A 138,624-nucleotide genomic window follows, 5' to 3' on the forward strand; every position below is an offset into this window, starting at 1 on the left:
GGGCTTATATCCCAAAGAGATTATAAAGAAGGGAAAGGGACCTGTATGTGCATGAATGTTTATGGCAGCCCTTTTTGTAGTGGCTAGAAACTGGAAACTGAATGGATGCCCATCAATTGGAGAATGGCTGAATAAATTGTGGTATATGAATATTATGGAATATTATTGTTCTGTAAGAAATGACCAACAGGATGATTTCAGAAAGGCCTGGAGAGACTTACACGAACTGATGCTGAGTGAAATGAGCAGGACCAGGAGATCATTATATACTTCAACAACAATACTAGATGATGACCAGTTCTGATGGATCAGGCCATCCTCAGCAACGAGATCAACCAAATCATTTCTAATGGAGCAGTAATGAACTGAACTAGCTATGCCCAGAAAAAGAACTCTGGGAGATGACTAAAAACCATTACATTGAATTCCCAATCCCTGTATTTATGCCCACCTGCATTTTTGATTTCCTTCACAAGCTAATTGTACAATATTTCCTAGTCCGATTCTTTTTGTACAGCAAAATAATGTTTTGGTCATGTATACTTATTGTGTATCTAATTTTATATTTTAATATATTTAACATCTACTGGTCATCTTGCCATCTGGGGGAGGGGGTGGGGGGTAAGAGGTGAAAAATTGGAACAAGAGGTTTGGCAATTGTTAATGCTGAAAAGTTACCCATGCATATAACCTGTAAATAAAAGGCTATTAAATTAAAAAAAAAACATATATACAGTATTCATATATACACTTATTGTGTTTGAGACCTTTTAACAAAATATAATTCAAAATGTTTATCTTTTTTCCATAGATCCATTTTTGCCCTTTGCTTTGTCTGAGATTATGATTACTATTTCTACCTCTTTGCACTTCAACTGAAGCATAATATATTTTGTTCTGTGGACAGCTTTGTTTTGAATGTATTTCTTATAAACAAGATACTAGTATGTGTGTGTGAGTCTGTGTATTATGTATACATAATACATAAAATGTATACAAAATAATACATAATGTATAGATATATATCTATACATGTATACATAAATATATCTTTTCCTAATTGTAGGTTGTTTGGGAATGGGGATGGGGGATGAAAGGGGAAAAAAGAATAAAGTAAAGAAGGTGCGCAGCAGAGAATCAAAGAACAATTTACAAGGAAGTAAAGAAAGAGTGAACATTCATGAATATAATGTCTTTTACTAATATATACATGTTATATATATATATATATATATATATACTTTCTTGATCTGGCAATATATTTTGAATCCTCCCTAATGTTCTGCTGGACACATGACAATGTTCTCTTTTGTTTTGCTTTATTTTGTTTTGTATTTCTTTTTTTAATTGTTTTTTCGATAAAATAAATTAACAAAAACAAGGTATAACAGTTGTGTTCTGTTTCTGCTTCTAATCCCTATTGCTATCTTTTTTTTTTTTTTTTTTTTGGTGTTAAATGAGTTCATCCACTTCACATTCACAATTATGATTGTTGTTTGTATATTTAAAATTAATCTTTCCTTTAATCTACCCTTCCTCTTATTCTCTTCTTTCTACTTTATCCTTTCTCTACTGTTCTCTGTTGAGTGAAATGCATTTCTTTATCCTATTGTATATGTATTCTTCCCTCCTTTGATCAGTTCAGATTAAAGTGAGGGTCAAATGTGCCTTTGTTCATTTTTCTTTTTGTTTGTATAAACTTCTGGTACAATTCACTGACCTGGAAGAATTTTTCCCATCTTTCTTATCCTGTTCTCTTCCTAGTGTACTGTATTTGCCTTCCCCTTTGCCCCATTCTTTTTTAAATATTGTATTAATTAGTGATGAGTTTATTTCTGGTCCAATGAAATCAATGAGCAAGCATTTTAGAATGCTGTTTTGTTTCACCTAACATTTTAATTTCCAGAAATTTCTTCCTTGGTAAGAATTACTAATGTCCTTTTCTCTCACTTATACCTGTTAAAACTGTTTCCTTTTGTGAGGTCCAACCTTATCCAGACTACAATAAAAAAGGCTTAGGCAGAGATCCAAGCCAATAGCATTTTATAAAAGGGTCCATGGCTACTTCTAATAAGGTAGATCTTTCTCATGGTCTGAGATGTTTTCTTCCTCTAGGACCTTAGTTTTGTAGTGCTCGATACTCAGACAATGCAGATGAAGTAAACTAAAAATGAAGAGTCTCTTTGGTTGTTAGATCTTGACCTTGCCTCTCTAGGAAGGTCTACATAAAATAACAAATCCCAATGGCTGACAAAAAAACCTATGAGTAGACCTTGGCAGATCTAGTTTTAAATAATTTTTTTTATTTTTCCAAATACATGCAGTTATTTTTCAACATTCACTTTTACAAAACCTTGTGTTCCAAATTTTTCTCTTTCCCTTCTCCCCACTCCCCTCCTCTAGACAGCAATCAATCCAATATAGGTTAAATAATGTGTAATTCTTCTAAACATATTTTCATACTCATCATGCTGTCCAAGAAAAGTCAGGTCAAAGGGAGAAAAAGAAAACACAAGAAAGAAAAGAAAAAACAAGCAAACAAACAACAAAAGATGAAAATACTATGCTTTGATCCACATTCAGTCTCCATAGTTATCTCTCCAAATGTGGATGGCTCTTTCCAAAACAGTCTATTGGAATTGCCTTCAATCACCTCATTCTTGAAAAGAGCCAATTCAATCACAGTTAATCGTCACATAATCTTCTGTGTACAATGTTTCTTTTGGTTGTACTCCATTTATTAAGCATCAGTTCGTGTAATTCTTTCCAGGCTTTTCTGATATCAGCTTGCTGGTTATTTCTTTTCTTTTCTTTTCTTTTTTTATTAAAGCTTTTTATTTACAAAACCTATGCTTGGATAATTTTTTAACATTTACTCCTGCAAAACCTTGTGTTCCAAATTTTCCCCTCCTTCCCCCCACCGGCTCCCTTAGATGGCAGGTTATCTAATGCATGTTAAATATTTAAAATATAGGTTAAATCCCATTAGTTTTGTTGGTATAAAAACTTTTCAACTTAATATAATCAAAAAATTATCTATTTGATGTTCAGTGATGAGTTTCAGTTCTTCTTTGGTCACAAATTCCTTCCTTCTCCACAGATAAACTATCCTACATTCTTCTAATTTGCTTATAATATCTTTATGTCTAAATCATGAACCCATTTCGACCTTATCTTGGTATAGGTTGTTATTTATGGGTCAATGCCTATTTTCTGCCATACTAGTTTCCAATTTTCCCAGCACTTTTTATCAAATAGTGAGTTCTTATTCCCAAAGCTGGGGTCTTTGGGTTTGTCACACTAGATTACTATAGACATTAACTATTGTATCTTGTTAATGTAACTTATTCCACTGATGGACTACACTATTTCTTAGCCAGTACCTGATAGTTTTGATGATCACTGCTTTATAATATAGTTTTAGATTTGGCACAGCTAGGCAACCTTTATTGGCATTTTTTTTTCATGAATTCCCTTGAAATTCTTGACCTTTTGTTCTTCCATATAAATTTTGTTAATATTTTTTCTAGTTCTATAATATAATTTCTTGGGAGCTTGAGTGGTATGGCACTGAAGTAGATTAATTTAGGTACTATTGTCATTTTTATTATATTTGCTCAGCCTACCTACCCATGCTGCTCGTTACTTCTTACAGAACACTAACATTCCATTCCATTCATATTCCATGACTTGTTCAGCTCCAACTGATGGGCATCCACTCAGTTTCCATTTTCTTGCCATTACAAAAAAAGCTGTTACAAACATTTTTGCACACATGGGTCCTCTCCTTTTTTATATATATAATCACTTTGGGAAACAGACCCAGCAAAGGCACTGCTGGATCAAAGTTTTATAGTCTTTTGAGCATAGTTCTGAATTGCTTTCTCAGTTCACAATTTCACCAATAATGCATTAGTGTCCCAGTTTTTCCACATTCCCCCCAACATTTATCATTATCTTCCTGTCATCTTAGCCAATCTTAGAGATATGAAGACTTAATTTGCATTTCTCTAATCAACAGTGATTTAGAGCATTTTTTCACATGACTGGAAATGGCTTTAATTTCTTGGTCTAAAAATTGTCTGTTCATGTCCTTTGACCATTTATCAACTGGGGAATGCCTTGTATTCTTATAAGTTTGAGTCAATTCTCTATATATTTTAGAAATTAAGCCTTTTTGATAGACCTGTTTTGACCTTTCAGGAGGTCCCATCTCAATGAGCAGACCCAATAAATGGGTCAATGGGGTTGGCCAATAAATGAATGTCAAAACATTTACATGTGACTTGGGGATGGTAGAAAGGCAAGCCACAAGCCAGCAGAGTCACTTATTGGCCAAATACTCATAGCCATCTTTCCATGTTGGGTTATAGCAGGATGCAGAGGGATGGAGGAGCAACAAAAATAACTGCGAACTTTCCATATCATTGAGTCACCTCTACCATGCTGGATTTGTTCACCATAACAGGGGGAAAGAATGAAGAGTTTCTAGATAGCTTTGTATGATTAATCAAATGAACTTAAAATTTGTAGTCCATAGCTCTAGGATATAATATACAGAATTTATAATCACTACCTCTTTGGAATCATATCAAACTGATTAATGCTGATTGGAACAAAATAAGGGGCTAATTATTCATCTGTCACACCTTTGGGGACATATCAAATGAGTGACTCCTGTGTTAATATTTCAAAGTTTGTTCTCAGCTCTGTCATTTCATTGGGAATGACTGAAAATCCTTTATTTCATTAAAGACTCATTTCTTCCTCCCTTCTCTCCCCCTCCCCAGAACTATACTTAGTTTTGCTGGGCAAGTTATTCTTAGTTGTAAGCCTAGATCTTTTGCCTTCTGGATATGATATTCTTAGCTCTCAGCTTCTTTGTTGTGGTGGCTGCTAAATTTTGTGCAGTCCTGACTGTAGCTCCTTGTGATATTTTTTCTTTGACTTAGAAGCTCTGGATTTTGACTTTAATACTTCTAGCAGGTTTCATTTTGGAGTTTGTTTTTTCCAGATGACTGCTTCATATTCCCACTTTGCCTTGTGGTTCCAAGAGGTCTTTTATGATTTCTTTAAATATAATGTCTAGGGTCTTTTTTAGCCATTGATTTCAGGTAGTCTGAAAATTTGTAAAATATCTCATCTCAATTTGTTTTCCAGTTCATTAATTTTTTTGCTGATTTACCTTACATTTCCTTCTGTGTATTTTCTTTGACACCGTTTTCTCATTTCTTGGTGTTCATATCCCATGGTCTACTCTTCCATCTCATTATAGCTAAACACAGTGAAGATCATACCTATGATCTTACCATCACCCACAAATGTTCCACTTCCATGTTCTTAAACTCTGAAATTTCTTTATCTCATTATAATCTGTTATCATTCCACCTCTTTCTCTGCTTGCAACCCTTAACTCTGTTCTTTATCTTCACCCCAACTTCCAGTCCCTTGACCTCCCAAATTATTCTCAGTCACCCATCACCCCTGTCCTAATTACCCCTCTTCCCTTCCTCATGTTGATCCCTTGAGGAGCCACTTCCACTCTATCCTGTCCTCTCTCAAACCTCTTGACTCCTTATCAAACCTAAACCTTGGGTTACTCCGTCATTTGTTGCTTTTACTCCAATTTATCGACTACTCAGAACTGATCCGGAAAAAAATCACAAAACCCAATGACAGGATCCACTAAAAATATGTTATATAATTTCAAGTGGGCCCTCACTGTAGCAAGATAATACATTTAGACTTCCCTAACCAATTCTCTCTCCCTCACCGGGTCATTTCTGAATCTTTTCCTCCCTAGGAAGCAACTAAAGCACCAAGCCTGGAGTCAAGAAGACCTGAGTTAAAAAACAACCCCAGACACTTACTGGATAACCATGACAAATAATTTAAACTCTCTTTGCCTTATTCCATTAGATGCCAGGATCAAATAAGATAATTCTTTTAGAGCGTTTAGCAAGTGCCCACAGCTGGCGCTATAGAAATTTTCGCTATTATTACTATATGATCCTTCAGACCTCCCCTGCCTCCACAATCTCAGCTGAGGATCTTCTTTAATTCTATTCCTATTGACATCACAGAATTATACCTGGTAACTACAAGTCTTCACAAGTGATAAACGTAAGCACATGGGACCAATATATGGGTAAGGAAATAATTAGACAGTGATAGTAATGTGACTTAAATACGTCAGTGTGCGGAGACTGGTAAAAAAAAAAAAACCAGAGCCGGCCAAGAAGTCTGAATTGTTGTAGGGTGCGATGTTTGAGTTAATCATCAGGAGAAACAAGGCTAGATCTCCAGCAGCTTACTAAACTCTGGGTATGGGTTAGCCATACTGCAGTATCCCCACTGGCCACCAGAGGGTACTAAAGCCTACAGTTGGCCGAGCAATTCTAACCAAGCCGAACTCCATCCTCAGCTCCAGATTAGCCTTTTCAACACCTTCTTCTTTCAATTTAGTCCCACAAGATGAAATATTCATCAGATAATAGAAAGTGACATTTATGATATTTACACGGCTTCGTGTCCCCCTGAGATAGTTCCCTCTCCAGTTCTTTTCAGACATCCAATATCTAGACAGATAGTTTTAATGACAGAATTAAAATGCACAAGGAAATAGAAATCCTCCATTTCCCAGCCTCCCTCATTCCTCAGCCATGTTTGTCCCTGATGGTCCCAGACCAGAAACCCCCCAAAAGTTGTCACACCTGGGGCTCTTGGTCTCAGGCTCAGGAGAGACAAGAAGATGATGCTTTTTGTCCAGCTCATCAGTCTGCTGGAGAACAGAATCCCTGGCAGTGGCGGGTCCCCCAGAGACTTGGGGGGACACTTGATAGATTCTGTGCAATGCTAGAAAAGCAATCAGAAGCTAATGGGGCATTGCACTGCTGTTTTGTTAGCTGTGATTGGAGCCTGGTTTTCTCTCCAACTGCCCGGAGATGGAATCTCCAAATTCTTCTTGACTTCTGGCACTGGCTACCTCAAAACCAAGAAATTGTATGGGAAAAAGATCATAAAATATAGTGAGTGCAGCTCCCCCCTCATTAGAAATAGTAGCATCTTCATAGTCCTGCTTTGTTCTGAAGTCTGGGGCTCTTCTGAGAAAAAGGCGTCTCCTTCTTTTTCTTATTTTTAGTTCTGAAGCAATATCCCTAGTTCCTTGTCTCTTATCAACCCAGGAAAGACTCCTTCTTTGAATAATTAGGGCAATGACTAGACAGGACAAAGGCAAGAATGAGATATCTTGGTACACCTAAAAGTAGCAGCCTCACCCCCACTACCACCACCCCATGAGACAATGACTAAGATAACCCATTAAAGAGAAATGTCACCTCCATTACTTTTTATCATCTGGGGAGGGGAAGCTAGGGAAAGACCGTCTTTGAGGGGACTGGAGTAGCCCTTTGAATGACATTTAGGAAAATGATTTTTCAAGATTAAATGATAATTGTTCTTGGTTAATGAAGAAAAAAATTAATTTTTACTTTATCCCAAGCAGCATAATTATATCATATAAAGTTTTCTTGTTCAGGAAACCTATGAATGTTCCTTTAAAATGTCTTGGTTTAGAGAGCTGTCTGAGAGCATCGACATCTCTATCAATCTGGACATTTTTCTCTCCTGGCTGAAGTTCGCTTGGATTTGGAATAACAATAAATTTGGGGGAATTGTTTCTGGCACGCTCGTGCCAATCACACGGGCTACAATATGGATTTTTTTTTCATCCTGTTTTGTAGATCTGTACTCCCGTCCCAAATGAATTATTGAAACCAGAGGGAAAGCCAGGGCAATCCATCCCTTTCTTGCGCCGACATTTCAGAATCTACTCCAAATCATTCCTTTGGACTCAAACGATCTCCACAGAAACATAAAAAAGAAGGTTGAATGACTGAGCAACACATAGAATTTCAGACTGGGAAAGGGCCATTTTGTTCAGTTACTCCCCTAACGGATGCCCACAATAGAGAGACTTCTCAAACTTTTTCCATTCTCAACTGAGAAAATTAAACTCAACCCTATGGTATATAAGTATATAAAATAGGTACCACAAATGAAAGATTTATGATTAACAAATCATAAAGAAATCTATTCTAAAACAATTCTTTGGTATGCATGTAATTTTATCATTTATTAAAGACCAAAGCAAATTTGCATACTAATGAGATGGATGTGCTTGTTTATTTCTACATAAAGAATTAAATCTTGGCAGAATATTTGATACCTTTGATTGTTGCCAAATTTTTTGAAACAGTTATGTGATCCCATATAGGATCATGACTCAGAGTTTAAGAATCTTTGTACTGGAGCCAGCTAGGTGGTGCAGTGGATAGAGCATCAGCCCTGAAGTCAGGATCTCACCTCAGATACTTAACACTTCCTAGCTGTGTGACCCTGGGCAAATCACTTATCCTCAATTGTCTCAGGAGGAAAAAAATATTTTTGCACTAAAGCATAACTCACAAATGATCATCCAAGGAATCCAATCAATTAATCAATAAACATTAAGCATCTGCTATGTACCAGGCAGGCAGCTAGATGGTGCAATGGATAGAGTACCAGATATAGAGATAGAGTTTAAATCAGCTTCAGACATTTATAGCTGCGTGAGCCTGAACAAGTCACTGAACCCAGTTTGCCTCAGTTTCCTCATCTGTAAACTGAGCTGGAGAAGGAAATAGCAACCACTCGGGTATCTGCCAAGAAAACCTCAAATGGGGTCATGAAGAATTGAATCGGACAGAAGTTGCGAGGACTGAACAAAAAAAATGTGTGGGGCAAGTGTGGGAACATAAAAAAAAGGCAAATCCCTGATCTCAAGGAGTTTACAATCTCATTTAAACAACAAGTGAACAAGACGGGAAATGACAGTAGGACAGCGCTAGAATTAAGAGTCATTAGGGAAGGTTTCCAGTAAAAGATGGGATTTTAGCTGGGATTTAAAGCAAGTGAGAGATCAGTAATTGGAGTGGAAGAGGCAGTGCTTATCAAGAACAGTCAGAGAGATCGCCCAGAACTGAGAGACGCAATGTCTTGTCTGAGGAACAGGCAGGAAGCCCTGACCACTGGACTGGAGAGGATGCGTAGGGGGGAAAGAACAGGGTATGAAGGGCTTTGAACATTTCGTATTTGATCCTGGAGGCAATAGGGAGTCACTGGGATGGCTTGTTCATTGAATATAGGGTGACACAGTCAGATCTCTGCTTTAGGAAAATCACTTTGGTGGATGAATAGAATGGGATAAGCTTGAGGAAGGCAGACCTTTCCCCCAGCAGCTATTGCACTATCAGGTATAAGAGGGAGAGGGCTTGGACTGGGGTGGGAACAGTGTCAGAGGAGAGAAGGGGTAAATTAGACATTGTGGAGATAAAATCGACAGACCTTGGATGTGTGGGGTGGGAGAAAGGGGGGATGATCCTAGCTTGTGAGCCTGAGGGACTGGGAGAAGGGTACTGCCCTCTATATAGTAAGAGAGAAAAGGGGGGTGGGATGGAGGAGGGTTTAGGGCTGAAAACCTAGAGAGCTGAGAATGAACAACAGTGTCAAAGACTGCAGAGAGCAAGAAGAATGAGGACCGAGTAAAAGCCATTGGATTTGGTAACTAAGAGATCATTGGTCATTTTGAAGAGGACAGTTATGGTGGAATGAATTGTGAGGGGAAAATGAAAGCATCTACTGCAGTTACAAGGGGCAGAAGAGATATGGGATGATAATTAGCACAAATGGATCAAGTGAGGGACATTAGCGAGCATGTTTGTAGACAGTAAGAAATGAGCCAGGAAAGAGAGACACAGAGAGAGACAGAGAGAGAGAGAGAGAGAGAGAGAGAGAGAGAGAGAGAGAGAGAGAAAGAGAGAGAGAGAGAGACGGAGAGAGAAAGAGACACGGAGAGAGAGAAAAACACGGAGAGAGAGAGACACAGAGAGAGAGACAGAGAGACAGAGACAGACAGACAGACAGAGATGAGAGACAGAGAGACAGAGACAGACAGACAGAGACAGACACAGACAGGCAGAAATGAGAGAGAGAGAGACAGAGAGAGACAGATACAGACAGACAGACAGGCAGAGATGAGAGAGACAGACAGACAGACAGACAGAGACAGACAGAGAGAGACAGGAGATAAATAAGAATGGAGAAGGCAGAGAGGGCAATCTGCTGGAAGAGAAAGGATGGAAAGGGATCACTCGAACAGGTAGAGGGAGTGAGCCTTAGTAAGGAGCAAGACCAGCTCATCCTGTGAAACAGAGATAATGGAGGAACAAATAGCCGGAGGTACCTGAGTAATAGGAGATAAAGAAAATGGCAAAAGACAGAGCTCACTGCAAATCACCTTAATTTTTATTCGATAAAATAAAGGATGAGGAGGGGTGGACAGAAGGAACCACAGGAGGATTGAGGAGCAATGAAAGGTTTGGAAAAGTGGGAGAGTACAGTGATAATGGAGGCACAACAGGATTACCTAGAATCAGTGAGGCTCCAGTTGAGACTGTTTGAAATAAATCCCATTCTTTAGCTATTGAACAGTTCATGACAGGCTAAGGATCTATATTTTACCCCTGGAGTAGTGGGTAGCTGTAGAAGATTTTAAGCAGAGATATAACATAGTCATATATAACTAAACTTTTTTTTAACAATATCTTTTTTATTTTTCAAAATTCATACAAAGATAGTTTTCAGCATTCACCCTTTGCAAAATCTTGTGTTCCATATTTTTCTCCTTCCCTCCTTCTTTCCCCCTCCCCTAGACAGCAAGTAACCCAATATGGGTTAAACATATACAATTCTTCTAAACTTATTTCCATATTTATCATGCTGCACAAGAAAAATTAGATCAAAAAAAGGCAAAAAAATGAGAGGAAAATACAAACAAGCAAACAGCAGCAAGAAAAAAAGGTGAAAATACTATGTTGTGATCTATATTCAGTCCCCATAATCCTCTCTCTGGGTGCAGATGGCTCTTTCCATCACAAGACAACTGGAATTGGCCTGAATCACCTCATTGTTGAAAAGAGCCACATCCATCATAGTATAACTAAGCTTTGAAGGCTATTTTAAGAAAGAAATGGAGAATGGGTTGGAAAAGGGGGAGCTCAGAGGTAAAAAGAGCAAGGAAGAAGCTCTTTAACACAAAAAAATTCAGACAAGATCAGAAAAAAAGATAAGAGATTATGGAACCCAACAGGACATTTTGTAGCTATTTTATCACAGTAGCGCTCTCAGGGGAAGAAGCAATATAAGGATACTGTGAAGGTCTCTTTGAAGAACTTTGGAAATTGTGTGACATAGGAGGCACTGGCACAGGACTGCCCAACATCAAAGAAGGTGCTGGACTCTGTGATTAAAGCAGAATTGCAGAAAAGCCGCATAAAAGAAATGTGAGATATAAAAAAATAATAAAAAAGAAAAAAAATTTAAAAAGAAATGTGAGATATACAAATTTAGAGAAATCTCCCCTCCACATTTTCACATGGATTAGCCGTCTGAGCTTGGATTGGTGTCATCAGCCACAACTGGACACGCTGTACCTTGACCCCGACATAATAATGTTGTTATTGTCCCCTTCAAGAAAGAAGGGAAACAACCACATATCATTTGAATAAGTTGCCAAGTTTTAAGCTTTCTGTAGGAGTGTTTTAAAACCTTGTTTTCAGATGTAAGACTTGTTTTTGTTGGTAGTTACTAATATTTGGAATGAACCATTTACAACAACACAAATTTTTCCAGGAGCAGTCGGACATATCCAGGATGGCAACCACAGAAATGACTTAAGGAAGTTGCCATCATAGCAGCTAAGCAGACTAGACTCTGCCCTTGTCTCCTTGTCCATCAGAAGAGGTCTTCCAAAGCCTGGTCATGGGACCTCTCCTTTATCTAGAATCACCAAGGGATACAGAGATCTGTCATCAGCTATCAGCTATCAATCAGTCAACAATCATGGTGAAAAATCAGGTCCCAAAGTAGTTTCAGAGAACAGTGATCCAATTATAAGAGGGATGCTCTCTCAGGTCACAACAATGACCCCTCCACTTTCCTTCAAATGCTTTTATCCTCCAAATGCTGGGCTGTTCTGGCTTTGTGTCTCTGCCCTTCCTTATTTCGTAATCTAATTTTTCCAGACCTTTCCCCTCTTCAGCCTTGTTTTCCTAGTCCAACCTAGTTAGATTCTTACTATACCTACTGCCTTTGGGTGCCTCCTCATTCTACATTCTACACAGTAGTCAGGGCTCCTTATTAGGTCAATGCCCTCTTTGAGGGTGCATCCAGCAAAGCAAAGGCAGAAAGGTCCATACAATTCACCCATTCATCCACTCAGCAACCCTTTTCTGATCCCCTTCACTGGTGACTCCTCCCCCTCCCCATTAGAGGCCCTGGCACCAATCTGGGAAAAACAGAGAAGCATAAAAAAAATAATAATAATAAGGTTGAAAGGGGTCAGAGAAAATAAGCAGGACAATTTTATTACTAAATCACAAAATAAAATGCTCATCTTTGTTGTTAAATAAACTACATGTGAAAAGTAAATTTTATGGCTTTAAGCATGAATTTTTTTTAAACTTTGAATTCTGTTTTATGTCTCTGAATATGTTTGTTGTTTACTAGGCTCATAATACACACACACACAACTTTGAGAATCCAATTGTCCTTGTAAACAAAACTGTAACCTCCTTGTGAACAAAACTGTAACTGTTTTGGGGAACTTTGTTCCTTTAATTTTGGCCTCCTGCCATAACCCTGAATTCCCAAGAGCCTGACTCTTTCCCTGATTCTATGGGCCTAATACCCTAAACTTCTTTCCCTTTATTCAACCAAGACAAGACTAAGGGTTTCCACACCAAAAAGTGCTTCCTTGGATACAGTGCAGTTTAATCAAAGGATTATTGCATCTGCAGTTGGAAATTGTTCAGTCCTTTCAATCCTATCCATCTCTCCGTGACCCCATTTGGGGTTTTTGGCAAAGATACTGCACTGGTTTGCCATTTCCTTCTCCAGTTCATTTTACAGATGAGAAAACTGAGGCAGGCAGAGTAAAGGAACTTGCCCAGGCTCACACAGCTACTTAGTGTTTAAGGTTGAATTTGAATCCATGAAGATAAATTTCTCATTTGTAAAATGAAGGAATTGTACTCCATGACTTGTGAGTTTCCCTTTTTTCTAGAACTTCAACCCTTATCTTTTCTATAATTACCATAAGATTGTCAATATTCTTCTACTTCTGGGGGATGGGGGAAGAATTCCAGGGGTGAGTCTTCCCTCCCTCTGGGGCAGAAGGCAAAGACCTTGATGAAACCACTATTGGAAGTGTTGGACCAGGTGGTCTCCTCCCTTCCATCAGACCTTGCTTTAAACAAGGAGGATAGTATCTGGTTGTTGCTGCCAGGGAGAAGAAAAGAAAGCAAGAGATAATACCTCTTTGGTATTGAAAATGAAAACAGCTGTGGAGGTGGGAGGGTGGAGATGACTGCCGATGGCTGCCAGTGATCAACATAGTGCTGGAGGCAAGCAGAGGGCATTGCTGTGGGCAATGCCAGACCCAAGTACTGATCGGAACTGATCAGTGTTGGCCAGGAAACTGATCAATGTCAGCAGAGATTGAAACTGATCAATGTTGGCCACAACTGAAATTGATTAATGTTGGCCAGGATTGAAACTGATCAAAGTTGGCCAGGACTGAAATTGATTAATGTTGGCCAGGATTGAAACTGATCAAAGTTGGCCAGGATTGAAACTGATCAACTTTGGTCAGGATTGAAATTGATCAGCTTTGGCCAGGATTGAAACTGATCATCTTTGGCCAGGATAGAAATTGACCGATGTTGGCCAGTCATGGTATGTAAGGAATCCTAGTGAGTCAGGAATCTTAAGTGAGTCTCAGCCATGTCTTTTGTGTAACATTTTTTTCTGCTGAGAACATGAGAACGTGTCTGCAGTTTTCTGATGTTAGGAAAGCACAAAAGAGTTTGCAGGCCGCTCTTCTGATGCATTAGTGAGTATCCTTTATTGCATGTCTGCATTTACCCCAGAAACCTGGCCAGTTCCTCGAGTAAACATCCTTCTAAAGGAATGAACAAATATTTTCCTTGGTGGGCCTCTTGTGATGGAGCATCCTATTACCTGGGAGGCTGCTCTGTCTCAAGAGTCACATAACAAATGAGAATACTTAGCACAGTGACTTCTTTGTTCTCAGCCTATTAAAACCCTTTAGTGGAAAGGGACCTTGAAAATTCAGCTAGGAAGTACTGTACAGCTACTCTAGCAATTCCTCCCACTCGAAACTCTATGACCAAGGATTTTCCCAGCCAAGAAATTCAGATATTGGTGCTTCTGTGAAGTGGTGATGACGTATGTTGTATGTTGTTTGTTTGTTACAGTGTCTTTATTGTTATGGTGGCCACTGTGTTTGTTAATTGCGTATTATTTTTATGCTATGAGTTTCCTCTTCCCTTATGTCTTATTTAAATCAAGGTTCTGAGCAGTAATAACAAGGGAGCATCCACTCCCTTTAAGACTATGCCTTAAATGCGAATCTGAACCTAGATTAATTTTACATGATGGCTCTCTGGCTGGTGAGACGATAAGAAAAGCAGGTAGATCACAAACACAGACACAGAATTTCCCCTTCCCTCTCTATACACACACTTCCTTGTTCCTTTTCTGTTACTGGGGAGTGTAGGAGGAAGTTGATGCCCTCTATTACAGGGAGTGGCTGGCAGATTTTTTGCAGTTTTATTATGTTTAATTAACCATGTGGTCCCAGAAATGTTGACTACCTATGAATCATCAATTTGAAGGTTGTTGACAAAGAATAGGAAATTTCCCAAGGCAAGTAGAGAAGGAGTAAGCCATAGAGGTTTTCAGAGTTTTAAATCCTGAGGTATGTTTCTTACCACACCCTGGATTCATTCAGAGCCCAGTCAGTGAAGACTTTGTATTTCTTAGCACCCAGCACACAAAAGGTTTGGTATTATTAATAAAAGGCAAACCCTTAGTATAATTTTCCTTGATTGATTGAAGTTGCATGATATGGTAGGGTTGGGATGCTTGAGAACAAAGAAAGAGGAGCCTTCACTCAAACATTAAAGAGTGCTTAGAGCTTGGTCAGAAAATGAACACACTATGGTCATCCACTGTATACTGGTCCATTGCCAGTCATCCTGACTTTTGTCTTATCATGGGACCTCAATGTAGAAGAAAAAATGAGGCTAATGACTTCATGAAACTCTACTTCATTTAAATCCACTTTGGTCCTCTTTCAAAATGAAGGACAAACAATAATATCTATGTGTCTATATATTTGTACATGTGTATGAATTTATATACATACACACATATATGTATACATACATACATATATGTAAAATGGGGGTGGTTGTTGTGAGGATCAAATTGGATAAATTTAAAGTGCTTTGCAAACCTCAAAATGCTATAAATGCTAGCTATTGCTATTACTATGGTTGGAAAGATAGGAAGCAACCTGTTACTAATGTGGGAGCCATCCCCAAATCAACATTTTGTATAAAGTCAGAATACAAACATTTTAGAGGAACATATCAAATTAATACACAGCTCAGTGAAAGAATAAAAAAGAGAGGGAAAAATACAAATGTGGCATGCAATTAAAACAACTCCAATTTGACCTCCTTAAGCAAATTAATGCTAAAAATAGGATATGAACCAAATAAATTGCATCGATACCAATATAATAAATAATTTCCCATGGAAATTTAGCCACAAATTTAGCCACTTGCCACAAAGAGGAAACCAAGAGAATTAAAGAGGGTCAGAATTGGCAGACGGTTGGCTTCCTTATCAAGGCAAGAAATATGGCCTCCAAGGACTACATTAGAAAAGGATGTTGGCAGACTATAAGCGGTATATCATAAAGCAAAAAACTTGTTGAAAGAAAGGTTGGCAAGAGACAATTAAAGAAAGCTATCCTAGGGACATTTAAGGATAAACATGTAAGGAAAAGGCAGGATAACACAGTAATAACCCTCAGAACCTCAAAGACTTCAGAAAAGGGGATGTACACCAAATCTAGAATAATTCAATTTGAATCACAAGATAAGAAACAGAAGTACTATGACAACATGAAGCAGCATGAGATAACCAAGACGAATGCAAATGCTGAAAGCCCCCACTCATGATGTCAGGTACAGGGCATACATTCAAGCCAACCTAAAGACAAATGATTCTCTCGTCCATTATTGACATAGCAAGCTTCAGCCTGAAGCCCTCTGCTACTACATGAAGTGATAGACTGATTATTTCTGGAATAATCCCCCTGAAAAGAGGGAAGATGATTGCATGAGAAAAAGGGGAAGATATAGGCAATACAGAACATAGCATGGAGCCTGATAAAATGGAAAAGGACATGGGGTAGGGAGGGAAGGTCTAAGGGAAGGAGATTGGACATTCAGTAGGGGCTAGTCTGCTCCCTGGATTTTACTATGGGCAGAGATCTGGGGCCAGTAATTCCCACTCTTCCATGAAAAGAGGCTGAAATAAGAGGGGGAACAAGCATTGATGGAGCACCTATTATGTCCTAGGCATCGTGCACAGTGTTTTACAGAAATCTCATTTGATTCTCACAGCAACCCTGGGATTTTTATCCCCATTTGCAGTTGAAGAAACTAAAGCAGAAAAAAGTGAAGTGGCTTGCCCAGCCAAGAAATATGTGAGCCTGAACTTGAACATGGGTCTTTTTGATTCTGGCCCAGCTTTATCTACTGCGCAAACTAGCTGCCTCTAGTACCAATATGCTCATAGAAAATATTTTTAAAATAATATTATGAGTGTGTCCTCATCTTAAATCCTTGGTCTCACTTAGGATGAAGAATTACATCTTCTATCAGAATACATCTTCATACAGTATCGTTGTTGAAGTATGTAATGATCGCCTGGTTCTGCTCATTTCACTTAGCATCAGTTCATGTAAGTTTCTCCAATCCTCTCTGTATTCATCCTGCTGGTCATTTCTTACAGAACAATAATATTCCATAACATTCATATACCACAATTTACCCAACCATTGTCCAATTGATGGGCATCCATTCATTTTCCAGTTTCTAGACACCACAAATAGGTCTACCACAAACATTTTGGCACATACAAGTCCCTTTCCCTTCTTTAGTATCTCCTTGGGGTATAAGCCCAGTAGTAGCACTGCTGGATCAAAGGGTATGCACAGTTTGATAACTTTTTGGGCATAGTTCCAAACTGCTCTCCAGAATGGTTGGATTCGTTCACAACTCCACCAACAATGCATCAATGTCCCAGTTTTCCCGCATCCCCTCCAACATTCGTCATTATTTTTTCCTTTCATCTTAGCCAATCTGACAGGTGTGTAGTGGTATCGCAGAGTTGTCTTAATTTGCATTTCTTTGATCAGTAGTGATTTGGAACACTCTTTCATATGAGTGGTAATAGTTTCAATTTCATCATCTGAAAATTGTCTGTTCATGTCCTTTGACCATTTATCAACTGGAGAATGGCTTGCTTTGTTATAAATTAGAATCAATTCTCTATATATTTTGGAAATGAGGCCTTTATCAGGACCTTTAACTGTGAAGATGTTTTCCCGGTTTGTTGCTTCCCTTCTAACCTTGTTTGCATTAGTTTTGTTTACAAAAGCTTTTTAATTTGATGGAATCAAAATTTTCTATTATGTGATCAATGTGATCTCTAGTTCATCTTTGGTCACAAATTTCTTCCTCCTCCACAGGTCTGAGAGATAAACTATCCTATGTTCCTCTAATTTATTTATAATCTCCTTCTTTATGCCTAGATCATGGACCCATTTTGATCTTATCTTGGTATATGGTGTTAAGTGTGGGTCCATGCCTAATTTCTGCGATACTAATCAACAACGATACTGTATGAAGATGTAATCTGATGGAAGTGGATTTCTTTGACAAAGAGACCTAATTCAATTTCAATTGATCAATGCTGGACAGAAGCAGCTACACCCAAAGAAAGAACACTGGGAAATGAATGTAAACTGTTGGCATTTTTGTTTTTCTTCCCAGGTTATTTTTACCTTCTGAATCCAATTCTCCCTGTGCAACAAGAGAACTGTTTGGTTCTGCACACATACATTGTATCTAGGATATACTGTGACATATTTAACATGTACAGGACTGCTTGTCATGTAGGGGAGGGGGTGGAGGGAGGGAGGGGAAAAATCGGAACAGAAGTGAGTGCAAGGGATAATGTTGTAAAAAATTACCCTGGCATGGGTTCTGGCAATAAAAAGTTATTATAATAAAAAAAATTCAAAAAAAAAAAAGAATTACATCTTCCTTGTGTAATAGAAGAAGTATTTAATTGGAACCCAGCTCTTACAACAAGCTCAGAGTTACCCTCCCTAGTGGGCTAAACAGAATATATAACTGATATAACTGGTTCCAATCTAAGACGGAGAAGCTTGGGGATCCTTCTTGTGGCCTCCTATCACTGAAGGGCTTGGTTCCATGAGCTGTTAAAGAGTCTTCTGGTTGACTGAGGATCTGAAAGGATTAATGACTCATGCCTCTCTGCCCTCTATTTGTCCTTTTGTTCAAAATTTGTCCTTCCTGCAACCAGGGTGTCCAATTTTGTTGAATTTGTGGGATGGGGTGGGGGGGAGAGGAGTGGCTGTCCTATTTCCCACCTAGTTACCCTGTCTCCATATGCACATGTCAACTCATTTCTTGGCTGTTTATTCTTTCCTGATGTTAAGTTAATGAGTATTCTAAGAAGAGAGTATCCAGGTGACCAGGAGGTCCATCAGCACTGTCAGAGATGTCACCGGTAATCACAGTTATTAGTAAACTCCCCTGGAGGCTGTGGTAGTGGCTGATGTCAGACAATGGAGGTGGAAAGACAATCACTTCAGGAATTGTGACAGAGATTGTGGCAGAGAGATGTTCTGGTAATGGACTCTTGAAAGGCATTGACCTTCAGAGCTCAGCAGAGAGCTCCAACTAATAGAAATTTTATGAGGACTGTAAAAGGAGAACAGGACCCTTAGGGCCAGCAGGCAGCTTCATGTGTTCTCTACAAGTATTTCTCACTCCCACTGGCCTTTAAGTTTGAGCTCATTCTTCCCAGGAACTTTGTGCGGAGAGCATGTACCCCGGTTGGGGAATAACAGGTGTAGCAACTGTTTTTGCTGTACTTTGTAAGTACCCTTTTCTAAAAACTAAGAGTATTACTGCTGACTGATAATAGGAAGCACACAGGATGGGGTCTTAGGAGTACTAGTGTTAGTAACTCCAATATGCTCAAGGTTACCTCTAGAATCCAATGGAAAACAATTATCAGTCTATTTCCAGTGATATAACTTGCCAGATCCAAGGAGGAGTTTAGAGAATTGATTCCAGGACACTGATTCTAATAGATTGAGCCTTATTTATGGTAGAAAGAAAAGAGTAGAGATGCCTCTGGGTAATTCAATTAACTCTTTACTTACCCTTGATTGCATTTGAAAAGGGAGGAAAGTTTCAAAAAGATATTTTCTGTAAGACTACCTGGCATTATTTTGACTATTGTTCTATTTGGTCAATAAAAAAATCCAATCTTAGATTAAATATCTCTATTTTAAGTTGCTGTGGAATTTCATCTTATATTTTAGGATTCTTAGAAAATATAAGTGGAGGGGGCAGGTAGGTGGTGCAATGGATAGAGTACCAGCCCTGAAGTTAGGAGGACCTGAGTTCAAATCTGGTCTTAGACACTTAACATGTCCTAGCTGTGTGATCCTGGGCAAGTCACTTAACCCCAAATGCCAGAAAGAAAGAAAGAAAGAAAGAAAGAAAGAAAGAAAGAAGAAAGAAAGAAAGAAAGAAAGAAAGAAAGAAAGAAAGAAAGAAAGAAAGAAAGAAAGAAAGAAAGAAAGAAAGAAAGAAAAGTGAAAATTTCTTGAGTCAGAAAGAATTTCAATTAGCAGGTACACCTCTGCCCCTTTTGAGGAAGAGGAGTGGGGTACTGGTCTTTGTTGTTACTCTGTCACCATTGATGGTAATAATAGCATCAATAGCAGCCCTTTTAGTAGTGGCAAGGAACTGGAAGCTGAGTGGATTATCACAAGTGGGGATCCCCCATCAGTTGGGGGATGGCTGAATAAGTTATGGTATATGGATGTTCTGGAAGATTATTGCTCTATAAGAAATGATCAGCAGGATGACTTCAGAAAATCCTGAAAGGACTTGCATGAACTGATGCTGAATGAAGTAAGCAGAACCAGAACATTATACACAGTAACAATGAAATTATGGGATGATCAGCTGTCCAAGGACTTGGCTCTTCTCAGCAATGTAGTGTTGATTCCAATGGACTTGGAGTGGAAAATGCCTTCTGCCTCCAGCAACAAGTATGGAGACTGTGGATCAAAGCACAGTATTTTCACCTTTTTGTTTGCTTGCTTTTTTCTTTCTCGTGATTTTTCCCCTTTCCATCTGATTTTTTTGCATAGCATGACAAACATGGAAATATGTTTAAAAGAACTGCACATGTTTAATTATATCAGATTGCTTGCTGCCTTGGAGAGGGGGGAGAAAAGGAGAAAAATTTGGAACACAAAGTCTTACAGAAATAATGCTGAAAATTATCTTTTCATGTGTTTGGAAAAATGGAATACTACTTTAAAAAAGATAATAATAGCATCTACCTCACAGGGTTATTTTGAGATATAGATGTTATAGAGACATATCTACAAGTTGCTTTGCAAACCTGAAAACAATCTAAATGTTAACTAGGATTATTATATAAATGGATTGTTTCTTTTTGTTGTTATATTTTCAGTCATTTCAGTCCCATTCTATTCTTTTTGACCCCATTTGGGATTTTCTTGGCAAAAATACTGGAGTAGTTTGCCATTTTCTTCTCTAATGAATGGATTACACAATCCAATAAATTGAAAGAAAAATGAAAGAATAGATAAGAAAATAAAACCATTAATCTGTATACAGGAAACATTTAGAATAAATACAAATATGGAAAGAAAATTGAAGGCTGGAGCCAAACAAGCAGGAATCATGATCGTTCTATGAGATTAAGCAAAACTAAAGATTCATGGTGATCAATGTGAAACTATTGTTTAGTTATGTCCAACTTTTCTTGTCCCCTTTGGAAGTTTTCTTGGCAGAGATATTGGAGTGGTTTGCCATTTCCTTCTCCAGCTCATTTTACAGATGAGGAAACTGAGGCAAACAGAGTTAAATGACTTGCTCAGGATCACACCACAAGTAAGCCTTAAATGATCAGGCAGGTGAAACTAGGTAAAGAAATTAGTTCCCCTACTTGGCCTTGTCCTATGAGTCCAAGTATTACAGAGATCAGATTTTCTTCCTTTCTTATTCCTTTTTCCATGGCTGATGGGGAGGGATAACTTGGAAAAGCTCTCTAACCCAAAGCTAGTTATGTCTAATAAACCACGTAGCCACAGAAATGTCGATTCCCTATGAATCATCAATACCCATGATTGTTGACTGACTGAGAGCAGGAAACTTCCCAACACAAGCTTAATGGGATGAGCTGTGGAGATTTCCATATTTTGGCTAATCCTGGACCTGTTCCACTCCTAAGTATGTGGCTTTGGGGTTTGGCCATGGTCTTCTTGGTCTCTGGAGGAGAGAACCAATATTTGCTTTTGGAAAAAATCAGAGCTGACACCTCAGGACCAGAAGAAGTCTTCATTGTGGGACCTTCCATTCTTGGGCAAAATTCCAGTTCTTGGTCCCAAACTTTTGACCTCTTCTCTTGCCATCTTGACTCTTCTTCCTGAAAATTGGCGTGTGCTTCTCAGTAAGATGCCATTGCTAGTATCTGGAAGAAAAGAGGAAAAAACTCCTTTTTTCTTCCCTTGATGCTCTCAACAAACCTCACAAAGGTGAAGGTAACTGGGGAGCCGAGGGGTTGGGAGGAGTCCTCTGAGGATGGCTCTTTTCTTTGCAGACCCAGACCTTTTCTAAAGTCTTTTGTGAAAAACTATGCTCTCTGCTCAATTAGAGCATGTTGGGTAGGTCCGAAGCCTGGACAAAGGCTCCATTAATCCATGTGTGTATGTAAGATCCAGAATGTCTCTAGGTATTCTGAGGATAAAAATTGACTTTGCCCAAAAAGCTTAGCTTTTATAAAGAATGAAATTATTAATAAATTAGAGGAACACAGGATAGTTTACCTCTCAGACCTGTGGAAGGGGAAGGTCTTTATGACCAAAGCAGAACTAGAGATCATTACTGATCACAAAATAGAAAATTTCGATTATACCAAACTGAAAAGTTTTTGTACAAACAAAACTAATGCAGACAGGATTAGAAGGGAAGCAATAAACTGGGAAAATATTTTTACAGTCAAAGGTTCTGATAAAGGCCTCATTTCCAAAATATATAGAGAATTAACTCTAATTTATAAAAAATCAAGCCATTCTCCAATTGAAAAATGGTCAAAGGATATGAACAGACAATTCTCAGATGAAGAAATTGAAACTATTTCTAGTCATATGAAAAGATGCTCCAAGTCATTATTAATCAGAGAAATGCAAATTAAGACAACTCTAAGATACCACTATACACCTGTCAGATTGGCTAAGATGACAGGAAAAAATAATGATGATTGTTGGAGGGGATGCGGGAAAACTGGGACATTGATGCATTGTGGGTGGAGTTGTGAACGAATCCAACCATTTTGGAGAGTAGTTTGGAACTATGCTCAAAAAGTTATCAAACTGTGCATACCCTTTGATCCAGCAGTGTTACTACTGGGATTATATCCCAAAGAGATTATAAAGAAGGGAAAGGGACCTGTATGTGCACGAATGTTTGTGGCAGCCCTTTTTGTAGTGGCTAGAAACTGGAAACTGAATGGATGTCCATCAGTTGGAGAATGGCTGAATAAATTGTGGTATATGAAAATTATGGAATATTACTGTTCTGTAAGAAATGACCAACAGGATGATTTCAGAAAGGCCTGGAGAGACTTACACGAACTGATGCTGAGTGAAATGAGCAGGACCAGGAGATCATTATATACTTCAACAACAATACTATATGATGACCAGTTCTGATGGATCAGGCCATCCTCAGCAACGAGATCAACCAAATCATTTCTAATGGAGCAGTAATGAACTGAACTAGCTATGCCCAGAAAAAGAACTCTGGGAGATGACTAAAAACCATTACATTGAATTCCCAATCCCTATATTTATGCCCACCTGCATTTTTGATTTCCTTCACAAGCTAATTGTACAATATTTCAGAGTCTGATTCTTTTTGTACAGCAAAATAACGTTTTGGTCATGTATACTTATTGTGTATCTAATTTATATTTTAATATATTTAACATCTACTGGTCATCCTGCCATCTAGGGGAGGGGGGGGGGGGTAAGAGGTGAAAAATTGGAACAAGAGGTTTGGCAGTTGTTAATGCTGTAAAATTACCCATGTATATATCATGTAAATAAAAGGCTATTAAATAAAAAAAATAAAAAATAAATAAATTATACCCTGTATACAATTACAAAAAAAAAAAAAAAAAGCTTAGCTTTTGGGCCAAATTAGGTTCATTTGTATAGCAGGTCCCAAGCAAAGTGGTCCCTAAAAAAGCTACAAGGGGCCAGACCCAGCTCCGTAGGGTTTTTGTGGCAGACAGAACCCCACTAACATCAGCCAGAAAGGAGAAATCAAGTCACAGATTTTCAGCCCCTAAACTAGGGCAGGGGTTCCCTGGTAGAGAGCCTCAGAATGAAGCATGAAGGAGCTTATTATTGGCTGGTGAGGGAAGGCACCCACATTTGGGGAGACACCCTGCTGTGAGAGGAAGTCTTTGAGGCTGTAGTCCAAGAAGGGCCTTGGTTCTCTGCCTCGGTGGTTTTCCCCTGCAGCTGAGCAGAGCAGAGCATCCCTGAGTGCTCCAGACAGAGTGACTGGAGAAACTGGAGTAGTTGATATTCTGCAGTTGGTTCTGGTTAGCTGGCTCCCAGGTGAAAGGGAAGCTCTTTGATTGACTCAGAAGGCTTTAAGGAAGGACCTGAGGCCTTGGGTCACTCTCTTTTGTTCTCATTCAGTCCTGAGTCGGAGGAATCTGGTTCTAAGGTTCCACTAGTTGTCACGACGCATCTGGACATGAATTTGGTGGGGTCAGGGTTATATAGGAACTGAGGTCCATTTGGGGCTTCCTCTCCCAGATGCTTCTTGCTTTGTCTTTGAATCAATATCCTTTTATAAAAGCTTATTATTTTAAATTTTTTTTATCTTCATAGCATATTATTTTTTCCATTACAGGTAAAGATGATTTTCAACATTCATTTTTGTAAGATTTTGAGCTCCAATTTTTTTTTCTCCCTCCCTCTCTTATCTTCCCCCTCCCCAAGCCAGCAAGCAATTTGCTCTAGGTTATAGTTGCACAATCATTTTTAGATGTTGACAGCTTAAATGGAAAGGGAGAACCCCTGGAAAAGGGCCAGTAGGGGCTCAAGGCTTAGTATTAGAGAAGAATCATCCAAACAAACACCTTAGGGCAGCCAAGACCCCCAAAAGGGGATAATGTAGACTCCACAGCCAAATGTCCAGAGGAGCTGTCAAGCAGCAACCTTGGGACCAGCTGAGCCGTAATTATAAGTGACCATGAGAGCTATAGCCATAAACATGCTATAGGTTACATCAAGGGACAAACCTAGAGGGAGCAGCTTAGGAACAGTGATCTTATAAGCCTCAGTCATGAGTTTCCCCTCCACATATATGGTCCCCTGATCATATATTTTCCCATGTGCACACCTTGGCCACATGTTTCCTATATAGAAATGTGTCTTCCATATGTTCCCTCTTCCCACTAATCATGAACGTATTTATGGGCATTTATACTCCAAGTTTAAGGGGAAATTTTAAAATATAATTTTTAATAAAAAACTTTTCTTAGGCTCATTCAGCAATTTCCTACACTTTAAATTGTCTCCTCTAGCTAATCAGGAAAGGTAACATGTGATAAAAATCTAAGTCAAGTCCAAGCCCTCTTCATCCTTCACATCTTAGTTCCAAGTCAGGAGGTCCACATTACATTTTGCCACATAAAGAGCCACGGTTACAGTTTTGCTTAACTGGGTAGGGCCTTGATTAGGCAGGAACAGATGGGACTAAGGAAAGGGAGAAGAAGAGAAATACAAATGAAGAACAGAAGCAAGGATATACCTTGCAGCAGTAACGCCCAAGGGCCATTTCATTGGTACCTGTTCTGGCGCCCCAGAAACATACTGTATTCAGTCCTGGCCAGATATTGAACTCACTTCCAGCTTGATATCCTCCTTCAAGTCCTGGTCTCCTCACTAGGATCAGTCCTCCAGTCTCCAAATCTCTAGGGTCCATTGGGAGAAGCAGTGTCAAGAAAGTCAAGAAAACAACATTGGACTTGGAATCAAAAGTCCTATTTTCAAGTCCCAAATCTAAATCTCATCCCCTGTATCACCTTAAATAAGACATTTGACCTTCTGTATTTTTTTTTAAGAAGAGATCCCTATCTGTAACAGTGTAAACTACATGGTTTGAATGCTAGCTACCTTAAGACTGCAGAAGATGGTATGTTACCATATTAATTATCCAGCGAGGGAGTGCAGTACCCAAGTTGTCTCCCAGGTAGCTAAGGGGCCCTATAGAGCACTGATTCTACTTCCCAGCACTAGGAAGACCAAGTTCAGATTTGAACTCAGTGACTAACTACTCAGTGACTGAGGACAAGTCATTTGACCTTTGTCTGATGGCACCCTTACCTGTATTATGAAGCTATTAATAGTATCTATCTCACAGGATTGTTGTGTGGATCAAATGAGATAATATCTATTAAATGCTTAGCACAGTGCCTGGTATACAGTAGAAACTTAATAAATGCTTGATCCCTCCCTCGGTGGGCAGGGAGTACTCTATTTGAACTTCTAGTTTTGGAGCCCTATCAATTTCTTCTTCATAGATCGGATAGTCTCGGGAAAAAGTTGTACTATTTCCACTGGCCAATGAAAGGTGCTCGACTTTAAGGCACTTGAATTGCTTTCCACACCAAGCAGTTTGGTTCAGCCCTCACTGATTGGTCCAGAGTTAATATAATAAATGAAATGTTATGTTACTCAAAATATTAAACTATAAACTCTGCAGTCTATTCATAGGTTATAAGCCCTGCTCCCATCTAAGTTTCCTATCTCATATTATGATTCTACATGATCACAAATTCAAAGAATCTCCATTCTGTGACCTCCTAATTTATTGCTCATTGAATACAATGAAGGGAAGATCTCCTACCTAAGGCCTCCCAGTACCATCCTTTTAAGCCCTTCCTGATTGCCTTCCAAGGTCATGGAATTCCAGACGACACATACATACTGTTGGTGGAAAGGATCATGGGAATGGGAATCTCTATATTCTTTTTTAGGTTCCAGGCCAGTGCCTAGCGTATTAGTAGGTCCTTAATAAGTGCTTGTTGGCTGATTGCTTGCTCATAGAATATAGAAAAGGGAACTAAGGGACAAGAGGGTGGAAATCTATCCTTCTTACCCACTCAATGAGCTCAGTGGGAACAATAATAGTCGTCAAAGCAATTCAGGATTTTTCATTGTATCATACCCTTCTCTGTTCCAGGATCTGGATCTCTCCCATGATGCTAGTCTTTGGTTATCTTGCTCAAAGGAAGCTTGTGTCTCTGGCTGCAGGAGCAGAGGTCCCCACAGCCACAGGCCTGGCCGTTCTTGTGAACTTCATGGAAGTCTGGCATTCCGTGGAGCCCCACAGAGATGTCATGGACTTGCAAAAGCATAGGATAAAGAGGGTCAGACTAAATGATTTCTAAAGCATGCTTCAGCTCCAACTATCTATGAATCTATTATGCAACAAGCATAAGTCTCCAACAAGGGAGACTTGGTCACAGTGGAATTCGTCAAACTTGGCTCAGTTATTGGGGGCACTGAGAAGAAATAGCACCTGGATTCAAGACAATTCCAATGGACTTGGGATGGAAAGAGAAAGAACTATGGAGAGTGAGTGTGATTTGCAGCATAGTATTTTCACCAGTTTTTTGCTTGTTTGCTTTTTCTTTCTCATGGCTTTTCCCTTTTGGTCTGATTTTTCTTGCACAACATGACAAATATGCAAATATGTTTAAAAGGACTGCACATGTTTATCCTATATCAGATTACTTGCTGTCTTGGGGAGGAGGGAAGGAAGGAGAAAAATTTGGAATGCAAAGTCTTACAAAAATGAATGTTAAAAACTATCTTTTTTTTGTTTTTTGGAAAAATAAAATACTATTTTTGAGAGACATTGAGGAAAAACTTTTTTATTAAAACTTTTTATCTACAAAACATATGCATGAGTAATTTTTCAACATTGACTCTTGCAAAGCCTTCTCTTCCAAATTATCCCCTCCTTCCCCCCACCCCCACCCCTAGACAGCAGGTAGGTCAATACATGTTAAATATGTTAAAATATATGTTAAATCTGATATGTGTATACATACTTATACAATTATTTTGCTGCACAAGAAAAATCAGATCTATAAGAAAAAAAAAAAGTGGGAAAAAAAACAAAATTTTCCCAGCAGTTTTTGTCAAATAGTGAATTCTTATCCCAAAAGTTGGGGTCTTTGGGTTTGTCAAACACTAGATTGCTATAGTCATTGACTAAAAAATAAAATAGTATTGAGAAAAATATATAAATTTAACTCATGATCATTAAAAAATAAATAGATAAGCAGATGAATGAATAAATAAATTCTACTTCACACTCATTGGCTAGGTCAGTAAAAGCTGGAGAGATGATTTAGGATATTTATATTTTTGTAACCAGGTAACCGTGGCAATAGATGGAGCAAAATTTATTATTCATCTTAGTGGAACCATAATAGTAGGCACCCTTATGTAGCATGGAATTCACCATATGTGACATAAGACTCTAGAAGCCTACATAAGCTAGTTTATCATTAAAAACAAAAAACCACAGTAAAACCTTCCTCAAGACTTAATTGGTTCAAGAGATCATAGGATCATAAATTTAGAGAGGTCCTTAGAAACTGAAGCCCTGAGAAATTTAGTGATTTGGCCAGGGTCTAGTAAGTATCTGAGGTCAATTTTGAACTCAGATCTTCCTGATGCTGTTTCTCAAACTGTTGTCATCACTTTCTGGTTACCCAAAGGGATGGAAATCTTGGTTACCGGTTACCCAAGGTACAAAAGTCCAGCACATTACGGCTCCTTAAGCTTGATGGAAATCCAATTACTGTGAATCAATTTCTCCTTTGGATGGAAAGTGCTAAAGTGACATAAGTAGAATCAAGGGAGCTGGGTCCAATTGGACCATTATAGCGTTTTCCATTTTATCATTGTTAATGTTTCCGTTTTATTTGTAAAGGTGTCTCTCATTTCATTCTAATCCTGAACCTGTCCTAGTAGACTGGCCTGAGTGGGACCTGGCCCAGAAGAATCCTTGAGTCTGGAACTGATTCTGCTCCTAAAAACTCATTCCTAATTCAGATGCTTGGGAAAGAGTTGGGGCAAAGGGAGGAAAGACACATTTTCAGACACAGATAATAGGTGAATGTGAATTGCTTTACTGTGCTAATTTGTTGGAATGGGTAATTGGTGCAGTGGGTAGAGCTCTGGGCCAGGATTTAGGAAGATTCCTCTTGCTAAATTCAAATCTTGTCCCAGACACTTACCAGTAAATGATCCTGGACAAGCTACTTTACTCTGCCTCAGTTTCCTCATCTGTTAAATAAGCTGGAGAAGAAAATGGCAGGAGCAGCTAGATGGTATAGTGGTTAGAGCACAGGTCCTGAAATTAGGAGAACCTGAGTTCAAATCTGATCTCAGACACTTAACACTTCCTGGCTGTGTGACTCTGGGCAAGTCACTTAATGCCAATTACGGGAAGGAAGGAAGGAAGGAAGGAAGGAAGGAAGGAAGGAAGAAAGGATGGATTGAAGGAAGGAAGGAAATGGCAAACTACTCCAGTAGCTTTGTGATGGGATCATGAACAACAACAACAACAAAAAAAAACAAAACAAAACTGGGAGAGAGCTGACCAGAAAACTCCCCAGTTTCAGGTCCCTATGTCTTTCTCTTAAAAACATTAAAGATTTTTTTTTTATTTCAGGGGCAACTAGATGGCTTAGTGGATAGAAAACCAGCCCTGAAGCCAGGAGGACCCGAGTTCAAATGTGATCTCAGACACACTTCCTAGTTGTGTGACCCTAGGCAAGTCACTTAACCCCAATTGCCTCAGCAAAAAAAAAAAATCATTAACATAAAAATCCTGTAAAGTAGATGCTATTCACCCACCATGTATTTATGAAGTAACTTTTTAATTCCAAGTATAAGAATTTACATAAATTTCTATTAAATGTAATCTTTCTAAATTTGACTCAATATGGAAAGATTATTTTAGAAATGAGCAGAATCTTCTTTTATGTTATTTGTCTTTCCCAACTTCGAGGAGCTTTTTGAATTTTTCTGCTGCATCTTCAACACATTTTTAAATACAATTTTTTAATTTATAGTTTTCCTTTTAATAGTATTTCATTTTTTTCCAAGTTACAAATCAAGAAATATTTTAGCATTCCATTTTCTGCAAGATTTTGAGTTCCAAAGATTTCCTCCCTTCCTTCCCTCTCTTCTTCTAAAGATGGTTTTGTATAGGCAGTTTTGTATAATTTATATCATGTAAACCATGCTTTCATGTAAAACATTTCCATACTAGTCACAGTTGTAAAAAAAAAGAAACAGATTAAAAAAAAAAAAAAAAACCCAAACCTGAGAAAGAATAAAGTGACAAACAAATTTATTTCATTAAATATTTCCCAAGTAAAAAATGAAATCAATTTAGACAATTTTTGAGTTCCAAATTGTCTCCCTCCTGCTCACTCCTCCCCACCTTTGAGAAGGTAGTTTGATATCAGTTATACATGTGAAATCACGAAAGTATATTTCCTTATTAGCTATTTTTGCAAAAGAAAACACAAACAATATAAAACGATAAAAATAAAGTGAATAAAAATAGATTTTAATCTGCACTCAAAGTTCATCATTTTTTTTTCTGGAGGTAGATAACATTTTTTATCATGGGTCCTTGGGAACTGCCTTGGATCATTGTCCTGCTGAGAAGAGCCGTCACTCAGCTGATCCTTGCACAGTGCTGCTGTTACTGGGTACAACATTCTCCTGGTTTTGCTCACTTCGCTTTGCATCAGTTCACGTAGATCTTTCCAGGTTTTTCTGAAACCTGCTTGTCATTTCTTATAGCACAATCATAGTCCATCACAATCTTAGGCCACAGCCCAATTGATGACTTTTCGATTCTTTGCCACCACAAAAAGAGCTGCTATAAATAATTCTGTACAAATAGGCCCTTTTCCTTCTTCTTTATCTCTTTGGGGCGCAGGCCTAAGTAGCAATCTGTGTCTCTTAGTGAAAAGTACTCCCTTTCTTGGGCACCGTTGCCCAGCGTGCCTGAGGTGGGAGATGGACTTTTCCCTCCCTGAAATGAAATACTATTAAAAGGAAAACTATACATTAAGAAATTGTATTTAAAAATGTGTTGAAGACGCAGCAGAAAAATTCAAAAAGCTCCGCCAAGTTGGGAAAGGCAACTAACAGAAAAGAAGCTTCTGCTCATCATCAGGGGAAGAAGAGCTCAGGAGGTGTCTCAGCCCCAAGTGGGCTCAGCGGCATCTAGACAGACCGAGGACTCGCTCTCCCCTCAGGAAAGAAGCAGCAGCCCCAGAAACAGGAGGAGGGGGAGCAGAAATTTCCCCATCCGGCCTGAAGAAAGCTCCTGGGGTTTGCCCAGGTGCAGCCACTCCCCAATTTGCTGCAAATCCAGCTTTTCTCCCTTATCATCCAAAGGATTGGAAGTTGTGGATGTAACTAATTCCGGCAAAAACGCGACGCCGTAGGACGGGCCGGGGAAAGACTGTTTGGGGGATTTGGGCGGGTTCTGTTTGCGCAGGTTTTCTCTCGGACAAAGCCCCTCTAACAGCCCCCTCGGACCCAGGGGAAACCCGGGCCGGAGCCTGGTCACTGTTCGCAGGTTCCCCGCGTCTCGGAGGCCGAGGGACCGGCCGGGGAGACGGGCGCTGGGAGCCCGGCGGGGCCTAAAGCCGGCCCCGCTCCTGAATCTCGGCCTGAGAGAGCCCGGCCGGGCCCCGGATGCGGCCTGACCGCGGGCCCGCGCACGAACCCCGCCCCCCCCCCGGCCTTTCCCGGACGGATCTGCCCTTTTAGCTAAGGTGACGTCGCCTCGTCTCGCGAAGGTCGCGGCTGCGGCCCCCGGAGACCCCGAGGGGAAACGAGGCGGGGGGGCGGGGGGGGGCGCGGGCCAGCCCGGGGCAAGGGGCGATGGCGCGGGAGGGGGTTAGGGGGACGGGCCCGGCGGCTTCCCTGAGGGGAGGTGCACCACTCTCTCCGGGAGCCGGAGCCGCGCGGCCCGGCGGCAGGCTCCCCGAGCGCGGCCGCAGGCTCCCCGAGCGCGGCCGACGGGCCCCAGGCGCTGCCTGACAGCTTCGCCAAGCCCGGCTCTTGCGGGCCGCGCCCCCTCTGACCAATAGGAACGTAAAGCGCCGCAGATTGATAGGTAAGGCAGCCAATCCTTGCCTTCTTCACGTGGTACCTGGGCCGGGCCTCCGGGCCCTGGACAGGGAGAGTGGCGGAGTTTCTCGCGCGCTCATTGGACTATTCCTGAGCCTTCCTCCAATTCCTCGGGTCTCCGCCCCTCCCGTTGGGCCCCGCCCCCTCAGCTGTTGCTCCTGGAGCCTGGCCAAGGCTTCAGCGGGGGCGGGGGAGCCCCTGGTGTCCTTGGGCTCTCAGCGCCGGACGGGACACGCACAGGACGCACCATGAGGGGCTTGTTGGTGAGCGCCCAGTGCCAGCCCAGGACCCCAGCCCGGGGGCCCCCCAACTCCGGGGCTGAGACCCCCCAGCCTGGGAGGGAGCCCCTCTGCCCTCCTGAGCTGGGACCCGAAGGAGCCCGGCCTGGAGCCCCCTGACCTCAGAAGGGATCCAAAAAACCCCGGGAGGGAGTGCCCTCTGACCTCCTGAGCTGGGACCCACTGGGACCCCCAGGCTGGAGCCCCCCGACCTCCTGAGCTGGGACCCACTGGGACCCCCAGGCTGGAGCCCCCCGACCTCCTGAGCTGGGACCCACTGGGACCCCCAGGCTGGAGCCCCCTGACCTCCTGAGCTGGGACCCCCAGGCTGGAGCCCCCTGACCTCCTGAGCTGGGACCCACTGGGACCCCCAGGCTGGAGCCCCCCAACCTCCTGAACTAGGGTTGCAGGCCCGTTAGGTCCCATCTCCAGAGTCAGCTTTGCCTTGTAAACTGCCCACCCACTGCCCGGCCCACTTGCCCAGCCTCATCTGCCCGTTCTGACCCTGGGCTCTCACCTGGTCCCTGGGGGTTCCTTAGCCAGAGCGTTCGCATTTCCTTCCCCAAATGGGGATGAGTGGGGGGCTGCCCAGATTTACTGGGGACTGGGGGGACAGACTGTGAACTTGGCTCCGGGGGCCTTACCCCTGAGCCAGGCCCCGCTGGGACCTCCTGGGCTCTGGCCTGGGACTTTTTACCCTTTGGAACATTCTCCCTCTGACCTCCTGAGCCGGGCCCCAATCCCAGGGCCTCTCTGTGACCCCCTGAGCCAGGACCAAAAAGAATCTCCTCTGGAGCTGGGATCCTCCAACCCCAGAAACTGTCCGGCTCCTGGGGCTGGAACCATGGGATATCCCTCTCCCAGGAACCCCCTTCTATCACTCAGCCCGGGACGCCCTTCTCTGTACCCTGGGTCTCCAGCCAGAGCTCTCCATTAACCCTCAGGTGGGATGCCCCATCCCCCGCCATCCCTCTCCCCCCAATCTCTGCTGTTGGGAGGATTCTTGGCCCCTGATCTCGGAGGTTCCTTCCAGCTCTTGCCCTTGACCTTGACAGCCGTACCCCAGGACCCTCCCCTTCTCATTTTCCTTCCCTGCCCCAGATATCCTGCTCCCGGACCCTGATCCGTCCCTTCAGCTCCAGTACCAGAAACTTGGCGAATAGAGTGGCAGAAAAACAAAAGCTCTTCCAGGTGAGGGGAACCCAGGCCCCGAGTCCCCTGCCCCAAGGACCTGAGTAGCACCAAGCTTGGTGCTTTTCCCAGGACCCCCCGACGCGGCCTTATCCAGAGTGGCCCCTCGCTTTGGGGTAGCCGCCACATTCTCTTGGGAACCCCCATTTCCTGAGACTCCCACTTCTGGAACCTGCCCCGAGCTCCCAGCAGTGGGGGCTCCCCGCCCCCCACTCTTTGGGGGGCAATGACAGGGCCTGTCCTCCCTCAAGCCTAAAGCTTTGCCCCCGTCCCAGGAGAACAACGACCTCCCGGTTCATCTGAAGGGGGGCAGCCAGGACAACCTTCTCTACAGATTGACCATGGCCATTTGCTTGGGAGGTGAGTGGGGGGCGGATGAAGCCTCAGGCTGAGTAGGGGAGGGGCACCTGGGGAGGGGGAGACCAGGGCGGGCCCCTCACTCCCTCCCTCCCCTCAGGTACCAGTTACAGCCTCTTCTGCCTCGGCTGGGCCTCCTTCCCCCACAAGAAGTGAGACTGGACATCAGAACTTCGGAGGGGGGACGGCCTGGCAGGGCCCTGGGCCGAAATAAAGTCCCTGGCTGGGAGACACTAATCCAGAGGGAGTCTGTCTGTCCGTGATTGTGATCGGCCCAGCCCAGAGGGGATTCCCTGTCTCCCCCTTTCCCAAAGGGAGCTGGGACCCCGGACCGCCCCCCACACCCACACTATAGCAGAAGCCTGGGCTCTGGGAGTCTGGGGGGGAAGCCCGAGGACCCAGAAAAGAGAATCCCACCCAGAGCAGGGCTGCAGCTGCCCTGGCCCGACCTGGGCTGCTCAGGGGGCTCCCACCCCCTCCAGGGTGTGCCCTGCCCCTCCCCCTACTCTTCCAGATGGCCTGGGTCACCCAGGAGTCAGGGGTGGGGGTCACAGGAAACCAGATGGGGGGCAGGCCTTTGTAAAGGGACCCTGTCGGCCTGGCTGGGCTCCTTCTGGGCCTTCAGCCCTCCCCGGGCTCCCGCAGGCAGATGGGGGACTCCCGACAGATGCCAGGGCCTGGCTTCCTGGGGTCGGCCCCTGCTGCTGCTCACCGAACAGGGCCATCTCGGCTTCCATGTCCGGGCCACACGTCCTTCCCATCCCCCGCCCTCTCCAGGCCTGAATGTGGGGAGCTGACGACCCCGGGGACAAACACCCCTGACCCCAGCCCCCTCGCCCGATGTGTGGCCAGTGGTGGCCACGAGGAGCTGGGCACACAGCACAGGAGGCCAGCAGTCTTGTGACCACTGTTTATTTTGGGCCTTGGGGCCGCCCTGAAGCCCTGCCCCGGCTCCCAGGCCCACCCTGGTGGGGGGGAGACCCCAAAGCCCATGGGGGAAGGCACTAGACACCAGCCAGGTGGCGCGGGGTAGGGGGCGTGATGAAGCTCGGAACACACGTGGGCAGGGTCCTGGGGCAGCGGCGGGCACGCTGTGAGAACACGCGGGGTGTTTGCAGGGGGGGGGGAGACCGGGGAGGGGGAGCAGGACGTGTTTACAGGGATGCTGGGGGCCAGCACAGAGACACTGGGAGCAGGGGTAGGTGTGTTAGAGAAGTGTTTACAGGGGTGCTGGGGGGCTCGGGGGGGAGGGGGGCTGGTAGCAGGGGGAGGGGGAGCAGGGGCTCCTGGTGGAGGCCGTGTTTGCTCAGGCGGGGGTACGAGGGCACGCCCAGGGACGGCACAGCACCAGCGGCTGCGGGTGCCTGTGCCAGAGGCTCCCACGTCGGACTGAGATGGACAGCTGCAGTCAGGAGGGAAGCCCGGCCTCAGGAGTACATGGTCAGCTGCAGCCACTGCAGGGGGAGGGGGAGAGTGAGCTGAGGCGCGATGTCCCAGGGCCAGCCCCTCCCTGGGCTGAGAGCAGCTCCCGGACCAGACCCCCCAGACCAGACCAGCGCAGGCCCTCACCTCTTGGATGTTCACCCGGATCTGCCCGCTGCCATCTTTGTCCAGGGACTTGAAGGCACCTGGGTTGGGGGGGGGACAGAATGGTTGGCAGGAGAGTGGTGCATCATGGGAAAGCCTGGGAACCCGAGGCAGGGTCCAAGGGCCCAGAATGGAGGGGGGGGGGGCTGCCCCACGGGCCCAGCTCACTCACGGAACATGGCGTCGAGGCGCACGAGGCAGCTGATGAAGTTGTCGAAGTCCATGCTGCCGTCCTCATCCGAGTAGCGCCGAATGATCATCTGGTACAGCTCCGGGCTGAGCTGGAAGCCTGGCGGGGTCACCAGGGGTCAGGGGATCCCCTCTGCTCCCCCCCACGTGCCCAGGGGCAGGGCCCGGCAAGCCCCCACACACTGGTTCTCCCAGGGTCGGGGTCCGGGGCCGGCTAGCGCAGCCCCTCAGTGTCCTGCCTGCGGAAGGGGGCCCTCAGGTCCTGTGGCTCCAGTGAGACACCGAACATCCCAGGCCCCTCGGGATCCGCCTGGTGGTTACCGTTAACTCTGGGCCTTTCAGCACCGCTGGGAGGTGGCGGCAATTGCCCTCAGTCTTACCGATGGAAAAAGGGGCTCAGACTGTGGGCTCCCAAGCGGGCAGCAGCAAAACTCAGCCCGCAGGAGGTGCTTCAACTAAGACTTTTAGGGGGGCAGCTTCATGGCCCAGGGGATAGAGCCCCAGCCCTGGAGTCAGGACCTGAGTTCAAATCCAGCCTCGGACACTTAACCCTTCCTGGCTGTGGGACCCTGGCGAGTCACTTAACCCCAACTGCCTCAGGGGAAAAACCAAACCTGCTTTTTGACTGAGGCTGGCTCTCCCCACAAGCCCCGAGGGCATAATCCCTGTGGGGGAGGGATCTTCTTTGGATTAAGTGGGTCCCCAGTGCTTGCACACAGTAGGTGCTTAATAAACACTTCCTGGAGTGGACACGGAGTCCCGGCTGTCCCAGAGAAGAGAGATTTCACTGACCCCACCTGGCCTCTGGCCCCGCCCCCCCCACCCCCACTGCTGGACCAATGCACCCCTCCAGCCCCAGAACCCCCTGAACCTGCAGCCGAAAAGGCTCCCGGGAGCTCGTTGCAGCCGATGGTCCCCGAGCGGTCTACGTCGTACTGTTTGTAGATGGCCTGGAGAGGGGAAGGGGCCGGGAAGAGGTCAGAGGATGCGGGAAGGTCCCCGGTGGGAGGCAGCGGGGAGGGAAGGTGGGTGCCGGGGGAAGCCCACCTGCCACTTCTTTATGTTGTTCCAAAGGTACTTAAACTCCTCAAAGCCGAGCTTGCCCGTGGTGTCACTCTGGGGGAGGCAGAGTTAAGGCTCAAACTGGGAGGGAGGCCATTATGTGCAGGGGGGCCAGGGCACAGCTCCCACCCTGCGGGAGGTCAGAGGGGGGACCCCGGCTCAGCCCTCAAGCCTCCCTGGAAGCCCAAGGATACATCCATGACGGCCACCATGCTCCGGCAGGTGTCGATGGCAAAACCATCCGTCTTCAGGTCAGGATCTGTAGATAGCAAGGTGCAAGGTCAGAGTTTGCAACCTCAGCCCCTTCCCCCGGGCCAGCCCTCCTGCCCCGGTCACTGGGCACTCACGTCGAGTCACCACCTTATTCAGAATGTTCATGAGCTCCGAGGCACTGACCTCCATGTCCTGCAGGGAGAGGTCGGGGAGACGTTGGGGAAGGAGGAGGGCGACGGGGGCAAAGGAAGGGGCTGGACCCCAGAGCTGGGTGCCCATTCTCCCCGGGGCACGGTCCCTGGGGGGCCCAAGGAGGGGACACTCACATCGCCCGCCAGCTGAGCAAACAGCCTCCTGAACTGCCGGACTTCCTCACTCTCATTGGCTTCGATGTTGGAGTAGTGGGACCGAGGGGGCTGGGGGGAAGAGCAGGGTCAGTGCAGACAAGGCCGATTCTCCATCCGAGCGCGCTCCTCCCCCCCAAGGCCCCAGCTTGCCCCCTCTGGGACCTCCCCCCGGGGGGAGCAGGGCCTCCATGGTTCCGGGGGGCTTCACTTACCGGGGGCTCTGGGTTATAATTGGCTGCAGCTTCACTAGAGAAAAGAACAAGAGGGGGGTCAATGAAGGGGCAGAAGCCGGCCTACCCTCTCCCCAAACCGGTCTGGCAGCCTGCAGAAAGGCTGCCCAGGCCGAGAGCTTCCTCACCCACCCTGGGAGCCGCAGCCGATCCCTGCCAGGAACCAGAAACCTCCACCCCCTGCCCCCTCCCAGAATGCTCCACTCACGGACCCCCCCACCCCCTGCCCCCTTCCCAGAATGCTCCACTCACGGACCCCCCCCCCAAGTTTGAGTCCCCACACCTCCCCTTCCCCCTCCAGATGCTTCTTGGTTTCATTCAAAATCTCAATCACTTCCTGACAAAGTACCCACAGAACCCTCCCAGGTAACTATGAGCTCTAAGGAAACCAGACCCGGCTCCTGGCAAAGGGAGGCTCCCAGCAGCATTCCGCCGGAGCGGTCGCCCTCGCCCTCCTCCCCATGGGCAAGCCCTTCCCCGCTTCTGGCAGGGCCTCGGTCCTCTCTTTGAGGGGTCGCATCCCCGCTGCAGGAGGGGCCTCCATCACCTCCTCCCGTCCTCATCTCCAAGGGGGGAGGGCGTGGAGGGGACGGATTGGCCAGCTTCTTCCCCCTTTCCATGCTGGGATCCCCTTTCCATGCTGGGATCTGAGAATCTCCCCACCGAGGGCCCAGGACAGCCACAGCACCTTTCCTGAGCTAACCCTTCGGATTTCCTGTCTCCAGTTTTCCGTTTCAACAAAAGTTTATCAAGAATTGCCTCTAAATTCATAAAATACTATGTGTTCAAAATAAACTTAAAAACTTCATCTCCCCAGGCCTTGGTCTCCACGTTTGTTAAACGAGGGGGAGACCTGTGGAGCCTCCCCTCTAGGCCCCAGGGGGCAAAACCTCTGCACCCCTTCCTAGAAGCAGGTTTTTAAGTCAATAAAACACGTAGGATGACAAAGGAAGCCACCTACTTTTAAATACAATTACACAAGCATTAATAAGAAGTTTTAAAAGACCTGGTCTGGACCCTAGCAGCCCCCTCACGATGCTCCCAGGGTCTTGCCCCTCTCCCCCCAGGTGCCTCAAGCAGCCTCCCCCCATGCCAGGGGAATCCCCATCCCGAGCTGGTTCTCTCGTGTACCCGGGGGACTGCCGACTGCCACCCGGGAGGAGACACCCGGGTATCCTTCCAATATCCCTGCTGGGCTTGCCCATTACTGTAAGGCTTGTGTCGGCAGCTTCCTGCCAGCTCTGAGTCATCCCTCCATCCCATGAGTCTGGTCCTCCAGGCACTGGCTGCGGCCCTCAGCCCCTGCTTCCCCTCTAGCAGGAGGCACGGGCCGGTTACCCCAGAAGTCAGAGAACGAAAGCACCCCAGGCACAAAAGTACTCATGGCAGCTCTTTTTGGGCGGGCAAGGAATCGGGAGACTGAGGGAAAGCGCATCAAAGGGGCACGGTCATCAAGGCGTGATCTAGGAACGTTCCAGGACAGTGGACAACACTATAAGGACCTAGATCTGGGTCAAGGTATACAGCAGACAACACTGTAAACCTAGGAGGAAGTAGATCCCAGACAAGATATACAGCAGACAATGTTATAAACCTAGGATCCAGGACAAGGTATACAGTAGAGAACATTGTAAACCTAGGAAGACCTAGATCTGAGACAAAGTATATAGTAGACAACACTATGAATCCAGGAGGACCTAGATCAGGGACAAGGTATACAGTGGCCAATGCTGTAAAGACCAACAAACGCCCAGGCGAGAACAAACGCCCTGACTCCGGAGGAGCTGCTCTGCCTAGTAGCTGAGGGCTTCCTTTTTCTTTCTCAGTGAGACCCAGCGGCAGAGGGAGAGAGCGAGGCTGCAAAATCAGAGAGGGTCGAGGAGCAGTTTTAAAAAAGGCGGGTCAGAAAGGAGCCCGGAGAAGCAGGACAGCTGTGAAAGTCCCGGGTTTTCTGCTTTTGCTGGGAAAGAAAACCACATTCTGTTGTTTCACAACCACCTTCTTTAAGTATCAGGTGCCGGTGAGTTAGGACAAATTTGTGAAGTTCTAAACAAAGAGAAAAAAATTGCTTTGGGTCTGTCTATACCCCTGGCACTAGCTTGGTCAATTTGAGTCTTGAGTCTCCTGTTTACAAAACAGGACTCTAGCCTTCCTTCCAGCTCCCAGTCTGTTGGGCACTGATCCCACAGTCCTCAGTAACTTGTCTATCCCCACCCCTGCCCCGTTCTCTGCTTTCTCCCTCAGAGAAACTTCTCTTCCTTTTATCACTGACAGATTCTTCAGGATTTTCACCATCTCCCATATCCTGAATACAGGTTGTCTGTCTGTCTCCCTGTCTTTCTGTCTCTCCCTTTGTCTCCATCTGTCTCTGTCTGTCTCTCCCTCTCTCTGTTTTGTCTGTCTCTTTCTCTCCCTGTTTCTCTGTCTCTGACTCTCCCTTTGTCTCTTCTCTTTCCCTCTGTCTCTGTCACTCCCTTTCTCTCTGTTTTGTCTGTCTCTGTCTCTCTCCCTCTGTCTCTGACTCTCCCTTTGTCTCTCCCTCTCTTTCTGTCTCTGACTCTCCCTTTGTCTCTTTTCTTTCCCTCTGTCTCTGACTCTCCCTTTATCTCTCCCTCTGTCTGTCTCTGACTCTCCCTTTGTCTCTTCTCTTTCCCTCTGTCTCTGTCACTCCCTTTCTCTCTGTTTTGTCTGTCTGTCTCTCTCCTGTCTCTGCTCTCCCTTTGTCTCTCCCTCTCTTTCTGTCTCTGACTCTCCCTTTGTCTCTTTTCTTTCCCTCTGTCTCTGACTCTCCCTTTATCTCTTCCTCTGTCTGTCTCTGACTCTCCCTTTGTCTCTTTTCTTTCCCTCTGTCTCTGTCACTCCCTTTCTCTCTGTTTTGTCTGTCTCTGTCTCTCTCCCTGTCTCTGACTCTCCCTTTATCTCTCCCTCTGTCTGTCTCTGACTCTCCCTTTGTCTCTTTTCTTTCCCTCTGTCTCTGACTCTCCCTTTGTCTCTCCCTCCCTTTCTGTCTCTGACTCTCCCTTTGTCTCTTTTCTTTCCCTCTGTCTCTGTCACTCCCTTTCTCTCTCTGTTTTGTCTGTCTCTGTCTCTCTCCCTCTGTCTCTGTCCCCTCAGGCCCCATCCTCCATCTCCCACAGCCCCAGGCTGGCCAGTCCCACCTCAGACACATTCCAAACAGAACTCGCGGCCATTCCTCACCTCCTTGCTTCATGGGATCTCACTGCTTCTAAGCAAACATTTCCCAAGGACTGTGCTGGGCCAGGGGAGGGCGGAGGTGGGAAGAGTTAGTGCCAACCCAGCCTCGTCCCTGTAGAATCAGACTTGGGGGTCAGGGGCCCAAGACTCCCGATCTGGTTTTGACTTTCATTTTCAGTTCCAAATTTTCTCCCTTCCTCTGTCCATCTCCCGCCCACAGGGAAGGCAAAAAATACAAACCCCTTCCACACAGAAACTCGGACCCTCTCTCGCTCTGTGGCCATAGCCAAGCTACGTAAACTCTCTGGGCCTCCTGGGTCAATGGGGATAAAAACTCGCAGTGTCTACTGGGCAGAATTATGGGAAGGTTCCAGTGAGATAATGGAGAAGGAGAACTTTTCAAATCTCAAAGCAAGATAATTGCTAATCTTTATATCAAGGGAGAGAGAAAAAGACAGAGACAGACAGAGATAAGGGGAAAGAGAATGGGGAGAGGGAGAGAAAGAGAGAGACATAGAAATAGAGAAGAGGAGAGGAGGGGAGAGAGAGACACAGAAAGAGACATAGAGAAAGGGGGAAAAACAGAATGCAGAGGCAGGGGGAGAGGGAGAGGAAGAGAGAAACAGAGAGAGAGACAGAGAAAGCGCTTCTCCTGCCACACAGGGAAATCTGGGCTTGGTGACAGAAGCAATAAACTGTAATTTTTTATATCTATGTAAAAGAAAGGACCACTTGCTGGCCCAGTGGATAGGCCATCAGGCCTGGAGTCAGGAAGACCAGAGTTCAAATTCACCCTCACTAGCCATGTGAGCCTGGGCAAGCCCTTAATCCTGCTTGCCTCAGTTTCCTCACCTGTAAAATGAGCCGGAGAAGGAAACGGAATACCTCAAGAGGTTTCACAAAGAGATGGCCACACATAAGTGAACCACGACAATGTAAAGGTGGCGTGGACAATGGCTGACCTCATTCCAGGCAGGTCTGGAAGGACCCGAAGTTGCCTTAGAAGTCCCTGGCTGTGAGCTGGGGCCCGCTGTGAGATCGTGGACATTCTGCATTATGGGAGGGCTCCCTCTCACCGGGAGTTCCCAACATCAGAGACTGCCAGTCCGGACCAAACATTTCCAGAAGATGACAAGGGGATTTGTTTTTGGTTCTAACAGTTCTCCGGAGCTTGATCATGGGTGGGGAAGTCTCTTACACGGCTTACATTGGGAGAGCATGGTGAGAAAGGATCACGGGCAGAATTTGAACTCGGGCCCTGCTGCCTGCAAGGCAGGTCCCAGGACCCTCCCCAATGTGGCCTCCTTGCCCAGGGTTACGAGGACAGGTTCGTCTTTCTCCCTAACCCCCCAAACCCTTCACCAAGTCAGCTCCATCCCCTGCTCCTGACTTGCAAGTAGCCCTACTGCCCCCACCCGCGGGAGACTTGCAGCTGGGGCGCCCCCGCAAGCGTCTCCTCCTCTCAGGTTGGGGCGGGGTCTGGTTCACTGGTACCCCCGGCCCCAGCACGCACCGAGTAAATCTTTTCCTGTCACCGGATCTCAGTATATCTCCCACCGCGCTCCCCCCCAGAAGGCTCCCCTTGGGATCCCCTCCTGGAGCTGGGTACCCCCGTCACTCCTCTAGATCTGCAGCCCGAAGTCTGACTGGTGCCAGCGGGTCCTGGCTGGCCTCGCCCCCCTCCTCTCCTTCCCACTGCGGATCCTCCGGCACGCCTGGGGGCTCCGGGAAACACCGATGGGGGCAAAACACGCCCCGGGAGAGCCCCCGCCCCAGGGGGTCCCGCTGCCGGCTCGGATAGAGCCCCCCATCCACAGAGGGACAGGGGCCGCCGGGAGGAAAGGGGCCGCCGGGCCACGGGCCCAGCCAGAAGGAAGCCCGGCCTTCCCGGCGCTGTTGTCACCGGCCTGCCACCCTCTGCCCCCATCAGCCGAGCCCCGGGGCCGCTCTGCCTGCAGCAGGGAGGGGGCCCTCGGCTTCGTGAGGAGGACCAATAGGAAACCGGAGCAAAAAAAGGGATGGGGGCGGGGCAAGACCTTCCCCCACTGGCGGCTGCTGCTCAAAAGCCACCAGTGGCTCCCACTGCCTCAGACTCCGGGTAATCGGGGCCTGCCCTGACCCGGCCTCAGCCCCCCCCCTCTGTTTACTCTCCAGCCCAGGCCCCCTCCCACCCACCGGCGTCACTCAAACTGTGGGTCTCCAATGGCCGTGGGAAGGCCCTGTCCCAGCCCCTTTTTCCCCAGAAGGAAACAGGTTTGTCCAAAGGCACCCAAACACTGGGTTTCAAAGGGAGGCTTGGGCCCTCTGCTTCTCCCAGCCCCCCACATACACACCCACCCGTGGCCGGGCCCCATGTGTCCAAGCTACCCAGCAGCGCCAGCTCTCCGGGGAGGGGGCTCCCTCTGGTCCGCGCCCATGCCCCTCCTCCCGGGTCCCTCCCGCGGGTCTGACCCTGGGCAGCCTCAGTTTCCCCCACGGTGAGGGGGGCAGGGAGACCCCTTCCGGACGTTCCGGGCCAATAAACGCAGAACCCTTCCAGTCCTGGGCGCACCGGGGAGTCCCGACCCCCTCCTTCAGGGACCTAGAGGGGCCTAGAGAAGTTTCTTGGCTGCGCCGAGCGGAGTTTCCCGCAGTGCACACGGAGCCCGCTCTGACCAATCCCCGCCTCGGCCAACACCTGCCAGGACTCCGCGCCGCAGCAGGTTACCCAGGCTTAAGCGGATTCAGCCGCCGGCTCGCGCCCACTGCCCTTCCCAGCTTCCTCCGGGACCTCCCCACGCCGCGGCCCCCCATGTCCCGGGGCCCCCCACGCCCGGGGCCCCCCATGTCCCGGCCCCCCATGTCCCGGGGCCCCCTGTCCGCAGCGCCCCGGGGCCCCGGCTCACCTGATGGCGTTGATGACGCCGCCGAGGAAGCCCATGGCGCCCCCCGCCCTGCCGCCGCCGCCGCCGCCGCCGCCCCCTCCGCCGCCGCCGCTGAGCAGCCCCCCGATGACGTTGCCGATGCCTCCAGCGCCTCCGCCGCCTCCGCCTCCGCCTCCGCCGCTGAGCAGCCCCCCGATGACGTTACCGATGCCGCCGCCGCCGCCGCCCCCTCCGCCGCCGCTGAGCAGCCCCCCGAGAGCGTTGCCGGCTCCGCCGCCGCCGCCGCCCTTCCCGCCCAGGAATGAATTAACCAGGAACATGTCTGCAGGAGCTGGGGGGGAGGGGGACACGAGTCAGGCCCCCGGCCCGGGTGCGCGGGGCAGCAGCGGGGTCTCGCGGCGGGTTTGAGGGGCTGGGAGTCGGGGGAGCCCCCCCTGGCTGGGGGCCCTCGGGTGGGGGGGGCTCTTGCTTGTGACTGAGCGCGGGGGTCAGGAAACACGGGACAGGCGGCACTGAAGCAGGGGTTGGGGTGCTCAAGGCCAGGCTGGGGGAGACCGGAGCGGGGCCGGGGGATCCTGGCCTGGGGGGGTGTCTCTGACTCGGGGCCCGGATCCGGGGACCCTCTCACCCTGACCTCGGCCTCAGTTTCCCCGGCTCCGGACTGGCCTCCTATCCTCTGCGATCCGCTCCTCTCGGTCCGGCGCAAGAGGGTCGGGCGGGGCCGGGGTGACTCAGGGGCGGCCCCGCCCGGGGCGATGTTCCTTCTCTGGGCGTCCGCGCGGCCCTAGAGCCCAGTCTCCCAGACCTCCTGCTCCGGCCCCGCCCCTTCCCGCTGCATAACGGGACCCTGGCGTCCCCGCCCCCCACTCCTCGGAACGGGACGCCGGTGAAGAAGGGGTGGCTGTCTGCGCCTTTAAGAACCCCACCGAGTTCCCCCCTCCCGTGACTCAGGGCAGACTCTTTCTGGAGCTCTCGGGCCCCATGTGGGGCTGCGAGGACACGCGAGGGACTATGCTGGGACGCCCGGGTCTCTGGGGCTGAGACGGGGGGCGGGGCGTCAGCCTAGCCTAGCCGGGGAAGGAGGGGAGAGGACTTGGATGACTCCTCCGTCCCCATCCCTGTCCCCGCCCCCCGGAAGCCGGGCCCTGGTTTCACTCCGCAACTCCGGGGGCCATTCCGAGAAGCGGAAGTGACTGGGATAGGGAGGGGAGACAATATGCCCGCGGCTCCGGGTGGGGCCAGTCCTTCAGGGGGCGGGGCTACGGGGCGTTTGCCAGCCCCCTCCGTGGCTCCCAATGTCTGCTCCACGTTTGTGGCCCACCCGTGCGGCCTCCTGGGCACTGCGGCCACACTTTGCGCTTCCTCATTCGTGCCCCTCCGCTCCCTGCCGCTGGCCCTTCCCGGGCTCCCCCGTTGGAGCGTCCACTCATCGTGGGGAGGGGTTGTTTGCGATAGAATGCAAACGAGCACAGATTAAGCGCTTACTGTGTTCCAAGCTCTGTGCCGCCAAGTCTTAGGACCTAGGACAGTGCCGGGCACTTAGTGGGGACTGACCAATGCTCGCTGAGTCACCCATAGCCCAAAGAAGTCTAAAAACAAATCACGTCGGCAACAATTCGCTCTTTGTTGGGAACTACGGGTAACTTGTAACTAACTTGTAACTTACAAGTCTGGCGGAAATGAGGTTCGGACCCACTTGTCAGACCGCATTCCACAATCATTCCAAAATAGCCGTGGCCCGATGGGAGCTGGGGCCAGAGCAGGGTGCAGGGCACTCCCGAAGGAATCAATTCCCTCCACCAACTCGGTAGTAGCACACCCTTTACAATTTAGTGGCGAGGCTAGTGTTTGCTTCGGGTCATACCGTTGAGAGCTCCCGAACACCCGTCTGAAAGGCCACAGAGCACCCCGTTATACCATGGCCTGATTAGGGTACGTTTAAAAGGCAAGGGCTTTTTTTCCCTAAAAGTTATTTTTTAGTATTCTCCCCTCTGAACCATTTCTTGTAAGAGAAAAATGAAAGTCAGCACTCACTGGATATATCAAAAAACGTTTTAAGACACGAAACTGTGGCCCTCCCCGCCCCCACAAAGTGTGAGAGAGGCAGATTAAGATGAAGCTAACCATATCACTCCCCTGGAGTCATGTTTCATCTAATTTTTGTGGGTGATTTCTGTACCAAACAAGAGATGGGGGGAATTAGAAAAAAATAGCTAAATTTGCTTAGGTGAAACAAGTTTTCCATGAAGAAAATGAATGCAAGGAGGATAAAGTTAAGTGTGAAAAATATCTCTGTATGATATTTCTAATATTTGGGTTCGTATCTAAGCTATATAAAAGCTAACAGAAACCTCCGAGATCAAAAGTCATTCCAATAGAGCAAGTGGCCTGGACAATTCTCCAAAGAATGTAAATCACTAACCACAGGTATATTAATGTAATGAATATTATTGTTCTGTAAGAAATGATGAGCAGTGCTTTTTTCAGAAAGGGCTGGAGAGACTTTCGTGCACTGATGCTGAAGCGAGCAGAACCGGGAGAACATTGTGCATAGCAACAAGATTTATGTAATGATTGCTATGGGACACCCTGGCAAGTCATTTTGCCTCATCACCAGCAACAAAAAATGATATGATCAGCTATGACTTAGCTCTTTTCAGCAATGAGGTGATCCAAAACAATTCCAATAGACTGGGGATAGAAAATCCTACCATATCCAGAGATTGAACTATGGAGACTGAATGTGGAGTGAAGCTGAGTATTTTCATCCTTTTTTTTTTTTCTTTCTTATTCCACCCCCAACCCCCTTTGGTCCTGATTTTTCTTGTACAAGATATATGAAAATGTTTAAAAGGATTATACATAATATTTGGCTTATAAGAGATTGCTTGCTGTCTTGAGGGAAAGAGGGAATCTCGAAGGGAAGGAGAAAAATTTAGAACACTGTCTTAGAAAAATGAATACTGAAAACTACTTCATGTATTTGGAAAAATAAAATGCTATTAAAAAAAAAAAAGAAATCTAGGAATCTAAAGACTTTGGCCTTTTTACACAAGTCTTTCCCAGCACTCTAGAGTACTATTAAAAATATATGCTATAATTTATAATACATATTATTAAAAGCTTAAAATTAAAAAAGGAAAAAAAAAGACATCTGTATCCACAGAAAAAATTATGGAGACTGAGGTTTATCAAAGTATTTGTGGGGTTTTTTTGTTTTTCTTTTCCCCTTTTGTTCTGATTTTGTTTTTCACAACATGACTAATATGGAAATGTATTTAAAATGACTGTATATGTATAACCCATATTAGATTGCCTGCTATCTGGGGAGTGGAAAAAAAATTGGAACTGAAAATGTTACAAAAATTACTGTTGAAAATTATCTTTAAATGTAATTGGAAAAATAAAATACTGTTGGAAAAAAATGATTAACTGAATACTCCAAATTACTAAAAATTAGAAAAATGCCAATCAAAATAATGGTGAAGCTTCACTTTTAACTCTGTAAACTTATTAATAATGACAAAGGGAGGGGATGGTCTCACTTAAACTATTTTAATTTATGGGGATGAGAAATCCCAGACTGATGATTTCATCATGGAAATTTTATCCACAGATGCAATTAGCAACTCCTTAGTCACTTTAACAGACAGAGGTGGTTGCCTGGAAACACTGAGAGGTGATGGGACTTGCCCAGGATGACCAAGCCAGCAAGTGAAGGAGGAACGACTCAAACCCTGGTCAGAATTCCCTGCTACAAACTAAGCCCCTCTGGGGGCTACACCTACTGGCTCAATTTCAGTTGTTCACTCAGGTCTCTCAGGTCTCCATTTAGTGTTTTCTTGGCAAAGATACTGGGGGGGGAGGGGGCGCAAAGAAAGAGGGGGTGTCGCCATCTCCTCAAACTCGGGAAACTGAGGCAAACAGGATTAAGTGACTTTTGTCAGGGTCCCACAGCTAAAATGTGTCTGAGGCTAAATTTGAACTCTGGAAGAGAAAGTTTCCAGGGCTCTGTGCATTATAACGCCATCTAGCGGCCTGGACTTCAGCAGCTTTTAATTAAAATCTCCCAAATATAAAATTATGACAGGTGCTTGGCCCAAAAGAAGATATCATTCCCTCCCTTCTTTGGCGAGCTGGAGGACTGTGGGTGTTGAACACCGCAGATATGGTTCAGTTGACTTTTTGATTTGTTTTAGTCTTTATTCTGCTAAGGGATGAGCCTCTGGGAAAGGTCAGAGGTGATGTAGAGCAAGAAGTCAAAACACTGAACAAGATTACCACTGGCCTCTGGTCTCTCTTCTCTTCAAAATGCGGTTGTGAAGGCACCAGAGTAAGCTCATCCTTGTCCCTCCAGGCCAGCCCAGGCCGCTTCTGGGCAGGCCAGACTAAGAGGGAAGGGAAGGCTGACTTCTCACCAGGCTCCCTGCTGTTCCTTCAGAGCCCACGCACCCCACGCTGCCCTCCTTGACGGCCCACCATCTGTATACAGCACTGAGAGGCCCTCTCCCTCCAAGGGAATCAGCGGCATTTAATTCACTTGTCTCACAAACTCACAAAAGCCAAGGGGAAAATAAGATAAAAAATACAATTCAAGTTAGGGAAGGGAAGAGGGAATACACCACAGACATGGAAAGGGGGGGGGGGGGGGGGAGGGGGGGGTCCCGGGGGGGGGGGGGGGGAAAGAAGGGGAGGCTGCATCCAAGGGGACGACCCCCCCCCAGTAGTGTTTAACCCCCCACCCCCACCAGGGGGGTCACATCTCATCATCGTCCAGTCCGTAATCTTCCTCGGGGAAGTCCCCAACTGTCACCGTGTGTGGCTTGACAAAGGCACCATACTTGTCCTGGCACTCAAAGTATCGTTTGCCATTCACACTGCAGACAACAGAGAGTATTGGAGGCCATACACCCTCCCTCCTCCCCCCAGGGCTGGGCCCCCCGGGGCTCTCGCCTCACCTGCCGTCATGTTTCCCCAGCGGCTCATCGTAGCGCACACCGACCCAGTAGCCAGGCTTGAAATCCGTAAGTCCTGCCCAGAAGCAGCAGCCCCGTGAGAACCTGGCTGAGCCCAGGGCTGCCTCATGGCTGAGGGTCCCACCTCTCCAGCCTCCCAAAGTGCTACCCCTCCAGGATCCCCGGGGGATGGGCCCTGGCCCTCCCCCCACCCGGCCCTCAGGGTACTCACCCACATACATGACGGTGCCCCGCTTGGTGGGCTGGCCGGACGCCTGCACTTGGCAGCGGCTCCCCACCGGGATGGCCTGGGCCTGGGCCTTCTCTTCAGCCAGGCGCTGGGCTGCCTCGGCCTCCCGCCGCTTCTGCTCCTCCTCATTGAATTTGCCCATCTTGCTGCGCTTCAGGAAGGAGCGTACGGAGTCTGGAGGCCAGGGGTCAAGGGGGTCACTGCCCCACACTCACACCCCCTGCCTCCCCCCATTTCTCCCACCTCTCCCTGTACCCCCCCCCCTCCCTCCTGCTGCTGTACCCGTTCTGCTTTCATAGGCTGACTGGGAGAGCTCAAACTTCTCCACCTGGGACAGGTCCTCATACTCGCCCAGACGGGCCCCGCTGCGGTCAATGACCTGTGGGCAGACGGTGACTGAGCCCGAGGCCTGCCCCTCCCCAGCCCATGTGTGTGGGGGGGTGGGGGCCATGGCCTCCCTCGGCCCAGGATCTTGGGGGGGGAGGTGCTTCCATAGGAATCATGGCAGAGCTGACAGGGAGGGGCACAGGGAGGGCCCCAGTGCGGGCAGAAGGACGGGGCAAGGGAGGTCTCTCACGTGGATCCTGCAGCCATCATCCACTGGGTAGGAGCCCAAGAGCGCGTCGTCCTGGTCGAGTTTCATGCAGAAGCGATCATCGGCAGTGTAGAGCTCCAAGTCCATGCAGGAGGCTGGGCTCCCCACGACCAGCTCCAGTTTGCACTGGGGGACAGGGACTCAATGAGTCGGGGCTGCCTGAGAAGGCTCTGACTCCACCATGCAGCCTTCTGACTGCACCCGGCCCAGCTGAGGCAGCTGGGTTACAGGAGGGGGTGGGGATGTGGTACAGGCCTGGTGCCTTCCCCATCTCCTAGATGTGTGGGACCCTCCCCTGAGACCCTTGGTCTCCTCCTCCCCAGCTTCTTCCCTCTGTCCCCAGGCTGAGGCCCCAGAATCCTCCTCTCCAGCCTCATCCTTCCTTCTTTTCCCTCTCAAGATAAACCTCCCTTCCCACAGAGCCTCAAGCCCCCCTGGCTCCCTCCTCCTGCACCACTCAGGCCTTCCTCCATCCCATCCCAAGGCCAGTCAGTACGTATGTATTAGCCACTCACAACAGGCTGGGCAAGGACTAATGGGGGGGGGGGGGGGGTTTGCAACAATCACCTACAGATAAAACATGGGTCTGATCAAATGGAGTCCAGCCCTGGGGTGGCACTAGAGTTCAGTGGGCTTGGAAAAGGCTTCCTGTGGGAGGGACCCGAGGAAGCCTAGAAACAGAAATGAGGGGGAACAGCCAGGGGAAATGCCTGGAGGCTGGAGATAGAAGGCTGGAGGCTGTCTTACTCCAGAAACAGCAGAGCCCAGAGTGAGGTGTGAGAAAACTGGAAAGGCAGAAGTGGGGCCAGCCTCTGAAGGACTTTAAATGAAAAAAAGGGTTTTTTAATATAGAGTGTCCCTGACACATAGTTACCACATTGTATTTTCACTTTTTAGGGCAATTTTAAATTATTAAAGTTTAAAATTGTCTTAAGTCTTTGGGGACACCCTTTATTGAACCTGGAGGTAATAGGGAGCCACTGCACTTTTTATTGCCCCTTCTATGATCCAGACTCTCTCTTATCTTCAATCCTGAGCTTTGTATTGGCTCCTTCCTCATTGCCTACAAATCTGACCCTATCTCCTTCATCCTTAAAATTCTCTGACCCAATCCTCCATTCCCCTATGTATGTACGTCTGGCCCTCGGCTCTGTGGCCTGACTCTTGGGAGTAAGACGGCCTCCATCTCTTCTCCTCCCACTTGGTTATATACATTTCATCATCCAACCAAAATTTCTCTCTCCAAAGTCATCAGTGACTTCTTTACTGCAAATCTCCTTTTCTCCTTCTTGACCTCTCTCCACTCTTGTCAAGAAGGGTCAGTGGCTGTCTCAAGTGCTTTCCATTCCCCAAGTTCTCCCTCATCCCAGGAAATTCCCACAAGCCCTACAGGGCCTCTCTCTGTCCTCTAATTACTGCCTTCCCATGACCCCTTCCCACTTTAGCAACCACAGAGATAGGTCCATCACTCACAAGCGATTCCCACTGCTCTGCCTGCCTTGCAACTGCAAGCCCTCCATCCTTCCAGTCCCAAGTTCTCTCCCAGGCCAATCTCTCTTTTTTATTGTGACCCCTTGAATTTGGTGAGCGACTTTGGCTCTCCATTGTCCTCTTGTCCTCAGTCCCTCATCCCCTTATCCTAAGGAAGACCTTGCCCTGTCCAACCTGCACCTTGGATCATTCCCACCACTCACTGCTGTCATTCCGGATTCCTTGTGGCTACATATTTCTGTTATAGAATCTCAACTGAGCCCACACTGCTGCAAGGAAATCCATTTTCCAATTCACTCCACACGTCTTCAGCCCTCCCCAAAACTCTGCCCTCATTCTCTCAGCCAAGACCTTGCTTCCTAGTTTATAGAATAACTGAAGCTGGTCATCTTGAACTTGATTCTCCTCATCTCCCATCACTGCCAGTTCTTTACCTGTATCACATAACAAGGCGGCCTTCCTCCTCAGGAAAGCTCACCCCTTGCCATGCAGAAGCAATTCCATTATAACTCATCATCTCTAGCAATCAGTCCCACTTCTACCATCTCTACTTTCTCAATTGGTTCCAGCTTTTACTTGTTCTCTGGCTAATTCCCTACAAACATGCTTAGATTTTCATCATCCTCAAAAAACCCTCATTTGATTTTTATATTGCCATTAACTATTTTCCTATACCTCTTCCCTTGGGGGCTAAATTTGAGAAGGCAGCTATAATAAATGCCTTCACTTGAGGAGTGGAGCTAAGATGACTAAGAGAAGCCAGGAAGTTGCCTAGGATCTCCCCAGTTTCCCTCAGAAACAACCTTAAATCAAGCCTCTGAATAGAGATTGTGGAGTCATAGAACAGACACGGAATGAAACGATTTTCCAGCTTAAGATAGCTTGGAAGACAGTGAGGTGATTCTGGCCAATTCCAATATATTTGTGATGGAGAGAGCCAACTGCACCCAAAAAGAAAACTGGAGACTGAATGTGGATCACAACATATTATTTGCACCTTTTTAGTTGTTGTTTGCTTGCTTTTTTTTCTTTCTCATTTTTCTTTCCTTTTTGATCTGATTTTTCTTGTACAGTGTGATAAATGGGGAAATATGTTTAGAAGAATTGCAAATCTCTAATTTATATTGGATTACTTGCTGTCTAGGATAGAGGGGTGAGGGAAAGGGAAGAAGAAAAATTTGGAACACAAGGTTTTGTAAGGGTGAATGTTGAAAACTATATTTGAAAAAAAAAAAAAAGAAAACTATCTTTTCATGTATTTTGAAAATAAAAACCTATTATTAAAATGTTTTTTACAAAGATAGTTGGAAAGACTTCACCAAAGGTCAATGTCACTTGGGTAAAAGGAGAGTGCAGTTCAGGACAGAAAGTGTCCAGAGGGATGGTCATAGCCACAGCCCATTGATCAACAACTGAGATCCTTCAATCCTGGCTCAAAAGGAAAAAGCACAACAGAGCAGTGGTGGAACCTTCAACCCTAGTGAAGAAAGTAAATTGCCAGCCCTGGAAACCAAGTAACAATGGGCATCACTAGGTCAGGCTACGTCAGTGCAGTGTCACCCAACTCCGGAGGCCCCAGCTCTCAGAGCTAGTGACCCTACATAAGAAGCTTAGGACACAATGCCCTATGCCCCAAGAGCAGAAATCAACCGTAAAAGCCATGAAATATAGCAAACCCCTCCCCCCAAAAGGAATAAAAAGAAACTCGGCCATAGAAAGCTACTACAATGACAGAGAAGATCAAAACACCAACTCAGAAGAAGAAAAATGTGTTTGTGGATAAAACCTCAAAGGGGGATATGCAAGAATATGGGATTCTGCTGAGAAGGAGTATGGAGGCCACTTCGACCCTTGTGCACAATAAGTTTTCTGCCATGTTGCAGAAATGCTCTTGTTGAGCAAGAAGCAAGGATTTGTGATCATAGGAATGAGTGTAAACCGAGGGTCACGGCCAGTGGCTACGGGAGCAGGGATGCCTGAACAGTTCATGGCAACTACAAAAACTGACCATATACCAGGGCATAAAAACTTCACAATCAAATGCAGAAAGGCAAAAATATTTTCAGATCACAAAGCAATAAAATTTACATTCCATAAAGAGCCAAGAAAAGACAGACTAAAAATCGGAAATTGAATAATCTAATTCTAAAGAATGGGTAGGTCAGACAACAAATCATAGAAACAATAGATTATTTCATCTCAGAGAATGACAATAATGAGAAAACATACCAAAATCTATAGGATGCAGCCAAAGGGGAAATTTTAGATCTCTAAATAGTTACATGAATAAAGTCGAGAAAGAGGCAATCAATGAAATTGGGCATATAATTTTAAAAGTTAGAAAAAGAATAAATTAAGTACCAAATGAGAAATTCTGAAAACCAAAGTAAAGAGCAATAAAATTGAAAGAAAAACTATTGAACTAATTAATAAAACTAAAAAGCTGGTTTTATGAAATAACCAACAAAATAGATAAACCTTTGGCTAATTTAAATAGAAAAAGTTAAGGAAAACTATTGGCATAATTAATAACATCAATAATAAAACAGAAATCATATGATAATCTCAATAGATACAGAAAAAGGTTTTGTCAAAATAAAGCACCCATTCCTATTAAAAACACTAGATAGCATAGGAATAAATGGAGTATTCCTTACAATGATAAGCATCTATCTAAAACTATCAGCAAGCATTATTTGTATAGGGGATTAACTACATGCATTCGCAGTGTAAAACAAGGATGCCCATTATCACCACTATTATTCAATATTGTACTAGAAACTTCAGCTTTAGTAAAAAGAAAAAGAAATTAAGCTAAAAAAAAAATAGGCAATGAGGAGATAAAATCATCACTCTCTGCAGATGATATGATGGTATACTTAAAGAGAATCACCCCAAAACCTATTTGAAACAATTAACAGCTTTAGTGAAGTTGCAGCCTATAAAATAAAGCCACACAAATTATCAACATTTCTATATATTACTAAAGAGCTCCAGCAGCAATAGTAAGAGAAATTCCATTTAAAATAACTGTAGTCAAAATGAAATATCTGGGTGTCTACTTGGCAAGACAAATCCAGGAACTGTATGAACACAATTACAAGACGTTTTTCACACAAATAAAGTCAGATCTAAATAAGTAGAAAATTATCAACTGTTCATGGATAGGCCAAGCTTATATAATAAAAATAATAATTCTCCCTAAAATAGTCAATTTGTTCAGTGCCATACCAATCAAACTGCCAAAAAATTTATTTACAGAACTAGACAAGATAACAAAATTCATCTGGAAAAACAAAAGGTCAAGAATATCAAGGGAATTAATGGAAAAAAAAAAAATACAAAGGATGGTGGCCTAGCAATACCAGACCTAAAACAACAGTTATCAAAATCATATGGTAAATCATTTCCAATGGAGCCGTAATGAACTGAACTAGCTACGCCCAGAGAAAGAACTCTGGGTGATGACTAAAAACCATTACATTAAATTCCCAAGCCCTATATTTATTATGCCCACCTGCATTTTTGATTTCCTTCACAAGCTAATTGTACAATATTTCAGAGTCTGATTCTTTTTGTACAGCAAAATAACGGTTTGGTCATGTATACTTATTGTGTATCTAATTTATATTTTAATATATTTAACATCTACTGGTCATCCTGCCATCTGGGGGGGTAAGAGGTGAAAAACTGGAACAAGAGGTTTGGCAATTGTTAATGCTGTAAAGTTACCCATACATATAACCTGTAAATAAAAGGCTATTAAATAAATAAAAAACAAACAAACAAACAAAAAAAAAAACATATGGTACTGGCTAAGAAATAAAGTAGTGATCAGTGGAATAGGTTACATACACATGATACAATAATGAATGACTATGATAATCTAGTGTTTGATAAACTTCAAAATTCTAGCTTCTGGAATAAGAATTCACTATTTCACAAAAATTGATGGGAAAGCTGGAAAATAATGTCAGAAACTTGGCAAACATACATTTCACACCCCATATCAAAATAAGATCAAAGTGGCCATATGATTTAGGTGTAAAGGGTGATACTATAAGCCAATTAGGAGAGCAAGTTTGATTATGTTAAACTAAAAAGGTTTTGCACAAACAAAACCAATGCACCCAAGAAGGGAAGCAGAAAACTGGGGGGAAGGAAGGGGGGGGGAATGTACAATCAGTGTTTCTGATAAAGGCCTTGCTTTTAAAATATATAAAGAATTGAGTCAAATTTATGAGAATTGTAGCAGCCCTTTTTGTGGTGGCAAAGAATTGGAAAATAAATAGATGCCTATCAATTTGGTGCATGAAAGTAATGAAATATTATTGTTCTTTTAAAAATGACCAATGGGCTGATTTTTAGAAAGGCCTGTTAAGATTTACACGAATTGATGCTGAGCAAAACAAGCAGAACCAGAAAAACATTGTACACAGGAACAGCAAGATTATGTGATAATCAATTACAGACTTAGTTCTTCTCAGTAGTTCAGTGAACCAATATACTTTGGGTGGAAAATGCTATCTCTGCATCCACAGAGAGAACTCTGGAGACTGCTGTAAATTAACACATATGTTTGCTTTTTTTCTTTTTCTTTCCCCCTTTTTCTGATTTTTTTTCTCCCAATATGATTCATAAGGAAATATATTTTAAAAATTAATGTACACATATAACCAAAAAAGTTGTTTTTACATGTAACTGAGGAAAATAAAAAAATTTAAAACAAACAAATAAATTATCATTAAAAAAAGGAGAGAGAAAGAATTACAAGTGAGAGAAAGGATGGAGGGAAATACACAGTTGGTAATCATAACTGTGAAAGTGAATGGAATAAACTCTCCCATAAAATGGAAGTAGATAAAAGTGTGGAATAAAAATCATAATCCTACCAGAAGTTGTTTACAAGAAACACATTTGAAACAGAGCTACAAGAAAGTAAAGGCAAAAGAATGAAACAGAATATATTATGCTTTAGCTGAAGTAAAAAAATCAGAAATAGCAATCCTGATCTCCTCTAGAGCAAAAGCAAAAATAGATCTCATTAAAAGAAATAAGGAAAATACATTTTGCTAAAAGGTACCATAGAAAATGAAGTAATATCAAAACTAAACATAGATGTACCAAGTGTCCAAATTCTTAGGGAAGTTAAGTGACTTACAAGAAGGGACACAAAACCATACTATTGGGGGATCTTAAGCTCTGCCTCTCAACATTAGATAAATCTAACCAAAACAACAAAAGAAAGTTAAGGAGGTGATAGAATTTTAGAAAAAATTATATGAGAAAAATCTCTGAAGAAAACTGAATGGTGTTAGAAAGGAACATACATACAGATATAATTGTGAATTGTGAAATGATTTCAACCATTTTGGAGAGCAATTTGGAACTATGCCTGAAGGGCTATAAAATTGGGCACACTCTTTGATCCAGCAGTGTCATTATTGGGTCTGTATTCCAAAAAAAAAAAAAAAAAAAAATCACAAAAGAGGATAAAGGACCCACATGTGCAAAAATCTCTGAAGAAAACTGAATGGTATTAGAAAGGAACATACATACAGATATAATTTCCCCCCCTCAAAAGTACATGGCACCTACACAAAATCTGACCACAAATTAGGGTTTGAAAAACTCACGATCAAAGGCTGAAAGACAGTAATATTAACCGCATCCTTTTTAGATCATGATGCAATAAAAATTACATGCAATAAAGGGCCATAGAAAGAGAGACTAAAAACTAATTGGAAACTAAACAATCTAATCCTAGAGAATGGGTGGCCCAGTAAATCATGGAAATAATCAAAAATTTCATCCACGAGAACAAGAAGACGACAACATACTAAAATTCACAGGATGCAGCCAAAGCAGACCTTGGGGAAAATTTTATTGTTCTAAATGATCACATGAATAAAATAGAGAAAGAGGAGACCAATTAATTAGGCATTCAACTAAAAAAGATAGAAAAAAAAATTAAAAAGACCAATACCAAATTAGAAAATCTGAAAATCAAAGGAGAGATTAATAAAATTGAAAGCAAGAAAACTATCCAACTACTCATAAGTAAAACTAATAGCTGATTTTATGAAAAAGGCAATTAAAACAAACTTTTGGTTAATTTGATTTAAAAAAAAAAAAAAAAAAGGAAAAAACCAAAATACCAGTATCAAAAATGAAAAGGGGCAATTCCCCATAAATGAAGTGGAAATTAAGAGTTATTTTAATTAGGAACAATTAGGAGCTATTTTGCTTGACTATATATTCGACAATCTAAGTGGAAAAAAAATGAATATTTATAAAAATATAAATTGTCCAGACTAACAGAAGAGCAAATAAAATATTTAAACAACCCCATTTTAGAAAATGAAGTTGAATGAGCCATCAATGAACTCCCTAAGAAAAAATCTCCAGGCCCAGATGGATTCACAAGTAAACTCTACCAATTTAAAGAACAATTAATTCCAATACTACATAAATTGTTTTTAAAAAAAATAGATGGAGGAATCCTACCAAATTCTTTTTATAACAGTTATGATGCTGATACCTAAACCAGGAAAAGCAAAAACAGAAAAAAAATTAAAATTACAGACCAATCTCCCCACTGAATATTGATGCAAAGAATTTACAGCAATTCATCACCAGGATAATAGACTCTGACTAGTTGAGATTTATGCCAGGAATGCAGGGATGTTTCAACATTAGGAAAAATAATGGTATAATGAACCACATACCTATAACAAAACCAAGATTAAGTATATGATTATCTTGAAAGATGCAGAAAAAACCTTCAACAAAATACAGCACACCACTGCTTATTTAAAAACAAAAACCAAAAGGAATGGGAGTTTGTTTTTTTTTAATGAGAAGCAGTTATCTATCTCAAATCATCAGCAAGTGTTATGTGTAATGGGGATAAGCTAGAAACCTTTCTAATAAGATCAAGAGTGAAGCAAGGATGCCCATTATCACCACTATTATTCAATATTGTACTATAAATGTTAGTTTAGCAATAAGAGAAGAAAAAGAAATGGAAGGAATTAGAATAATTCCGTAATAATTAATGAATAAATAAAACTATCATTCTGTACAAATGATATGATAGTATATTTAGAGAATTAGGATTAGAGAATCAACTAAAAAACTACTTGAAATGATTCACAACTTTAGCAAAGTTGCAGGATGTGAAATAAACCTATGTAAATTATCAGTCTTTTTATATATTACTAACAAAGCCTAGCAGCAAGAGATAGAAAGGGATATTCTATTTAAAGTAACTGTAGAGAATATAAAATATTTGGGAGTCTACTTGCCAAGACAAACCCAGGAATTCTCTATGAACACAATTACAAAATACTTTTCACACAAAGTGACTTCTAAATAACTGGAAAAATATTATTTGCTCATAGGTAGAACAAGTTAACATAATAAAAATGACAAATCTATCTATTTACTCATTCAGTGCCATATTAATAAAACTGCCCAAAACTATTTTTAGAACTGGAAAAAAAAAATAACTAAATCCACCTTGAAGAATAAAAGGTCAACAATATCAAGGGAAAAAATGCAAAGAAAGGGGTCCCAGCCATATCAGACGGCAAACTATATTATAAAGGGGCAATCATCAAAATTAGTTGGTACTGGCTAAGAGATCAGTGGCATAGGTTATATATACAAGACACAAAAGACCATGACTATAATAATCTACTGTTGGATAAACTCCAAACTTCCAACTTCTGGAATAAGAACTCACTACTTGGGGGTAATTAGGGGGCGCAATGGATAGAGTACCAGCCCTGAAGTCAGGACACCGCGAGTTCAAATTTGGCCTCAAGACACTTAGCACTTCCTAGCTGCGTGACCCTGGACAAGTCACTAAACCCCAATTGCCCCCCCCCTCCCAAAAAAGAACTCACTACTTGACAAAAACTGCTAGAAAAACTGGAAAATAGTATGGCAGAAACTTAGCATTGACTAACACCTCACATTGTATATCAAGATAAGGTCAAAATGAGTACTTGTCTTAAGACATAAAGGGTAACAGTATAAGCAAAGTAGGAGAGAAGTAATAGTTTACCTGTCAGCACTACAGAGAAGGAAAGAATTTATGAATAGGCAGGAGATAGAGAACATTATGAAATACAAGATGGATAATTTTAATTACATTAAATTTAAAATTTTTTGCACAAATAAAGCCGATGCAACCAAGATTAGAAGGAAAGCATAAAGCTGAGAAACAGTTTTTAACAGCCAATGTTTCTGGAAAAGGCTTCATTTCTAAAAAATATAGAAAACTGAGTTAAATTTTTAAGAAGACATGTCATTCCCCAATAGATAAAGAATATGAACAGGTAGTTTTCAGGTGATGAAATTAAAACCTTCATATGAAAAAATACTCTAAATCACTAGTGATTAGAGAAATACAAATTAAAACAATTCTGAGGTATACCTCATACCTACCAGATTGGCTAATATGACAGAAAAGGAAAATGATAAATGCTCAAGAGGATGTGGAAAAATTGGAACACTAATGCATTGTTGGTGGGCTTGTGAACTGATCCAACCATTCTGGAAAGCAATTTGGAACATAAATAATGGAAAAAAATTCATATATACAAAACTGTTTGTAGCAACTCTCTTTGTGGTGGCAAAGAATTGGAAATTGAGGAGAGGCCTATCAATTGGGGAATGGTGAAGTAAGTTGTAGTATGTGAATGTAACTGAAAACTATTGTTTTATAAGAAATGATGAGCAGGCAGATTTCAGAAAAACCTGGAAAGACTTACATGAACTGATGTGGAGTCAAGTGAGCAGAACCAGGAGAACATTGTACACAGTAACAGCGAGATTGGATGGGTGATCGATTTTGACAGACTTTGTTCTTCCCAGAAATACAATAATTCCAAAAGACCCATGATGGAAATTGCTATTCATATCCAGAGAAAGAACTATGGAGTCTGAATGCAGATTGAAGCATACTATTTTCACTTTGTTGTTGTTTTTTCTTCCTCATGGTTTTTTTATTTTGTTCCGATTCTTCTTTAAGAATATGACTAATGCAGAAATATGTTTAATGTGATTTTATGTGTATAACCTATATGAGATTGATTGTGGTCCACAGATTTGAGGGATGGGGAAGGGAGAGAGAAATGGAAATATCATAAAAGTTAATATTGAAAACTAACAAGGAAATAAAAAAAAAAACAACTTTACTTCCTTTTCTCTCATTTTCTTCTTAACTCTGCAATCTGGCTTCTGATATTATTCCACAGAAAACTGCTCTTTCTAAAACGAGCAGTGATATGTTAGTTGCTAAATCCAACGGCCTTTTTGAAATCTCCTTGAGTTCCCTGCAGTCTTTGACTCTGTGAATTACTCTCTTGGTCTTGATAGTCTCTTCTCTCTGTTTGTAAGCATGTCTTTCTCCCCCTTCCTCTCCCTTTTGGCCCCTCCCACTCTCCTGGTTTCCTTCTCCTTCCCTGACAGTTTTCTCTTTTTACTGGATCCTCCTCCATATCACACCCACTGACCTTAAGTAGCCCTCAGGGGATCCATCCTTCACCCTATTCATTTTTCCCTCTAAACTACTTCACTTGGTGATCTCATCAGCGTCCAGGGAGTTCATTTCTATGTTTTTATTGATTCTTAAAGGATCTACCCCTCCTACCCTAACCTCTCTGCTAACACCCAATGTCAAATACCCAACTGCCTTTTGGACATCTCAAATCAAATATTCAGTTGACATCTGAAACCCAACAGGTACAAAAATTACCTCATTATCTTTCCCCCTAAACTCTCCTCTGCTGCTACCTACCTTATTGTAGAAGGCAAAAACCCCTCATAGCTCTAACTCACTCTTGATTGGAGAAATGAAAATTAAAACTCTGAGATACAACCTTATACCTATTAGACTAGTTCATAGAGCAGAGAAGGAAAACAACAAATGTTGGAAGAGATGTAGGAAAAATGAGACATTAATGCACTGTTGGTGGAGTTGTGAAGTGATCGGAGCATTCTGTAGAGCAATGTGGAACTCTGACCAAAGGGCTGTAATGCCAAGACCTAGCAATACCTAGATTCTAGATCTGCAACCCAAAAGAGACAAAAATAAAAGGAAAAAGATTTATATCCACAAAAATAAAGCAGTTTTTTCCTAGTGGCAAAGAAATGAATATTGAAAGGTTGTCCATGAACTGAAAATAGCTGAACAAGTTATGGTGATTATGATTGAAATACTATTGTGATTGTGCAGGAGGATCTCAGAAAACCTGGAAAGCATTCCATGAGCTGATGCAAAGCGAAATGTATTGTGTACAAAGTAAGAGCAATATTGTAAGATGATGAGCTATGAATAACAACTATTCTCAGCAACACAATGGTTTAAGAAAATTGGGAAGGACTTATCAAATGTTATCCATTTCCAGATAAAGAATTGACGGCAACTGATTATAGAATGAAGCATGAGTTTTTCACTTTGTTTTTCTTGAGATTTTTTTTGGTCTGTATTTTTTTTCCACAACAGGACATACAGAATTTTTTTTTTTAACCTGACTACACATAAACCAAATTGCTTGCCTTCTCAATAAGGGTTGGTGGGGAGGGAGGGAGGAAAAGAATTTGGAACTCAAAATTTTAAAAACGAAGATTAAAAATTAGTTTTACATGTAACTGGGGGAAAATAAAATACTAAAGTTTTTTTAAAAAGCCACAAAATAACAATAACAAAACCGCTCCTGATCCCCCAAGGCTTCCAACCTAAGACATCATGGACTTCTCCATGTAACCACCCCCCTAACATCCAAGCTGCTTGTTGAGGCCTGCCAATGTCACCTCTGCAGCTTATCACTGGCCCCTTTCTTTCCTTTGACACCGACCCCAACCTGTGGATCTCCCTGCCTCAAATTTCTTCCCCTGTCATGCCTTCCATACAGCCCCTAAAGTGACTTTCTTACAGCCCAAGCACTTCCAGGTCAGACTTCCCCTCTCCCGCAAAGAATTGCAATTCCCTCTGAGGAATCTAACGCGAGATGCTATTTACCATTCATAGTTCTTCATAACCTGCCGCCCCCCACCCTTCCCGTCGACCTCAAGTCCCAATTAAAATCCCACCTTCCACAAGAAGCCCTTCCCGCCCCCGCCCCCACCTTACTTCAGGGCGCCCCTTAAATAGGAAACAATATTTCCTATTGAACCTATTTGTTCTTGTCTCCCCTCCTAGACTGGAAACGCCCTGAGGGCAGGCTACCTCCTGCTTTCGGAATCCCCAGCGCTAAGCACAGCAGGCCGACTTTTGTCCCTCAGATTCGTCTCATCCTGTACCCCACCACGACTCCCCCTCCTGACTACAGTCGTCAGGCCCCGCCCCCTCCCCAACCCCTCATCCTTCCCGGGCCCCGCCCCCTCCCCAACCCCTCATCCTTCCCGGGCCCCGCCCCCATCTCCCCTTCCCCATACCCCACCCCCTCCCCAGCCTCGATCTTTTCTCTCTGCAGGCCCCGCCCCCCCGGTCTTCTCCCGAGCCCGCACCTTGAACTCCGCCAGAGTGAGGCCCCGGTTGTACCGCTTCTCCGAGCGGAAGCTGTTGAGGGAGCTGCTGATAAACACGGTGACCGTGGGCGCCGATACCCCGGCCACATTCATGTTTGCGGGGGGCTTCCGGCCGCGGGCGCTCCTTCTCGGCCGCCGCCTCCTCGCTCCCCTCAGGCCCGGCCGCCCGAAACCGCCGTCGTTGTCGCCGCCGCCAATGCTACAGCCACGGCCACCGCTTCGGGAACTTTAGCCCCGCCCCCTGCACCCTCCGCCAGCCAATCGCCACCTTGAACTCCTTAACTCGGACCAATCGGCTCTTGACTCTGTGCTCGAACGACCACCTCCTCTCCAGAGCGTCCCTCCCTCCGCAGATGGTGAAGCTCATCCGGGTCCTCTGTCGAGGCTCAGCCTATCGCTTGTCGCTTTGCTGCAGCTGCGGAAGCCCGGTGTCCAATAAGGACACGCTACTCCGAGAGGGCCCCGGCGGGCTGAAGTCGGCGAGAGGGACTGGCACTAGGCTGCCCCGAGCCCCAGGAAGCATGCGCGGCGCCTGCCTGCTCCGCTCTGGCGGAGGCGGCGGCGGCTGATGGGACTGGTAGCGGGAGGCTCGCTTTCCATTCATCCTCCATCAGGGAGGAGTCGGGGTGGTCTCCTTGCGTTGGTCCCCGCCCCGAGGGGCGGGGCGGGCAGCACCCACAGGGCCCAGATTTAGGGCAATTGGCCGGCCCCACCCCCTGCCCTCTGCGGGTCCTTCTGGAGGCCTCAGTTTCCGCGTTTGTGAGATGAGCTGGCTGAAGGTGACTTCAGCGGTCACAGGGTCAGCCTGACCCCACGCCAGGACGCGGGTCCCCACTCAGGGAGACAAACAGGGAACCCATGGAGGTGCCGCGCAATGGGCGATCACCGTGTCAGGGGGACACTGAGAGGACGCACGAGCCCTCAGTTTCCCCCTCTGTAATATAGAGGCGGGACGGGATCTCTGAGACAGCGCCCTCGTAACACCGGCCCCGCCCCCAAGGCGGTGAGAGGCGGAGTTTCTCTGGCCCTTCGCGCGACCCGTAGCTGCGTCTGCGCACTGAGGATCAGGGACCTGACGGTTTGCCTGCGCCATGGAGCCCGACGGGACCTACGAGCCGGGTTTTGTAGGAATCCGCTTCTGCCAGGAGTGGTGAGCTCCTGAGGCGAGGGCCGGGGGGGGCGGGGACAGCATCCGACGTCGGGGGACGGTCTGGGTAGTCGGGGACAAACAGGCCGAGGCCTGGAATGAACTGTGACCTCCGACCTCCTATCCCCAGTAACAACATGCTGTATCCCAAGGAGGACAAGGAGAACCGCATCCTTCTGTATGCGGTGAGGCCCAGCGCCCGCGACTCCCCCGACACACCCGTGCACTCTGACCTCGCCACTCCCCTGCGCCCGCCGTCCCCTGCCTGCCATCCCCTTCTCTACCCTGACCCTAAACTCCTCCCTTTATGCCCGCCCCGGGCCCCGCCGCTGAGGATCAGGGCGGGCCCCCAGGGGCGCCCCCTCTTCCTCTCGCCACGGGGTGTCAAGCGGGGGGCCCCTTGCCGTAGGGGATCTCAGGGCTTCCCGCCGCGGGGGTGCTCAGGGAGGGGCGCTCTTGGAGCCCTTCTTCCTTCACTGCGAGGGGCACCCAGGGCCGCTCTCCCGGTGTGGTCCCTGGGGACCCCGCCATCCTTCCCCCCCGCGGGGGGGTGGTCCCTGGGGACCCCGCCATCCTCCCCCCCGCGGGGGGGTGGTCCCTGGGGACCCCGCCATCCTCCCCCCCGCGGGGGGGGTGGTCCCTGGGGACCCCGCCATCCTCCCCCCCGCGGGGGGGTGGTCCCTGGGGACCCTCCCCTTTGGGGCTCACAGCACGTTTCCGTTGTGCTTGGGACCTCTCCCTACCTTCCCGCTGCAGGGGTACTCGGGGTGTCCCCTCACCACAGGGGGTACTCAGGGCGCCCCTTCCCCCCCAGTGTCGCAACTGTGACTACCAGCAGGAAGCTGATAACAGCTGCATCTACGTGAACAAGATCACGCACGAGGTGGAGTAAGTCCCAGGGCCGGGCGGGGGGAGGGAGGCCCCCGTCGGCCTCGGTTTCCCCCAGCATCCTTTGTCGTCCCTCTGCTCAGCGAGCTGACCCAGATCATCGCAGACGTGTCGCAAGACCCCACGCTTCCCAGGACCGAGGACCACCCCTGCCAGAAGTGAGCAGCGGGGGAGGGGGAGGGGGGCTGGAGGGGCCGGGCCTGGGGGAGGGGCGGGGGCTTCCCCTAGCGGCTTTCTCCTTCCGCAGGTGCGGCCACAAGGAGGCAGTGTTCTTCCAGTCCCACAGCGCGCGGGCGGAGGTAAGGGGACCCTCCTTCCCCAGCTCTAGGGGCGGGCCTCGGGAGCTGGCGTTCCCCTGATGCCCGCCTGCCTTCCCCTCCCCAGGACGCCATGAGGCTCTATTACGTGTGCACCGCCCCCCACTGTGGCCATCGCTGGACCGAGTGACCCGGGCCCGCGCCGCCTTCGCCTGCACGCGGTTTCCTAATAAAAGCATTTTATTTTTGGCTTTTTGGCCTCCGGGCTGCTCTGTGGGGGGAGGGGTGTGCGGCTGGGGGCCGGCCTTCTCAGGGGTAGCCGGGGCCCAGGGTTGAGGGCCGGCCGGGGTGCAGGGCCCGGTGCTGGGCGTAGTCCTCGGGGCGGGCGCTGGTGTAGCCGCAGTCCTCGCACACGTGCAGCTTCTCCCGGCGCTCCCGGTAGCCGTAGCGCGGAGGTTGCCCGTGGATCTTGCCCAGGTGGGACTCGAGGGAGCAGCGCTGGGTGAAGGCTTTGCCGCAGGCCGGACAGCGGAAGGGCCGGATTCCTGCGGCGGCCACAGAGGCTGTTACTGGGGCTCCCGACAGGCCGGCCCCCACCCCCTCTCCGCCCTGCCCCCTCACCCGTGTGCGTCCTCATGTGCCGCTTGAGGTCAAAGGCATCGTGGAAACCTTTGGTGCAGCAGCTGCAGACGTGGCGCCGGGCAGGGTTGTGACATTTGAGGTGGCGGGTTAGCATGCGCTGAAGCGGGAAAACCTTAGGGCAGAGGGGGCAGCTCAGCCCTCCGGGGCCCCGCTCAGCCGGGGGCACCTCTCCTTCCCCCCGCCTGGGCCAGGCTCCCCACCCCCAGAGACTGCCGGGGGCTCTCACCCGGGCTTGGGCCTCCCCGCTGCTGGGAGGCGGGCAGGATGGGGCACTCCCGGAGGTCTCTCTGCCTATGGCCCCCGCCTTGGGGCCTCCTTGGTCAACCAACCCTTTGTCCAGGCTGCAGTCTGAAAGAAGGTTGTCCTAAGCCACTGAGGCACGTGGGCATCACTGGCCTGCAGCTGAGTCCCCTGGCAAACCGAGTCACCTCCCAAATTAGTGCCCACCGGCACTAATGTCTGGCCCGTTTGTGGAGGTCCCCAGCAGCACTTGCCCTTGATCACCTCCCCCTGACCCTTGGCCCCAGGAGGCTCGTTAGGCTGGGAGCCCTACTCCTGCCTGTGGCCAGGGCGTTTGGGGCAGCTGTTACCTGGCACGTAGGCGTCTCCTCGGTGCTGGTCGGCGAGGTGGCCCCAGTCTCGGGGCTGGGGCCGGCAGCTCCTCACCAGGAAGGATCGAGGCATGTCCTGCGAGAGGTGGGGAACACCAGGGGGCCCTTGTTGCCACTGCCCGAGCCTGGCGGCCTGCAGTCTGTGGCTGTGCCCCCTCCTGTGATCCTACCCACCTGTTTCTAGGAGCGGGTGGATGAGGTAGGGGGGGATGGGGCCTAGACCTCCTCATCCTCTCCATGCAAATCTGGGAAGGGCCTCAGCCAACGGCCCTGCCTGGGCTCCAGTTACCTCTGCCCCCTCCCTCCCGCCCCAACAGCCCATTTGCGATTCTGGACAAACAGTCTAATCTATGACAGGGATGGATGCTAGGTGCTGGAGTGAGGGAAGCCAAGACATTTCCCAGAGGCCTCTGCAAGAGAGCCCGAGCTGTAGGTGGAGGAGTTAGGTAGGGAAGGCTGACCCCATTGGAGGGTCACACTGCCCACTCCCTAAATTGACAATGGCTCAGGGTGGGGCAGGGAGGGGGTGGGGGTGTTTGACAGTCAAATCAGGCCCCCTGCACAGCATCCAACGGCCGAGGAAGCTGTCTCTGGAGAGAGGTTATTCAAATCACTGCAGCTGCCTCCAGGTCGGGTCGGGATTGGGGAGGGCGGTGAAGGGCACCGATTTTCTAGCCCCGGGCAATGGGATTGACTTTTGGAGAAAACCCCTATAATCACGTTGGGGGTGTGAGGCTTGGGACCTCCATCAGCCTCCCAGGGCAAGCTTCTTTCTCAGAAACAAGCCACAAGGAAAAAAGGTCCATGATTCCCTTCCAGGGTAGTTTGGAGGAGCTGGAGTTGGAAAGTTGGGCATGGGCTCCACCTCTCTCCTATAGGTGGGGAAACTGAGGCTCCAGTTGGCCTCATGGCTTCCCCAGGGTCCTAACAGCATGTTGCCACCGAGGAGTCATTAGAACCTAGATCTTCCTGCCCACACCTAAAGGGACACAGGGCTAGAAAGCTTTCATGGGAAAAGGACCAAACAAGCCGACAGAGTGAATAGTGTCTGCATGGAGCAGCCGAGAGTGCGGCCTCCTCCCGCTCCGGGGTCTCCCACCTAGGGCAGGGGAATGTTGGCCAAGGCGAACCACACTCACAGAAGGATGAAGAGAGAAGACATGAGACATACGGCCACAGGACACAGCCAAGCAGGCACTTGGGCCCGAGGAGAACCGGTACCGACGGATGGTCAGTGGATTTACAGTGCCAGATTCGGGCCTGTCATACAGGGGACTTCCTAGCCAGCTGGGCTGCTTCTCAGTGGGATGGACCAAGGTACCTTGCTGAGGGCAAGCACTCCCCAACCCCAAGCAATCAAGAAAAGGTTGGATGCAGTCTCACTACTGGGCCTGTATCCCAGAGATCATGAAGGAGGGAAGAGGACCCCCATGTGCACAAATGTGTGTGACGGCCCTCTTGTGTAGTGGCAAGGAACTGGGAACTGAGTGGCTGCCCATCAGCTGGGGAATGGCTGAATAAATTGTGGTATATGAATGTTATGGAATATTATTGTTCTGTAAGAAACGACCAACAGGAGGATTTCAGAGAAGCCTGGAGAGACTGACATGAACTGATGCTGAGTGATGTGAGCAGAACCAGATCATTGTACACGGCAACAGCAAGATTATGTGATGATCAACTGTGATGGACTTAGTGCTTTTCAGCAACACAGTGATCCAAGACAATTCCAATAGACTTGGGATGAGAAATGCCATCTGCATCCATAGGAAGAACTAGGGAGACTAAATGTGGATCGAAGCATACCATTTTCATTTTTTTCTTTGTGTTTTTTCCCTTTTGTTCTGATTTTTCTCTCACAACCCAAATAATATGAAAATATGTTGAAAATTGCTGTACGTGTATAACCTAGATCAGATTGCTTGTTTTTTTTGAGGAGTTCAAAAGGGAAGAGGAGGAAAAAAAAATCTGGAACTCAGAATCTTCAAGTGAATGTTGAAAACTACATATGTAATTAGAAAAAATAAGAATATGGAAAATATGTTTAAAGGAAAATGTTTAAAATTATTGTACATGTATAATCAGATTACTTGCTGTTTGGGGGAGAGGAAAGGGAAGAGGAGGAGAAAAAAATTTGGAACTCAATCTTCAAGTGAATGTTGAAAACTATATATGTAATTAGAAAAAATAAAATATCAATGGAGAAAAAAAAGGCTGCATCTTAGAGAAGATTCATGGGCAGGTACTAGGGCCAGAAGGGAAAAGTTGGAGTAATGGGTGACCTCTGTTAAAGCATCTTGTTAAAGCTGAGAAGAGAAGGGCCTGGTGGAAAGATCCCCCTGCCCAAAGGAGCTGCCCTAGGATGAGAGGGACTAGGGGCTGGGGATGAGGCACCAGGAGCCACTCACATCAAAGTTGTTTATTTTCCAAAAAATAGACATTTTCTTAAAAGCAGCAGAGCAGAGAAGAAGAGGTTGTCATGTCAGTGCTATGGCTCTTGACCCCCCCGAAGGGGTAGTAGTGCTAAGAGGCAGCTCAGGTCCTGCTCCCCTGGCCCGCCCTCAACTCCCTGCCACCCGCCTTTCTTCGGACCGCCTGCACCAACAGCTCTGAGTAGTGTTCCAACAGGGCCCGGACCTCTGAGCTGGGCAAGGACCACAGGAGAGGGGACGGAAGGCCTGGGGCTGGGCTTGTGGCAGGGGAAGGGGAAAGGGCCCAGCTCAGGGTTGGGGCCGGGGCCAGAGCTAGACCTTGTGCTGGGGAAGGGGCTGGAGACAAGGGCAGGGATGGGGGTTGGGCCACCTCCTCCCCCCCAAGCCAGGTCATGGCTTCCAGCTGGCCCTGGATCCACAGGAAGGTAGATGACAATTCTGCCCGAATTTGCTGCTGTTCTCCGCTCATCTGAGGGCTGGAAACCACCTGGAAGAGAGCAGGAAGAGGCGGCGGTCTTGGGAATCCAGCCCTCTTGCCTGGGGGCCTCTGGCCCAGGCCCAGGCAGGCGGGCTTGCCCAGGCTTGGGACAGGGGTGGGACCAGCCAGCTCCATCCTCGGGAAAGAAGAATGGGGCAGGAGAAGCACAGGAGAACTGGAGAGGGGGCCCACTCTCCCTACAGAGGCCAGGATCTCCTTCGCTTCCCCCGGCCCCCCGCCCCACCCTGCCCTTACCATCTTGTAAAGGTCCAGGGCCTCCTGGAAGCTGCGCTGCAGCTTTTGGGTGACGCTCTCCACATTCCTCATGCTGAGCTGGGGGACTGACAGAGGATAAGGCCCGTCAACAAAGGGGGTCCTGCTGGGAGGCCCACAGCTGAGCTGGGCCCAGGGCAGCTGGGAGCCCAGTGGGTGCTGAGCCCTTCCATCCTCCGCACGGATTTAAGGCACAGGGCCAGAGACAGAGGGTGGGGGTCATATGGTGGTGGAGAGGGGGGCAGCATGACCATGTGAGGGCTGAAGAGGTAACAACTGCGAGGTGGTGACAGTGCCAGGAACTGCTCTACGTGGCAATGTGGGACGGGCCCAGTCCAGGCCTCTGGGCCGGGGGTGGGAGGGGCGAGCCCTTGGGGTGGTCACACTCACCAGAGGGAGGTTCCAAGAGGGGGGTTTCAGAAGCGATGCCCCTAGGCCCCACAGATTCTATGGCTGCCGGGCCCTCGGGGAGGGCCTGAACTGGTGGCTTGGCTCCCGACAGCCTGTGGAGGAAGCCAGGCTCATAGAGGCCCATGGCCTTCATCTCAGGAGTGTCGCTGGCCAGGAACGCCGCAGGGGAGGTCTCCACAGTGGCCAGGGAATCCTTGAGCCAGCCTCTCCCTGGGCCTACCTCTGGAGGCCTCGGGGCTGGGGCGGGAGCAGGGGGTGGGGAGCGGGGAGGCATCCGGAGCGGGTCACAGACATTGGGCAGGTCCAGTCTCAGGCTGGCTCGGGCTTCATGATTACCCCACAGGGGCAGGTCCGGGCCCCGCTCTGGGGCACTCGGCTCTCTGGCCGGGCTCGGCTGACCATCCTGCCCCAACATCGAGAGTTCTCCCATGGACAGAGGCCTCCTCAGGCCATTTGGGGGTCGGGGGGGTTCTGTCAGGGTCGGGGTGAGGTTTTCTCCAAGAGAGACACTTCGGGACATCTTGGCTCGGGAGCTCGTGGTGGACTCCAGGTAGGAGCGGGCCCGGGGCTCTCGGCCACCCCGGGCCAGGGTGCAGGGGAGTGGAGGTGACTGCTTCGATTTTCTTGCCCTCTCTTCCTCCAGGGAGGGGCCCATGAGAGCTTCTGAGGGTGGGCCTGACCCCATGCCAGTGACGCCAGAGACTGGGGGCAAAACACAGACATTTTACTTCTTCAGCCATCCCTGAGAGAGGGAGGGGGACTCGCCGACAACTTCAGGCTCCTTGGGCTCGAGTCTGGAGCCACACAGTGGGATCACCACCCTCCCTGCCCCGGTTCAGAGGGTTCCCAGACGACCAATGCCCAGACAGGCCCATCTAGGAGGAGCCAGACCTCAGGTGCCAGGAGGGTGAGGAGAGAGACGCACAGAAAGGCCTTACCCAATGGGAGCAGGGCCTTACAACAGGGCAGGGAGGATCACGACAGGAAAGAGGGCACAGTGGCAGAAGTCTTACTCAGTGGGCACCAGGACGCAGGTGCTGGGGTCTCCGTGCTCTTGGCTGCCTTCCCACCAAGGAGTCCCTTCAAGCCAAACCCGTCAACAGTCACCCGAGAGTGCTGGGGAACCGCCGCCCACCCGCCCCTCCCTGTCCCGAGTTCCTGTTGGGCCGGTGGGGCAGCCCCACTCACATCAGAGGCGTCTGCGGCCTCATAGCTCCTCTGGGCCTCGGGCCCATCCCGGCCAAGTGCCACAGCCTCCAGCGGCTTCACTAACTGAAGGGGCAACGTCGGTGGGAAGGTGTGCGCAAACCTGGAGAGGAAACAGGTGCATCGAGTGGGATGAGCCTGGCAGGACTGGGGCAGGGAGGGAGCCGGGGCCCCGCCCTCGTGTGATGGGGATGGGAAAACGGCCCGGCTCCGGTGGGGCCCGTGTGCGGCAGCGGAGGCTCTGGGCAAACACAGCGCCCACGCAGGCCCACAAAGCTGGGGCACCAATGGGGTTTTTCTTCTTCAGAGGGGAAGGAGACCAGGGCCACAGACACAGAGAGGAACCTCCAGGAAGAGGAAAATCTGGCTCTTCTCACTTCTTGAAGTGAATGGACTGGGCTGGGGGCATCCCGGTGTGGGGGTGGGTGGGATGCCTTCAGCAGAAGTGGCCATGTGGGTGCCCGAGGCCTGGGAAGCAGAGGAAGGGCCTTCCACAGCACCATGGGTCTATTCGAGGCTTCTTGGAGAAGAGTGGGGGGGTGAGTGTGCACGTGTCGGTGTATATAGTCTGTGTCTGGGGGCGGTATCTTGTGTCTGGGGGCCATGGGTCAGGGCCTAAGGCCATCATGCTATGGGAGTGGGGGATCCCGGTGGGATTGGCCAGGGCTCCGCAGCTGTGGGCTCCCGGGGCTGCGGCAGTGGGGAGGCGTGGCCAAGCCCTCTCCCTACCTGGGGCTTTTCTGGAATCGAGAAAGAAACTGGGCAGAAATGCTCAGGCGAGGGTTGAGGAAGAAATGTTTCTCAGATTCCGTGTCTACCTCAGGGGCCTCCATGTCCTTCAGGGAACCATTAAACAGTTCTGGGTGGGCAAAAACAGCATTTTTAACTTAAGCGACTGCCCAGCTCTACAGGAAGGGAATGGGGGAAGGACCCCCAAAAGCAGCAGCTAAATAAACCTAGCAAGAAAAGGCTTGTCTCTGCAGATGAGGTGTGTCTGAGCCCTGGCCTGTGGGCTCTGATACAAAGAGCTGCACCCTGCCTGGGAACCATACATTCAGTTCTCTCTGTTCTGACTTTACTTCATTAAGCTATACTGCTTGCAACCCCCCTCTCCTGGCCGGGCCATGGACTCTATGGAGATTAAGCTGCTGAGCAGTTGCCAGTCTGACTTTCCCATATCTGGGAGGTTCCCCGTAGCAAAAGGAGGGGAGCCCATCCCCTTCAGAGAGGAGGAGGACCCAGGGAGGGGCCGGACAGACATTCAGAGGCCTCTGTCTGTACTGCAGCACCACTGGGGCAGGTAAATCCAGGTCCCCTCCCACTGTCCCCCAGTAACAGGCCCAGCCATCCCTGGTGATCAAAGGCCTTTCACTCCACTAGAGCTTGGGAATCTGGGAAGCAGAGCATCCCCCCCAGAACGAGGCACCCACAAAATGCCAACTCCGTGCCGGGCACTGCGCTGGATGCAGCCGTCCCCCTCACAGGTCAGGCGAGACTTCTCCCTCCCCCAACTTCCCGAGAGTGCCCAACTCAAGGAAGGGATCCTGTCCCCACCCACAGAGGGAGGCAACCCTGATCCTCCTGGCCCTCAGCGGCCCAGTGCTTCACCTTCAGGATGGGCATCAGTGAGGGTTTCAAAATGGTGCCTGAGAAACTTCTCCTGCTCTGGGGTCTGCGGCAAAGAGCTGCTGGGGGGCACGGGCCCCTCGGGTCCGATGAGCTCCACTTCCAATGTGCTCTCTGCGTCCGAGGCCGGCACACCAGGAAGCCCAGAACAAGAAAGCAGAGCCAGGCCTTGCAGGAGAGGAACTGCCTGCCCGCCCGCCCCCCTCTCTCCCCCCCAGGCCAAGGACAGCGGGACTCACCTGGGACTAAGGGCATCAGCTCCAGAGGGCTCTTCTCGGCCTTGGGCTGGGGGGGTGAGGAGTGAATGGCTTTGAAGCTGCCTTCCAGGTCAGCGGGCTCCACTTCCGTTTCAGCCTCAGACTCGAGCGAGTCCCCACCTGGAGGGAACGGCCCAGGGGCCACTCTCACTGGGGACCAAGCCACGGTCCAGCCATCGAGGAAGGAAGGAAGGGGAGAAAGCCCTCACGGGATGGGCCCTAGACTTTGGAGAGGGATCTCTCCCAGGGCTGCATGCAAGGGCACTGCCAAGTACAGGGGAAAACAAAGCTAAGGCCACGGCAGGGGCAGAGGGACAGACCCAATTCCAGACCTCAGCAAGCTGACTGAGGGAGGAGTAACCCTAGGAGGATCAGGCTCAGCCCAGCCCAAACGGGCAGAGGTGGTCCCCTCCCACGCTACATGCTCCCCGCTGGGGAGGGCAGCCAGGAGGCCCCTCTCCCTGTGTCTACCTTCAGGCTGGAGCTCCCGCACACGGCTGTCCAGGTCCCCCTTCAGAACGGAGCCGACTCGCAGATACCCATTGCCCCGCTGAGAGGGGGGGATGTCCACTTCCTTCATATGGTACTCACTTTGGAGCAGGGAGAAAACCCAAGGGACAGACCATCACCCAGGGCTCCCCAACGGACCTCTCCCTTTCCCCAAGGCAACCAGAGCAGCCCCAGAGGGAGATCTACAAGGCCTCCTGAGATGAGGGTGAGCCTTCAAGGAGAGAGACTTGTTGGGCAGCTAGGGGGCGCAATGGAGAGAGCCCCAGCCCTGAAGTCAGGAGGACCCGAGTTCAAATCAGGTCTCAGTCACTTAACATTCCCTAGCTGGGTGACCCTAGGCAAGTCACTTAACCCCAATTGCCTCCGGAAATACAAAACAAACACTGTTCCTCTGGGCCCCCACTGCAAGCACAGAGCCTGGGACATGGCAAATCTCCCAAAGGGGCCGCTTCCCTCTTGGCTCCCGGGGAACCCCTCATCGGGCTGGCCATGAGGCATTAATAAAGGATGCTACACTATGGGCCCCCCACGGAGTCACGGCACTTCTCAAACTCTGCACTACTCAACTCCCAGAGATAAGAAAAGTGAACTGTCATCTAAGTGCAGGGCTGGGGGTGGGGGGGATTCATGAATTACATTGGCAGAAACTCCCTCCCCATCCTCCTCTGAGCCTTCCTCCTGCCTAGGAGTCCTGGGGCCTGGCTGACCCAGCCCCTTGGCCGGAGGATCCTCCCGCACAAGCAGGAGCTACAGCCAGAAGAAAGGGCGCACCTCTTCTCGGGGAGGGCCTCTGGCTCCAGGGTGTAAATGATGATGTCACTCTCTTTAGAAGACTCCAGATCCAACTGGAGGAAGTCAGGGCACTGGAATCCACCTTCCGTCTGGCTTGGATCCTCTTGGCCCTCTGTCTGAAGGAGGACGAAGCTCGTGGTCTGAGAGCAGGCCCAGTCAGGCCTTTCGGCCCGCGGACCAACTGCTCAGAACACAGCGGGCTAGTCTAGCTCCCTCTACGCCGGCCCCTCCCCAAAGCCTGCCTGGGAAACCTGAAGCTGGGCACTGACCTCATTGAGCAGCTGGGCCAGGTTCTGTGGCTCCACCTTCTCCAGGCCAGAGTCTTCCAGCACGTCGGGGTTCACGGGGCTGAAATAGTAATTCAGGTCCCGGGCATCCAGAATGGTCTTGATGGGCTCCCTGTCAGCCCGCTCAGCCCAGCGGCCGTGGGGCTGGTAGCTCCGCTTGGCATGGAACGTGGCCCCATCCACATCCTCATCCCCCAGCTACAGAGACAAAGAAGAGCCAGCTGTGCGCCCCTGCCCGCCAAGCGCCAGCCGCCCATTTCCCATCTGGGACAGGTAGCCTGCAGACACCTACAAAGTGCCAACGCGGTTCCAGGCTTCCTGTTAGGTTCTGGCACCGTGGCTGCCCATGAAGATGCCCCTGCAAGGAGACTTAGCTCCCTGGGACCAAGTATCTGATATCCTGGGAGAGGGAGCAGCTCCAAGTGACCTGCACCTCTGGCACACCTGCCCGAGCAGGATGCCCTTCTAAAAGCCCTCCCCTCCACACCCCGCCTCCTCAGCCCTTACTCCAGAGGGCACCAAGTGCCAAGAAATCGTTACCAAGGAAGGGAAGGCCTCAGCCCCACCCTTGCTAACAGACATGCTATCCTCAGCGGCCCTTCCAAGCCAAACCCACTTACCAACCGCTTAGCCCAGAGGGGAAGCTTGCCATTGGTCAGCAGACATCGGGGATCTAGAAAGCCAAAGGGGATCAGGGTCAGGAGGAGAATACCCTATTCCCATGTCTCTATCCCTGAGGAATTGCACAATCCTCAACAGTTACCCAGGCCCGACCCCAACTACCTTAGGGGCAAAAAGGGAACCCCCCACCAAGCCCAAAAGAGCTGGGGGGAAGTCTCTTACCCCAGGGGACAGAACAACTCCCCCCCCCCCCAAATAAGCAGCTGCCCAGATATGGGATGAATTGGCTTAGACAGAGGTGCAAGAGGCTGGAGATAATAAAGACCAGATACCCACCCAGTGCCCTGATGCTAGAATTGTGGTGCTATCCAAATCTTTTCAGTGCAGAGTCAAGCCATGTTGGCAACTTCTGGCTAAGCTCCCTGGGAAAAACTCAGCACTAAGTAGGGCCAGGGGGCCAGGTCAGAGCCACTGAGCTGTGATCTGGTCATTTCATGGCAGTGATTAGTAGGTCGTAGGACCCTAGGCCCCAAACTGGGAGGGCCCATTCACAAACAAGGAGCCTGAAGTGCAGGGACCTGCCTGTCTCAAAGCTGTCTTTGGTGGGGGTCTTCAGTAGCTCCTCTGGCTCACACTCCTCTTCCAGTTCATCCTCCGTTTGCTCTCCAGGGCTCAGGGAACAAGTCCCGCTGGGCACAGACATGTAAGTTTCCCGCCTGAACTCAGAGGGCAGAGGTGGGGCAACTGTGAAGGTCTTCCCTGAGACTACCCCCAGCCCTCCTCCAAGGCCAGGCCAGCCCAGAAACCAGGCTGCCCCAGAGCTTGAGCAGGACACGGCTGACTCCATGCACCTCAGCCCTAGCCCAGAAACCCCCATCTGAGAGCCCTTTCCCTTCCTGTGGCCTCCGGCTGAAGGGCCCTGGGAATCTGTCTGAGCTCCAGCTTCCAAGTCCCACCACGCTTCCCAATGGGTGAGGGAGTGCCGAGCCCCTTCCCAGCTTTCGGACCCTGTCTCGCCACCTTGGGGAGCCAACGGCGAGCCTTAGGGGAGGTGAGCCAAGTGATCTGTGCCCCTATACAATGAGGGAGAGGAGGCCAGAGGCCCCGCCCCTACCTCAGCTGGCTGGTCCACTTTCTCTCTTTGAGCTTCTTCTGCTGCTCAATGTGATCGATCTCCATCAGGTGCTGCTTCATGCAGCTGGTGATCTCCGGGCCCAGCTGCCAGATAAAGACACAACTGGAGGAGAGGAAGAGACCAGATGTAAGGGAGCAATTGCCAAGGAGGGAGAGAAGAGGAGGAGGAGGAAGAAAAGGACTCAAGAATTGCCATTCTAAGCACTCAGTATACAGAGAGAAAGCTGGGAAGAGTCCTCGCTCCTCAAGAGTTCACGTTTTAAGGGGGAAAGGGGGAGAGTGTCAGCTCTCAGCCAGATGGAAACATCTCAAAGAAAGGGGTGGGGCGGGGGGGAGAGATCAGGGCATTTAAAAAACTTAGTGGAAAGAGCTCTGGACCAGAGGGATCCAGGTACAAATTCCATTTCTGAGACCATGTGACCCCCTCTTAAGCCTTATGAAGAAGTGAGGTTCCCATGAGACCACCTCCACGAAGGCTTCTGTAAATTGGCCTTCCAGGCCTTGTGCTAGTGGCCCATTTGCTACGGATGCCGCCAGTGTCATCCTCCAAGGCACAGATGAAAATGCTGAAAAAACCAGAGGGCCACTCAAGGCCTCCTCCCCCAAACCTGTCAGCAGCTATTCAGGATGACTCTTTTGGGTCAGTCATTCGGCTGGGTCAGATCCAGCTAACTGACCCGCCCCCTAATCCCCACCTGGGACCTTGTTCCCCCCCAAGAGAGCACAAGAGACTTTGTCAAATGCTTTGGTCCCTAGTGTGCCCTTCATCCATCAGACTAAGAGAGGAGACGGCACTGGACCAGCTAGAGCTGCTAGCTCTTGGGGACCACCGCTTCCCTTTCTAAACGCTTACAAATCAGGGGCAGCTTGGTGGCACAGTGGGTAGAGCACCTGCCCTGAAGTCAGGAGGACCTGAGTTCAAATCTTGGACACTTAATACTTCTAGGCTGGGTGACCCTGGGCAAGTCACTTAACCCTAATTGCCTCAGCAAAAAAAATAAATAAATAAATAAAATATATATATATATATATATATATATATATATATATATTCTAGGACTCTGTTAAATGGTTGATTTGTAAGCATATATGTATGTATATCTATATGTATGTGTGTCTAGGACTCTGTCCCAGAATCAGAAATCAGTCTCTCCCATCCTTTGAATCTTAGGTTTTTTCCCCAGCTGGGGAGTCCCTGAAAATATCTAAGGGCGTGCAGCAGCCTCAGGACAGGGGCCGTCCCGTCACCAGCCTCACTGGAGTCTGAGGAATAAAAACTGTTTCCTCCCGTGGGCACCACTGGGACCACTAGGGGGTGCCACAGTGCACAAATCGCCAGGCCTGGAGCCAGGAGGACTTCAAATCCAGCCTCAGAGGCCGTCACTGCCCCCATCTGCCTCAGTTTCCTCATCTGTAAATGGCTGAGAAGGAAATGGCCAATCCCTCAAGATCTCAACCAAGAAAACCCCAACAGGGCCATGAAAAGTCAGACATGACCTTCCCCTCACCAAAGATGCGGCTCCCCGGGCAGGGTCCAGCACAGCAAACAAGAACCCCTGCAAAAGCACCCGGGCCACTCCAGGCCGCCCCCAGCCCACTTGGAAACATTTGCCCGGCCCAGCCTGCTCCCTGCCCAGGGCTGCTGCGAGATTAACCAAGAAACCCTCCCCACATGGACCCTGGGCCCCTCAAGAGTTTGCCCAGCTATCTCCATGCTGGTCAGGAGCCATGGATACTGAAGAATGTTTTAAAGTCTATTTTCATTTCTCTCTCGCCTCTTCACCTCACTTCCCCCCTTCCCAGAACCCCAGTGGTTCACAACTGTGTCCTGACCCTTACCTGTCTCCAGACACAGTGATCAGGTGGCGACAGTCATAAGTAAACTTCATGCCTGTGACAATTTCTGCAACCAAATCAGAGAAGAGTCTCTCATATACACCCCCCACATACCCCCCCGTGGGAAAGCAGCCAAACGCGCAGGCCCTAAGGAGACCCCTGCCCTGGAACCTGAGACCAGACAAATGGGCAGACCTACCTGAATGTCCAAACATCTTGGCAATGCACTCTCCAGAATAGAAGTCAATCACCGAGATGCTCTTGTCAGAACAACTGGTGGCTAGGAAGGTGCCCGAAGGGTCAACATGCACCTGCCCAAGGGGAGAGGGAAAAACCATCAAGCCAGGCCTTCCTTGGCCTGAGAAGGGCACATTCCCTCAGGCCTTCACCCCCTCCAGCTAGTCAAGGCCAGCCCACCTATCTAGTCCCTAGCCTCCCACCACCATCACAGGCTGCCAGGCTGCATCTTCCTGCCCCTCCAGTTTCCAGACTCCTTCAGGGCCTGAGCAGGTGTCCAAAGGACCAAGACACGACTCTGGGGAAGACCAAGTCTTAAAACTGCAAACATTCTTTTAAGTTGTGAACATTTCAGATTTCAGAAAATGGTCTTATATTTGAAATTGTGAGCTCCGATTACATGCAGTTAGTTCAGCAACACAGACAGAAAGCGGGCCTGGGAGCCAGGAGGGTCTGCCTCCAGCATCAGGCCTTTGCACAATCCCATCACCTCCTAATGCCCCAGACAAGCGTCCGAGACTGTGCACTGCAGAGCTGGTGCTGACCTGCAGGGTCACGGCATCCCCAATCCAATCTGGATTAAGCGGTATATGGTTCACAAAACGGCCCCTTTCTTCAGGGCCTTCTTCCCGCTTTACTCACTCACAGCCTTTCCCTCCCTCCTTGGGGCCCGGCCCCTCCAGAGCTTGGAGCCCACCCTGAAAGGCTTCTGACCCACAGACATGCTGCCCACCCTGAGGCTGCTCTCACCTTCAGCAAGGAGCCATCGTCCCCCTGAGAACCCTTGTAGCATTTCTTCTGTTTGCCATTGACCGTGTTGTAGACTCTGGGGAGAACGTCAGGTACCCTCAGGGCCTCCAATGCTCACTTGAGCCCAGTCCAAGTGGGAGGGAGCCCTGTTCCCTCCCCTCACCCGCAGTCCTATCCCGCCCAAGGGTCAGAGGGAAGCAGGAAGAAGGGCTGACTAGGATCTCACCAGCCCCATCTCTGTCAGGGGCCCCCAATACTGAGGGCCCAGGGAAGGGCCACAAGGCTTTGCTTTGGAGCTCACCTCACATTCCTGTCCTGACAGGCCACAGCCACATATTTCTGGGTGATATCGATGTCCATGTCATACAAGGTAGTTTTCTCTGCCACGTGATGGGTGCGTACAAAATGAAGGCCATCGGAAACCTAGGACCACAGGGGTCCTTCAGAGGCCAGAAAAATCCCACCTCCCGCCCACCACCTATGGGAAACACCTTGGTTTTTAGAAAGAACAGAGCCATGAAGAGACTGCCCATAAAGTGCTCCATAATCCCCTGCCTTCACGCCCACATCACGGCTTAGCCCACCCTGTTTGGGCACTGCGGAAGTAGATGCTTTTGTCAGCTCCACAGCTTATCATCTGGATGTCTCTGTTCCCTATAGGAGGGGAGAGAGGTTGGGCCCCACATCACGGCTTAGCCCACCCTGTTTCTGTAATTGCCCCCTCCCATGGGCTTGTCCCCTTCAGCACTCACTGGGACCATTCATTCTCTTATCTGTAAATCTATTGTTTCCCTAAATCGCCCCTCCTTGTGGCCCCACCTGTACCTGTAACTCCTACATTTCCACAACACTCCCCTCTCCAGGCCTCGCTGTGACCTCCCCCCAGCAGCTCCAACCACTTCGGTCCTTGCCATTGTGACTGTCTCCACATCCCCAAATGTCCACTTCACATAGTACAAACTGTTCCTTGTCGAGGTTTTTAACCTGCAATTAGTCCATGAACTTTTTAAAAAAATATTTTGGTAGATGTATTGCAGTGTAATTAGTTTCCTTAGTAACTGAATGTATCCGAGTTCAAACATTAAAATCATGATTCTTGGAACGGCTCCATTTCCGAACTTGACTGCCCAAGACTCACCAAAAGGCTTAGTTAGGAAGGCCCTGCTCCATTGGAATCCCCTCCCCAACAAGTGGTTATCCAGTACCCAACCCAAGTCCTCCACTGATGGGAAACCCTCCGGCCCCAGGAGGCCACTCCAATTTGGTCAGCTCTGGTGATTAGAAGATTCTTCCATACACTGAACTACTATGACCTCTCTCAAGCTCCCCTTGTTCCCTTATTTTACCTCCCGTGGTCAGGCAGAAGGAAGCACTGTTATTTCTGCCATCAGACCTTCATGACCCAAAATCTCCTCTTCCCCAGGCTCAATGTGCTCTGTTCCCCCCACACTGGTGAGCAGACAGAGAAGAGAGCTAGATCTCCAGTTCCCTCCCCATCCTGGCTGCTTTCCACTTTCTCAGAAATCCAGGACATGCTCTGCCAACCCCTCCTTTGTTCTAGGCAGGGGGCCTGTCATCATGTAGCTGCCACATCCTACTGGGCCTGAAATTCTCAGTTCTCCCCTCCCCCCCCCCCCCCCCCCCAAGCTATGCTTCCCAATAGTTTTTCAAATCCAACATTTCAGATTTAACATCTGATCACTAAATGTCGGGTCATCCCACAAGGCCTGCCTGTTAAGGTCTTTACACTTAATGCTTGGGACTGGCTGATTGATTTTAGACCCCAATTCTAATTGACATTAGTTACCCCTTAACTATGCCATCTGCCAATCTGATAAAGCATATTTTCACTGATGTTTTCATCCAAGACATGAATAAACATGGCACATGGCGAAGACCAAGGTCAGATTTCTAGACACTCTCAAAATTTCCCTTCATTGTGACATTGATCCAATCATCAGCTAAACCAGATCTGCAACACCCAATTATGCTGTCACAAGAGCCTGTATCTGCCTCTTCCACAAACACTTCATTGGAGCTTTGCTGAATTTAAGTTTCCTGTTGAATAACTGTTCTAAAAAGCAGAATAGTCCAAACTGTCTTGGCTCTGGCAAAGCCAGAGCACTTACTGATCACTGCTTCCCTTTGCAACCATTCACAAGCCTTCCCTTTAACACAAATCTACCATTTTGCCTTCAAAGCCATACTCACTGGCTCGACTGAAAATTGGAAGGTTGTCCGTCCCTAGTCTTAAAAGACCTTTCCTTATGTTTTGAAATTCTCCAAAATGATTTGAGGCCAGGAAAGTGTAGCCATCACTACCTTCAGCAATCTGGGACACTGTCACTGGTCTGAATTCATTAGGGCAGCAAGGTGCTCCTTCAAAGTTAAATGGAGCTTCAGTTCACTGTGACCTACTTTGGAGCTTATCACTGAAAGTTATTCTTAGAAAACAAAAGCAAAACAGAAGCCCTGTCTTCTACCAGTTTGAGTCTTTCCTTCATATTCCTCTTGCCCCCTACACACCTCAAAGTGTCCTTTTTTGTCATCCTTACCATTTGTCAGCCTTAATACAGTTTTTAGAGGATTAGGCTATCCTTTTGTACTTCATCCTCCATCACTGTTGCTTCTAACTTCTATGTTAAAACAAAACAAAAACCTAATTGATCAAAGTACAGTCCTAGAGAAGAGTTAAAATGCATCTTCCTCTCTTCACTGCAGAAGTGGGGGAGTAAGACTATGGAATACCATGCTCACTATCAGATGAACCATTTGGCTATTTTTGCTGAACTTTTTTCCTGGTTTTTTTTTTTTTTTTTTTTTTTTTTTAATGTTATAAGAATACAACTGCTAAGGGAAGAGAACAGGATATATTCTGAAATAGGATAAAAAAAGAAATGTAATGCAAAGACTAACAGCATCATAAAATTTTTCGAGTTCCCAAAGCAGCCACGTCTCTTTCCTATTTTTCCACATCAAAATTATTTGTTCTGGTCACTTGTTCAATTTCCCATCACAAACCCTAAGATGTAAGTCATGTTCCCCACAAAGTTCCTTTTTTTTAGTGAGGCAATCAGGGTTAACTTTGCCCAGGGTCATGTAGCTCATAAGTATTCAAGGCAGAATTTATATCCAGGTCTTCCTGACAAACAGTTTGGTGCTCTCTCCACTGCGCCAAGTACTCTTCCAGAACCGGGGGTTTGAGCATCAGACAACAGGTGGGTTTTTCTCTCCTGTATCACAAGTTTGAAGATAGAATGGCTCTTTCCTCCAACAGTGCTCCCATTTTTTATTTCAGAGTGCAGCCCATGCATACTGGTCAGGCTGAGATCCAAACCAACAATTCCTCTTGGTGCTTGCTCCATTTTTTGTGGAAGGAATTATCAAGGAAACTTAATGATATGATGTCAAGTGTTTTAATTACTTTGTTGTTGGAATCTTTACAAAGTGTTAAGCCATTGGAATTGATTTGATCTTAGAAGAAGATATTTTGGGCCAGAATTTGAAACAAAGTACTAAGTGGAACTGATTGAACAATGCTTGTGTTCACACCTTTAGAGAGCTCATAAGTATCTAAGTACTCAATGGAGTTCACATGTTTAGGAGATTTCAGAGAGCATGCTGGGAGATATCCCACAATCCCACTCTCAGAGAAGTAGCATAAATACAGTTCCAGTGAGCGACTCAAGGGAGTTCTGGGGAACTTCAACTGGGGTTGGAGACAGAGCACTCTGGGAGATACAGAAACCTACTCGCCTCAGTTGGAGATTGAGAAGCCACGAGTCGGAGCTGGCTGGAGGCTGAAGAAAGCAGAGGCAGAAGCCAAGGACAAAGCTGCAAGATCTCTTGGAGCCAGGCAGAGAGATAGGCCTCAACTAACCAGGCTATTTTGGAAGGAGAAATAAACGTTTGCATTTTTACCAGCTGGCTGCGATAATGGAGTAATTATTTATTTCAACTGAGACTAAGGCTGCCTCCAGGAAAACCTTCACATTTTGTAGTATAGGGGCAGGCAGCCCTCAAACCTGATGTGTGTGGGAAAATGTCAGTCATGCTTAGACAATAGGTGTCATTTATAGATGTAGGAATAATGTAGAAACCATGGATGGGCGGCCAGAGCATGTACCAGTAGATCCCAGTTGCTGGAAGGTCCTGCAACCCTCTTTATTTGGCCTCCTTCCTTGCCAGGCTTGTCATCTTTTCCAAATACCTAATCTTTGACCTTGTCCTTCACTTCTTTTGAAGATCATTTTCCACTGTTGTTGTGTCTCTCAAGGCCTTCCTCAGTCTCCTTTGTGATTAAATCGTCACCCATCTTCCACACTTAAGAATTGGGGTTCTTCACCAGAGCTCTTCCTAAAGATCTCTTCTCTCTACGTTCTTCCTTGGTGATCTCATCAGGTCCCATGAGCTCAATTATCCTCTCTATGCAGATGATAACCAGGCCGACTCGATATTCATTTATCTTCTCATCCAGATCGACTCTTCCTTCTTTTTGGCTTCTCAATGACAGTTGTGAAATTTAGCCACAACCTCTCCCCAATCTGTCCTCTTTCCTCCACTCACTCACACGGCCCTGAGTCTAGTTCAGATCCTTTTCCCTTCTATCCTAAATTACTACAATAGCTTCCTACTCATTTTCCCATTTCCAGCACTTCCCTTCCCCAATCCATCTTCCATACAAGTGCCAAAATCACTAAAACAAAGACTCTGAATGGGTCACTCTCCTGCTCAATGTCCAATGACTTCCTAATATGAAGAAGATAAAACAAATTCCTCAGACTAGCATTTGAACCCAACTTATTGTTTTAAAAAGTCATGGCTTTGCTATTATTTCAAATGCTTCAAGACTTGCCTTTGGCCAACCTCTCCGGACTTTGTTTTACTCTCCTTCCCAAAGTATATGTCCCAGCTCAAGGGAGCTAACAGGCAGCCCCCAAACTTGACATTCTGTCTAGTTTCCATGCTTCTTGTCCAGGCCAGAATACACTCCCTTCCTCAATTCTATTTAGATTTATTTATTTGGGTTTAACTTGAAAGCCACCTGCTAGGTGAAGCCTTTCCTCCAATTGTCTTCTCTGCCTTCCCAAATTTCATGTATTTTCTTAGCTGTGTACACAGGGATCTGCACTCTCACCCCAGTCCCAAGAGGATGGAATCTCCCTGGGTGAGAGACTGCTCTTATCTTGGTATCCCCAGGATCTGGCGAGTACCTCAAGGAGTAAAGAGGGAATCAGGACTGAGCCTGTGATGTCACTGGCAGAGGAAACTTCCAAATAAGGAAACAATTTCCCTTAAGAATTAACGGCAACCTTTCCTGTGCAACTGACTTTGTCTTACAGATCTACCTAGAGCAAAGCGGTTGAAACTCCAGGCCTACAAAATGCCTGAGTACAAATCAGACTAACACGTAATTAGGCAAAACAGAAATCAGTAAAAAATACAATGCGACAATTCCTCCCCGGTTTCTATTTACACAGATCTGACATGGCCAGGACAGGCCGAAGGCCCAGTTGGCGTCCTGGCTCCAAGGCTGGGACTCTAGACATGAGGCTTTTTGCTGCCTGTGTAGAGGGCATATATTATCTGGAAGATGAATTTCCAAAAACCTGGGGAGATAGATGGTGCTTTGGCCCTTCAGCCTCCTTGCACTGATTCCCTGAGGCGGCTTTATTTATCAGGGGTTCCTACCTCTTCTTCACACATGACACAAGCTTGCTGAGCTGTCTCTGGTTGGTAACTGGAAGAATCCTGACAGGCCCTAATGCAACCAGATGAGGTGCTCAGCTGGTCTCTTACCAGTAAAGATTTTTTAAACTTCAAATTACTAAAGTTATTCTCTCAAAGTAAAACCTAACCACCTTCCTTTCTTCTCTCTTCCTGCACCTGTTGCTGCATTGTCCCCAAACAATCTTCTATCGTTCCTATGATCCCCATTTCTACCCTTCGCCTGCTCTGGTCACAGGCACCCTCCCCACTACAAGGCTGTTGTCTTCAGCCTCCAAATCTTGAAGTCCCGGCTCCCGTGAGCCACCTGAGCTTCCACCCTCAGCTTGACACTTCTCTCTAGGTTATTTCGGTGTCAACTGTGAACCAGCCACTTCAGTGGGCCCTCCACCCTTCCTAAAGGCTGACCACCACACACCCACTATCCACTGTCTGTCCTCTTGGTCTCCCCGTGCCCTCATCGGCTGTCCTGCCATCTCACCACCCTTCCTGACCACCCAGAAGTCTCCCTGGGAGTTCAGCCCTCCCCTTATCTCCTTCAGGCCAGAAGGGATCAAGACCACAATGCAGAGGCAGATAAGACTTGGTCTTTTGGGCCCAGAGGGCATAAGTGAGAACAATGGGAGGAAGCTGCAAAGAAACAAATAGAGCTTTGATTCAGGAAAATCATTAGAGTGGACCACAAGTGAAGTGAAGGCTGCCTTGGGAGCCGGGGTGGAATGGGGGAGGGAGGCACTTCCAGCTGAGTCTAGATCCCCCTTCTCCATTTGTTGTAATGGGGGAGGGATGTTGTCAAGCATGGGGCGGAATAGATGCCACTGGGGTCCTAAGTCAGAAGGTCTGTAAGTCTGTGTCCTTACCTGCAAATTTGATGGCTGTGATTGAGGAGGAATGGTCATCCAGGGTTTGTTCCAAGTTATAATTCTTGTCCACATTGAGCACGTGGATGAGCCGGTCCCGACTGGCAGAGGCCAGCAATGTCACCCCTGGCAAGATAAGAGGGCCCACGCTGCCCAGCAGATCCTGGTACCTTCTCAGCCTCCCAACTGACTTGCCCAAGAGCCTGGGTCCTAGCTCGCTGAGTGTACCCCTGCTTCGGGCTCTTTCCCAGGGGCCTGTTAGCTCAGCCTCCAGAGAACTCAGCCTTTCCCAAGGTTCAGGTTGCCTTACAATATCCAGGAATTTCTCTCAAGCTCCAAGTTGAGTTTTAAAAGTCTTGAGATGAATCCAGAGCTCTCTACATGCCTGCACCAAGAAATCTGAAGGAGACGGATGGTGTGGTCACGGCATGGAAGAAGCTCCTTGTCCCTCCCTTGTTCATCTATTTCTCCACTTCCTTGAACACATCCTTGCCCACCCCAAGGGGAAAAAAAAACCAACAACTCACCAGTTTCAGGTTTGGAATATTCCAGACACAAAACTTCTGCGTCATGGGCCTCCACCTTAATCAGCTCATCCATGAACCTGAGCTCATGAATCCTGCAAAACAAAACAGCCCCCCAGCCAGTGGGCAAGGGGAGCCGGGTCTGATCTAGCCCCGTGGGCCCGGCCTGCCGCCCCGCTTGCCATCAGCTCAAGGTTCCGGGGCTAGATCCAAAGAATCCTAGCGAGGAGACGGGGGAGGTTGGGCCTCTGACTGAGGCGAGTCTTCAGCACAACTGGTGCCGTGCGAGGGGGACACTTGCCTCAGATTTCCACTGCGGTCGCCTGAGGCCAAGTGCTGACCATCAGGACTGACCTGCATGACCCGCACTCCTGACTTCATGTCCACAGGAGTCCCATTCTCATTCCCCCGGTCTGGGAAATGGGATATGTCTTGCAGGTGCTGGATGTCATTTTCTACATATACCACCTTTAGCAGGTTCTTTGAAGAGAAGGGAAAAGAAACAGTTAACAGTCAATCACCGAGGAAAGAAGGCCCTGAGATCAGGGGCCAAGGCCCAAAGTTATCAGATGGCTCAGCACCAGGAAAGCCTAGGATACTCCAATCATGGCCCGGCCTTGCCGAGCTCAGGAGCACCGTAAGCACCAAAGCCAGGGCCTGGGCCACGGCAGACAAAGCTGGCTGCCTTGCCAAGGGAGGCAGGTCAGAAGTATGTCTCCAGGCCCGAGACAAGGTGACTAGTGGCGGGGGGCAGGGACACTGGGCTGGCCCTAGCTTCCCTGGGATGTGAGCCTTCTCCAAGCCCCATCTGTACCTTGCTCCTACACAGGAGGGCATTGGTCCACTTTTACAGAGGGCAGGAGCCAGCCCAGCCTCTGGCACAGAGACCATAGAAGGAGCCCAGGAAATGGCACAGCTTCAGGTTTGGGGCTCAATTTAAGCAAGGCAGGTGAGTTCACGTGTATAACCCTTGGCAGATTGTTTGCTTTCTCAATGAAGGGAGTGGAGAGGGAGAATTTGGAACTCAAAATTTAAAAAACAAATTGTTAAGGGGCAGCAAGGTGACGCAGTGGCTAGAGCGCTGGCCCTGAGGGCAGGAGGCCCCAAGTTTAATCTTGCTCATTCTTCCCCTCCAAAAACAAAAACAAGGAATGTTAAAAATTGTTTTTACATGTAACTGGGGAAGAATAAAATACTACATAAATTTAAAAAAATAATAATTGTGTCTGGGGCTCCCAGCAGCCCCCAGAGATGGAGACCGGGAAAAGGCCTGGTCCTCACTTGCTCTCAGCATCTGTGCAGGGTCCGGGACCCATCGGAGCCAAGCTGAGCTGGAGAGACAAGCTGGTCACAACTTCAGAGGCACAATCTAGACCAGGGAATCTTTCGGGCAGGGAAGATGTGGAGAAATGGCGAACCATTTGTGCCCTCCGGTGGATGCTTTTTGCCCACTGTCACCCATCACACCAAAGTTCAATGGCAGAGCAGGGGCCGCCCCACCACAGAAGCTCATCAAGCCATGGCTACTCACGTTACTGAAAACGTTCTTGGGCCGGCCGGAAGTCGGGCTGCTCTCCATGTTCCAGAAGCGGATGGTGTTGTCTGAGGAGCAGGTCAGAAACGATCCGGAGGGCAGACAGGCTCTCTGGTCTTCGAACTCTGGGTAGACCTGGAGCCCCCAAGGACAATGCAAGTGTCACTAGTGCCCGAGCCAGTGGCTGGCAAAGCCCGGGCAGCTGGGCTCCACAGGCCTCCGGGGACAAACACTTGGGACCTTTCCCCTCAAAGAGGTTGTGAGAGTTTAGGGAGAGAGAAGGGATGCTCACCTCAACATTCCAGACGTAGGAACTGTGGAAAAGATCGGACCACACTTTGCCCACTTTAGTTAGGTCAAGGATGTCCCAAACATAGATACTGTGGTCCTTGTACACGCACGAGAGCCAGTGGTGGTGGGGGTCAAAGGCCAGAGCCACCGTGTCTGGGTAGACCGACTGGGCCTTCCTACTGAAGAGGAAGCTGGCCAAGAGAAGACATTTCAGTTTCTTCATCATCCCCAGAACCAACCCCTCTTCTCCTTTCCCCAGGGGAGGGGGAGATGACAGGACATTGAGTCTCTTGGGGTCCCCTCCCTCCACTTGGACATGGGCTGGGGAAGGGCTGCTGGTTTCCCCTCGGGCAGGAGGAGCTCCAAGATCTGCAGCACCTGGGATCCAGGCCTTGGGCCACATCCACTCCCAGGTAGTGGGGCTTGGGTAAGTTGGTCACATAATGCATGTCATGTGCCTGGAAGATGCGGACCGTCCCATCAGTGCAGCCGCAGAAGATGAGATCCTCACTGACACACAGGCAAGATGAAAGGGAGACCTGTGGGCAAAAAAGGGGTGGGGGGAGGGTGAGGGGGGCACAGGGTCAGATCTTTTATGACTCTGCTCACCCTCCCCCGCCCCACCCAGGGAGCCCAGCTAAGATGTGCACACAGGTGGGGACGGGGGTTCTGCGGGTTTCTGGAGTGGAAGGGATTTCAAAGCATCAAAGGGAAGATGTGGACACCTTTAAGTTGATCCACTTTTCCAGGACTCTCTTCTCATTAAACTGGCAGAGGAGACCGGAGTAGGACACACAGAAGGTGTTGCCCGCCATCCTGCCCCTCCCACAGGCCACGCCACAGAAGACATTGTTGTGTAGCTCTCCCAGGATGCCTGAGCGCCCCACTAGGGGCACCGTGCCAGTCACCTAGGGGAGAAAGGGACGGTTCACAGCTCTGCACCTCACACAGCTTCATGATGACAAGGGTTAATGTGGAGGCAGCCACTAGGGAGGCCTGAAAATAGCACACCACCCACTAGGTACAAGGGCAGGAAGGGAAGAGGAAAAGGAGTGGAGCCCAGAGGCAGGCCCAGGGCCAGCAAAGAGGCAGGAAGGAGAGGAGGAAAGTCAAGGAGTTAAAAGCTAGTGCTGAGACGCCAGGGAGGGCCTGGGACAGGAGCTAAGCAGCTGCCCTCAGACAGAGAGAGAATGGAGGGGAGGTGGCCGGGCTGAAGCACAGCAGGGCTTCCACAAGTGGCCTCTGAAGGTCAGAATGGAGGAGAGGGCTCAGGAAGACTTCATCCGGGGACCCAGGCCAGCCGCACTCTCTCTGGTCTCCCCCTCTCCCTCCTTCACCTCTCCCCTCCTCCTTCCCTCCTCCCCCGCCGTTGTCTAGCACCTTTACTTCCTTGGACATCTCCAAGAACCAGAATTTGACGTGCCGGTGGCCCACAGTCACAAAGTAGCTGCTGTCCTCAGAAAACGAGATGGCGATGACCTTACATGACACCTTGTTGGAGGCGACCACACTGTCTTTCTGGAAGGGCACAGACAAAAGGCCGGTCCCCAACATTCCCAGACATGCCCTGGGCCCTGCAGGGAGCCTTGTCTTTCCCAGTGGCTGCACCCAACCTTTCTGCCTACACTGCATGGGGCTCCTTCTGGGCCAGCTCCCTGGCCCGGTGTCTCCTCCAATGGAAACTCCTGGAGGCAGGGACTGATTCTTCTCTGTTTCCCCAAAGCCTAGACCAGAACCGTTCTCCACCTCAGCCCCTTCCAGGGGATGACAGTCCGGCCCAGAGGGCCATGGCTGCTTTCCCTCCTTTCTCCCTAAAGGTCCAGCCAGCAGATGCTGCCTCTCCCCAGACAGCACCTCTTCCCAGCAGTCATGGTGGAGAGACAGCCAGCATGAATTTCCCAGGGGACCTTGGCTCCCATTCTCCTTCTCCCAGGAGGGGAGGCTAAGGCCGGCCCAGACTCGAAGAAGAAAGCAACAGGGCCTCTGTCCCCCAGCTCATGGCAGAACGGAGGCAGCCAAACCTGTTTCTCTACCAGTGGCCCACAAAGGACTTCACAGAACAATGGGCTGGCAGAGAGGTCTGCCAGGTGGGCGACTCTTGCTCAGATGCTTCATAACTGAAACCGGCCCAGGGCTTGAGATTTCAAGTCTGGATTCATTCCTATGCGACCATGAGAGTCAGCTCCTTGGAGCCTTAGTTTCCTTCTTTGTAAAATGAAAATTCATACTAACTCCCTCTCAGGCTGGTGTGAAAGAAAGCCCCCTCACTCTCAGATTCCAAAGCTAAGAATGACTCATCGACAACTGGCCTGGCCTCCAGGGCCCTCCACTCCCAAGCCCAGGGACCACCTTCTACCTGCATGGCCCAGACGATACCCTGACAAGTCCACCTCAGCCTTGGCAGTCACCCCCAAGCACTGTCCAAACGGGCCCCTGAAGAGAGGATGCTTTCTAAGAGCCAAAGGCAAGGCTGAGGCCCAACCCGTGCAGGGGAGCCAGGTACCTTCCAGTCCCAGACGTTGACCACCATGTCGTGCTGGTAGCCCATGGACACGATGTGCTTCATGTTCGGCGAGAAGGCCACACATGCCACCCCATACTTGTGGCCCAGCATCTCCGCCACCTGGCTCTTCTCTTCCACGTCCCAGATCCGAACAGCCGGCCGGTGCCCGTTCTGGGGGTCAGAAAGGATCAACTACACGGCTGGATCAGAGCTATGGCAGCCGCCACAGGCAGGGCAGGCCTGGACTCTGGATCCCAGTGGGCAGAGCAAACAGGCTCCTGACCAGGCCGCAGGTGCGGGGCGGCATTTATGTGACTCTGGGACCAGGCAGGGAGCATGGAACCTGTTCCCTGCACTTCTGGCCAGCCCTCGAGGCCACGGGAATCCCCACGAGCTTGAAGAGCCAGAGAAAAACCGGGGTTGCCACATCACCACCCAACACCTGCTAACTCACCTCACCAGTCACAATGTATCTGCCATCAGGAGAGAAGGACAGGGCACTCAGGGCTTTCCTGAGGACCAAGAGAAGGAGGCTGTTAGTTTTCTATCTGCCAAGAAATGGTTTACACACTTGCAGAGGAAGCTGCACAGGGACGGGAGCCACGCTGCCACACTTCCCTCTGGTCCGCACTTCCAAGGCCAGGCTGACCAGTGAGCAAGGCCAAAGGGCAAAGGGAGGAACCATCAGGACTCTACCAATAAACGCTTTCCCCAGTTTCCATGCTCAGAGGATGTCTACAGCCCATTGGGAGGCAGCCACATGGCCCAGCCAAGGACAAACACCAGGCAGGGATCCTTGCAATTCTCAATAAATGATAAACAAAAACTAAAAAATTCCAAATGGTCTTTGAAAATACCAAAAAGCCTCCCCGTGTTCCTCACCATGGCCCTGAGACATCGAGGTTGGGGGGGGGGGGGGAAGAGAGGAATCCTTGGATTAAGGAAATAAGCCATCAGAGAAAAGTTACAATTCTCCCAAAATGCACACAGACGCTTGCCCCCCCAGACCTCTTTACCAGATAGAACGATTTTCCCCTCTGGGCCCCCCAACTGCCACAGTCCACTCCTAATTCCCGCTAGGTGGACAGGGCTGGACTCAAGCTCAAATGTTGCCTCAGCCACATGAGCTCTTTCTGCCTCAGTTTCCTCACCGTGAGGAAATGAGAATAACAGTTCCTACTTCCCAGAGTTGTTGCAAAAATCAAATGAGGTAACACCTAAAATGCCAGAGAAATGCTGGGGTTACTGTGGTTACCTGGCAGTGTTGAAGATGTGCTGCTGCTTACTCTTCTTGGGGTCCAAGATCACCACCACACAGCTGCAGACACAGACAGGCAAATGTTTGAGCCAGTCCCCTCCCTTCCCTGCCTCCCTTGCTGCCCTCCCACCCATCAGGGCCACGTGTCCTCCCCATTGGGGCCTATGGCAAGACCACATACCAATAGTGCATGTTTCACTCCTGAGGAGCAATTCATTTGTTTGAAAGGAACTTAAGGAAGATGGTGGGTCAACTCTGTATCCTAGCCTCCTCTGGTATCTTCTCAATAAAGAAGATCAAAGGTCTAGATAATTTCCTACTTCAACTAGAACAATCTTGAAGGGCCACTAACCTATTTCCCCCAGTCTCTCCATCTTCTACCACCTTTTATTTTGATAATTTTTTTTTCTAAAATTGGTCATTTTAACTTAAGTGTTGTTTTAATTTGCATTTCACCAGCTGGTGATTTGAAGCCTTTTCCCCACATTTGTTAAGTTTGTATCACTTCTTTAGAAAACTATGTATTAAATCCTTGCACCCTTTATCTTTCAGGGAATCATTCAGTCTTATAAATTTGTGCCAATTTCCTGTGGAATTAGGATAGTACACTTTTATCAGGGATGAGTGATACAACATTCTTCCCAAATGATTTTTCTTCTTATTCTAGCTGCACTGATTTTGTCCATTTAAAAGCTTTTTAATTTTAGCTACCTGAAATTGTCTATTTTTTTGTCTTTTACAAAATCCCCTTTATCTTTTTTCTATTAGAAATTCCTGATTTTCCATTGTCCTCTAATTTTTTTAAATATGACCTATATTTATCTATTTAGAATTTAATGTGGCTATATATACATACAAAACATAAACACTGTTTAAACCTGCTAATGTTCACCAAACACTGTTTTCCGTTTCCCCTCACCACAATTCTGCCTGTTCTCAGCAAATAAGCTCAAATTCTGGGATAAATCCAACACTGGACTGTTGGATTTGTCTGCATCTAGCCCATCCTACTGATTTATTTTCTCTTTTTTAACTCTTTTTTTTGGTTATTACCAAATAGTTTTGATATTTACCTTAAAATTTAAAAATCTGATATTAAGAGACTCCTTTTCTATATTTTTTATGTTTTCATTATATATATAATTTTATTTTATTTTTCCCCCATCTTTCCTTTTAACTACTGGGAACTTTTTTCCTCCACAAGAATTTTATTTATTTTTTTCCAAATTCTGTGGAGTACAAATTTGGTAGTTTAGTTGGTAAATGATTAAATCTGCAAATTAACTTAGGCCATTCTTATACTGAACCAGGCATTAAAACCCATTGTTTCTTCAGTTCCTTTTTTTCCTTCTATAAATAGCTTTGTAGTTATACTTAAATAAGTGTTAAGTGGGTCATGGTAGGTTCATGGCCAACATTTTTTGCTTTTTGTAGTCATAAATGTCCTGACTTTTGTTGGGAACATATACAAAGGCTGATGATTTTTGTGGATTTATTTTGTATCCTGCTACTTTGATGATGTTACTGATCATCTTGATAAGTTTCTAGAATAAACCATCATCTATCTACAAATAGATAATTTTACCTTCTCTTCCCTTTGTTCATTCCTTTCATTTATTCTTCTGTTTTACTGACAAAATTACCATGTCTAGTCCTATACTAGTCAAATACTAGTGAAGAGAAGAGAAATTCTTTCTTCAGCCCTGATCATACTAGGAAGTTTCTGAAATTTCCCCAGTATAGACACTGTCAGTTCTTACTTTTTATAACAAATGTTTTTGATCCTATTTTTAAAAGGTCTTTCCAAACCTAGACAGTTTAGCATTTTTAACATAAAAGACTGATTATATTTTGTTAAAGGAATTTCTGAATCTATTGATATAATTGTGGTTTTTGTTATTTATAAGATTTGTTTATTATTATTATTTATACATACATTTTATATGGTTAACTATGTTGCTTGTTTTTCTGATCTTTGGTCTAACTTCAACTTGGGCATAATGAATCCTTCTTTTGAATAGACTACTGGTTCTATGTTTGCTAAAATGTTATTTAAAATTTAATATTTTAATAATTCAATATTAGGGAATACTGCTCCATAGTTCTCTTTTTCTGCTTTACCCCTCAACTTGGTTTAGGTTTAAATGACTCTAAGGGGGTCACTGACAAAGTTCCATGGGTATCAAATATTCAAAGAACTGTTGGTATTATAAAAAGATGAAAACAAATCAAGCACCCAAGGCCTAGAGAAAGGCTGGACAAACTTAAATGAATGAATCATATACAATGGTGCCATAAGGAAAAATAAATATGAATTCAGAGAATTAGGAGAAGACATGTATGAACATTGATACAGGTCTGGAGACAACTAAAAGAACAATAGATGTAAATAAAGGATGTAAATAAAGATATAGCTCAAGTACAACAGAATTCAGGTCAAACACAATGGCCTGTATTAGTTCCAGATGAATGATGTTTAGACAACACTTACTTCCTTTCTGTTAAGGTGAACTATAAGTTTCATGTGCATCAATCAATTTCAATCACAATGCTAACTAATTTTGCTTAACCGATTTTTTTTTTTGGAAGGTACCCATGGGAACTTTCTGTTAATGACTTCCTTGGGTATAAGCCCAAACCAAAGAGAGGTAAAGCAGAGAAAGAGAACTATCAGGCAGTAATTACTAATGACTATTTACACAAAAATTTTAGCAAACATATAACAGTGATATATCCAAAAGAAAGATTTATTATGGCCAAACTGGAGTTAAATGAGGGATTAGAGGAACAATTCAAATGGGGGGCAGGGGGGAGAAAAGGGGGCACGAGGAGTTTATGAAAGGGTTGTTTATTGGGGAATAATGATGTCAAACAAAACGTATTTCAATAAGCCCCAACACAGCATCTATCACATTCTTCTATATCTCTCCAAATTCAGAACTCCTAAACTGAGATAATCCCAATGGGATGTCCTTGAAAAACACGTTAGGAACTTGGGCTCGTTTTCTCCTTAGTCTCTGCGACTGGATATGGAGAGCCTAAGAGCTCTCCTCACTGAAACAGTCTTTTTGAGGCCCGGAGAAGCAGGCAAGGCCTGGATTGCAGGACCTCTGTTGAACAAGGAGGGAGGCTTGGACCCACAAAGCGTGCCATGAACAAGCGAAGGGAGATGCAGGCCTCCTACCGCCCAGCTCAGAAGCCACACTACTCACCCAGCCAAGTAGGCGATGTGGCCTGTGTTCGGATCACATGTTAAGCCGCTGCTGTTTTGGGCTGTAATGCCCAGTACTTTCTCCAGGGTTACCTGCTCCCAAAGAGAAAGCAAACATCAGAGACCTTCCAAAGACCTGGTGGCAAAGTATGAGCCCGACCTTCCGGCACAGCCCACTGAGGCCAGCCTCTGGCACTCACGGCTACTGTCCCCACAACAGTGAAACCTTGGGGGAACATGAGGAGCCAACATAACTACAAGGAGTAGGCCCGAGCACCACGGAGGTACGTTGGGGCATCCCGGATGGGTATCGGGGCTAGGCCCGAGCACCACGGAGGTACGTTGGGGCATCCCGGATGGGTATTGGGGCTGGTTGCTGTCCTTCCTTCGGGAAGCCCACCAAAATGACATCACCAATTAGTACCCTGTGTGGGTTGTGGCTGGTGGGACACAAATAGTCCCTAGGAACAACTGGGGAGGCTTCTCTAATGAAGGCACTTCAAGTTTCCTTTGGGCTACTTCAATTCTGCTTTGCTCATAGAGCCTTTCGGTACAAGGAAAAAGTGAGCCCACAAGCAGCGAGCAGGCGCATCACTCCCTCCAGAACTAAACGTGGAGGGCATGAAAGCAGGCAGGATGCCAGGGACCAGCAGTTCTAATCCAACCTAAACCTAGCCACAAACTTTCTCAGCGACTTCTAACAACTCATTATCCAACGGCTCAAAGGTGTCCTGCCAAAGGGGAGCCCCCACCTCCCGAGGCTGGCCGTCCCACACCATCGGGGCTTGTCTCCTGCCAAGCCCACGGGCCACTCAGGACCTCATCACCAGGATGTCCGCCCTTCTCCTGGCCTTCGGAAGATAACGTCCCCACAGTGTTACTGGGATACCTTCCGAGCCCAGAACCTGTTCCAACTGCTCTTAGTAGTTCCCCTAATACTCTGTCTAAGAATTCAATCACACCAGCTTGGATCGGAGGGAACCATCTGGTAAAATAGCTTGTTCCTAACACGGTTTCAGCAACTATGTGGCAGGCGACCTCGCGTCCCCGATTCTTTTTCTTGGACCGGGCTCCGTGACCCTCCCGAAGGTCACACAGCTAGGAACTATTAGGTGCTGAGGTCCACCGGAACTGGGCTCCTCCTGACTTAGGCCTCCCGCGGCCCCACTTTGGCTGGGGACCCCTCACACACACACCGAGCAGGCCAGTTTGGAAAGACCTGTGGCTCCGGCCGTAGAAAAGGCCCAGCCAGAGAATCCTAGCGCCAGATCTAGGGGCCCGCCGATCTAGGGCCCGCCGGTCCGGCGCCCTCATTTCACAGAGAGGGATCCGAGGTCTCCAGCATCTATAACCGCCCCCCCAAAGCTGCCTGGGGGAGGAGGGGATGCGATGACACGGGGGCAGGAAGCAAGGGGAAGGGCCCGGGCACTCCCCCCACGCAGTGGAGGAAACACCCAGAGCCCAGGAGCCATCCCCGACTTCCGGAGACCAGCTGGGGCCAGACAGAATCCCTGAGGTGGGAAAAGGGGCGGGGCCAAGACTGTGAGAGGGGAAATAGGGGTTGTGGGGCGGGGTGGGGGGAGGCAGGGTAAAAGGGGAGGGGGCGGGGAAGGAAAGGAGGCCGGGCCAGGCTCTGGGAGGAGGGGCGGTAAGAAGCGGTCCCTAGGGGGCGGGGGCGGGGGCGGGGCGCCCTCTGAGAGGAGGGGCATTAGGGGGCGGTCCCTCAGAGGAGGAGGCGGGGCGGCGCTCGTTCTCACCCGGCTCTGCACCGTTTCCTCAGGTCCCGGCAGCAGCTTCACTCGGCGCCTGAGGCAGAGCGGCGGCGGCGGCGGCGAGGAAACCATACCCCTGCGGGTCGAGCCCTGGCCCCCGGCCGCCTGCTGCGGCGGCTGCTTCTCCCTCTCCCCGCGGGGCCCCGCCTCGCTCCGCCCGTAGCCGCCGAGGCCGGGCTCCGGGGCCGCCATCTCGGCTCCCGGCGCCCTCCCGACGGTCCCGGCGTCGCTCGGAACGAGCGGAGAGACCGTTAGCCGCCGCAACGGCCGCTCGCTCCGAACCGCCGCGGGAAAAGCCGGCGCTCCCGGGCGATTGGCTGGGTTTCGCTCCAAGGCCGGCCAATGGCTGAGTGGCCGGTCCCGCGGCCAGCCAATCAGAGGCCAGGGGCGGACCCGGGCGTATCGCGTCACTGGCGGGTGGCGGCGGAGAGGGGAGAGCCGAGCTCGCCCAAATAACGAGGATGGGCTTCCAAGCTCCTCCACGGACTCCTCTCCTTTTTTTAAATTTTAATTAAAAATTTATGGACGTGTTTTTAATGTTGCAAACATTCACAGATTACCCCGACTCCGCGAGAGGTCTTTGTAACAAAATAAAAAGTGAAACTAATAAACAGTGACCTCTTCTGCAACCCCCACCCCCCACTCCCACCTGTCCTTTTTGTTATTTAAAGTAAAGAGAAGTCTATTTTCTCTCCCTCCCACTCTCAGCTCACTGGAAATTAGAGAAAGAAAGATGTCTCCCTCTACACCCTAAATGCATCTAACCTGGGTGATATATTTCATCACCCATCCTCTGGACCATCTTCAATCAATCAATCAAAATACATTTATTAAGCACTTGCTTTTTTTTTTATTTGTTATTTTCAAAATATATGCAAAGATAGTTTTCAACATTTACCTTTGCAAATCCTTGTGTTCCAAATTTTTTCTCTCTCCCTTCCCCAGACAGCAAGTAATCCAACATATGTGAAACATAGCACACACTTATTAAGCGCCAAAGTGCCAGGTTAATAGACTAATGACTACTAAACTCTGGGATGCAAAAAAAAAAAAAAAAAAAAAAAAGCAATTTTACCATTTTCAGTTGCTTATTTTTACCGTCGATGTCAGGTAAATTGTTCTCAGAATCGATGGGCATATTTTTAGTTCCTCAGGAATTGCTTTTGGGGGGTTTTGCCACTTCAAAAAAGAGCTGCTATAAATATCTTTGTACATAAAGAGCCCTTTTCTTTTTTCTTTGAGCTCTTTGAGTATAGGCCTAACATTGGTATAGCTAGTCTGTGCCTTTTCGATCCACCACCCATGTTGCAATGTGCCTGTTTTTCCACAGCCCATCCAACATTTTTTTTTTTTTGGTCCTATTTTCCATACTGATGAATGTAAAAATGTAAGGCAGAATCTCAGAATTGTTTTAATTTTAATTCCTTTAATTATATGGAACATTCCCCATTGCCTGCCCCCAATATGGCTAATGATAGTCTAGGTTTATTCTGCTGAAAATTGACTTCATATCCTTAGACTATTTTATCAATTGGACAATGATCCTCATTCTTATAAATTTATTTTTTTTATTATAATAACTTTTTATTGACAGCCATTCTTATAAATTTAAATCCATTCCTTTTATGTTTTAGAAATAAGACCTTTATTAAATGACATAATACTTGTAAAGTGCTTAGAATAAGGTCTGACTCAGTAGGTGCTTAATAAATGCTAATTCTCCTTCCTTTCTCTTTATCAGAGAAACTTGCTGCAAAGATTTTCTCCAGATGTTTCCATTTTAATTTTAAGTATTGGATTTGTTTATGCAAAACTTTTTAAAATTTTATGTATTTTATTTTCTCCGATACTCGATACCCTTTAGTCATTGTTTCGTCATGAATTTTTTTTTCCTATCCATAGACTTGATAGGAAATTTATTTTTAGGTCTGCTCCCATTTGTAACTGATATTTATGTAAAGTTATGATATTGGCCTAAATTTAATTTCTTTCATGCTGCTTTCTAATTCTCCCAACAGTTTTTGTCAGATGTTGAGTGCCGCCTATCCCAGGAACTGGGGTCTTTATGTTTATTGAAAAGTAAAGTATTAGATGTATTTACTTAATCTATTCCACTGATTGGATTATTCCTTGCCAAATTGTTTGAAGAATCACTGCTTTGTAGTATATTTTGAAATGTGTTAGGCCTCTTTGGTTCCTTATTTCTTTTCATTATTTCTCTTGAAATTTTTGACATTGTCTTTTTGTCTCATATTTATTTTAATTTTCAAATTTGAATTCTCTTCCTCTCCCTTCACCTCCTCTTCATTCATTGAGAAGGTAAGAAAAATAAAATTCAATACAAAACAAATTTCTCTATTAGCCACTTCTGAGAGAGGGAAGAAGAAAAGAGAGAGACAGAAAGACAGAGAGAAGAAAAAGGAGGAGAAGGGAGGAAGAGGAAGAGAGAGAGGAAAGAAGGGAAGAACATATGCTATAATCTGCAATTCTAAGTATTAGCTCCCTATCATGAGGTAGATAGCATGTGTCATCATGAATCCTTTGGGATTGTGGTTAGTTATTGTGTTTAATCAAAATTACTCTTTCAAAACTGATTATCTGTAGAATATTTTCTTATTGTATAAATCGTTCCTCTAGTTCTCCTCACTTCATTTTGCAATGGTTCAAACGAGTCTTTTGGTCATTTTTTTTTACAGGGCATTTGTATTCTATTACATTTATGTACCATAATTTGTTTAGCCATTTCCCAATTGATGGGGATTCCTTCAGGTTCAAATACTTTTCCATGCAAAAAGAGAGGCAATAAATATTTTTATATATATGGGATCTTTTGTTCTGTCTTTGATATCTTTCGTTTATAAACTCAGAAGAGGTCGTTGCTGGGTCAAAAGATATGCACAATTTCATAGTTTTTTGGGCATACTTCTATATGCTTGCCTCTAACAGTTGGCCCAGCTGGACCAGCTATACCCATAGTGCCTTAGTATATACCTTTCCCCCCATAATTCCTCTAGCATATAGTTTTCCATTTTTGTCAGTTTAGCCCAAATGATGGATGTTAGTGGTACCTCATAGTTGTGTTAATTTTCATTTTTCTAATTGTTATTTAGAGCAGTTTTTATATGGTTATTGCCAGCTTTGATTTCTTCCTCTGAAAACTGCTTATTTATATCTGTTTACCACTTATCAACTGAGGAATGGGTCTTTTTCTTGTAAATTTTACTCACTTTCCTAAATATCTTAGGAATGAGATCATTATAAGAGAAATATGCTATAAAAGTTTCCCCTGTTCCTGTTCCCCCCCACACTAATTTTAGCTGCATTTGGTTTTGTTTGTGCAAAATTTTTTAAAATTTTATGTCATCAAAATAATTTAATTTAGAACACAAGATTTTGTAAGGGTGAATATTGAAAATTATCCATATATATATTGAAAATAAAAAAGCTTTAATTTTAAAAATTATTTATTTAACCTCTTGTGAACCTCTCTATTTCATTTTGCAGCTCTCAGATTGGTTAAGATGACAGGAAAAGAAAATGATGAATGCTGGTGGGGATGTGGGAAAACTGGGACACTAATACATTGTTAGTAAAATTGTGAACTGATCCAACTTCTGGAGAGCAATTTGGAACTATGCCCAAAGAGTTATCAAACTTTGCATACCCTTTGATCTGTCTCTATTGAGTCTGTATTCCAAAGAGATCATAAAAAAGGGAGAAGGACCCACATGTACATAAATTTTTGTAACAGCCCTCTTTGTAGTGGCCAGAAACTGGAAACTGAGTGGATGCCCATCAGCTGGGGAATGACTGACTAAGTTATGATAGATGAGTGTTATGGAATATTTTGGTTCTGTAAAAAATGATCAGCAGGCTGATTTCAGAAAGGTTTGGAGAGACTTCCAGGAACTGATGCTGAGTGAAATGAGCAGGACTAGGAGAATATTGTACAGACAACAAGATTATACGATGATCAGTTCTGATAGATGTGACTCTTTTTTTTTTTTTTTTTTTTTTTAAATTTAATAGCCTTTTATTTACAGGATATATGCATGGGTAACTTTACAGCATTAACAATTGCCAAACCTCTTGTTCCAATTTTTCACCTCTTACCCCCCACCCCCTCCCCCAGATGGCAGGATGACCAGTAGATGTTAAATATATTAAAATATAAATTAGATACACAATAATATACATGCCAAAACATTATTTTGCTGTTACAAAAAGAATCAGACTCTGAAATATTGTACAATTACTTGGAAGAAATAAAAAATGAGGTGGGCATAAATATAGGTTGGGAATTCAATTAATGGTTTTAGTCATCTCCAAGTTCTTTTTTGGGTATTGGTTATCCAACTGCTCCATTGGAAATGATTTGGTTGATCTTGTTGTGGGGGCCGTCCATGAACTGGTCATCATCTAGTATTGATGGTATATAATGATCTCTTGGCCCTGCTCATTTCCTCAGCATCAGTTCATGTCTCTCAGGCCTTTCTAAATCATCCTGTTGGTCATTTCTTACGAACAATAATATTCCATAATATTCTATATCCAAATTTTTCAGCCATTCTCAACTGGGGACATCCATTCAGTTTTAGCCACTACAAAAGGGCTACAAACATTCAATTTACAGGTCCCTTTTTTTATAATCTCTTTGGGATTAATCCCAGTAGTAACACTGCTGGATCAAAGGGTATCAGTTTGATAATTTTGGATAGTTCAAACTGCTCTCCAAAATGGTTGGATTAGTTAAACCCACCAATGTGTTTTCCATCCCCTCCAAAATCATCATTTTTTTTCCTGTCATCTTACCAATCGCAGGTGTGTGGTATCAGGTTGTCTTAATTTGCATTTCTCTGATTAATAATGACTTGGAGCTAGATGTGACTCTTAAACACTGAGGTGATTCAGGCCAGTTCCAATATACTGTGGTGGAGAGAGCCATGTGCACCCAGAGATAGTACTAAGGGGACTGAGTAGAGATCACAACCTGGTGTTTTCACTTTTGTTGTTTTGTTGCTTGCTTGTTTTTTTTCCTCAGTTTTCCCCTTTTTGATGATTTTTCTTGTGCAGCATGATAAATGTGGAAATATGTTTAGAAGAATTGCACATGTTTAACTTATATTGGATTACTTGCTGTCTAGGGGAGGAGGGAGGGAGGGAGAGAGAAAAATACGGAGCCCAAAGTTTTGCAAGTGTGAATGGTGAAAACTATCTTTGTATGTATTTTGAAAAAGAAAAAAACTATTATTAAAAAAAAAAAAATCTCTCTACTCATTTAATCATAAACTTCCTCCCTATCAATAAATCTTACATGTAATTTCCTCTATATTCTACCAATTTGCTTATGATGTCCCCCTTTATGTCTATATCATGTACTCATTTCGAAGTTTCTTGCTATATAATGTGAGATGTTAATCTATGCCTTGATTCTGCCAGATTACTCTCCAGTTTTCCCAATAGTTTTTTTTTTTGTCATATAAAAAATTCTGTGCCTTTATCAAAGATTAGGTTACTATGCTTATTTGTTTTTGCATATGGTATCTAATCTATTTCAATGATTAACTTCTCTATTTCTTACCAGGTACCAAACTATTTTGATGATTACAGCTTTGTAGTATAGATTGAGATCTAATACTGCTAAAGCTTCTTTCTTTCTTTCTTCCTTTTTTTTAAATAGCTTTTTATTTACAAGTTATATGCATGAGTAATTTTACAGTACTGACAATTGCCAAACCTTTTGTTCCAATTTTTCCCCTCTTTCCCCCCACCCTCCTCCCCTAGATGGCAGGATGACCAATACATATTAAATATATTAAAGTATAAATTAAATACAAAATAAGTATATATTAGACCTACTTTCTTGCCATTTTCCCCATTGTTTCTCTTAATATTTGTGCCTTTTTTGTTCTTCCAGATAAATTCTGGCATTTTTTTTTCTGGTTCCATAAAGCAATCCTTGGTAGTTCGGCATAAAATAGAATAATAATATAATGGCTAACATTTATGTAGTATCCACTACATAAATTTTAGCTGCATGTCATCAAAATTATTTAATTTAGAACACAAGATTTTGTAAGGGTGACTACTGAAAATTATCCATGTATATATTTTTAAAATAAAAAAAACTTTAATTTAAAAAATGTTTTCATTTAACCTATGAATCTATTTCACTTTACACTATCATCACTATTGCTAAGTGCTTCAAAAATATTATTTCTTTTGATTCTCACAATAATCTTGGGAAATAGGTGCTATTATTATCCCCATTTTATAGAGGAACAAGTGTCTTGTCAGGGCCCAAGTAGTTAGTTTGTATCTATTACTCCCTGATTCTAAGCCCTAGAGCTCTATCCACTAAGCCAATTACCTTTACTTTTAGTAATTAATTTAGGTTTATTGTAGGTTTGAACCTGGCTCATCCTACCCAAGGGCAATTAACAATTTCCCACTTAATTACCTTTGGCTTTTTTTTTTTTTTTTTTGACGAGCCTTTGTAGTTGTATACTTCATGTGTATATCTTGAAACATGGAATCCCAAGCATTTTCTATATTCTATGGTAATTTTAAATAGTTTCTCTTTTTAGCTCTTCCTGCTGAGTTTTATATAGAAACTTCTCTAATCCTGGGAGGCCTGGAAGATAAGGTAAAGCCTTGGGAAACAAAGGTTGGTCAGACCATATCCTAAAGGCAATTTGGTTTCATTTCAAAGACAGACTAAAGATAAAAACAGAAGTCATAGAATTACTGTTGGAGAGGTTTAGGTTCATAGTCACCAAATTTGACCTAATCTCCTCACTTTTATAAATCTTATTTTGCTTATCTATAAATTGTGGAAATTAAGACTTGCCTATCAACCTCATAGGGGCATTCATGGGATGATAGCATTTAGCTGGAAGGGAACTTCTAAGGTCATTTAATCCATCACATCCTCCTTCTATGGGCTGCTAGGTATCCAAGAGGAGAGAATTCTGGCATCCTTTCTCCTTTTGCTTTCAGTCTTTCCCCAACATCATCATGTGGCCAAAATATGTAAGCTTCAGCTTCAAAACCGCCTGAATCCCTTTCTCTAAGTATTGACCGATTTGATCTCTTTCCTTGCTGACCAAAGGACACTCACGAGCTTCTGCAGCAGCAATTCCCAAGCGCCCATTCTGTGGGGCTCAGTTTTCACTTCCCTGGCCCTCACAGGCCTACGCTGCTAGCGTCCTGCTAGATATGGACGGAAAAAAAGAGCACCGTCCATGCAGTCAGGAGGAACTGGCTTCCAGTGCTGTTCGACTTTTCCTGGTTGAATGGCTGGTCAAATCACTGCTTCTTCCTGGCAATGCAAAAGAGGGAACAACTCCGTCTCCCAAGCCCGCCCTTTTCGATTCTCAATATGGAATTCTACGGGAGGTAACCCCAGGGAGAGGAAGTAGAAGCTGCCAGGACCCATCACGAGCTCGTGTCAAGGAAGGAAATCTGGGAAACTAAGGTTGAGGTGAGAACCGCAAACCCTACACTTCCTTGAGGGGAGTGAGTTTCTTTTTGGGACTAATTTACCCCAAGTAGATGGTTCCTAATCATGTGCGGAATTAATCTGAACTCTAGCTTGGTGCCAAGGGCCTCTTAATAAATCCTTCCTTCCGGGAATTCTGAGATGTTAGGGAATAAAGAGTCATTAAAGTCCATCGCACTAATGGGGTTTCTTTCAAGGATTCTCGACATACATTTGAATACAGACAGATGCCTATGTGCGTTAGATCCGAGTTTACGTTCTGGTTGGAAGTGGGTGGGTGGGAAGGACATACGTAAGGGCAGCTGGAAATAATATTTACAAATTTACGGTGTTATATATACCGTATATATTTACATATGTATGTATGTATATATTTACATATGTATATATGTAAATATATACGGTATATGTATATATGTAAATATAGACAGTGGTATATATTTACATGCAATGATTACAAATAGTATCCAGAAACTTTACGTGAGTCGTTCACGAGAAATTAATTATTAACTAATCCTAGAAAGGACGTGCTGTTATCCCTAGTTTACAGATGAGGAAACTGAGGTATACAGGTGGTAAAAGCGTTTCCGAGGGGGAATTTGAACTCGGATCTTCCCCGCCCTGTTCCCGCGCTCCCCCTCCCCCCTTCCTCTCCTTCAGCTGCTTGGGTTGCCGTTTGTTCCATTTACGAGGCTTCGAAGCTGCTTCTATTTCCAGGACCCCGTCCTCCCCTTTACTCCATTAGTAAATGCTTCTCCACGCTAAATTCGGACCTAAGGAAGCTTTCGGTTCGGACAAAACAAAGTCCCGTTTAGTGGGGAAAGTTCTCGGGAAGTTCTAGATCTTTTCCTTTTTCCAAATTAGATTGTAAACTCCCCGGGGGCAGAAACTCGGATTTCCGCTGTTTACGCAGGCCTCCCATCCCTCCCCCGCACTAGCAACTCCTAGGCACCGAAAGGCAGGGTCCGATGGCACCCCGCCCCTCGGTTTTGGAGCCGGCGCATGTGCACTCCTCTTTCTTTTACCACGCGCAGTTTCGCGCATGCCCGGGCGTCCAGCTACAACTGCGCAAGCTCCCAGGCTCTTCCCTTGCCCTACCCCGGCACGTGACGAGGCCGGAGCGGAGTCACGTGACCAGGGCGGCGCGTAGAACCAGGCCGACCCGGGAATCCCGCAGAGGCCCGAGGGAGGGAGCCAGACAGGGCCGGGACAGAGATTGGGGCCATGCCCACGTCTTCTTTGGCTCCGCCCTGCCTCAACACTGCTGGCCTACTCGGCGTCTACCACCTCCGCCTCAGCTTTTCTACAAGTGAGCGTCACTGTCAGGGAAGGGCGAGCGGGGCGCTCGGCATCATGACTCTGACGTCAAGACGCCGTGGTGACGTTGGTCCCCAGCTCCTCCCGAAAGAAGCGATGCCCCGAGGGCGGGGCCAAGGGAGTAGTGGGCGGGGCTTCCCCGTTCTCCCCACGCCCCCAGATTCAGAGGCGGGGGGAGAGAAAGGAGCCCTGGGATTCCCGGGCGAGAGGTGGAAGGAGCCCCAGAGGCCACCAGTCCCATCCCCTCTCCCTACAGTGGAGGAAACTGAGGCCCAGGCAGAAGTGACTCGTCCAAGGTCACCCCGGGAGTAAGTCGGTTGAACCGGGGTTCCCACATAGGTCTTCAGGCCGAACCCAGCCCTGCCCTTTACCCCCGGCCCGGCCCGGCTGGGGTCAAGCCCCTCCCCTATAGCTGGAGCGAGCAGGGTCCTGGGTCCCTTCTGGAACTGAAGGCGGGAGGGGCCCTCCAGCCCGGCGCCCTCGCTGTACAGCCGGGGAAACTGAGGCCCGGCCCGGGCTCGGGGTCCTGCCTCAGGCGGCGCCCCTGTGTGTGTTTCAGGAACGCAGACGGCAGGGACCTGACGGCTGCATCTCCGCCGCAGCAGCCCTGAAGGCGACCGCGACCGTGGCCTCCTGGGGGGCCCCCGCGCTCCCGGGGACGGCGTACCTGGAGGCCTGGCCGGCCCTTCCCCTCGAGGCGCGGCCCCTGCCCCCCGTGACCGTGGTGTCGTCGGCGCTCGTCACCCCCATCGTCTCCACGCTCCCCATCGTGTGCCACACGGCCGCCGCGGCCTCGGTCCAGGCTGAGCGGGCCGAGCCGGGGGAGCCCGACGGCGCGGCCGGGGAGCCGTCGGGGGAGCCGTCGGGGGCGGCCCCGCGGGACGAGCACGCCTACCACCGTGCCCGGCTGGAGCCCGAGGCCGGGCTGGACGGGCTGGTGGCGGCGCTGCAGCGCAAGGTGCGGGGGCTGCAGCAGCGGCAGCGGCGGCACCGCGCGCGCCTCGGCGCCCTCGAGGGGCTGGTGCAGCAGCTGCGACGGGACCACCTGCTGTCACACGAGCGCCTGCGGCTGCTGGGCGCGGTAAGCGTGCGGGCGGGGTGGGGGATGGGTCGGGGACCGAGGGGGACGCAAGGGGGCGGGCTGCGGAACGGAAGGGGACACAGGGGGGCACGGGGAGGGGGAGGGCAGGCTGCGGGGACACAGGAGGGCACCACGGGGGATGGGGGGCACGGGAGGGGAGGGCAGGCTGCGGGGACACAGGAGGGCACCATGGGGATGGGGGGCATAGGTGGGGGAGGGCATGCTGCGGGGACACAGGAGGGCACCACGGGGGATGGGGGGGCACGGCGAGGGGGAGGGCAGGCTGCGGGGACACAGGAGGGCACCACGGGGGATGGGGGGGCACGGCGAGGGGGAGGGCAGGCTGCGGACGCGGAGACATGGGGGCACAACGTGGGGGGATGGGCCTCAGAACCCCGAGGGGTGCAAGGGGGGGTCCTCCCGCGATTGGGCTGTACCCCGCTCACCCCCCTCCTCCCTTCTTCCCGCAGACATGCCTTCCCGGGGGCCCCGCACGCCCCGAGCCCGCGGGGGCTGGCGCCGTGACCATCGTGTGCGGGGAGCAGCCGGCTGGCACAGTCCTCTACACGCTGACGTCTGCCCCCACCCCCTGAGCGCCCGGGGGGCGGGGTGGGGGGCCGTGCCTCAGTGATTCTTTTGCACTCAATAAACTAACTTGAGAAAACCTGGTGTCTGGGGGGGGGGGTCTGAGCCCTTTCTGTCTGCCTAGCGCCGCCTTGGACTTTCTCTCCCTGGGTGTCTTTCCTGCCTTTCTGGGGGTCTCTGTTCACTGCCCGCTCCCGCTCCCCCTCCCGTCCCCCGCCCCCGGGGACGCTGCGCGGCGCGCATGCGCGCTCGGGGCCCCGCCCTCCGGCCCGTCTCTGTCTCCAGGTCTCTCCATCTCCATCATCTCTCCGTACTCCTCTCTTTGCACCTGTCTCTCCCCTCCTCCGTCTCTGCACCAGGGGTAAGAGGGCCCGACCCCACGGGGGGGACGCGAGCCCGGGCATCCGAGCCCGCGGTCTCCGCTGCATCTGCGGGAGCCCGGGGCCTGACGCTTTGGTCCAGGCAGGAGGGGAGGGGAGGGGATGCGGGGAGATGGGAGGGAGACGTAGGTTCCCCAAGTAAGGGCGGGGTGGGGGGAGAGGTGCGGGCCTGGGTCTGGGGAGGGGGCTCCGGGACCCTGGGAGTGGCTACGCCGCCTCCCCTGCCCTGGGGGGCGGGGGGTGATGAGTCCTGACAGCTGTCCGCCCCCTCTGCCGCCCCCTCCCCCAGGCTTTGATCCCAGCCCCCCCAGTGCCCCAGGCCCCCTCCCTGAGCGTCCCCGGGGCCATGACGAAGACGGACGCCGCAGCGCTGCCCCCGGAGGAGGAAGAGGAGGAGGAGGAGGAGGAGGAGGAGCCCCTGCCAGAAGCTCCCAGCCCCATCCCCGAGCCCAGGCAGAAGCCCGTGGTGCACCCCTCCGCCCCAGCCCCGCTGCCCAAGGACTACGGTAAACACGCCCGAGGTGTGGCTTAGCAGGGAACCCGGGAGCCGCCTCTGGCCTGGCCCACGGTGGGTTCTCCCAGATGCTCGGAGAGCCTGACGGGGCCAGTCTTGTGACCCAGCGGGATCCGTCCTGGATCTGACGGTGCGACCTAGTGGGAATCCAGAAGGATCCAGCCCCCAGAGCTCAGGGGGTCTGAGGATCTGCGCCTGGGGGCTCAACTTGGCTGGTTTTGAAAAGTATTTGGTGACATAACGAGGTTTCCTTTGTAATCTTGAGCATTTGATGGTTTAAAAGGCCCCTCGTGAGGAGGGCCCCAGGGGCCGCACACACCCCCCCTTAAGAGCCCCTCCTTTTAGTGGATCAGAAGGCAGGAAGGGGGGATGGGGCAGCAGGAAGGGGCGGCTGAGAGGGGGCTCCAGGTGAGCACTCTCAGCCTGCAGGTGACCCCTCGGGACTAAGGGAGGGCTCTGCTCTCTGGGGACCCTGCATCTGGGGGGCGCGCTATCTTGGCCGAGAGCTGACCTGCCTGTCTCTCCCGTCAGCCTTCACTTTCTTTGACCCCAATGACCCGGCCTGTCAGGAGATTCTGCTGGACCCACGGACCACCATCCCCGAGCTCTTCGCCATCATCCGCCAGTGGGTGCCCCAGGTTCAGCACAAGATCGACGTCATTGGCAATGAGGTGGGTGGAGGCCGCGGGTGGGGCGCGGGGGGTCCAGGACGGCCCTTCGCGGGGTGACGGCGTAACCTTTCCCAGATCCTGCGCCGTGGCTGTCACGTGAATGACCGGGATGGGCTCACAGACATGACCCTGCTCCACTACGCCTGCAAAGCCGGAGCTCACGGCGTTGGTGAGTGGGCTGGGCCCCCCGGACCCCAGGAGCCATCTTTGACTTCCTAAGATCCTGGGCCCTCGAGATCCCTAATGCCAGCTCTCCTTAAGTTCTCGCCCTGCCAACCTCCCAACAGGAGACCCGGTGGCCGCTGTCCGCCTGTCGCAGCAGCTGCTGGCCCTGGGGGGGGACGTGACCCTGCGGAGCCGCTGGACAAACATGAACGCGCTCCATTATGCCGCATATTTTGATGTCCCTGATCTCATCCGTGTGCTGCTCAAGGGGGCCCGGCCCCGAGGTATGGGGGGGAGGCCCCAGCTTGTGGGGGGCCCTAGTTTGTGGGGGGGAGGTCCTAGCCTTGGGGGGAAGGAGGCTCCAGCCTGGTGGGGGGGGAGACCCCAGTCTGTGGGGGACCCAGACTAGTAGGGGGGCCCCAGCTTGGGGAAGGCCCCAGCCTGTTGGGGGAGGCCCAGCCTGGTGGGGGAGGCCCAGCCTGTGGGGGGAGGGAGGCCCCAGCTTGTGGGAGGGGTCTGGGACCCAGGGAGTCTCTGGCCACCCTGACCGGGCCCCTTCCTGCCCCCTCCTCCCTCTCTCTGCCTAGTGGTGAATTCGACTTGCAGTGACTTCAACCACGGCTCAGCCCTGCACATCGCAGCGTCCAACCTGTGCCTCGGGGCTGCCCGCTGCCTCCTGGAGCACGGGGCCAACCCTGCTCTGCGGGTACGTGAGCCGGTCCTCGGCCTGGGCGCCAGCTGCCCCCTGGGCCCGCATCCCCAGAAGCTCGGGGGGGTGGTGCGCCTGCACCCCCTAACCACGGCTGTCCCCCCACAGAATCGCAAGGGCCAAGTCCCGGCTGAAGTCGTCCCGGACCCCATGGACATGTCCCTGGACAAGGCCGAGGCCGCCCTTGTGGCCAAGGAGCTGAGGACGCTGCTGGAGGAGGCTGTGCCCCTGTCCTGTGCCCTCCCCAAGGTCACATTACCCAACTACGACAACGTCCCAGGCAACCTCATGCTCAGTGCCCTCGGCCTTCGGCTCGGGGATCGGGTCCTGCTGGACGGCCAGAAGGTCAGGGGCCATGGAGGCGGGGTCAGGATGAGACATGGGGGCAGGGGGGGGCCGGGGTCACGGGCTGGAATGGGGAGTCCAGTGTGAGGGGTAGCAGGGAACCGCCCCCACCCCTCAGTGCTCCAGATCTCTCCCCGTGCCTTCTCACCCAGGTGGGGACGCTGCGTTTCTGCGGGACCACGGAGTTCGCCAGTGGCCAGTGGGTCGGCGTGGAGCTGGACGAACCCGAGGGCAAGAATGATGGCAGCGTGGGGGGCGTGCGGTACTTCATCTGCCCCCCTAAGCAGGGTCAGTGCGGCGGCCCCCTGCCCGACTCGGTCCCCACAGGGTGGGCCCTTTCCTGGGCTTTCTGTCCCAAACCTGGGGCCAACACCCCTGGGAGGGGCTGGGGGTCCCGGGGGCAGCCCTGCTGAGGGCCCCTGCTCCCGCAGGGCTCTTTGCCTCTGTCTCCAAGGTGTCAAAAGCAGCCGACGCCCCTCCTTCCTCCGTCACCTCCACCCCCCGCACCCCTCGGATGGACTTTTCTCGTGTCACTGGCAAAGGCCGGAAGGAGCGCAAAGGTCAGAAGGGTCCCTGGTCCCTGGGAGAGCCAGGAAGGCGTCCTGGGGGGTTCTGGGGGCCTGGGGGAGTGCAGTGCAGGGCCGGCTTCTGTGTCAGTCGTCCAGAAATGGCCGCGTCTGGTCCAGCTTCTGAAATTAGCAAGTGCTTGAGTGTGGGGCGATCCAGCTTGGGGGGTCCCTGGTTCACAGGTCCCAAGATCTGGGGAGTCTCACCCCAGATTTAGATGATCCTGTGTTCAGGGCATACTTGAGTCTTGGGTTCGAGGAGCACCAGATGTTGGGACTGGGGGTTTCTGACCCTTCGTTCTCAGGAATCTCGGGTGTAAGAGGTCCCCGGGGGAGGGAGGAATTCTGCTCTCCGACATCCTGCCTCCTCCTTCCCCCTCCTCCAGCAAAGAAAAAGTCTCCATCCTCCTCCCTGGGCAGCCTCCAGCGCGAGGGACTGAAGGCCGAGGTTGGGGACCAAGTGCTGGTGGCCGGGCAGAAGCAGGGCGTGATTCGCTTCTATGGGAAGACGGACTTTGCCCCTGGTGAGGCAGAGGCTCCGGGGCCCGGGCGGGGGGAGGTCGGAGAGGGGCTGAAGGGCCCAGGCGCTGAGCTCCAGCCTCCCTGCGCCCCCAGGCTATTGGTTTGGCATCGAGCTCGACCACCCGACCGGGAAGCATGACGGCTCCGTCTTCGGTGTCAGATACTTCACGTGTCCCCCTCGCCACGGGGTCTTTGCACCTGCCTCCCGCATCCAGAGGTGAGCCCTGGGAACTGCCCCGGAAAGCTTGGTGCCCCCAGACCTGAGAGAGTCTCCCCCAAAAGTCAAAAACCCGGGAGTCCCAGAAATACATCCTGGACACGTGAAACCCCGGAGCTGGATCAGGGTCCTCTCCAAGGACTGGGAGTGGATTCTCGAGAACATAGAAACCGGCGCAGACCCCCCAGGCCCCGCAGGAGGCTGGCAGCCCATAGGGATTCCAGGCCCAGAGGCCCGTCTCCCCAAGTAAAGGCCAAGACCCCCCGCTCCCTTCTGGCGCCCCCAAGAGAACCTCTAGATCAGCAACAGCCGTCACCTCGCTCAGCCCCACTTGTCTGTCTCCCTGGCCCCTGACTGACACAGACCCCCTTGTTTCTCCAGAATCGGTGGCTCCACTGACCCCCCCAAGGACAGCATCACAGCCAAGAAAGTCCAAGTGACCAGTGAGTGTGAGGGACTCGGGGGGCTCTGGGGGTGCATGAGGAGACCCGGGGGGGGGGAGGGGAGACCCAGGAGGGCCCCAGGAGGGGCAGGGAAGCCCGGGGAGGGGCAGGGGAGCCCGGGGAGGGCCCCACCCTGACCACCGCTGCCTTTCCCCAGTGACTCAGCCCAAACGTACATTCCCAACCGTCCGGACTCCCAAGGACATCACGTCCGAGAACTCCATCTCCAGGTATAGGGGTGGGGGTGGTCCCCGGCCTGACTTAGCTCAGGTTGGCTTCCTGGAGCCCGAGCTTGGAAAAGCGAGAGACGGCGCCAGTGGGAGAGGCCTTGGGGGGGAGGGGGGTGCGGGGCTGGGCCCTGGTGGGGGGCGCCGAGAGGAGGAGCGAGGGAGGGTTGGGGGCACAGAGAGTGGCGGGAAGCAGAGTGATCGGGGCCAGGGAGGAGTCTGGGTCAGATGGAGGCCTGACGGGCCAAGGGGCAGCCGTGAGCGGAACAAAGATGGTGCGGGAGGGGCCGGGATCCGCAGGCGCTGGGCCCGCCAGCGTCCCACTCGTGGCAGAGGAGACGGGCCAGGGGCCTGTGCCAGCGCCGGAGGTGGGAGGCCCAGCTTCCTGGGCACCATCCCTCCTCCCCTTCTTCCTCCCAGGTTACTCTTCTGTTGCTGGTTTCCTTGGATGCTTCGGGCAGAAATGCAGTCGTAGGAGCCAGGAGCCGCGGTGGACTCTGGACCAGAGACCCTAATCGTCCCCCAGTATATGACCCCCAGCTCGCCCCAGATGTCCCAGCCCTGAGTCCCCCCAGTATTCCACCCCTCCGGATCAGACCCCAGTTAACGTGGGCACCAGTGTCAGACCTATCCCTTACTCATCACTGACCGTGCCATCCGATCTCCCCTCAGAGACACTGACCCCGGTCAGCCCCAGACGGCCCGAAATGACCCCAAATTGTCCCCTTCCCCTGACCCGTGGTGACCCCCTCAGTGACTCCCTATAACCCCCAGTGCCTTGATACTCACAATTAGCCCCTCCCCCTTAGAGAAATCTCTATTTTTTAAGACACTACACCCCCGGGCCCACCCCCGGCCCTCCCAGATCCTGGCCAAGCCCCACGCTCACATTAGGGCCCCCAAAGCCGCCTGGGGTGTCGCTCACTGACCCGCATGCCCCCTCCCCCCACTCAGCATGCCCCCCCACTCCGCCTGGCTTCAATAAAGACATTTCTATGGCCAAGGGTCTTGGGTCACTTGGAGTTATTACAGGGTTCGGAGCCCCCGGGCCCTCCGAGGTGGGAAAGGTCCTTGCCTGGCAGCATAAGGATCTAGCCCAGGCCCGTGCGCGCCGGGACGTTGGGCCTTGTCTGTCTCCCTTCCCACTCACGGCTCCCTCGGGAGCCTCAGGGACGTGGGGGAAGTGCAGTGGGGGGTGGGGGGGTGGAGAGGGCCAGGGCCCACCCACCCCTGCAGGGGGCAGGGAGGAGCTGGCAGGCTGGGCGAGAGCACGAGCTCGTTCTGGCTGCCTTCCCACCTGGCACGGAACCATCCTTGGGCAAAGATGAGGAAAAGGAAGAGCCCGGAGGCTGGCGGGAGCTGAGGCCTCGGCCTGGATGCCCAAGGGAGACTTTGGCCATGCTGGGTCAGCCCGAGAGTCGGCTCCCCAGGGTCCAGCCCGGCTTCTTTGCCGGCCGTTTCCCCTGGCCCATGCCCAGCTCCCGTCCCATCTCAGACCCTCTTCTCTCCCCGAGATGAGTCACATCCTATGGACATTTCCACCTAAATATCCACTGGCTACGCAAAACTCCACACTTACAGACCTGCTCGTTCCCTTTCCTCTAAAACCCATTTTACAGAATCCCCATTTAATCTTCGCCACAGCTCTGGGAGGCAAGTAGTATGATGATGCCCATTTACAGATGAGGAAACTGAGGCAGACGGGTTAGCCCATGTGCTCAGGGTTGCACAGCTGGTGAACGTCTTGCGTCTCGCAAAAGACTCGGCTCTTTCTGGCCTCATGTTCTATCCTCTGCATCACCTGGTAATTACTCTGCCTTTAAACCGCCCTCCCCCCACCCTCCACTTGCACAGCCCCTCCCCAAGTTCCCCGCCTCCGTCCCTGGACAAGTGCAATGGCCCCGTGTTCCCTTCTGAGCCAGTCCTCGGCCTGGCAGGGAAGTGTCTGGGTCTATGCTCTTGTACTCCTCCAGACAGGAGGTGATGATAACTAATTAACATAATAAAATAAAAACTAATTAATAATAATAAAATAACTAATACAGCAATTATAAAATCATTAATGATCATCATCAAAGACACCTCTCCATACTACAAAAGCCTGGGAGAAATCAATGCCCACAGTGACCTGTCCACGACTTTTGTTGTTTTCAGTTCAGGGTCCGACTGTAGAGACCCCGACCGCTGCCACGTTTCCTTCCCCAGCTCATTTTGTAAGTGAGGAAACCAAGGCAGACGGGGTGAAATGACTTGCCAGCTAGTCAGTGTCCGGGGTTAGATTTAAACTCGGGCCTTTTTGCCCCCAAGAGCAGGGCTCTGTGCACCGGGGCTCCCCCTGGCTGCCCCAAAGGCTGAGGATACAGGAACTGACTAGAGGCCCTCCTCGGCTGTTTCTGCACTCACAGAACCAATGGCCGAATCCTTGGCGGTTCTGTTTGTTTGCTTGATGGAAACAGACATATAAGACGGTATTTGGGATCCGGTTTTTACTACCATACAAAAAGCTGATCTTTTATGAGCGCGGGCGTCTTGTCGCAAGGAAATAGTAGAAACTGTACCATGTACAGGGTACAAAAATCAGCATCCCTGAATACCTAGAAATGGGTATCATGCAGCCAGATTTAGATCCCAGATGCTCACTAACCTTCCTAGATTAACAGATGATAAAGCCCTGAGCTACAAATAGAGACACCAAACTATTTTGAAGAATGCTACAAATAAATTGTACTAAAACTGGAAAATTATCACAGAAAAGACTGCTGCCCACAAGCACCCAAACACAATATTGATGCAGGGATCATAACAATGGTAATAATAGCATTTTATATTTTGTTTTATTTTTGTAAGTACAAAATGCTATTATGAAATATAAATAAATATAATTATAGATACAATGGTTGGTTGACGTCATTTAGGTCCTCTTCCAGAAGGAAGGACAACAACCAACCATCGTCTCTATATGATTGTATTTATTTATATGTTATAAGAGCAGTTTATACTTATATTTTGTTTATATTTACATTTATAATAATATTTAATATATTATATATTGTATTTTATAGAATTCATATTTTTACAATAGCATTTGTATTTTAATTTGTTTATAATGGCATTTTTACAGATTATTTGTAGTTTATAGTTCATATATTTATATTTTATAATAGCTGTTTACTTATGCTTATATTTTGTTTATATTTACATTTATAGTAGTGTTTTATATTTTATAAATTATATATTGTCTTTTACATAATTCATATTTTTACAATAGCATTTTGTGTTTTACTTTGTTTATAATGGCATTTTTACAGATTACTTATAGTTTATAGTTTATATATTTATATTTTATAATAGTAGTCTACTTACACTTATATTTTGTTTATATTTCCATTTAGTGTTCAATATTTTATATGTTATATATTGTATTTTACATAATTCATATTTTTACAATAGCATTTTGTGTTTTACTTTGTTTATAATGGCATTTTTACAAATTACTTATAGTTTATAATTCATTCATATATTTATGTTTTATAATAGCAGTTTATTTACACTTATATTTTGTTTATATTTCCATTTAGTATTTTATATTTTATATGTTATATATTGTATTTTACATAATTCATATTTTTACAATAGCATTTTGTATTTTACTTTGTTTATAATGGCATTTTTACAGATTACTTATAGTTTATATATTTATATTTTATAATAGCAGTCTACTTACACTTATATTTTGTTTATATTTCCATTTAGTATTTTATATTTTATATGTTATATATTGTATTTTACATAATTCATATTTTTACAATAGCATTTTGTGTTTTACTTTGTTTATAATGGCATTTTTACAGAACTTATAGTTTATATATTTATATTTTATAATAGCAGTCTACTTACACTTATATTTTTGTTTATATTTCCATTTAGTATTTTATATTTTATATGTTATATATTGTATTTTACATAATTCATATTTTTACAATAGCATTTTGTGTTTTACTTTGTTTATAATGGCATTTTTACAGATTACTTATAGTTTATAGTTTATGTATTTATATTTTATAATATCAGTTTACTCACACTTATATTTTGTTTATATTTCCATTTAGAGTAGTGTTTAATATTTTATATATTATATATTGTATTTTACATAATTCATATTTCTACAATAGCATTTGTGTTTTACTTTGTTTATAATGGCATTTTTACAGATTATTTGTAGTTTATAGTTCATATATTTATATTTTATAATAGCTGTTTACTTATGCTTATATTTTGTTTATATTTCCATTTAGTGTTTTATATTTTATAAATTATATATTGTCTTTTACATAATTCACATTTTTACAATAGCATTTTGTATTTTACTTTGTAATGGCATTTTTACAGATTACTTATAGTTTATAGTTTATATATTTATATTTTATAATAGCAGTTTACTCACACTTATATTTTGTTTATATTTCCATTTAGTGTTTAATATTTTATATGTTACATATTGTATTTTACATAGTTCATGTTTCTACAATAGCATTTGTGTTTTACTTTGTTTATAATGGCAGTTTCACAGACTACTTATAGTGTATAGTTTATGTATTTAATTTTACAATCGCAGTTTACTTACATTTTGTGTTTATGTTTACATTTAAGATAGTATTTTACATTTCATGCATCATATGTTGTATTTTATAAGTTCATGTCTTTATAATGGCCTTTTGGCATTTTATTTTGTGTACGATGGCAGTTCTACAGATTATACAGATTTACATTTTATGATAGAATTTGTATTCTATGTTCTTATAACAGCATATTTGTAGTTCAGCCCTCCCTGCAAAGCTCTTTTATTATGCATGTTCTACATCACTTCATTTCCTCTTTATGCCAGCCCTTCGTGGGCCGAAGACGCCGCTATACTTTTTATTTTACAGATGAGGAAATTGAGGCAGACAGAGACGGAGTCCAGAGTCCCGCGACTACCGAAAATCTGAGGCTGGTTGGGAGTTCAGGTCCTCCCGACTGCAGGGCTGTGGCTTCCGACACAATACTCCCTGTCCGTTAAGGGCAGCGTGACGCCGTGGCCCCACTCAGTGCCTTCCCACTGGGGCTGAGCCTTAGCCGGCCTCCCCCTCGCCCCCGGCTTCCCTCAAGGCTCAGCTCAGCTAAGCCCCACCTTCCTCGGCTCCCCCTCACCCTCGCACTGCCGAGGCCCCTCAGGGACCTCTTCTCTTCATACTGGTTCACTTGGGGACACATCAGCTCCCCCACCTGCCTTTTCTGTCTGTTCTCTCTGCCAAACCATCTCCAGTCTCCCCCTGCCTTTCAGGGCCTACACGGGAATGTGCAACAGACACATTACCGGACTCCCGATCCTCCCTTTAACCGCCCATCTTCCCTTTTCCTGGAGAGGGCCACCTCCCAGCTCCCCGACCTCCCGGTGGGGCTGTCAGTTTCACCTTTCAGTATCCCTGGTAGATTTCCCCTTCGCTGCGCCCTCCAGGGCTCCCTCCCCCCTCCTCTCCCCTGACTGGAGAAGATCCCCACCTGGAATATTGCAATAGCTTGGGGGGGGGAGGGGTCCTGCCTGGCTCCCCGACTCCATTCTCCATCCAGCACTAAAGTGATTTTCCTGATGCAGATTTATCTACTCTCTAAACGCCATTGTTTCCTCATCTTCAGGATCAAACGCAAAAAAGCTGTTGGATGTATGGGACTACCTGCCATCTGGGGGAGGGGGGGGGGAGGAAGGGAAAATGTGGAACAAAAGGTTTTGCAAGGGTCAATGTTGGAAAAATTACCAATCCATATGTTTTGTAAATAAAAAGCTTTAATTAAAAAAAAAAAAAAAGCTGTTGGATATCCGAAAGCCTGCATAACCTGGCCACCGAGGGGCTGCCCGGTGGGGCAGTGGATCCGGCACTGGGCCTGGAGTCAGGATGACCTCAATTCTAAACACAGCCTCTCATTAATTGTGTGACTCCAAGGAAGTCAGCTTCTGCCTCAGTTTCTTCCGCTGTAAAATGGGAATAATAACAGTACCTATCTCCCAGGATGTTTTTTTTTTTTAAACAAATGAAATACTTGTGGAGTACCTGGCCCATAATAGGTGCTTAATGTGCGCTGACCAATCGCTACCGCGCTTATCCCAGAAATGCTGCCAGTGTGTTTTAAAGAGGAGCTCCCATGGCAAAAGCGAAGTCACTTTATCCATAAAAAATAAAACCGAGAAAGAATAACAACAAAACACGGGGTATTCGTTCCCGGAGCGTTTCTATTGGAACTCGGTCACATATAAAAGATGAGAACGAGGCGGATGAAGATGTCGATGACATCACCATCTGGCTGTTGCCCTGCCATTTTCATTTTATTTTCATAATAAGGTAATACGGGTACCACGATGCCCATTTTACAGATGCAGCAACGGAGGGCCTTTGCTTTTTGCATTTGTATACTAGGCGTACGGTTACCCACCGTTACTCACGTGACGGAACGTAAGCTGATGTTCTGCTTTCTCATTGGTCCTTGGGCTTGAGGCACCGACACGTGAAGAGAGGGATGGTAAGGGTAAGCCGAGAAGGACAGGCACGGGGATTGGCCAAGATCTCAACAAAGCCCGCCTCTGTATTCTTCCGACCGACTGACTGGAGAGTAGGAGAAACAAGAAGGGAAGGCTCAGAAAGTCTAGGATTGGACGATTCTAAGAGGAATCCCGCCTCTTCTATTTCGTATTGGTCAGATTCTCTGGAACACCCTTTCTTTGGGCGGAACCGTAGAGAAGACGGTGAGGGGGCGGGCCTCCTGAGTGTCCAGGCAGATGATTGGGCAAAGACTGTAGCCGCGAACCGTCCATTGGAAAGAACAGGTGACCGTCTCAGAGTCCGGAAGTCATGAAGGCCGTGGTCGAGACCATAAAGAGAGCAACTCGAGGGGTGAAACTAGAATAGAGTTTGAGGGCCGAACCAGGCCGGGCCGCTGGCCGGCTGAAGGTGAGACCCATGAAAACTAGAAGGCGGGAAGTGCAGGGGAAATCAGGAAAAGATTCGTTTGGGGGATCAGTGAATGAACTCGCCCTGTAGAAGGAGGGAGGGAAGTGGGTTAATCCAAGATTTGGGAATCAGTTTAGTGGAATGAGGGCTGTATGTGGACGAATGGTTTGGTCCGGGATGGGAGGACAAGAAAGGTTTGGTTCAGGGATGAGCGGGAATGGTTTGGTCCGGGATGGGGGTGGTGACGTAGAATGGTTTGATCCAGAATGGGCGGGGCAAATTTTCGTGGGCGGGGCAAGTAGGGAATAGTTTGGTCCGGGGTGGGGGGAAGCGAGGGAATGGTTTGGTTCGGGGCGGGGAAAGGTCCGGGGATGGGCGGGGAAAGAGAATGGCTTAATCTGTAATGGGGGAGGGGAAAACGGGGGGGGCGTGGAGTGGTCCGGGATGGTAGGGGCAGGAGGAAGGTTGGGAGGGAGTTGCTCCTAGGTGGAGGAGAATGAGTTGGTCCAGAATCATTGGGGGAGGGGGGGATTGGGGAGGGGGTTGCCTTGGGACGGGGCTGGGAAGGGGAATTGGGGACTTCGGAGAGTGGGTTGGTGAAGCATTGTATGATGAGGGAGGGCCAGTGTCTGGGAATCGTGGGGGAGACCAGAAGGGAATGGGGCAGGGGGCAGTGGTGACCTCCATCTTCTTGCTTTCCCCCAGCAGCAATGGGCGACTTGGATGCTGTGATCCCTTCCCTGGAGCCCTTCAGGGTAGAGCAGGTGAGAGATGGACCTGGGAGGGGGGGCTTGTTAGGGTTCAGAGGTCAGCCTGACCTGTTCCTCTCCCCCTTCAGGTCCCACCCATCATCTACTATGTCCCAGACTTCATCTCTGAGCCAGAAGAGGCGCAGCTGCTCCGACAGGTGACCACCGCCTCCCACCGCCCACTGTGAGCCCCTGCCCAGCTGTCCAGCCCAGCACTCCTTTCCTGCCCCCCCACCTCCCCCAACACATCAGCTGTTAGCCATTAGCTCCCCGAGGGCAGGCACAGTTCCTAGGTTACCTTGTGACTGGTACCCTGGAGCGGGTCAGGCCGGGGTCAGTCCTGTGTCCCAGGGTCACATTCTGATCACCCCGTTAGGTGTATGAGGCTCCAAAGCCCAAATGGACACAGCTTTCTGGGCGGAAATTACAGAACTGGGGTGAGTGCTTCCCTGACCCTCCACCATGAACGCACCCCATGGCTGGTTCCGGAGGGAGAGGGTGGGCATCCCTGGCTCGAGACCTCGGCCCTCCAAGAGAGCTGGGCCCGACTGGAGGCCTGCGGTGCTGGGATGGTCCCGAGGCTCTCTGGGGGTGACGTCACTTCCTTCTTGTGCCTCTGCCTTGGTCCTCCCCAGGTGGGCTCCCCCACCCAAAGGGCATGGTCCCTGAGCAGCTGCCTCGCTGGCTCCAGCGCTGGGTGGATGCTGTCTCTGCTCTCGGCTTGTTCGGGGGTTCCCAAGCAAATCACGTGCTGGTGAATGAATACCGGCCAGGAGAAGGCATCATGGTGAGTCTGAGCTCCTGATGCCTGACCACTGTACCCCTGGGGGGCATCATGGGAAATGTGTGACCTCATGCCCGGCCACTGTACCCCCAAGGGGACATCATGGGAAATGTGTGACCTCACACCCAGCCACTGTACCCCAGGGGAACATGCTGGGGAAATGTGACCTCTTGGCCACTGTACTTTTAAGGGACATCATGAGGAAATGTGACCTCACCCAGCCACTGTACCCTGGGGGCACATCATGAAATGTGTGACCTCATGCCCGGCCACTTTCTTTTAAGGGGCAGCCTTAGAAATGTGTAGCCTCACACCAGCCACTGTACCCCTAAGGCATCATAGAAATGTGTGACCTCATGCCCAGCCCTGTACTAAGGGACATCATGGAAATGAAGCCTCCACCCCCAGCCACTGTACCCTAGAAAGTATCATGGGAAGTATGTGACCTCATGCCCAGCCACTGTACCCCAAAAAGGACATCATGGAAATGTGACCTCACACCCACTGTACACCCTAGAGGCATCATGAAATGTGTGACCTCCTTGCCCAGCCCTGCTTCAAGGGCATCCCCTCATAGAAATGTGTGACCTCATGCCCAGCCACTGTACCCCCAGGGGGCATCATGGGAAATGTGTGACCTCATGCCCGGCCACTGTACCCCCAAGGGGCATCATGGGAAATGTGTGACCTCACACCCAGCCACTGTACCCCTGGGGGGCATCATGGGAAATGTGTGACCTCACGCCCGGCCACTGTACCCCCAAGGGGCATCATGGGAAATGTGACCTCACACCTGGCCACTGTACCCCTGGGGGGCATCATGGGAAGTGTGTGACCTTACACCCGGCCACTGGGCCCACAGGTGCGCGTCCAATGGGCATCCTCAAGGGGCTCAACCTACACTGAGTTGATGAAATGTCCCTGGGGAAAGGCAGAGCCGCCTTGAGGCTGCCCCCCTGGAGGAGGAGCAGGGCCAGGGAGGCTCTGTGAGGAGTCATGGGCAGGAGGAAGCAGCCTTTTTTTTTTGGGGGGGGGGCGAGATCATCAGGGTCAGAGATCAATGGTGGGGACGTCGGGGAGGGGGCTGCTTCAGCCGGGCAGAAAGCCCTGGGCACCAGTGGAGGGCCACTTCCTCAGGGTGGGGACCTCTTGCCAAGAACGTCACACACTTTTGATCTTCACAACTGCTCAGGGAGGAGGTGCAGATGGGGAAACTGAGGCACAGCTGTCAGGATCACAGAGGCAGTGTGAATCAGCTCTTGTGACTGCCCCCTGTGCCACCCTGGGAAGGGCATCTAAGGACTGGGCAGGGGGTGGGAAGACCCTCTGCTTCTGGCCAGAGGGGCCTTTAGGCATTCAGAATCCTGGGATTCAGCAAGGATGGCGACGGCAGGGAGACCCAGGAGTGTGAAACCTGGTGAAATCTCCACCTGACTGGGAGGGGGGGATGACCCGCAAGGGAGCAGGGGCTGGCCAGGAAGATGCCCAGGTCACCGAGTGATCCCATCAGGAGGCCGGCTCGGGGGACTGAGGGCATCCTGTGGGACAGATGCACCCCGGGGTGCCCTCCCACCCCAAATGCTCCCGGGGCCCCCTGGGATTCCTGTAAATGCCCCCATGGGGGTTCCCCAATCTGGCTGTGCCCCTCCCTCAGCCCCACGAGGACGGCCCTCTGTACTACCCCACGGTCAGCACCATCAGCCTGGGCTCCCACACTGTCCTGGATCTGTACCCGCCCCGAGGACCCGAGCTGGAGAAGGACCCACGGGAAGAGCAGGTGAGGGGCTGCTGCAGGGAGGGACATCCTGGCCCGGGCCAGACGGCTGGCCTCCCATCCTCAATCTGGTGCTTTCTCCTCCCAGCCCCAGCCACCCCGTCTCCCTGCTGGGGAGCCAGGCCTCCTGGTCCTCCGAGGGGAGCACCCCACCCTCCCCTCCACCTGCCCTCTGGTGGACCTTCCGACACCCCTGTGGCCAATGCCTCGGCCTGCCCCTCCGCCCGGCTGGGGGCCCTGCTCCCCCGGGGCACGCGCGTCTCGCTGACCATACGCAGGGTCCCCCGAGGTGGGGTGTCCTTGAGCAAAAATCTCCCAAGTAAACCCAGGGGTCTCCCAGCACCACAAGCCAATTAATCCCTCAGCTGCTGCGCCCGCCCTGGCTCCGGGTCCGAGTCAGCAAAGTTCCGGGGGAAGCAGCTCCATCCCCATCTCTGGGGGATGTTTCCACCTGCCAAGTTCCCATCCTGATTCCGAAATAAACTACAGTTGCCTCGGGCTTTTAGATTTATTGGGGCTGGGACGTCTGGGAGCAGGGGCAGTGTCCTAGACAAGGGGGGGAAGGGGGGAGAGAAAAGGGGCAAGGGACCAATGGGGGGAAAGATAATCCCCTGGGGGAAGGGAGGGGCCCTGGGGAGGAGGAGAAATCTGGTGTGAGGGAGGAGGGGGAGGGGGGGAGTGGGGGATCCCAGGTGGGGAGGAATGGGGGGAGGGGAGGATTGGGGGGAAGGGAGGAATGGATGGGGAATGTGGGGAGGGGAAAGGAGGGGAGGACACCTGGGGAGGGGGATGGGGGGGGGGAGGGAGGATGGATGGGGAGGATGGGGGATGGGGAAACAGGTGGGGGAGGGGAAAGGGTGGGGGGGGAGATCCCGGGTGGGGAGGATGGGGAGGAAGGGGAAAAGGAGGAGGCAGGGGCTGGGGGACCAGGCTTGGGTACCTTCAGGAACAGGGTATCTGGATCCCCAGGGGCCAGAGGGAAGACCAGGCTTCAGGAATGAAGGGGTTACAGTTACCCAAGTGTCACCTGAGCTGGGCGTCAAGTTTCCTGGGTGCTGCCTCCGCCCCGGTTGGGGGAGGGGAAGGGGACGGCTGGGCCTCCCTGAGGAGACGCCCCCAGTCCTGGGTGAGAAGGGGCCTTTCCTGGGACAGGAAGCGGGAATAAATGGGAAGCTCGTCCAGGCGGGAGGTGGGGGCCCAGCAGAATGCGGCGCCCCGAGGCGCCCCAGGCCGGCGCCGGACTCCCGCCATTCCCCTGCCCCTTCGCCCCCCCCGTCAGGCCCCTCCTCGACGCCCGGAACCTTCCTGCCCCCAGCAGCAGATGCCTGGACCTTGGCCCCTGCTGGGAGCGGCTGCGGGCCCGGCCTGACTCGGCCGCTGCAGGTACAGGGGGAAGGGAGGAGATGGGGCCCCGGGCAGGGCAGAGGTCGGGAGAATGGCCGGGGAAGGTGGGGGGCTTGGCCCAGGGCCCCGGAGGGGAGACCCCGCTGTGGCTGCGGGTGGGTCTGGGGCCCGGGACCCAGAGCTTTAGGGACATGGCTGCATCCCTGGCTCGCTATGGGAAGAGAGGGCCTGGCCAGCCGGGTTTTTGAGGGGACGGTAGCCACAGGCGGGGAAGGAGGGGGCTGGGGGCCCCAGATCCCTGGGGACTGAGCGGTGTGGCTCCACCTGGAGGGGCCGACCGGGGGCTCTCAGGCCTGGGGGGACTGGTCCCCAGTGTCCCGGTTCCCCCTAGGCCTTCCCGGTTAATGATCAGCCAGCAGCGGAGCCGGCGTCGGGGGAGGGTCTGATGCGGAGGAGGGAACCCCGGAGCTTGGCCACCCTAGAGGAGGGCAGGCCGGCCCCAGCTGCTCACTGTGAGGGTGTCCGGCACCCGGGGCGGCACCGCGGCCGGCTCATCGCCTACAGCCTGGTATGGACCACCCCGGCTCTGGTGACCCTTCCTCAGGCCGCTGCCCCTCTGATCCCAGCCCTTGAGAACGCCACCCTTGGCCCTTGGGATCCTTAGCTCCCCCTCCCCAGTGAGTCCTGCCTATAACCAGCTCTTCTGACCCTTGACTTCTTACCCCTGACCTCTGCTTGCAGGTGTTTGAGGACCCTGCCTGGATCCAGGATTCAGATTCAGACACTGACTCAGAAGGGCCCCGGGCTGCCCCAGGGGGTCTGGGCCCAAGGGTTGGGATTGGGGGTGAGAGGAGTGGTCTCCCGCTGGAAGGTCCCGTAGCTGAGCTGGAATGGGACCCCACGGGGGATGTGGGGTGGCTGGGTACCTTCAGGAGCAGGAGAGGCTGGACACCGGGCTCCCCCTGTGAAGTGTGCGGACACATGGAGCCCCTGGGGGTGAGTCAGAGCTGGGCCTTGGGCTGGGGCGGGGGGCTGTCTGTCTGTCTGTCTCTCCTATGAGCCTGTCTGTCTCTTCTCTGGATATTTGGCTCCCTGCCTTGCCCGGGCTCTTGGGGGGCGGCGGGGCTCGGTGTGGGAGAATGAGGGGGAAAGAAGAGGGGAAAGAGACCCAGAGGGGGCAAGACAGAGACAGAGACACAAAGAGCCTCAGAGAGACAGAGAAGTGAGAGACAGAGAGAAGGAGACCCAGGCGGACCGGAGGGGGGCTCCTGGGTCTCGCCTGGGGCCGCCTCTGACCCAGCATTGGGAGCATGGGGAAGGGTTTCACTAAGAGGCTGGGGGGGGGGGAAGGGGGGAAAAGAAGGGGGGGACGGTACCCTGGGGATCCGAGCCCCCTCCCACACCCTCCGGGTCAGGGGAACCCAGAGAAGTTTTCCATGTGCCCAGCTCGGTGTTTCTCGCTACAGGCGTGGTCCCTCCAGCCGTGGGGCGCCCCCCGGGCTGTGGCCCCCCCGGACAGGAAGCAGCCCAGCCCCCGGGATGTGACCGTCCAGATCCACAAGGAGGGGGAAGAGCCAGCCGGGGGTGCTCAGCCCCCCCGCGCCCGCCGCCCCCTCCTCTTTGTGCTGCTCCTGCTGCTCCTTGGGGTGGCGTGCCTCCTGCCGCCCCCCAGGGGGCCTCACTGCCCCCCTCCACGGCTCCCCGGGTCCCTGCACCTGGTCCTCAGCTATGTCAACGGCCCGCCCCCAACCTGAGCCCCCAGGCCCTCCAGGCAGACCCCTGGAATAAAGCCGACAAACCCGACTTCTTGTGTAGTTCTTGTCCTGGAGACCCCCCCCTCCCCCATGGGGTGACAGTTCATGCTTCCAGGCCCGGAGGAAGGGGAGGAGCCCGCCCCAGGGCCCAGGGTGTTCCTGCATTTTCAGGGGTCCTTCTGGGGCTGCGATCTCCGGCCCTCCCCCTCAGGGGCTCACAGTATTCCGAGCCCCACCTGAGGCTTCCAGGGCCCGAGTGTCTCTGGTCACTCCTGTGACTGCAGCCCCAGGTGGAGAGGGGCCCTCCCTGTGACCGCCGGGCCCTGACTGGCTGCTCGCAGCCTCTCCTCCCCCCTGCTCCTCTGGCCAGCCGGTACCCGGAGCTCTGTGGCCCTTGGGGTCAGTCTGGCGGGTGGGGGGGGGAGGAGGTTCGCTGTTTGGAACCAGGTGGCCCGGCCCCAAAGAGCTGATACTCCAGTTTCCATATAACCCCCCTTCAACGTGCCCTTAAGAGACCCCCCCCCTCCATCAGCCCTCCAACTCACACAGCTACAACACACACACACACACACACACACACACACACACACACACACACACACACACGCCAGTCTCTTATTAATCTATACAAATGACCCATGAACATTTATTAACGCCTGATAAGGGGCAGAGCATGGGAGTCACCAGGCGCCAGCCACGGCACTGTTCCCACATGGGACCCATCTGTCATTCTTCGTGCTAACCGACAACGCGGCACACAGAAAAAGTCGGAGAAACCGTTTCTGGGTGATCCGTCATTTTGTCAATCATCCGAGCGGATAATTCAAAAAAGGGGTCACTGGTGTTCTCAGGTGCCAACAATTAAGCCAACTCCTACGCCCTTGGAAGAGTGGGGGCCTGGTTACCGATTAATGAGAAAAATGACCATGATGAAATGTGGGTTTATTTTAAAGGGACTCAGCGTTTATCCTGGATAAAGACATATCTCTTCCCCAGACTCCCCTGACTAGGGCAATCTAGACAAAAGGGGTCTCTACCAGGGCCAGGCTGAAGGGAAGCCGAGGGGCTGGAACTGACCTGAGACCGGGTGGGTGGGGCCTCCAACCTGGGATAGCAAGCGCTTCACCCACCTCCAGGGTCCTGCAGTTCAATGTCCTGAACTACCTAGAAATCCCAAGTCAATAACTGAGTAGTAAGAGAAGAGAAACAATCCTCTCTCGTGGAAACACTAATTAAACCGATGCTCATCCTAGCAATGAAATCTTAACAACCAACTGGGTAAACATTTCTTTATATTATTTATTAGATAATTTATTATCTGATATTTATTAACTATTAATCTCTTTAGGAACAAAACTATTTTTTAACTTTGTTTTCTCTATTAATCTCTAGGAACACTATTTATTAATCTCTTTAGGGACAAACTGTCAAGCTCATTTCTTAGGGCCACCCGGTAAGCCGATCTCATACCAGTCCTCAATGACAAGGGTCTCTCTTTGCCCACCTGGAAGCACCGGGTCTCCTTCCCGGGGAGCCTGAAAGGCTCAGTCCTGCCTGAAAGCAAATCTGGGGATGCTTGAGTCTCAAATGGGGAGAGTCTCGGTCACCCAAGAGCAGGCTGAAGACCGAGGGTCTTTAATGGGTGTCTACTGGTGCTAGTTTGGGCATTAAGTTAAATTCAAGTACTGAACTGATGACCTAAGTTTAGGGTGAAAGGAGAACATCTTTCAAAGATTACATCATTAGCAAGTATTTTATTAGGGGTTTACCCGATTGGGGGAACGGGTCTATTAGCTTCCTAAATCTAATGTCATTAGTAGCTGTTTACTAGGGGTATATCGATCACTTACTACAGAAAAGAAGGCGCTCATCAGTCACCAAATGCAAGCCTAAAACAGGAGGAGGCAAGATGGCAGAGTAAAAAAACTCTCAACCTTCTCCTCTAAAGAACTGCTTCAAGAGAATTATATGGATACGATGCATATATTTTTACCATGTTTAACAGATATTGGATTACTTGCATTGTAGGGGAGAGGGTGGGGGAAGAATCGGAACACAAAGTTTGGCAAAAGTTAATAGTCCATGCATATGTTTTAAAAATAAAAACCTTTAATAATAATAAAAAAATGGATTGTCCAAAAGTGGGGGAAAAAACTACTTTAAATTGAATTTTAAGCAAATAACCAACAAGAAATCAGAATAACTCATGTTCCCATCCAGGGAATTGCTTAGGAGGATAGAGAGATTCGCAGATACTGTGGAGGAGACAACCCAGGAGTAGCACGGTGGAAGCAGAGCTGTGGGCCTCGAATCGGTAATGGGGGCTGCAACAGGATCAGACAGTAAGGGAATAGAACTCTGGTTAGAAAGAGATTATGGGGGATCCCTCTACAGGGATTTGTGAGGGGATCACTGGGCATAGAACTCTACTGTCCATTACTCAGTTCCAGGGCAGAGAAGGGCAGTTGCAGTCATGAGAAAGGAGTGAACCTGGGAGAAATTCCAAGGCAAAGAGGGGTGCTGGTGGGAACAGGGGCCCTTCCTCAACAAGGATCAGGGGGAAGTGAACAGAACCAGCCCCGTAACACACCAAAAACTTACAGCTCCACAACCCCGTTCCCCCACCATTCTAGACCTAGCTGTGAAAACTGCAGAAAATAAATCAGATGACGAGATCAGATATCCTCGTAAGTCCCCAAAATGACCAGAGCCCAAATGTAACATAAAGTCCATAGTCAAGAAATGGGCTAGAAACCCAAGCAAACAACAAGAAAAGAACCTGAGAACCTGACCATAAAAAGCCATCATAGTGATGGGGAAACTCGTTACAAATTCAGAAGACAAAGATTTTAAAAATCTACAGAACCTCAAAGTAAAATGCTGATTGGACACAAACCCAATAAGAATTCCTAAAGAATGAGACCTTTTTTTTAAGAGCAAAAAATGATTAAAGAATTAAACAAAGGAGTAATTAGATGTGGCAGTATTATCGAGCACTGGTCTGGAGTCAGGAGAACCTGAATTCAAATCCAACCTCAGACACTAAATATTTACTAGCTGTGTGACCTGGACAAGTCACTTAACCCCAGTTGCCTAGCACCATCCCCCTATTTTTTTAATTAAAAAATATATAAGAGTGCAAGAGGAAAATTTGGGAAAGAAATGAGAGAAATGCAAATAGATTATGAAAAGAGAATTGACAGCTTTATAAAAGGCATAAAAATATTGGAGAAAATAATTCCTTAAAAATTAGAATTAGCCAAATGGTAAATTAGACAACATTATTGAAGAAAATAACTCCTTAAAAATTACAGTTAGTCAAGAGGAAGCTAATGATTCCACAAGACATCTAGAAAAAATAAAAGAAAGTCAAAAACCTGAAAAAAAAAATAGAAGAAAACATAAACTATCTCATCGGCAACTGTCTTAGGAAATAAATCAAGTAAAGAATTTTAATTTAAGAATTATTGGACTATCTAAAAGCCATGATCAAAAGAAGAACCTAGAAGTCAAATTTCAGGAAGTTTTAAAGGAAAAGTTCTTATTTTAGAGCCAAATTATCAGTATAAAAAATGAAAAGAGTGAATGCATAAGCAATGAAGATGAAATTAAAGTAATTATTAGAGCTTTGTGGTCCAATTATATGCCAATAAAACCGACAATCTAAATGAAATGAGTGAACATTAAAAAAAACATAAACTGCCCAAGTTAATGGAAGAAGAAAAACAATCCTATCTTTCAAAAATTAAATTGAACAAGCTATAAATATGCTTCCTAATAATTAAAAAAAAAAAGTCTAGGACTTGATAGATATACAAGTGAATTCTACCAGACGTTTAAAGGACAATTCATTCCAACATTATGTATGTGATTTGAAAAAATAGGTAAAGGAAGAGTCATATAAAATTTCTCCTAAGACATAAATAATTTTGACTCCTAAACCAAAAACAGAGAAAGAAAACTAATTATTTAATGAATATTAATACAAAAATTTTAAAGTAAAATACTAGCAAGATTATACATTATAATCAGGTGGGATTTATAAATTTATATTATATATAATGCAGGGCTAGTGCAATATTAAGAAAATTGTCAGCACAGCTGACTATATCCATAAAAAACCAACAAAAATCATAATTGGTTTCACATATGGATGATGTGATGCTGGCTATTGGAGTTACCCGTGTTCTTGGTGTTAATTGTTGGACTGAAATTAGCACAAGCAGCAGAGGATTAATCTATATTTTGTGGCATTTTTAGAGACGGCAAAAAAAAATATCATGCACCAGCCCTCCTTCCGTTATTAGTATTTCTTGTAGCCTTTTCCAAGTTGAAGAATTTACCATCAAGGCAGTTATTGACCTTGATGCCCTTGTCCCCAGTGAAGACATTTGACAACAAGGTTAAAAAGCATGGAAGCAAGCGCCTAACCTTGTTTCACTCCACTGGTGACTGGGAATACATGAGAGCATCTCACATTATCCAAAACTCGGGCAAGATGCTGTCACTAAACTGACGATAAATACTGACGAACTTCGTGGGCGACTAAATTTTGACAGAATTCCCCCTAAGTTCTCACCACTGATCGTGTAAAAGACCTCGATGAGATCAATGAACATTGTGTACAACCTCTGTTCCACTGGCATTTCTCCTGGTATTATTGGTGTTTACTAGTTGAAATGATTTACAGCTTTAGCAAAGTTGCAGGATATCAAATAAACCCACATAAATCATTACCATTTCAATAAATCACGAACAAAACCCAGCAGGAAGGGAAAGAGAAATTCCATTTAAAATAACTGCAGACAGAATAAAATACTTGGGAGCCTACCTGCCAAGATATACACAGGAACTATAAATTACAAAACACTTTTCACATAAATAAAGACAGATCTAAACAGCTGGAGAAATGTTCATAATTTCTGGGTAGACCAAGCCAGTATAATAAAAATGACAATACTACCTAAATTAATTTACATATTTTATACCATACCAGTCAAATTACCAAAGAATTATTTTTTAGAGCCAGAAAAAAATAATTTGAAAAATTCATCTGGAGGAACAAAAGACCAAGAATATCAAGGACATCAATTGGAGAGAAAAACCCAAAGCCAGGGGGTCAAACAGTACCAGATCTCAAACTATATTACAAAGCAATACTCATCATATCAATCTGGAACTGAAAGCTAAGAGATAGGGTATAAGATCAAATATAGATTAGTCACACAATATAAAACTTGATAAATCTTTAGGTTTCAGACTAAGATTCAGGCTACTGGAGCAAGAACTCACCATGTAACCAGTTTTTCTGGGAAAACTAGAAAGCTGTCTGGGAGAAACTAGGCATAGATCAATAACAGTAACTACCTCCCTGGATTATTGTGAAGATCAAATGAGAAAATTGTTGTAAAGTCTTTAGCACAGGGCCTGGCACATAATAGAAAATATATGATATTAACTATTATTATACTAAATTAAATTTAAAATGGATTCTTGATTTAGATATGTAAAAAGGGTGTTATCATAAGCAAATTAGGGGAGTCTGGAAAATATTACCCATCAGATTTATGGATAAGGGAAGAGTTTATGACTAAACAAGAAATAAAATCATGGGAGATCAAATGGATCATTTTGATTACATCACATTAATAAGGTTTTGCACAAACAAAACCAAGGCAGCAAAAATTAGGATAAAAGCAAGAAACCAGGAAAAAAAATTTTACAGCAAATTTCTTTAATAATTGAGATATTTATAAAAATAAAAGCTCTTTCTCCAGTGACAACTGGTGAAAAGATATGAACAGGTAGTTTTCAGAAGAAATCAGACCCATCAATAGTCATGTGAAAAAAAATGCTGTCATCTATAATTAGTGAAATGCAAAATAGAGCAACTTTGAGATACCATTTCATATCCATCAAATTAGTCAAGATGTCAGAAAAAGATGATAAATGCTGAGGGGAGGTGAAAGAAGAGAGGTGGAAGTTGTGAACTGGTCCAACCATTCTGGACAATTTGGAGCTATGCCATATCCATAAATCTGACAAGTAATATTTTCCATTCTTTCCCAATTTGTTAATGTCTAAATGATGAACCCATTTTGAGCTTATCTTGGTATAATAAAAGCCTGAGACAGCTGGATGGTTCAATGGGTGAACACTAGGCCTGGCTTTAGGAAAACTTGAATTCAAATCCAGCCTCAGACACTTACTGACTGTGGGAGCCCGAGCAAGTCATTTCATTTGCTCACTTTCATCCACTGGAGAGGGAAATGACAAACCAAGCTACTGAACAGCAACAATAATTATCTCAGTATGTAAATCAACACATGGTCTGTTCATTTCTTTTTTCTGCTTTTTTATCTCTCCCATAGTTTTTCCCTTTTGCTCTGATTTCTTTCTCCCAATTTGATTCATAAACCAATGCGTGTTAACAATGAAAAATTAAATTACATTTTAAAAAATTATCTCAGTTGATCCTCATAACAACACTGGGAGGTGGGCGCATACTTTTTGACCCAGCAGTAATTTTACTAACAAAGAGATCAAAGAAATGGGAAAAGGACCTATTTGTACAGATTTATAGCGGCTCTTTTTGTGGTGACAAAGAATGAAAAATTATGGGCTGCCCATCAACTGGGGAATGGCCAAACAAGCTGTGATATATGATTGTGATGGAATACTACTGTGTTATAAGAAATGACAAGTAGGTGATGCATGCAATTCCAATAGACTTGGGAGGGAGAACTCTGCAGACTGAACGTGGATTGAAACAAAGAATTTTTCATTTCTTTGTTTTTTTCTTTCTCATGGTTTCTTTCCCTTTTATTTTATTTTTCTTGCCCAACACGATAAATATGGAAATATATTTAAAAGGACTACATGTTTAACCTATATCAGATGGCTTGCTTACTGGTTTGGGGAGAGGGGAGGTAAGAAAAATTTGGAACACAAAGTCGTATACAAATGAGTGCTAAAAACTGTCTTTACATGTATTTGGAAAAATAAAATACCACTGAGGAAAAAAAATGACAGAGGATGGTTTTAGAAAAGCCTGGAAAGACTATATGTGAACTGACATAAAGTGAGGTGAGCAGAACAAGGAGAATGTTGAACATCAATGTTGTAATATAATAAGACTTGGGTATTCTGGTCAATACAACGAACCCTGAAGTCAAGAGGATCTGAGTTCAAATCTGGCCTTAAGACACTTAACACTTCCTGGCTGTGTGACCCTGGGAAAGCCACTTAACCCCAACTGTGTCAGGAAAAAAAATAATTGGGACAGCTCATGATGAAAAATATTATCTGTTTCCAGAAAGAGAACCGATGAACTCCTGAGTGCAGATTGAATTTTTTTCCCTTTACTTTTTTTCTTGCAATATAGCTAATGTGGAAATGTTTTGCCTGATTTCACAGCTATAATTGGTATATATTGCTTGTTTTTTCAAGGAGAGAGAAGAACTAGGGAGGATAAAATTTAGAACTGAAAAATAAAAGAATATTTTTTATGTCAAGAAAATATTCTTACTCATGCTAGGTGGAGAGGGAAATGGCCAAAATGAAATAATTCCTGCCCTCTAAGAGCAAAAGGTCTATTAGTCAGTCAATGATAAACATTTATTAAGTGCCTACTATTGTCAGGTGCTGGGGATATAAAAGCAATTCGGTTCCCTGCTCCTGAGGAGCTCATCATTTAGTCGGGGAGGCCATTAGGAAACAATCACATACAAATATACAGGATAAAAAGATAATTTACAAGAATAAAGTGGGACTGGGGAACGCTTCCTTTGGATGGTGGGATTTTAGCTGGCACTTGAAGTCAGGGAGGGCAGGAGACAGAGGAGGAAGGGTGCAAGGAAAAGGGAGAGCCAGAAACGTCCAGGTCCGAGATGGGCGGCCCTTAGTGGGAACAGCCCCGGGGGGCCAAGAGGGCCCTCGGGAGGAAGGCCTGGGTGGGAAATGCAAGGAAATTCCGGTCCCAATGAGGCTGGAGGGTGGAAGACTGGGCAAACCCTCCAGCCTACTGCAAAACTGGGGAGATGAGGAGGGTGGAGGCCATGTCAGAGAGGAGGAAGATTTCAAGGACAAGTTCCAAAAGCCTGGGTGGGGGGGAAAGAAATAACGAGGGACCCGAATGGTTCCTAAGGCCCAAATTGGGAAACAAAAAAGGACCATCTAAGTATTAATTTTCCATTTTACAACCTGCTTCAAAGTGAGTACTTGAACCCACAAAATAAAAACCGTTGCAAGCATTTCCCAAGTTAAAGAAGCCAGTTCTGACCCTTGCAAAAGGTTTTAACCCATTTTATTAAAGTTTTTATTTTCAAAAAACAATCTTCAACAACCCCCGAAAACCGGTCCCTTTTCCCTCCCTTCCCCCATGTCTTCCCCTAGATGGCAAGTAGTCCAATATATGTTAAATATGGTAGAAATATGTTAAATCCAATATAGGTGTACAAATTTATACAATTATTGTGCTGCCCAAGAAAAATCAGATCATGGTTTATATTTCTTTTCTTTTTTTTTTTTTTAATTTTATTATAGTAACTTTTTATTGACAGAATCCATGCCAGGGTAAATTTTTTTTACATTATCCCTTGCACTCACTTCTGTTCCGATTTTTCCCTCCCACCCTCCACCCCCTCCCCTAGATGGCAAGCAGTCCTATATATGTTGAATATATCCTAGTACATGGTTTATATTTCTAAGAAAAAAAAATTGGAACTCAAAATATTGCAAAAGTGAATGTTGGAAAACAAAATACTTTTAAGTAAAAACAAAATGAATCTCTCCTTATTGGTGTCCCCTCTCGGCCTTCCAGGGATAAGGCTATATTTTCTCTAAATCAATTACTCAAGCCTTTATGAGGTGCCTTGTACAAGAGAAACAAAGAAAAGAGAAACAATTCCCCCAGGAAATTTATTTTTATTTTTCCAAAACGCAACATTTACTTTTTTTAAACTTTTAAAGACATAGATCAAAACCCAAATATTTCCCCTACCATCTGTTCCACCCCCTTTCCCTCCCCCCTTCCTAATGGCAGTCCCAAAAGTTTAGCAACATCCACTTTTCAAACCAGACCCAAATTTTTTCCCCCTTTCCAGACCCCAAAAAGATGATTAACGGCACTTTTCAAACATTTCCGGACCAAACGAAACGACCAAAAGGGGAAAAAAATCCCAGAATAAAAAAAAAGATAAAAATTATGTAACCATTCAGTTAAGAAATTTTATTCAACCAATTTCCAAAAAAGGAAAACCAGTCAACCTACACAACCCTTTGGGACGAATAAGACCATTCAAAAATGCCCAAATCCTGCAAACCAGGCATTAATTTCCCCCACCACCAAAACCAGGGAAAAACAACCACCAAGTCAATAAAAAAACATCAACCCACAATTAAAAAAAAAAGAAGGAATTAGGGGGTAATAAACCAGCCCTAAGTCAGGATCCAGTTCCTTTAAACCAGAACCAACACTTCTTACGTGGACCCGGGGGAGCCACAACCCCAACCGCCCCAAAGCCATAAAAATAAAAAAAAAAAAAAATAAAACAAAGGGAAACAAAACCTTCCATAACGGAGGAGAACCACAGGAAGATCAAAACCCCCAGATGTGGGAAAAGGAAGGGAAGATGAAAAGATTCAGCAAAAACAATCCCTTTTCCAATCAACCCAATCAACCTTAACCAAAGGCAGAAACCAAAAGTCAGGAAATCCAATGGTATCCCACCAGACCAAAACAACCAAAACCCTTAGTGATTTTCCATAGAACAGGGGCCAGGTGACAAAGGGGAGAACCCGATCAAGAGGACCTATTCAAAAACACCCAGGCACCCCACGGGGATCCCAAAAACACCACCTTCTCCCCATTTCCTAATTTGAAAAGAATTAGAGAAGGAAAAAAACACCAAAACAGAAAGAAAAACCAACCTCAGGGAGGAGAAAATTTGAAAAAAAAGTTTTAAATGAATGCTGAAAACGTTTGGTATTTGAAAAAGAAAATACATTAAAAAAAAATCACAACCAAATAGAGTAGTTGAAAATGACAACAATGATGATGGGAACTCTTTCCAGATAATTCTGGGCCTAACCCCCAAAATAACCCGGATAACAACCAGCCCTTTTCCCCGGGTTTTTGACAAAAATATAACCATTTGACCGGGGGCCGGGTTTTGGGGAGTGAAACCTCCCATCCGATGTTGTTTTCCCCTCCCACCCCAACCCAGGCCGGAAAAACCCCAAGGAGGATCAATCAATAAGCATTCCTCAAGCGCCCACCGTGTTTGGGACACAAACCCCCCAGATGCGAATTTGGGGATCGGGGAGAGGAGAAAACAACCCGGGATCCCCACGGGACCAAAAATCAAAAAAGTTAATTTAAATTTTTAAACCTTTCCAAGAGTGGATAATCAGGAAAACCAAACAGTTTTTAAAACCCCCACATGGGGTTTTTTAAAAAGAAAGGAAGATTTTTAAAAGGGGAAGGAAGGAAGGAGGGAGGGAAGAAAGAAATAAGAAAGGGAGAGAGGAAGCAAGGAAGGAAAGAAAGGGAGGGAGGGAGGAAGGAAGGAGGGGAGGGAAAGGAGGGGAAGGGGATGGGAAAAGGAGGAAGGAAGGGAAGGGGAGGGGAGGGAGGGAAAGGGAAAGAAAAAAAGGGGAAGGAAGGAAAGAAAGGGGGGAAAAAGGGGGAAAAGGGGGAGGAAGGGATGGAAGGGGGAGGGGAAAAAGGAAGAGGGGAAAGGAGGGAAGGGAAAGAAAAAAGAAAGGAGAGGAAGCAAAAGGAAAGAAGGGAGGGAGGGAGGAAGGAAGGAGGGGAGGAAAGGAGGGGGGGGAGAAGGGAGGAAAAGGGAAGGAAAAGGGAGGGGAGGAAGGAAGGAGGGGAGGGGAAAAAAAGGGAGAGGAAGGAAGGAAGGATGGGAAGGAGGACGAAAGGAGGGGGGGGAGGGGAAGGAAGGAGGAGGGAAAGGAAGGAAAGGAGGGGGGAAGGGAGGGGGAAGGGGAAGGGGAAGAAAAAGGGAAGGGAAGGAAAGGGGGATGGAAGGGGAGGGAAAGGAGGGGGGAAAGGGGAAAAGGGAAGGGAAAGAAGGGGGGGGGGAAACCCCGGGGGCCCCTGCCCACCAGAAATTCACTGCGCCCCGCACCCAGAAAAGAAGCCAGACGCTCAGTAAATGGGGTTGCTTTATTGGGGGCGGGGGAGAACAGCCGCCCCGCAAGGGCCCGGGACCCCAGAAGGGGGCCCGGGGCCCGGCCCCTGCCCCGCCGGTCGCGGCGGCGGGGGCAGGGGGCCAGCGCGGGGCCCCTCTGCGCACCGCCCTGACAGGCCGGGGCCGTCCGCGGCGGGCGGTTTCCGGGCCCCCCGCCGGGCAGAAGGCGCCCACGCCCGGGTGCGGCCCCCGGCTCCATGGCGCCCCGCGCCGGACAGGTACCGAGCGCACCGTCGGCGCGCGGCAGGCGCGCCTGCTCCCGGGTCCGGCCCGGGCCCGGCCCCGGCCAGCAGTGCGGGTCAGGCCCGTAATTTGCCCGAAAGCCGGGTGCCGGCTCGGGGGCGGGGCAGCAGGGAGGGCGGCGGGCGGCTGGGGGGCCCGTTCCCGCCGCGGGCACTGGGGTGCCCCCCCCCGGGCCTTCCTTTTGGGGACGAAGGGCTGAACCTCCCTCCCCCCATGGGGAGAGGCGTGCCAGTTCAGGGACCCTCCTTCCCGACGCCTGAGCGGGCCTGTCACCCAGGGGGGGCCCGGTCCGGGTCCCGGGTCCGCCGGGCCGGAGTCCGATGGCAAGGCAGGCAGCCGTCCCGAGCTCCAAAAGGACCCCGCGCCAGCCGGTCTCCCCGCCACCGATTGGTCGCCGGGACCGGACGCCAAGGGAGGCGCCCCCGCCAGTGTCCCTTGACCATCCGCGGAGGAGGGGGCGGGGGGGGCCGCCTCGGGACGCGGGGGGGAGGGGCGGCCCTTTGGCCGGACTTGGGGCTGAGGGGTGGGGGAGGGGGCGGGGCGAGGGGCGGGGCCGAGCCCTGGGCCGGAGGGGCGGTTTGGCCGGAAGAGCCGGCTGAGGGGGGGGAGGGAGGGGCGGGGCGAGGGGGCCAGCCCCAGTCCGGGGCCGGGGGGTGGGGGCTTGAGCCGGCTGGGGGGTGGGGAGGGAGGGGGGGGAGGGGGGGCGGCCCCGGACGTCCGGGTGGGGGGGTGGGGTTAATAGGGGGAAGGGGGGGGGGGGGGCACCCCATGGGTGGGGGGTTGGGGGGAGGGGGGGGGGAGGGGGGGGGGGGGGGAGCCCGGGACGTCCGGGTTGGGGGTGGGGGAAGGGGAGGGGGGGGGGGGGGGACCCGGGAAAGGGGGGGGGCCCCGGGGGCCTGTGGGACCCCAGAGAAAGGGGGGCAGGGGGCACTTCCTGCCCAGTCTGAGGTCGGGCAAACCCCAAAGCGACCTAAGGGGGCCCTTCCGGCCCCCCCGCGGCCTCCAGCAGAGTCGGCTGACCATTTGTCTGCCCGGGGGAGGGGTGGTCAAGGAAGGGCCTTCCAACCCTACCTTTGGGCCTGGGACTGCTTAGGTCCTTCGTGGGGGAGGGGTGCAGAGGGGAGGCCTGGACCCTCGGCCCGACGATGGGGACTGGGGAAAGGCCGGGTCTCAAGGGAAAACCCAGTGCGGGGGGGGAGGTTGGGCCTCTGCTGCAGAGCTGGGCCTGGGGGGCTGTAGCACCGGGTTCCCAGGGGCTGGGGGCGGGGCCCCAACTCCGGAGAGGAATCAAGGGGGAAGGACACTGGAAGGCACAGGGCCGCCATTTGCCAAAACCTTTATTGACACCAGAGAGACAGACAGGCCCTCCAGAGGGCCTGCCCCTGGGGGGCTGACCCACGACCCCAGCCCATTAACAAGGGAAAAAAGTCCTCGGGTGGAAGAGGGGGCTCTCCAGGCAGAGAAGACGGGATTTGGAAGAGAGAAGAGCAGAGAGAGAGGGACGGACAGAGACACAGAGAGAAGGTAGGGTTAGTGGGACTGGCCTGGGCGGTAGATCAGCTGCCATTCTGTTTGTCTGGGCCCTGGGAAGGGCCTCAGACATTGGACTCGGGAGGGGGTCAGAAAAGAGAAAACTGGGGGAGATTATGGGGCTGGGGTCCCCAAAAGGGTCGGGGCTAAAGGTCCGGACATGAGGGAGGGCGAGATCTCCCGGGAGGGGAGAGCAGCAAGCGCCTCACCAGTGACTGAAGGTTTGAGTTTGACAGGACCGGAAGACGTCGTCCAGGCTAGTAGCAGGAAGCCCGCCCCTGAGGCGAAGGTCATCTCGGGGGTCCCCGTTGAAGTCGCCACAGGCGGCCTGCAGCTGCCCACCCAGGGCTCGGGCAGCCCTCAGGGCCACGGCGCCTTTTGGCCCCACCAGCACCCGGAGAAGGGGGGGTCTCTCCACTAGGACCTTGCCTGGCCCAGCCCAGCGGGCCCTGACCCCTTTACAGACCGTCACCGGGAGCTGGGCCCTGTGCCCGTTCACCTTCAGAGGAGAAAAGGAAGCTAAGGGGGCTGGCCGAGGAGGGGGCCAGAATGCGGTGTTCCTTGGGGGTGGGGGAAGATCGTGAGATAGGACAAAATCACAGGCCGGCTCTTCCCAGCGTTTATGAGGTCATTGGAAGTAGTGGACGTGGCCCATCAAGGTCTTGAAGAAACACAACTTATTGAGGGGTTGGTGACTTACCCAGACCTCCCTGTTGGGCCCCACAGCCACACAGCCATCCTGGGCGGTGGGCCCCCCATGGGGGGACAGGGAGAGGGCAGGTATTCTGGACCAAGAAACAGGATCCGTCCCCCGCAAGAGGCCAGCCAAGGGCCTGGGGGCGGGGGCCGCCTTGAAGCGCCGGGGGAGGCCTCCGGCACCAGGTAAGGTGGCACTGCCCTTGCCCAGAGGCCCCCTGCAGCGGCGGACACCTCGGTCCAGGACGCAGTCCAGGGCCTTGGGAACTAACGCTGGCAAGGTGAGCCCCCCCAAGACAA

General features: G+C 48.6%; 9 protein-coding genes across 16 annotated transcripts; 6 read left to right on the top strand and 3 right to left on the bottom strand.

Annotated features, from left to right (window-relative positions):
• The first annotated feature begins 31,733 nt into the window (after positions 1 to 31,733).
• LOC100930775 (cytochrome c oxidase subunit 7A1, mitochondrial) lies at positions 31,734 to 33,669 on the top strand. The gene is made up of 4 exons (XM_031963095.1): positions 31,734 to 31,863; positions 32,980 to 33,069; positions 33,345 to 33,429; positions 33,527 to 33,669. Exons 1-4 carry the CDS (start codon positions 31,849 to 31,851, stop codon positions 33,580 to 33,582), a joined length of 246 nt encoding a protein of 81 aa, XP_031818955.1. The 5' UTR covers positions 31,734 to 31,848; the 3' UTR covers positions 33,583 to 33,669.
• Positions 33,670 to 34,322: 653 nt separating this feature from the next.
• CAPNS1 (calpain small subunit 1) lies at positions 34,323 to 44,143 on the bottom strand. The gene is made up of 11 exons (XM_031963094.1): positions 43,748 to 44,143; positions 43,135 to 43,444; positions 37,037 to 37,070; positions 36,804 to 36,893; positions 36,612 to 36,669; positions 36,459 to 36,523; positions 36,250 to 36,318; positions 36,074 to 36,152; positions 35,186 to 35,302; positions 34,996 to 35,054; positions 34,323 to 34,880 (listed from the first exon to the last, which is right to left on the bottom strand). The coding sequence occupies exons 2-11, from the start codon at positions 43,431 to 43,433 to the stop codon at positions 34,854 to 34,856; spliced, it is 897 nt and encodes a 298-aa protein (XP_031818954.1). The 5' UTR covers positions 43,434 to 43,444; positions 43,748 to 44,143; the 3' UTR covers positions 34,323 to 34,853.
• Positions 44,144 to 47,777: 3,634 nt separating this feature from the next.
• TBCB (tubulin folding cofactor B) lies at positions 47,778 to 62,137 on the bottom strand. Of its 3 annotated transcripts, none has more exons than XM_031963102.1 (6): positions 61,925 to 62,137; positions 48,896 to 49,039; positions 48,601 to 48,697; positions 48,301 to 48,464; positions 48,072 to 48,144; positions 47,778 to 47,990 (listed from the first exon to the last, which is right to left on the bottom strand). In XM_031963102.1, exons 1-6 carry the CDS (start codon positions 62,036 to 62,038, stop codon positions 47,986 to 47,988), a joined length of 597 nt encoding a protein of 198 aa, XP_031818962.1. In that variant the 5' UTR covers positions 62,039 to 62,137; the 3' UTR covers positions 47,778 to 47,985. The 3 variants fall into 3 exon arrangements, with proteins under 3 accessions (XP_031818962.1, XP_031818961.1, XP_031818963.1); XM_031963101.1 differs by having other exon boundaries at positions 48,301 to 48,492; positions 61,925 to 62,134; XM_031963103.1 differs by lacking the exon at positions 61,925 to 62,137 and adding an exon at positions 61,644 to 61,730 and having other exon boundaries at positions 48,301 to 48,492.
• A 550-nt stretch (positions 62,138 to 62,687) lies between these two features.
• Positions 62,688 to 64,591, top strand: POLR2I (RNA polymerase II subunit I). 2 transcript variants are annotated; one of them, XM_031963104.1, is made up of 6 exons: positions 62,688 to 63,095; positions 63,223 to 63,277; positions 63,907 to 63,975; positions 64,064 to 64,138; positions 64,228 to 64,279; positions 64,365 to 64,591. In XM_031963104.1, the coding sequence occupies exons 1-6, from the start codon at positions 63,037 to 63,039 to the stop codon at positions 64,571 to 64,573; spliced, it is 519 nt and encodes a 172-aa protein (XP_031818964.1). In that variant the 5' UTR covers positions 62,688 to 63,036; the 3' UTR covers positions 64,574 to 64,591. The 2 variants fall into 2 exon arrangements, with proteins under 2 accessions (XP_031818964.1, XP_031818965.1); XM_031963105.1 differs by having other exon boundaries at positions 62,700 to 63,095; positions 63,907 to 63,980; positions 64,365 to 64,488.
• On the bottom strand, positions 64,531 to 96,323 carry WDR62 (WD repeat domain 62). Of its 5 annotated transcripts, none has more exons than XM_031963098.1 (36): positions 96,006 to 96,323; positions 94,250 to 94,341; positions 91,035 to 91,097; positions 90,234 to 90,291; positions 89,780 to 89,950; positions 88,657 to 88,794; positions 88,002 to 88,184; positions 87,655 to 87,815; positions 87,278 to 87,467; positions 86,983 to 87,120; positions 85,753 to 85,931; positions 85,455 to 85,546; positions 84,928 to 85,053; positions 78,929 to 78,994; positions 78,642 to 78,765; positions 78,341 to 78,416; positions 77,553 to 77,664; positions 77,357 to 77,420; positions 75,498 to 75,620; positions 74,966 to 75,099; positions 74,383 to 74,435; positions 73,745 to 73,960; positions 73,455 to 73,591; positions 72,645 to 72,763; positions 72,156 to 72,293; positions 71,899 to 72,030; positions 71,020 to 71,149; positions 70,273 to 70,393; positions 70,098 to 70,164; positions 69,064 to 69,786; positions 68,656 to 68,741; positions 68,293 to 68,409; positions 65,470 to 65,566; positions 65,106 to 65,227; positions 64,859 to 64,991; positions 64,531 to 64,782 (listed from the first exon to the last, which is right to left on the bottom strand). In XM_031963098.1, the coding sequence occupies exons 1-36, from the start codon at positions 96,210 to 96,212 to the stop codon at positions 64,547 to 64,549; spliced, it is 5,124 nt and encodes a 1,707-aa protein (XP_031818958.1). In that variant the 5' UTR covers positions 96,213 to 96,323; the 3' UTR covers positions 64,531 to 64,546. The 5 variants fall into 5 exon arrangements, with proteins under 5 accessions (XP_031818958.1, XP_031818957.1, XP_031818956.1 ...); XM_031963099.1 differs by having other exon boundaries at positions 64,695 to 64,782; positions 64,859 to 64,920; positions 96,006 to 96,322; XM_031963097.1 differs by having other exon boundaries at positions 64,859 to 65,227; positions 74,966 to 75,072.
• Positions 96,324 to 104,489: 8,166 nt separating this feature from the next.
• THAP8 (THAP domain containing 8) lies at positions 104,490 to 106,583 on the top strand. The gene is made up of 4 exons (XM_031961583.1): positions 104,490 to 104,627; positions 104,672 to 104,830; positions 105,398 to 105,919; positions 106,390 to 106,583. Exons 1-4 carry the CDS (start codon positions 104,490 to 104,492, stop codon positions 106,510 to 106,512), a joined length of 942 nt encoding a protein of 313 aa, XP_031817443.1. The 3' UTR covers positions 106,513 to 106,583.
• A 159-nt stretch (positions 106,584 to 106,742) lies between these two features.
• CLIP3 (CAP-Gly domain containing linker protein 3) lies at positions 106,743 to 112,268 on the top strand. The gene is made up of 14 exons (XM_031963107.1): positions 106,743 to 106,865; positions 107,174 to 107,390; positions 107,930 to 108,069; positions 108,145 to 108,238; positions 108,357 to 108,518; positions 108,822 to 108,940; positions 109,052 to 109,288; positions 109,441 to 109,576; positions 109,720 to 109,848; positions 110,241 to 110,378; positions 110,470 to 110,593; positions 110,975 to 111,036; positions 111,194 to 111,266; positions 111,684 to 112,268. Exons 1-14 carry the CDS (start codon positions 106,746 to 106,748, stop codon positions 111,736 to 111,738), a joined length of 1,806 nt encoding a protein of 601 aa, XP_031818967.1. The 5' UTR covers positions 106,743 to 106,745; the 3' UTR covers positions 111,739 to 112,268.
• A 6,320-nt stretch (positions 112,269 to 118,588) lies between these two features.
• Positions 118,589 to 121,910, top strand: ALKBH6 (alkB homolog 6). The gene is given in 8 exon segments (XM_031961584.1): positions 118,589 to 118,609; positions 118,955 to 119,010; positions 119,085 to 119,153; positions 119,372 to 119,432; positions 119,631 to 119,782; positions 121,434 to 121,556; positions 121,642 to 121,708; positions 121,711 to 121,910. Coding segments are annotated over 7 exon segments (726 nt in total). The 5' UTR covers positions 118,589 to 118,609; positions 118,955 to 118,956.
• A 910-nt stretch (positions 121,911 to 122,820) lies between these two features.
• Positions 122,821 to 124,700, top strand: SYNE4 (spectrin repeat containing nuclear envelope family member 4). Its single transcript, XM_031963108.1, has 4 exons — positions 122,821 to 122,936; positions 123,289 to 123,465; positions 123,639 to 123,893; positions 124,364 to 124,700. The coding sequence occupies exons 2-4, from the start codon at positions 123,343 to 123,345 to the stop codon at positions 124,649 to 124,651; spliced, it is 666 nt and encodes a 221-aa protein (XP_031818968.1). The 5' UTR covers positions 122,821 to 122,936; positions 123,289 to 123,342; the 3' UTR covers positions 124,652 to 124,700.
• Positions 124,701 to 138,624: the final 13,924 nt, after the last annotated feature.

This window comes from Sarcophilus harrisii, chromosome 3, assembly GCF_902635505.1.
Source record: "Sarcophilus harrisii chromosome 3, mSarHar1.11, whole genome shotgun sequence".
NCBI classification, from domain to species: domain Eukaryota; kingdom Metazoa; phylum Chordata; class Mammalia; order Dasyuromorphia; family Dasyuridae; genus Sarcophilus; species Sarcophilus harrisii.

Coding starts and splice junctions, on each gene's coding strand:
- SYNE4 (XM_031963108.1), top strand. CDS start 123,343: ATGCGGAGGAGGGAACCCCGGAGCTTGGCCACCCTAGAGGAGGGCAGG. Junction 123,466..123,638: donor GGCTCATCGCCTACAGCCTG/GTATGGACCACC, acceptor CTCTGCTTGCAG/GTGTTTGAGGACCCTGCCTG. Junction 123,894..124,363: donor GACACATGGAGCCCCTGGGG/GTGAGTCAGAGC, acceptor TTCTCGCTACAG/GCGTGGTCCCTCCAGCCGTG.
- WDR62 (XM_031963096.1), bottom strand. CDS start 96,212: ATGGCGGCCCCGGAGCCCGGCCTCGGCGGCTACGGGCGGAGCGAGGCG. Junction 78,417..78,641: donor TGTCAGGACAGGAATGTGAG/GTGAGCTCCAAA, acceptor CGTTCTCCCCAG/AGTCTACAACACGGTCAATG. Junction 72,764..73,454: donor GAGGCCCTCCCCGAGAAGAG/GTGCGCCCTTTC, acceptor CCTGCTCCAAAG/TGAGTACCATATGAAGGAAG.
- CLIP3 (XM_031963107.1), top strand. CDS start 106,746: ATGCGCGCTCGGGGCCCCGCCCTCCGGCCCGTCTCTGTCTCCAGGTCT. Junction 109,849..110,240: donor AGGCCGGAAGGAGCGCAAAG/GTCAGAAGGGTC, acceptor CCCCTCCTCCAG/CAAAGAAAAAGTCTCCATCC. Junction 110,594..110,974: donor CCTGCCTCCCGCATCCAGAG/GTGAGCCCTGGG, acceptor TTGTTTCTCCAG/AATCGGTGGCTCCACTGACC.
- CAPNS1 (XM_031963094.1), bottom strand. CDS start 43,433: ATGTTCCTGGTTAATTCATTCCTGGGCGGGAAGGGCGGCGGCGGCGGC. Junction 36,524..36,611: donor GAATAAGGTGGTGACTCGAC/GTGAGTGCCCAG, acceptor TGCTATCTACAG/ATCCTGACCTGAAGACGGAT. Junction 34,881..34,995: donor TCCGGGTGAACATCCAAGAG/GTGAGGGCCTGC, acceptor CTCCCCCTGCAG/TGGCTGCAGCTGACCATGTA.
- LOC100930775 (XM_031963095.1), top strand. Junction 33,070..33,344: donor AAAAACAAAAGCTCTTCCAG/GTGAGGGGAACC, acceptor CCCCCGTCCCAG/GAGAACAACGACCTCCCGGT. Junction 33,430..33,526: donor CATGGCCATTTGCTTGGGAG/GTGAGTGGGGGG, acceptor CCCTCCCCTCAG/GTACCAGTTACAGCCTCTTC.
- TBCB (XM_031963101.1), bottom strand. CDS start 62,038: ATGAATGTGGCCGGGGTATCGGCGCCCACGGTCACCGTGTTTATCAGC. Junction 49,040..61,924: donor TCACTCTGGCGGAGTTCAAG/GTGCGGGCTCGG, acceptor CCTGTCCCCCAG/TGCAAACTGGAGCTGGTCGT. Junction 48,493..48,600: donor AGCCTATGAAAGCAGAACGG/GTACAGCAGCAG, acceptor CCTGGCCTCCAG/ACTCCGTACGCTCCTTCCTG.
- THAP8 (XM_031961583.1), top strand. CDS start 104,490: ATGGCACCCCGCCCCTCGGTTTTGGAGCCGGCGCATGTGCACTCCTCT. Junction 104,628..104,671: donor CCCTTGCCCTACCCCGGCAC/GTGACGAGGCCG, acceptor GGCGGCGCGTAG/AACCAGGCCGACCCGGGAAT. Junction 105,920..106,389: donor GCCTGCGGCTGCTGGGCGCG/GTAAGCGTGCGG, acceptor TTCTTCCCGCAG/ACATGCCTTCCCGGGGGCCC.
- POLR2I (XM_031963104.1), top strand. CDS start 63,037: ATGGAGCCCGACGGGACCTACGAGCCGGGTTTTGTAGGAATCCGCTTC. Junction 63,278..63,906: donor ACCGCATCCTTCTGTATGCG/GTGAGGCCCAGC, acceptor CTTCCCCCCCAG/TGTCGCAACTGTGACTACCA. Junction 64,280..64,364: donor CCCACAGCGCGCGGGCGGAG/GTAAGGGGACCC, acceptor TCCCCTCCCCAG/GACGCCATGAGGCTCTATTA.